Source organism: Vipera berus (genome assembly GCF_964194415.1).
Source record: "Vipera berus genome assembly, chromosome: 4".
In the NCBI taxonomy this organism is placed as follows: Eukaryota; Metazoa; Chordata; class Lepidosauria; order Squamata; family Viperidae; genus Vipera; species Vipera berus.
In genome coordinates, this window is record NC_138206.1 from 25,647,451 (window position 1) to 25,791,629 (window position 144,179).

Below are 144,179 nucleotides of genomic sequence, written 5' to 3' on the forward strand. Positions count from 1 at the left end.
TTAGAGATCCTCATGTCATTGTTCATCTGTACAATGCCGATGGAGATCTCTGAGCAGATTGAATCTGTCTCTTGGTGAGGATGGGATTTGAAATGAATAACTTGTACAAATGCTGACAGGACTGCTTGTTCAGTATGCTGTCAGTGGTCCCTTCTTTCAGTACTCTCCTTTCTAGTCCCCTCTTTTTCATTTCCTGTTTCATACTCCAAAACTTGATTCACCTTCTTTGTGCATGAATATGGCTAGTTTTTTTAATCAGCTAATTTTAGCTCCCGTTGTAGGAACTAGGATTTTATTTCCTAGCTCTCCTATTGTTTCCTGATTATGTATCTCTTTAGTCACCATGAGAGCCTCCCTCCCTTTTTTAGCTGGAGGTTTAAAATTAGATTGATGAAGCTATTAATTTAGATAAGTCATATTTTTAATAATAAACCCTTGGCTATTTAATTCTCAGGATAAAATCAACACCTTATAAAGTCTTAGATTTTAAGAGCTCAGGGATAGTGCCTCTGATTTTTAGGCAGAAGGCCGCATATTCAGTCCATGCACTGTTCATACAGTGTTTGGTCTAAAAGGCTCAATTATCAGTAAATGTTAAGTCAATAGCTATATTCTGGCTGATTCTTAAAATTGAAAATCAACCTAAAAAGAAAATCCAGCATATAAGTAAGAATTCTAAAGGCAAGAAAACCTATAAAAGAGAATATTATATGGTCAAATACGAATGTCTGAAGTATGGGATTTCGGTAGTATTTTTAGTTAATTTGTGTAAAAAGAGGCAGCCAAGGTAATTCTACAGCTTGCCCTCTTTTTAGTTGCTGATGTTCCTCACACTAGTGGAAGAATCTGTTTCATTGGATCTTATATAGGAAAGCTGTAAATAGGGCCAGAGTAAATAGGACAATTGGTAAGCTGTAAAAACAATATTAGTCAGACAGTAACTGCAAGATTGGATAGTTTCAGGTAAAAAAATGGAAGTCAGGCCCTGATCATTCTCTTGAAATGAGCATATTCAGAAAGGAAGAAAATGGAACTAGCAACCAACAAATTTAAATCACTCCTAGCTTTTATGTAGGGACGCGGTGGCTCAGTGGGTTAGGACGCTGAGCTTGTCGATCAGAAGGTCGGCAGTTTGCCGGGTCGAATCCCGAGTGCCGCGTAACAGAGTGAGCGCCTGTTACTCGTCCCAGCTTCTGCCAACCTAGCAGTTCGAAAGCACGTAAAAATGCAAGTAGAAAAATAGGGACCACTACGATGGAAAGGTAACAGCGTTTCGTGTGCCTTTGGCGTCTAGTTATGCCAGCCACATGACCACGGAGACGTCCTCGGACAAGCGCTGGCTCTTCGGCTTTGAAACGGAGATGAGCACCGGCCCCTAGAGTCGGAAACGACTAGCACGCATGTGCGGGGGGAACCTTTACCTTTACCTTAGCTTTTATGTTTTTAAAGTTTATTTTTTTCTATTAGGATTTGGTGCTATCTTTACTCTCGTTTGCACTCACTCTGTGGAGATAGGTGGTATATAGGTCGATAGACAAACAGATATAGGTAAATAGATGATAGAGATGGATAGATAGAGATGATAGCATGTGCTCATCCAATCTTTCTCAAATTGGCACCTGCTAATTTACTGCGACTTCCAAGATTCTCAACTTGGGTTGGCGAAATTGCTGTATCCTAATTGGAGACTGTAATAATAAACAATTTTCAATAATTTGCTCAAATATACATGCATATGATTGTTACAAGTGCTCATAATACTTTTGTGTTTTCTTTTCTTAAAAGAACACTTTAGTTTTTTTCTGCCCCCACCCCCACCCAGTTTTTGCTGCTATTGACTTCTTTTTTCCCTTTTTTAAAATCTGTCCAATTCTCACAGACTGTCAGGCAGTTTTCCTGACAAGGTTTTTCAGAATTTTTTTGCAATTGCCTCTTTCCTAGGGCTCAGTCTTAAGGTGGAGAGAATGATTGGCCTAGGATCACTTACCTGGTTTTGTGCCTAAAGCAGGACTAGAACTCATAGTGTCTCATTTTCTAACCTGATGCCTTAACAATTATTTTAAAAAATAGGTTTTGCCAGTTTTGAACATTCTCCGTATCAGATACATCAAATAATCCGGTTAAATGCACTTTCTTTTTATATGTGACAAAAATTCAGAAAGTAGGAATAATCTATGTCAGTGGTGGCGAACCTATGGCACGCGTGCCAAAGGCGGCACTTGGAGCCGTCTCTGTTGGCACACGCGCCGCCGCCAGCAGCACGTTCATCAGACCGCCACCCAGAGCAGGAGCCCAGCACAAAGGAGGTAAAGCGGCCAACTAGTAAGCTCGAGTAGAGGTGGCAGAGCAGAGGTCAACAACCATTGTCGATTGGTTGACTGGAAGAAAAGGGAGGGGGAAGCATTTTACATGCGTGCATGCACACGCAGGGCCATGAGCACACACATGCTGCAAATGGGGCAGGGCTAGTGCCTGCGTGATACAAGCCCTGGCCCATTTTTGTGTGGTGCAGCGTCTTGTATCTGCACTGTGCAGCGCAGTGGCAGCCGTTTTTGTGCCTTGCAGCACAGTGGCCCATTTTTGCGCCCCGGGTTTTGCATGCCAGAGGCGGCACTCAGAGGTGCCTCCCTGCCCTCCTCCGAGGGCACCAGAATGCTGATGCTGCCTTGGCACTTTGTGATAAATAAGTGGGCTTGGGGTTGCGGTTTGGGCACTTGGTCTCTAAAAGGTTTGCCACCACTGATCTATGTGATGAAGGATTTAACAAAGAAGCAGTGATAAGACCATTTTTTGCCTCTTGGCTGGCATAATACATTTTCCATATTTCATTGCACTTGGGGAATCTAAAATGTGGCTATTGTAGTTTGTGAGCAAATTGTATACAGTATGTTTTCTTAATGCAATATATTTAGCTATTTTTAAAGAAGGTAAATAATACTTGGGCCCCATCATCCAGTATTTAATCTATATTGTGTAACCGGGATAAATATGGAGAAACTCTTTTACTTATATAACATATATCCTTTTCATTCCTGACCAAAGCAGCATGCAGTAGTTCACAATACAAATACAAAACAATAATAAATAGAAATATTACACATATAATCTAAAACCCCACTATAACTTCCAAAAGTAATAATTGTACACAGTCAATTAAAAAGCACAAATCCAATGCTAAAATAGAATACAATCGAATCTTAAAATAACTCCTATCAATATTGGGTATGCAAGGCAGAAGAGTTTGGATATAACACTATGTTTTTTCTCTTAAATCAGGAGTAGTGATCCAGTCTATTGAAAAACTGCACCCAATAATAATAGCAAGTGGAGAACAACATATTATATAAAATGTATTATGATTACAGTGTAAATGTTAATTTGTGTATATGTAAATTACTCCAATAATTGAGGAGAGGGAATGGCCCATTGGTTTTGTTTTGCTTGATTAGAACTTGCTTTGATTATGCTGCTAAAATCTTTATGTAGTTTGAATTGAAGTGTGGAGAATTGGTTAGCTTTATTTGTATTTAGAATTCTTTTTCCAGTCCTAAAATTGCCCCAGATGGATTTTAACCTATGTAAACAGTGTTCATCAGTCCTTGCTGTGATTAAAAAAAGTTTGAAAGCTTCAATTTTAAATGATACTTTGGTAGGTAGAAAAAGGTTAATTACTGGGAAAACAAGGACATCTGAGCTGTGAAGCTTATTGCCTGGGTTCATAAATGCATTTTCCCCCAATTGTAAATTACACAATATTTCTCTCCCCCCCAATTATTTATTTAGCAACTGTGAATTTTACACCTCGCTGTGAATGTATCTTGTACAAATAGTGTCAATGGATAGGAAATGCAAAAGATACTCATTTTAAAGCTTAATGGCTTTTTATAAAAAAAAATAAGTGTAAAGTCATAATCTGAATAGTTTTACAATCACCATCCATTGTTGTTGACTCTGCTTTGAAAATCCTACTTCATTCATGTCCTTTTAAATTGTGCTAATAATGTCAAGCGCCAGGAAAATCAGGAGATTCAGGCAGTTCAAATGAGTATAAATATTGCAAGCAGAAGACTAAACTACTAACGGTCGAGGGAAATTTGCAGGAGTTAAGGAGAGAAAGAAATTCAAGGTGGGCTGGACTTAGATCTCTTGTGAGCATGCAGGGACTCATGCTGATGATGTATTTGACCCCCTACCTCAGCCTCAGCTTGGTTATCTTCTACAAATAGTCTGTACATTATTTCTACTTTCCAAAAACCTATAAATGTGATATGACTGTGCAGCTTAGCAAATTCCAGTTATGTTTGTCTTATTGTATTTTATGGAATGAATGGTAGCAGATGATATATTTGCAAAGATATTTGTCTTATTTATCTAATAAATTGAATTACAGTACTTTATTGCAGTACCATATCTTTTTAAAAACAATTTGCTTATTTATTATTTTTGATTCAGCTTGTTTAATTTAAAATATTTGGGAATTGATTGTCTTATATGAAGAATTTTAAAGACTAGGTGATGTGCTTCCTGATCTGAATTTTAATGTTTGAAAGTCCTAATCAGTTTGATCCTGCATCCTCTTCAATTTCTCTGGAAGGCTAGACATATAGCAGAGCCCCTTAAAAGATGGGAAATTATGGGAAATTTCATAAAGGTTACAGGTTCTCTTCAAATATATATTCTGAAATATTTCAGTTGGCCAGGAAGATTAAGATAAATTTTAGATAGCAGTTTGGATTTGAGCAATACATAAATCTATAGCTCAGTTTATAATCCTGAAGTTCCCTAAAAAGGCCTCCCTGAACTGGATCCCAGAAGATTTAATACTGTGGCCCAGGTTACCTCTAATCTGAATGGGGGATTTTCTGCTTTATATTGGCAAAAAATGAGAATAAATGAGAGTGTTTTTCTGTGGGCAAATAATAAATACAGATCTCAGTTTTCAAAGTAAAGCTAGAGTTGATGACAAAGAGATAAAGTACTTCCTTACATATTCTGCCCTGCCAATATACCAATATTGTGGTTGGGTGAAATCAAGTTGTTTCTAGGAAGAAAATGGCACTCTTAAGAGATAAAAATGAGTACATTCATAAGGTATTTGGGCATACATTAGCTGGTTAGGACATTTTATCATAAACTTCCTGTGACTGCCTTGTGTTGTTTTCCAGCAAAAAACCCCTCCATAACGTTGCTGTGGGAGGGAGGGAGTAAAAAAAAATCAAAATAGCCACAAGTGTGTGATCAAAGCAATGTCCTTTTTGCATGTACGGTATTGCAATGCATGTTTATGGTATGTACAGTTTATGGCTGCATCCTAGACCAGGGCTTTTCAACCTTTTCACCAATTGTACCGCTTTTAGGATATGGCAATATTCGAGCACCACCTAGCAAGGTGTCAAAAACTTGATGACCAAAAAAAAAAAACCTCTTCAAAGTTGCAATGGCACAGAAATGACTTATGACCATTTTTCACACTTATGACCATTGTAGCATGCCCAGGGTCATGTGATTTATATTTGGATGCTTGGCAACTGATTCATATTTATGATGGTCACAGTGTCCCAGGGTCATGTGATCCCCTTTTGCAACCTTTTGTCAAGCAAAGTCAATGGCAGGACTGCTGGTGGCCAAGTGCTGACTTCCTTCCCTCCTTCTCATGCCCAATTCCTTCTGAAGGAAGAATTTCAAACCCCCCCATATTTTCTCTCTTCCTTTTATAGCCTCTCCTGTCTCCGCCCCCTCCTCCTCCTTTCTCATGGGGAGGGTGAGCCAGAAGTGAGCCTGGGGTCTTTGCCTCGGCCCAGCCACTCTGCAGCTCTGGAGGACTCTCTCACAGTAACTCCTTGCCTCCGCTGGCTCTTTCCCTCACCCACTACACTGGGCTAGGCAGGGCTGCGTACCACCTGCCACGTGTTAATGTACCACAAGTGGTACGTGTACCACCGGTTGAAAAGCCCTGTCCTAGACTACAGAAGTTTATTATTTGCTTGAGCAGCTGCTATGAACACAATAGAACAATTTACAAGTGAGCCTTATTGTTGGGAAATTGTGATGCGAAAAGGAAATATAAATATACCTTTGCTTTTGAGAAGACAGTATAAGCTAATGATTAAAAAGGATGGAGGAAAAGGTGAGGGATTGTTTTTTCAGAAGCTTTTTCAGAGTTTCAAATGTACACAATTCATATGCTTGCTATTTTTTAAAATGCCTATCCATTAACTGCATGTCTTGTTCAGTTGGATTTGTATGAAAATTCTCTTTGTTTCTCAGTGACTGAACTTTGAGTTAAGCATATTCTCTGCTGTTGGAAAAGGTCTTGGCATAATTTGAGTGACAGTTTCTGCTACATCAGGGAAAAGTAAAAGAAGCAAAAATGGCAGAAACCTCTGGTGGGTTACACAAAACACATGAAGTAATGTTTCTGTTTATGCAATATGGGCAGCTAAGAAAGTTCAGTTCCAGTTGAATTATTAGCACATGTGTTGGTAAGTCTCTCTCTCTCTCTCTCTCTCTCTCTCTCTCTCTCTCTCTCTCTCTCTCTCTCTCTCTCTCTCTCTCTCTCTCTCTCTCTCTTTTAAAGAGATGTATATATGATGAATCAAGCAAATGCTTACTTCCTTATGCATGTATGTAACACAGAGAACTACAAAGAATCTACCAAGAGCTAGGGCTCTATTGTGAGGTCAGGATACAATTCCAGAATACCGTATATAACATAAATTAAGACAGAAGTAATTTTGAGCATGTGATATAAACAAAAACAACACATTCAGGTGTTTGATCACTGTCTTCTTGAGGGTCTTGTGGAATGTACAGGGATAAAACATTGTATAAAAACTGCAGAGGAATCTGTGTAACCTGTTACGCTTTATCAACCTGTCATTTTTTGTGTAATTGTTTTTGTTTAACTAATGTGCAGCTGATAGAGAAATGATCTGTGTATTTGCATGTAGCTCTCAGAGTCTTTAGCAAATATGTGAGAACCATTTCTCTATCAGCACACTGGAACCAGCTTTATCTGCTGAGTTTCTCCTTGCCATTCTGGCACTAAAGATATGAGATCTGTCAAAAAGAAATTATAGACAACCCTGTTTTATAGTCATGTATTCTGTTGAATAAAAAATTGCATATCTAGTTTGACTTAAACAATTGCTTAAAATGATAATTGGATATCTCCTCCTGCCAACAGAACCCCTTCTAAACTCATAAAATCAGATTTGTAAAGGATGTTGGAGGCTGTACAGGAGGAAAGAAAGGAGAAAAAAATCATATTGGTACTCTCAAATCAACAAAAGGACTAACAAAATAAATTCAAACAAGTTGAATTGTCAGGTTGGATTGGGATTTAAACAGTTTGAAAATGATTATACATATTAGGAATAACACATTTTTTTTTTGTTTTGTGCTAGTTTTACTTTCAAAAAGCCCTGATCCCCACATATTATTGCGAATATCACTAGTGCTTTTGGAGCATGTTCCTCTTCGGAAAACAATCAAATCATCCCCAAACATATTATCCAGTGGAGTTTCACATGGCTGCCAACAATGCTACGAGTTTTCGTTTCTTTTTTGTTATGTTCTAAGAAATGCAATGCTGTCCTGATCAAGGGTTCTGCCTATTCTTGGAAATTCAGCCCCTTGGATAAAAAAGGGATGTTTTCCAAGTCTGCCATTCAGGATTACTAAAGCAATATGAAAATTCTACATATGTGGCTGTCTTTTTCGAAAGACCTTTATTAACATCTTCTCAGCTGAAGTTGTTTCAAAGACAACCCTTAGCAAAAATTGAAATTGGATTGTGTGGTTGGAACACAATGTAGCATATAGTTATTGTTACAGAATGGGCTGTTAGAATTACAGCCTGTTTGTATAGGCTGGAATTCTAAATGAAATAGTCCAGAATTATTGGCACTACCTAGAATTCTACAGCTGCTGAAATGTATATAATATTGCTGGGAGCAATGTTTGATGACAGCTTTATAAAGTTTTTATTAGACTAGCTGCAGTTCATCTAATTCAGGCAGTTAAATTCTTAAGGTGGAGCCACAAATATGCTTAAATTAGTGGTTAAATGAATAAAAAGTAACAGCACAAGTTAGATATGACAATCAATGTGCTAGCCAACTATTCTGAGCTTTGCCAACCCTATAAAGCTGTAAAATTCGGTTATTTCAAAATATCTGTCATGGTTCCGATGAATGAGACAAATCAAACAAATAGCAAGCATATTATTTATCTAAAAAGTCTTAGTAATGAAGCAAAACATCGGCACTCATGGAGGGATGCCAGAATCTGAAATCTCCTCCCCACAAACCCATCATAACACACACACACTCCCCACCCTTATCTACACGTCATAAATCACATTATCCAATTAGTTTTACACATGAGGTTTCTCCTCCCATGCTGTATGCGGGCTTTCTAATCTTCTCAAAACAGACATTAGAAAATTCCCTCCCTTCAAGATTCAAAGTGAAGCAGTTTAAATAAAAGACTGTCTCCTATATTGTCAATGCAAAAACATGTCAATGTTTGCAGCATTGACAATCTCTTTAAGTGCCATCACATTTCACCCTGTAACATTTGAGAAGTTAGGAAAAAAAGTCTTCAGGGTTTATAAAATCAGTCCTAGCCATTTTCCAAATTGGCAACTTTTTAAATCCCATTTATATCCTGCCCTTCTCCGAAGACTCAGGGCGGCTTACAATTTAAAGCACAAATCAACTTTCCTTTTGCTCTTAGCTGTTGGTTTGAAGGAGAATGCAAAAGGTAGGAATTCTCATTTATATGACAAAGTTAGAAAATTAAGGAGGTGTTACACTTTTCTTGGATAAGAAGTAAACATTGCAGGTTCTGAGTTTTGTATTTTGAGCCAGGAAATTATAGCCTCATTTTTTGATTTTTGCATTCAAAATCAGCTTATAATAGCCTATCCAAAACTGAAACAGAATAGAATAGAACTGAAGAAGCTTCTTGGATGAGAGGTGAAATGTTTTCAAAGGAAAAAGAAAAACAGTCCAGTTCGCTTTTTGGAAAAAAGCACCTTTGAGACAACCATCATTGGATGATTTAGAATCTCCACAGACATTCAAGCAATCCAAAAATTATCTGAATAAATTTTAACCCATGATCAGTCTCCTCTGAACTTGGTTGAAAGTTTGCCTGTACCAGAGATTTTAGTGCTGGATCTCAAGTATTGTCCTATGGATTTTGAGGGGATTATTCTAAAGTGAAAAGTTTGAAAGTCTAAACTAAACTATAGGTACTTTTTGGTACATCTCATCAAAATAATAATCTTGTATTTTTTGTTCGATTAATAAAGAAGCTACAATCTTCACTGGAAACTATTGTTTTGGCTGACTCTGCAGGCCACTGTAAATGATTGCCAGATTGAAATAACTTGAGTTAATATTTTTGTTGCCTGACTGCTATTCTCTTGTGACTATGTACCCTTTAATAGTCCTATAAATACTATAAACCAGATTTCTCCAGGTTGTTGCCCTCTGGTCATGTTGGATTTAAACTGGATATTTTTCTCCTACAGGAAATCCCACACATCTGAAGGTACCAAGTTAGCTAAGGGAAGTATCCTCTATTCTTTTTCACATGTCTGTTTAGAAACAGTGCAACCACTGACATGAGACATGTAAGAAATTAGAAATTACTATCTTATAAAGATAGTAAGTGCAGTTAATAAAAGCTAGGGTATACTAGGATCTAACAGAGTGAAAATAAATTCCAAACAGGTGAATTTTTTTTAGAACACATTAGTTTATATATGGAACTTCTTTTTATATAGCAGTATCTATCTATAAATAGATAGATGTAAATATATACACATACTATACATAACAAAAGATATACAATATTTATATTGTATAATAATAATTACATATTAACACTTTAAAATAAGCTTTCCAGAAGCTTTTAAATATCAAAATTATACAGGACATAAATTTATATTAAAGTCAGAAGTAGCAGTGAAAAAAGGCTTCTTCAGCGAAGGAAATCAGTAAATGTGGACCACTTTGGTATATAACAAATCCAGATAATGGCAGATTTTTCCAAGCAGCTTTTCTTTAGCCGGCATGCAAACAAAATCCAGTGGTTGTAATGTACGCATGGCATTTTATACATGCAGGTTCTCCATCATTCATATTTTTGTTTCTGGTCCCTCAGCAATCAGAGGCTGAAATGAATTTTTGATATTAGCCACTTCGGCTAAACACAGATGTCCAAAGCATTTATTGTACCAGTCTAATGAATGACCTCTGAAGGAAACAAAGAGAAAGTATTACATCAAATTACCAGTTTCTCAGACTCATCAAACATAAAAAGAAATTCTTTGCATATTTCTGACAGTAGATACACTTATAGATCCTGTGCAGAAGTCACAAAATTTCCAGACATTGGAAATGGGCCAAAGATTCCCCATCAGTGTTTGTTTTGTGCCTGCAGGTTTGCAATAAGACAGGTCTTTTCTGTGTAAGTGATATAGATTACTCAAATCAGTGCATGTGTGTATAGGAGAGGGGGGAACACTTGTAACTTCTAACTTGCTTGAGGTTATACATTTTTCAAATACACTATTTCAATTATAAATCTGACATAGCAATTGCTAAGTCTAAATACTGATCTCTTCAATCATAACTGTGTGTAAAAGCGAATTCATAAAATAATTTGGGAGGAACACCCAACTACTAGAATCAATCATGAAATGACATAATAGCTCTGGAAAGCTTGTATGACCCAACGCTAGTCAGACACATACAACAGTTCTTTTATTGTATATAGTATTACTGTAGAGTAAATTCTATTAGATTTAATGAATATATTCCTTAGTAAAGAGTTATGAGATCAATGTGTATCTTTTTATTTCCAGCTAAGGATGAAAGTTCTTTTAGTAATTGTACTGTCCTACTTATATTGCCAAACAATGCTCAGGAATGCTAATTGTGCAAAAACATTGCTGACAAAGATGTTGGCACTGATCTTTGTAGAACTTACTTGAGGTCAATCCTGCAGATGTGTGTCAGTCGAGATTTTCCAGAGCCACAAGGTTCTATCAAATATTGGGAATCCAGGACAACTGCTCGCACATCTCCCATCAAAGGAGTTTCATCGTGTTCTACAGAGACAGCCACTAGCACGCACATCCCCTTAGGCAAATCTGTTCTCCAGGCCCTGTTCAGACAGGTTTTTAAGAAGAAAATGATAATTGGAGGGGCAGCACTGCAATAAAAATAATGGCATGCATGTTTGTTTTCCACTCTTCCATTAAATAGGGGCTGTTCAGATGTGAAGGGACTCATTCCTCAGCCAGCCTCAAAGATGACAGGGTCTCTGCATCTTACAGTCTCATCAGGTCTGAAGAATGGGAGGGCACCAAGTTATGGAAAGTTGCTCAATTCTTTCAAGTGTCCTTAAATATACATTATTATAAATGACAGCCCTTTATTTCAAAAAGCTGTCCTTCAGATTTATTTTTCAAAAACTCAAATTTGTCCTTTTGTTTTGGCCACTCAACTTTTACTGTACAAATGGTACCATTCATGTGAAAAATATGGACCCTGAACTGTTTTTTTTTCCAAAATTACTTTACATATATACACCATTTGATTTTAGATATTTTTACTGGAATATGTGTTTTTGTAAAGTTTTCCTTGGTTTTGCTCTTCAATATTCCTTTGTAAAGCAAAGTTATAAACATAATTGAAAAAATTGCTACCTTATGAATTGCTTTCAGATTTGTCCCTTTTTCAGGTATGTCCTTGATTTTTTTCCAAGAAAATATAGTTACCATAATTTAATAGAATATAAATCCACTTTATAATTTTTAGGGAAAAATAGGTATTTTATTGCATAATGACCTTTTTGAGGGTTTTTTCCTCTATTTGTCTCATACATCTACCTACACCATACTAAGAATTACAATAGATGTGCTTCTTATTTCTTTAGTGATGTGTTGTTATGTGAATTTTTTTACAGAACTATTTGTTTCCTGTGAAAATGAATTATTTTCCAGGAAAACAACAGCTATTCTCATGGGAGTGGAACAAATTCAAAAACTCGAGACAGCTGCATTGGTGTTATTTATGACAATATAGATTAAACAATATGTCTTGTCAAACACCTGGTTTGAGTAGCTAATAGGATTTTATGGAAACACTCCACAATAATGCAGATTACACAATGAGTTGATTTTAAAATGAATTGGAAGAAAAATTAATCAATGAAGCCCCAAGAGACATGACCATATATAACAGAGGCAGCACAGCACATTTCATATAATGATATCAGTTCTTCCCTAACTGGATACATTCCCGAGATTCCTACTTAAGTATGGCTGAGAATTGTGGGAATTTAGGTCCATCTGGAGGATTATAGCTTCAGAAAAGCCATGCTGGATTGTGAGTTAGCTATTATAATTAGTTGCTTCTTTCTCTAAATTACCTGAGAACTAAAAAATCTCTAGTCGGATGGGGAGCCATACTATTCAAAACATACTGACAGATCTCGGTCTGCTTATCCAAGGTTTCTATAATTTTCCATTGTAAGAAATCCTCATCCCAAAGATGCCTTTCTCGTAGCACACGGTTCAAGACAACTGATGGAGGAGCCTCAACTTCTACAGATGCCTTCCATAGTCTTAATGGATTTCCATCTCCAACCTCAATGAAATGGAAGAGAAGAGATTGTACATTAAATATAAAGCTGAGATACAGGTTAGAATGCACTGAAACATAATAGTTGTGACCCAGAAGATCCACTAATTTCTCTCTCCACCTAAATCTATGTTGGATTAGGAGCAGACATTTTCCAGTACCAATTAAGTTCGGAATCCCTGAATTAAGGATCTAACTGAAATGTGAGAATTTAATTCCATTTAATTACAGGAAGTAGTCAATTCCATGACAGCTTCTGTTGGGCCAAGATATGAAATGGTTCTGCCACTGGAAATACAGGATAAGCAGTACAGGTATGGTCATTTAATGACCAAAGTTATGAATGGCTTATGGATGAACTTTTAGTCCCAACTGTGGTTGTAAGTTGAAACTATCTATAATGAATATAGAAACATACCAAATGTATCAGCTAAGTCAGGATAACTCTTCTTATTGTGCCTTAATGCTAACATTTTTCAGTCCATACTGGCAACATCAAGGGGCATTTCCAAACAAGGTTTAATATTGTGCCATTTTCCAGCCTTGTTTATGTAATTGTACATAGGAGCTGAAAGACAGCATCCCCATTAACAAGGTATGTGTGTTTTCCATTAAGAAAGCATCAAAAAGCTGCATGGAAACTTTGGATTAATAATATAGAAGTCCTATATCTGGAAGCACCTAAAATCTTGGTTTTTCTTTGGGATAAAATATGGTTTTATTTTAAAAACCCTATTTCAGTGTACAGTATGTTGGCATGTTGGATAATGTTTTTCAGTAAATATGGAAACTACTAGCAAAACTAATGTGCAGAAGTAAACAGATAATTCTAGTTTCAAAATTACTTTTTTGTAACAGAGGTCTGTATTTTCTATGCTGGAACAAGTCACCCATCCTTTGAATTTGTCCTTAGCATCTTTACAAAGATTCTGTATAAGACTTTCTATGTAGGTCTGGTAATTCCCGTTTTCTTCATCCATTTGCTTGCCCAGATCCTCCAAGGTTGGAGAATGTACTTTAGCTTCAATATAAGAGTTCCGAGATTGGCAAAACATCTCATGTGGAATCTGCTCCAAAGGAAAAGAGGAGAGGAAAAAATAATTTTATTATTGATTTACTTACTTTGATTTTTATGTTGCACCATTTCCAAACTCTCCCAGTGCCTTATGTATATCTCCACAAGGTAACCCCAATGTCCCAAAGTTGCTTTTTCATGAGGCAACTGGACTTTTTTTTCTTTGAAGACGTTCTGCTTCTCATCCAAGAAGCTTCTTTAGCTCTGATTGGATGATGCTGAAGAAGCTTCTTGAATGAGAAGTGAAATGTCTTCAAAGAAAAAAACAAGAAAGTCCAGCATCTTTGGGATAACTATGACCTGGTTGACTGAGAAACTCCATAGATGTAACCCCAATATGTAACAATCCTTCAGACATGGGCATGGGGCATGGAAATTTGAGGTAGTTCAGTGGCAGGAGACACATTACTAAAAATGCTTAAACAGAGGACCCATGTAAATGGTATCAAATGTGGGACCCTTAAGCTTTTTCAGCAAGTTTTCAGGAACTATCTCTCTATATATACATTTAATTTACATTTTTAAACTTTCCGTACTTCCTTTCAAGATCACATGCACTCCAACCAACTATATCTTTCACAGTTTTTCCCTTCATCCTGACTCACTTTTTCATATATTTGTCTTGTGCTTTTTCTCATTCTCTTTATGTTCAAACTACCTTGAAGTATTTCTTCCATGCCAACTATGGATAGTAGAGGAGGGTGTGCAAGAATCATAGTGTGATGCAGGAAGAGCGCATGAGGGTGGAAGGGGGATGTGATAAGACACGTTGCAAATTATAAAGAGTACACAAGATTGTAGAGATCCATAGCCTGGCTCAAGGAAAGTGCAGTGTGGATCAGGAGGGAGCATGGGGATGCAAGGGAGGTGTGTTGAGAGTGTGTTGGTGTGTGGAAGTGGCCAACATGGAGAAGGTGCATAGTTGGGGGAGACTTACTTCAATAACTTGTCACCTTCTCTGCAAGCTTCCCCACAGACTTTTTGGGGAAGCCAGGAGGGAAGGTTGCAAATGACGATCAAGTGATTTTGGGGCCTTTGGCAACTAATCATAAGTGTGAATCGGTTGCCAAGCATCCAGATTGCAATTATGTGAATGTGAGAGTGCTGGGATAACTGAAACTCTGAGAAGCGCTGTCATAACTTGGAACAGTCACTGCCTGAATTGTTGTAGGTCAAGAACTACTGTACTTGCTTTTGCCTACATTCATTTAGCACCCACTACTTCTTGACCCAATCTCTTGTTCTACCACACCAGTCTTAAGTAACCCACCCCCTTCAATCAACATAACTTTGTATTTCTCCTGACATATCCAACTCTTACTTCCACACAGCAATGGTTCTTATTCTTAGCCATTTTTTTGTTTTTTCAATGAATAATAATTGATTACAATTGATTGCATACTATCATTATCTTTGTACTAACAATGCATATATTAAAAGATCTATCTGTTCTTCCATGATTAGTTAACATTTTATTAAGTACACAAATTCTATTTGTTCTAATTTTCTCTGTTAAATCTTGCCCTGTAATACATTGCACCATATAATCTATTTCACATTTGCAGCAGTACATAATCTCTGTCAACAGACTGGGCATCCATATCTAATTCTCTGCTCAGTGTTGAACAATTTACAAAAAAATTCATATATTTTCACGCTTGCTGTTCTTTACCCATACTTACTGCATTCAGCAACCAAACTTCAACTCCATATTTTCACAAAACCTTCCTTAATTCAAGCTGATTCATTTTATTGTATGTTTTTCTAAATCAAGTCATGTGTAATACATTTTTTTTACCTAATAGAAATTGAGTATACAAATATACAGTTGGAATACCTGGCTTGATACAAATATTTGTCAAAATGATCTTGGAATAGTAGTTGGTCACAAACTGAATCTCAATCAATACTATAATGCACCTGAAATCAATTTATGCACATGTGCCACAAAAATAATCAAAGAAATACCCCAAAATATTAATGCTAGTATATAGGCTTCGTGCTTCATGACATTTTTCCTTAGGAATTATGCTACCTAAGTCTTTCACTTACTTCAAAAAGTCTATCACATTCAGTGATCATGTGTGCCAGTCCCTGAGTAGCTGCTAGATTTTCACTGAGATCTTTCTCATCTGGCTTCCCGGTTGTGTACTTCTTTTGTATTACTCTGCAAATCAATTCAGTGTTTTAAATAAGAAAGGCTGTTCTTGAGTTGTCAGTAAAAGCTGAAATGCATATACCTTTTTTTCATATCAAGCTACACACAGTTCAAGACAATATCCTTTTATCACATTATATAGGCGAGGGAACACCCTGTTTATTGTTGGAAAAAAGATATACCTTAATTATTCTCAAAGTACAAAGTATAAAAAAGCACTTAAGATAGACTTCTTTGTGTATTACAGAAGGAAGGTCAGCATTATGGCACCCATGGGGAAAACAAAGGGCATTAAGGCATAGTATGAAGTGTGATTCTGGTCTCCATATTCATTCTGCTGAAAAAAAAATTTGGGACCATTTAATGGGGCAAATCAAAGAACGATTTTGCTTTATCTGAATGATTGCTATTACTATATTAATTAAGCAACAATAATAGAAAAGCACATCCTGCTTTGAAAAAACTGGTTTTTTTTCCAAATAAGTACATTTAGCCTTGAACAGGTAATCTAACACATACACACACAGACTTCTGAAATGCAATAAGTAATTCAACAGTATTAATAAGCCTATCATTATTGCCATTATTGTGGCAGATAAAAGTGCCCTGTATTTGTCAGAACTGTCACTAGGGATTTGCTCCATGGCAACTCAGGATAAGGACTTCTATTGAAACCACAATCCCTTACTCTTAATTCACAATATATATGCTTATATTCTTGAGCAATAATAACAGTCAATTTGCCAAGGGGATACTCTAGTGAATGTAAACACCACCTCAAACATGATTGAATATTAGACAATAATGGCATTACTTTTAAGCCCAGAATGAAAGAATTAGAGATAACTAGTAAACAATCCCCACCGTGGCGAGCTTTCTTTCTTGATGATGTTGAGATGAAAAAGAGAAGGGGCCAGACACACTGCTATATTCATGGAAGTCATTTGATTCTCTTCCACAGAGGTGACATCATTCAAGAAGCAGAGCAAGGTCTGCAAAACCTCCCGATTTTCATCTGACATCAACATTATGGCAGCCTGAACTGCCCGAAGCTGTTGTTCTTTTGGAACATCTGTAGAAAAAAAAAGATGCTATTTAATGAAAACCGATTCTAAGTACAAACAGGATCACTAGAATATCATGTGGAATTTAATCTCCCAATTCAAGATTTATTTCTGAAAGTAATCTCAGATACAGACAGGGAAAGTTTTCTTGTTCACACAGAAAAATCTCTGCATGTTACTATTATTTGGTTTCTTGCTTCACACATTGTTTTAAGTCATTACTTGAGCAAGACCCAGTGGCCTGCTTAATCTATAATGCTAAACATTGTTCCTGATTTACAATCAAAACCAAAACTTAAGACAAAATTAAACCATGTCATGGAATAATGCAATGTTTGAACCAGCCCATGTAGTTTAGAAAATATCTGTCTGCTTACTTTTGTATGAACTAGAAGTTCCCTTAGCCAAGTTAGTTGGCTGCATTATGTACTAAGATCTAGAGCAAAGATACGGCTTTTATCTGGTTAGTTCAGGATTAGAGGATTATCCTGGTTTAAAACTGAAAGGGATTTAATCGTAGAGACAACCTTTAGTTTAGCATATAATGAAAGATAGTATATTTTAGTTAGGATATAATGACACAGTATCCAGTAAAGGATCTTCTATAACATATTCAGACAGTCTGAGCTTTCTCTAGCATTACCTATTTGCCAGTGGAATTAACACTGCTTGTGGAACAGATTCCCATGTATGGAGACACAATCCTTGAAACAGAACTGGGGCATGCATGGAGTGAGATAGAGAGATCAAGATGAATTCCCATCCTGCTAGCATAACATCCCTTGAAACAGGAGATTCCTTCCTATTTCTTTTCAGTTTCCTTGCTAGGGAATCTGTTTATACTTCATCACATAAGCTTGTTGTTCCCCGCACACTATGATCTCATCTGAAATATCTTTATTAAAGTGTAAAATGATAATCTTAGCAGCTGCCTAAAGATATATTTGCCCTGGGGAAAATATCCATTATGTGCTATTTCAGAATCATATTGAATTTAATCCTATGTTAAGGCTCTTATATATAGAAACAGATTATTGCCTTGTATGAAGAGACTCCACATGCAATAATGCAATTAAACTGCATTATCCAGAGAGTAGCAAACATGCATTCTCAATGTTTTGACATCTACTGTTCTACTGAACAGCAACAGCATTTCCAAATAGTGTTCTCTAAATATGTTGGATGATAAATCCTCTAATTTCTAGCATGGCCACAAGGTATATTCTTTAATACAATATTCATGTACTTATTAATATTTTTATAGATTTAAATGCAGATGCCATTGAGTCTCTGAGAACTGATGGTAAACTGTATCACCATTATTCAGTGGTTTGCTGTCAGATTCCACTAGAAACATCGGGAACTCTGGGGACTGCAAAAGAAAATGCTGCTCCTCTTTAAAAGATTGAAAGGCTTAATATTCCCTAACTATTCCCTAGCCAGATGAAACAAATTCAATACATACACTGATAGATGTGGAGAAAAGTTTCTCCCAGCTTGCTCGTGAGAAGAGGTTCAGGCAGATCTCTGAAAAACTGCTTTACCATATCTGCCACATCATATGCAGACTGGTCTTCATAGCTGACATTTCCAGGAGAGCTTTCATTCATCTGACGCAGTGCTTGTATTCGTGATTTCACGCCTGACTTACGGAAAAGGCCCACCTATAATATATGCCATAATAGATTATATACTGTCATCATCATCATCATCATCATCATCATCATCATCATCATCATCATCATCACGCTGAGCCAAAATACATATTTAATTCAAGCTTTTTAAAAACATCTTATCTTTTGATAATTAAATTTAGTTTTTTTTCAGGGAAAGAATTAGCAACAGGCTTGGGATGGCCAATAGGTTATTTCAATTCAGAAGATAATTGTTCAAGCAAGACTGGTCCAGCATCCAGCCACAATTCCCATCACAAAGGATGTCTTGCTAGCCAGCAGAAACCAGCAAAACATCTGCTGGCCTTGGCACTCACGTGAAGTCCATCTTCTAGTATTAGAGGTTCTTATAAGTAGGAAATATCTTCTTGGCTTTCTTAAATGTTGGCATCTCTATTTCAATATTCTCCTTCCATTTCTGTTTGATGTTCTTGTCCATTGGCATCTTTTAACGTAACAATTTGTGGTTGGAACCTTCTCAGTTCAAAGATCTTTTTGGAAAACTTGTTTTACTGTGTATGAATCTACAGTATATTCAGCGTCCTTACAGATGTCAGAATACTGTTTCTTCTGTCATGGTTCTTTTTCAAATTCCTTTCAGAGATCTTTGTTTTTCCTGGTTTTGGCTTCTCTTCTCCTGTCAACAATTTCCACTATCCAATTTGTCTGTCTGTTTCTTCATCTTTGACCGCCTGTTATCACATTTATCCTCAGCAATTTCTCTGATCCCATTTCACAGTCTTTCTGATTCAGTATCAGTGGCATTCACAACTTCCTTATGATCCCTTCAAAAATGGGTATGTGTTCAAGATCATTGAAATTTATTCTCCTGCTTTAAATTGGCCTGGAATTTAACATGAGCAGTTAATGAATGTTCCACAATCAGGCCACAGTCATGTCTTTGCTATTGTAAGAGTTTTTCCACCTCTTTGAGCCGTAATATAACCAATGGACATTGTATCCAAGCATTATCTTATAGTATTATAACCCTGCGTGGTTTTGCAGAAAGTTCCAGACCCAAAGTCACCCAGTGAGCAAGGCCAAAACAAAGTGAGCAAGGTCTATATTATGTCCACCTATAGGATTGGGACTGTGTAGGTTTTGAAACTGTTAAACCAGGTTTAGGGCTTCATGGTAGCATTTTCTTCCTCTTTTTTTTGTTTTCATGTATAAAAAAATGAAAGCAGATCTCTGGTTTCCAACAACAATAGTCAAGGTGAGCTCTAAGGACCACAGTATGTCAGAGATTGCAGGTTACCCATTCTGGCTTAAGCTAAAAAATAAAATAAAATTGGAAAACTCAGGCTTCATGCTCATGTTCTCTGTAGTGTAAAGTACCAGTTCTCTCATGTGAATAAGTTGTCACAGAAAAATCAGACTAGGCAGAGTCCTGTAAAAGAGTCAGTTGGTGTAGTTATCATACCTCCACAACCACAAAGCTCACTGGGTTTGTGGTTTCAGGCAGGAATGTATCCTTATATTGGTTACACAGTCAGGTATTTAGACTAGATCTGGCATTTTTATCCACCTATTTGATGGTGTTAAAGGTATTGTTGCACAATGTAAGCTGTTCCAAGAAAAGCTGCCTTTTGAAATTGACTGAAGGTGATTTTGTCAATGCCAATGATGTTCAAATGATGCTTTAGATGTTTTGGGATTGCATCCAAGGCATCTATTACTATTGGTACTATCTTTGCCTTCTTTTGCCACAGTTGTTTAAGTTCTATTTGCAGATCTTTAAAGTTTGTGATTTTATCCAGTTCTTTCTCGGTTCCTGTTTCCAGGTACTGCCATGTCCATTATCGATATTGTTTTTAATTCATTCTTATTGACAATTTTAAGTCTGGGATGTTATGTGGCAGGTGCTTATCTGTTTGAATCCTAAGCTGCTGCTTCTTTTTATTATTTGTCTATTTTGTGATCCCACCAGTTCTTGCTTGCAGGCAAACAGTATTTCTCACAATTTCAATGTATCACTGTTGTAATTTATCATGTCATTGTTTGTAGTCAGTCTGTGCAATCTTCTTGCAGCAGCTACAGTAATTAGGTGGTCTATTGGCTTTTCAGTTTATTTGCAGAGGCAGCATTTGCTGTTTATTGTTATCTTCTTAATTCTGACTTTGTATGCATTTGTTGTTGGCCTTGTGCAGCCAGAATTAGCCCTCTGTCTGTTTCTTCAATGTTCCTGTTTTTAACCATTTCCAGGTCTTGTTATCTGCTCTATTATTATTGTTGTTGTTTAGATTTGTTAAAGCCATCTGACTCCAAAAAGACTCTAGATGGCTTACAAAACATCAAATGTGTAATTAAAACACAGTTAAAAACATGGCATAACAAACATAACTGATTCAGCAAAACAATAACATATTAAAAAGAAGATTCAAAAACACAAGGACATATGCTAATATGACTGGATGTGATATGGTCTCCAAAGGGCTGATAAGAATGATGAACTACTGTATTCCTTCATGATATGGAAGTATAATGGCTTAATATCATGAAATGTGAAAACTTCATAGAACACGAGCACTGGACATTTTGCAGCTGTTATGGGTGGAAAGGCCATGTTTTCAATAAGTAAAGTGGAATGGAGGACAGAACCAATCACAGTGGTAATGATAATAGCAAGGTGATTGAGTGTACCAAGACTGTGAAAGGTGGTATTATCTGTAATGTTGCACTTGAGAAAGAAGAAATAATGAAAGTATTATTGAAAAACCTATGTAGGCTTAATAGAGATTCCATATAGGACTAAGACTCAACTAAACCTCAGGAAGATACTTACTTCAAACCTCCCCTTCAAAGATGGAATCAATGACACAACATTTCAAGATAGGTTATTGGGCAGGCACAGAATTTATATGAGAGTGTAACACAGATTAAGGAGAATTAATATATTGCACCAGGGTGAAGAACCAGTAGGTGGCACAAGATCAATCACAATTGTATTTTTCTTCTTTATTGGATGAATCACTGAAGCCACCTTTAGCAAATAGATGTCTAAACTACCAAAAAGCTAACAGAAAACAAAAATTAGAAATAATGCCCTGGCTTCAGAATCTCTACATATACATTCTGTCTTGCACAACAGGGCTTTTAGCTGATTCATCGCACTTGGGACTATTATAGAACTGCTAATAATGTGGTAGGAGAGTGGTGATGTTGCAGTTTGGCACTGTCAGGAAGCAGTGCTCTTCTGAACTGTAGCCAGTATTGAAATGTAAATTGGCTCTTTCCTTATCATTAAAGGAGGAATATTATCTCCAGGCTCTTGTTAATGGTCTGGGATACAGAAAACAAAGCTCAAAACTTTATAAAAGTAATTTTATTTTAAATACATGCACATGCATAGTAGGCATTACCGCAGTGTGAAATATGTGTTTCTAACATGTGATCAAGCATACTATTTTTAATCAATATAGCAGAGAGAGAGAGATATGAAAGATGAATTTTGGGAAAGTAGTAATTTAGATTAGAGGTCCCCAACCTTTTGCACACCAGGGACCAGTTCCGTGGAGAGAGGTTTTTCCACGGACCGGAGAATGTGTGATTTTCTGTGCTACCTGCATCCTGCGGATGGGGCTTTGCTTGTTTGTGCGGACTGGTTGCTGGCATGCCGTGGCCCAGTACTAGTCCATGGACCTGGGGTTGGGGACCCCTGATTTAGATTATGAATCTAAAGTGCATAAAAATGGAGGTCAAGAATATAAGGAGACTGTTGAATAAAATAGCTTCTGGATCATATATTCAAAAGAGGAAAACCTAGCACTGCAGGTTTTCACAACAAAAAAATAAATTGAGGAATCAATTATTATTAAATTATTGCAGAACTACATCCATTTCAACGGGTAAAAAAACCTCTAGTAATAAAACTGTCACAGCCTTTGGTCACAAAACTCAGCTTGGCAGACATTATATTTAAGATTAAATTTGGTGTGAAACACTGATAGTGGGATAAATGAACCTACCATGCATAGGACCAGAATTTTTATTCAACATTTTTCAAGAACTTAAAAAAAGAGGCTCAGAATGTAACATGGCAGTTGATGCATTTTTAGATAGGTCTCTCATACTATAAAGGTAAAGGTAAAGGTTCCCCCGCACATGCGTGCTAGTCGTTTCCGACTCTAGGGGCCGGTGCTCATCTCCGTTTCAAAGCCGAAGAGCCAGCGCTCGTCCGAGGACGTCTCCGTGGTCATGTGGCCGGCATGACTAGACGCCAAAGGCGCACGGAACGCTGTTACCTTCCCACCGTAGTGGTCCCTATTTTTCTACTTGCATTTTTACGTGCTTTCGAACTGCTAGGTTGGCAGAAGCTGGGACGAGTAACAGGCGCTCACACTGCTACGCGGCACTCGGGATTCGACCCGCCAAACTGCCGACCTTCAGATCGACAAGCTCAGCGTCCTAACCCACTGAGCCACCGCGTCCCTTCTCATACTATATACAGCCTTTAATAATCAGAAGCAATCAGTCAAATTTTAGGAAAATATAACCACATTTCTTGCTGTACTACATTTTTAATTAGTACCATTCCTTTTTAAAAATCTTTTTCTTCTTTGAAAACTACAGTCCCGAAATGCCACCAACACCAAGCAGTTATTATACTTAGATGGTTTTATTTAATCACACAATTCCCTAGTTGCAGTGATTACATTAAGTGTTTTAAACAGGTCACATCTACAACATTTGGCGATACCTTATTATATTAAATCTTTTTCTATTTATGAACCATTGAGGTGGACTTCATTCCTTTTTAGAATTTTTTAAAAACACAGAGAACACATGACTTCTCTGCTCTTTCTTAGACATACTGATCCACAGGGAATTTCAATGCACAAATGTAATAAAGAAAATATGGGGTGATTGACAGAGCAGCCTGTTTCTATATGCTGCATATGTGAAAATGGATATGGAGTACTAATTTTCCATTACATCTTAGAGCAGAGAACTTGTAACTGTATCAAAGAACTGCAAAATCTATTGTAGCATTTGTTTCTGATCTTGAGTTACATTAATTATAAGTGAAGAAAAAGCACGGGTCCACTCTACATATTCAAGACAACTGTTACCTTTTCCTTTGGAAAAGAAGCCCACAGTGAAAGTTAGATAACCACAATTAGTAGGTGTAAAAGGAAAAGAAGATAAGGATTAGGTAAATGAAATGAGAGGGGAAAAAGTCTTACTGGGTACTCTTCAGTCATCTGAACATAATTAAATCCTGTCAAAATGACTAGTATTTTTGAATTCTTCAAATTAATGTTCCAGGTGTTCTAGCTCTCCAAAGGTTTAAAACTCATTTCTGCTCTAAGCATATTTTCTGTATAACAGATCGAAACAAAATAATCAGACAGAAATGTTGGATATATTAATTATGAATTCCTTCCCATTTGATGGAAACAAGGACGAAAGGGAAACTGACAGAAGTGGAGGCTGGAAACTGTTATTTTGCTGGAAGGGGGGGAGATAGTGATTCCCCCCCCCAAGACAGATCCTGAGTCTGTTTGTATGTCCTACTGGAAGTGCTCTTATTAGTCTATAAAATCCTTTCTTTTCTCTAGAAATAAAGAAGCTCCATTTTGAGTATGGTAGCAACAGAATCAATAAATAATATATTTAACCACCTTAAAATTGTTCATTCTGATAGTGATCACATTCTGTCTTTCTACAATATCATTTCATTATAATATTTATATACAGCAGCATGGGTTGGCAAAATAGGATGCTTTTGATCACATTTATTATATTTTGTACTGCAGGTATGCTAAATATCCCCAACAGAAGCTAGAACAAATAAAAAAAAGTCCACGTTATTTTAAAAACCTTCAGCATCTAGAAGATTAGTTGTAGATAAAGCTGTCAGATGATTTTTGTGTACTCACATATGTATCTATCAAAATGAAGAACCTACCTGATCCAGGCAATTATTACGTAAGTATCGCAAGGCTTGTTGTATGCTCTGTGGAAGGGGTTGCCCTGTTCTTTGCGCATGGACTATTAAAGGCACACCAAATATGTTCTTATCCTTGTAATCTGGAACCTTCATCCACTTCATGAACTTTGGGACAGACCTTAAAAATAATGATTATTTATGCAAATTATTTATAGGATTATTGTCTGAATCCTGATATCTCTGGTGAGTTTGAGCTGGTTGATACTGAGGAAGCCCTGTGTTCCCTCCTAGTTGGCTAAAGCCTTCAGGGAACTGGCATGTATCCGGATCCAAATGGTGGATAATGTCTCTTTGAGGGAAGGAGTAGTACCACCTGCCTTGAAGGAGGCGAAGATGTGCTCTTTTCTCAAGAAGCCTTCCTTGGATCCAGCTGTATTAGACAACAAGTTGTCCAGTCGCCAACCCATTTTTGGGGAGGGAGTTGATGAGAGGGTAGTTGGCTCACTGCTTCAAAGGGGCCTAGATGAAGTGGCTTATCTGTACCTTTTTCAGGCTGGATTCAGGCTGGGGTATGGAATGAGTAAAACTGGTTCACAAAATGTACCTGTGCAAAGGCTCCCTACTCATGACTATCACCTGCTCTTTGAGCACAAGCTATGAGTCCAGGAGAATACTCATCCCCTCCAACACTTACTGGAGAAATACACCCCAATGCAGAATTAAATATAGAAACCCCCAGAATGTTGAAATTATTCTTTATTAATTCTCTTGTAGACTTGCTTGTAAATTTGGGATCATTTTCTTGCATGACCCACTTGCACTAGTCCGTCGATCCTTAGACAATTTTATACTGGAATTTTAGAATGATTTTTGACAGGGCAGCCATTCTTGGAAGATTCTCAGTTGCCATTTCAAGATTATGGATTAATAGAGACTCAAAACTTTAGAAAAAAATATAATCTCTTCTTGGCTAATAGGTTTCAGTGACTTTTTACACACACACACACACACACACACACACACACACACACACACACACACCTCTCAATTATTCTGAATGGGACCTGACTTACCTCTGGAGTCCATATGGTTAGGACTTTTCTGTGATGAGGATATCCAAAGTTCATGATATTTATATATTGCAGGGCTTGCCCAAAATGAGTAGTTTGATTAATGTAGTACTCAGACACACCTGGCCCTAGTTATTCCTTTAATTGATCTGACAGAAACTACATGGATGATTACTCTTTCACACTGGCATGCTGCCTACTGAATGTATGAAATAAATGAAACAAGCACTAAACTTGGTGATTTTGTTCATTTGCATTTTTTTCCTTTAGATCAGTAAGACTTACATGAAGTTCTAATAACATTCAGTGGGAGAAATACGCTAAAATGCAGACAATACAAAAAGGGAGTAAATATTCCAAAGGTCCTTTTTCAAAAGGCAACTGGACCTTGTTTTCCCTTGAAGATGTTTTGCTTCTCATCAAAGAAGCTTCTTCAGTTCAGAACTGAAGAAGCTTTTTGGATGAGAAGTGAAACATTTTCAAGGAAAAACAAGGTCCAGTTGCCTTTTGAAAAAGCATCTTTGGGACAACCATGATATGGATGACTGAGAATCTCCATAAAGGGAATGAATACTCAGAGAGATAAGGATAAAGAGCTCTCTAGTCCCTGACCTGCTGGAGTGCCAATCGAAAAACTTCTTAAAATTCTCTCACTTTGAAACCACAGCTACATTCATGGAAAGGCACAGTGGACTTGGAAGAAATGGTTAAATTCCCTCTTTTGATCACCTTTGTAAAGACTTTTCCCCCCATAAAAGAAATGTGAAATGCAATGACCTATTTAATCATCTAATTTAGCTTTTATTAAGCACATAATTATAAATGCTTTATATGTATGAAATATTATGCCTCTTTTGCTGACTGGATATTATTGGATGTTTAGAACAGATTTGAAGCACAAGTTGCTATGGGAACATTAATGCTATGGGAACAGTCATTACGTGATGCTTATATTTGTTATAAACTACTAGTTACAAATCTTTAGATATTTATTATTCTGTCTTATTTTATGCAGTCCCAGGAAAGTAGTATTTCATCCCTAATATATATGCAGGTTTTACATTTTACACATTTCATTTTTTTCACCAATGATTGCTTGTGGCAAGGAAACATATTCACTGTTTAGTTCAATTTGCTTCTTCAGCACATATGCGACAACTTAAAATTCTGTAAGTAATGGCAGAAGATTAAACTTGAAAGGTTGTATAATTAATTATCTCAAAGTGTCTCACTGTGTCCATAACCTCAAATTGCATGATTTATCATGATTTAGCTATCATTTGTAAAATTATCATAAATCCTGGATGAAGCTTAAAAGGATGGATGTTGAATAAAGTTTCAGAGTTATTTTGTGCTCTGGTTCACTTATTCTAATAACAAAGGTGGGAAAAATATATACCCGTACACTCATGAGAAATATAATCTAAACTTTATGAGAAAAAGGACAGTTGTGATCTACCAAAATCCAATGTGGTGGCCCAGGAGTTGTGGAGATGATTAACAGGCTAGGTAGGAGTACCTACAGATAATAAGAGATGTGTAGGCGGGTTCAAATGGAGAAGATGTGCTACCAGTATTTATTCCTTGCATGCTAGAAAAAGAATTTAAGAGAGCATTTTCTCATTTGTCTCCAAGCATTGCCTATACATGAATTTTACACTGGTGCTATCCAGAGAAATTCTTCTTCATTTTATGAAGCAACTATATTTGACAAGAGATGCCATGCTTTGCATCTAGAACGTCTCAAATTTAGTACTAGCATCTCCAGTTTAAAAAGAAGCAGATGATGACAAAGATCTTGTTTTGGGATGTTACTGGTCAAAATTATCATCAAGGTCCAACTAGTAAATACGTTTAAAAATAATACAAAAAATCATTTGCTCTAATGCAATTCCTACTATTATCCAGAGAATGTGTCCACTTAAATCATGTGTTTTTAATTTTACTTTTAAAATCTTTTATTTCTTTTAACATTTAATTTTAAAAGTGGAAGTTGGTATGTTATAAAAAAAATAGCAACTACCAGGTGGTCCTTGACTTACAACCATTCATTTAGCGACTGTTCAAAGTTACAACAGCACTGGAAAAAAGTGACTTATGATTTTTTTCACACTTAAAACCGTTGCAGCATCCTTATGGTCATGTGATCAAAATTTAGATGCTTGGCAACTGGCATGTATTTATAATGGTTGAAGTGTCCCGGGGTCATATAAACACCTTTTCCAAGCGTTGGAAAAGCAAAGTCAATGGGGAAGCCAAATTCGCTTAAGAACCATGTTACCTTAGCACTTAAGAACTGTCTTGATTAGCAATGGAAATTTGTGGTCGTAAGCTGAGGACTACCTGTAATGATGTAGAGCATCCTGGAAAGTCAGAAGAAGTGGTAGCATATTTTAATTTATCTTTATAGAAATAGATGCTTGCTAGTTTAGCAGATTTGAACCACTCATTTCTGCCAAAAAATCTACAAAATGGCATACCATCAGTTCTAGTTTTATATATATATATATATATATATATATATATATATATATATATATATATATATATATATATATATATATATATATATATATATATATATATATATATATATATATATATATATATATATATATATATATATATATATATATATATATATATATATTAGTAACTGTGAGAGGGATCTCGGAGTCTTAGTAGACAATCACTTCAATATGAGCCAGCAGTGTGCTGCAGCTGCCAAAAAAGCCAACACAGTGCTAGGCTGCATTAACAGAGGGATAGAATCAAGATCAAGTGAAATACTAATACCACTTTACAATGCTTTGGTAAGGCCACACCTGGAATACTGCATCCAGCTTTGGTCACCACGATGTAAAAAAGATGTCGAGACTCTAGAAAGGGTACAGAGAAGAGCAACCAAAATGATTAGGGGGCTGGAGGCTAAAACATATAGGGAACGGTTGCTGGAATTGGGTATGTGTAGTTTAATGAAGAGAAGGGTGAGGGGTGACATGATAGCAGTGTTCCAATATCTCAGGGGCTACCACAAAGAAGAGGGAGTCAAGCTATTCTCCAAAGCACCTGAAAGCAGGACAAGAAGCAACGGATGGAAACTAGTCAAGGAGAGAAGCAACCTAGAACTAAGGAGAAACTTCCTGACAGTTAGAACAATTAACCAGTGGAACAACCTGCCTCCAGAGGTGGTGAATGCTCCAACACTGGAAGTTTTTAAGAAGAGACTGGACAGCCATTTGCCTGAAATGGTATAGGGTTTCCTGCCTGAGCAGGGGGTTGGACTAGATGACCTCCAAGGTCCCTTCCAACTTTTATTATTATTATTATTATTATTATTATTATTATTATTATTATTATTATTATTATTATTATTATTATTATTATTATTATTATTATTATTATTATTATTATTATTATTATTATTGCATCATATTGAACACAGCAATTAATTCAGTGTTTTCCATTTCCTTCCTCTAGATTTAAATGGATGAATGCTTCTCTTTATAGACTTTACTCTGAACAGCTCTATATCTGACAGCTATCAGCTAGTATAATCTTGTGATATTCTTCTGCAATGGAGCTATGGAAATACAAGTCATTAATTAAAATCCCCTAATATTAGTTCAGCTAGTGTTGATTAAATGTTGCATAAGTTTATTGATGGTTTTTTTTCTGCTTATAGAAGGGTACACAAAAGAATCCAGCTAGACTTCTAGAATTACTTTTCATGCTGTGAGATTATATCTTTTATTGATTTTGCCTGCATTTGGCTGTAAAATGAGGGTAATAATCCTTAGCATTTCACATGGCCTATTTAAATGTCAGTTAATACAGTGAAGTTATTTAGCTGAAATATGTTACAGTACAGTAAATACTGAATTTTGTATGTCAAATCTGAAGCTCTGTTACAAAGGGAGCCCACACTGTATAATCCACATTGCCAAATTGTGTAGTCTGGTGTATACCTAATGAATTTTCTGGGGTCAAATGCCTTTGCCTCTTGAAGACATGAGATAAGAGATTGGTACGAGATATGAGATTTCATTTAGGGCAGGAGCTCGATTTGGTTGCTTTGAACCAATTCTCTTGCTTGCGGGAGCATAAGCAGAATCCATACTAAGGAACTCAAACTGAATTAGGACACTGAATCAGGTCACAGATCTTCATGTTTGATTGGAAGTTTATGAGTGCTATAGAAAGAGAGGCACCGCAGCTGAACAAAAAAAAATGCTACCTTTGTTTCTCTATAGAGCAACCACAGTGAGGAGAAGAAGGAAAGATGGGGATGGAACTGAGTGACTGATAGGTCTGCCTTATACTTGCTAATTATTCTTGCAGTACACACTGAATGAAATGTATAATTAAAATGATATGATGATAGAAATATGCAACAGATTTTTTTTTATCAGACTGAATAAGTATTGACACTAAAATAATTCAGGAGAATTTCTCTGGGTAGCACCAGTTTAAAATTCATGTATAGGCAATGCTTAGAGACAAAAAATGTCTTATAAGACAATGGATCAATTAATGGAAGCTTTTTTATTTAGTGATTATTTTATTGAAGACTGATAAGAGGAAAAAAAATCTTTGGATGCTGCCCATTTTGACTTCTGAATGTTGTAGCAGTTTGGGGTAAAGTAAAGAGCCAGTTTCTTGGGAGTGGTTAAGGTGCTGGTCTAGAAATCAGGAGAGTTGTGAATTCTAGTCCTGCCTTAGGCATGAATGCTAGCTGGGTGACTTTCGGCTGATCATTCTCTTTCAATCCAATCCAGCTCACAGGGTTGTTATGAGAAAAATAGGAGGCAGGAGTATTAAGTAGGTTTGCTGTCTTCAGTTTACCAAACAAATATAAATATCTGAATTTATGATCACAACTGGGACTGGAATTTTGGTCACTAAGTGATGCAGTTGTTAAGCACATCATCATGTGACCAGACCTGATTTTAGAACTATTTTTATTGCAGTCATTAAGTGGCTCATCATAGTTATTAAATGAGTCATATGGTCTCTAAGTGAATCTCTCAGTCATTAGCAAATCCAGGTTACCAAATTGAGTTTGCATGTTGGAAGCTGGCTGGGAAGACTCATGTGATCAAAAATCACAATCCTGTGACCACAAAATGCTGCAATTCTTATAAATGTGAACCAGTTGCTAAACTGTAATTACATAATCATGGTGGTACGATGGCTGTAATGTCAAGGATGGTCATCAGTCATTTTTTTTCAAGGCTGTCATAACTTCAAACTATCATTAAATGAACAATTGTAATTCAAGGACACCTGTATATATGTTTATTCTAAAGATAAATAGATTTGGTATGATAAGAATCTAATAATCAATCATATCATCTGGCTGGCATTTGAGACAAAAAAAGTACAATACAATGGAAACAAAAGAGGTGACAGAGCAGACCATAATGGGTTAAATGATTATCTGCTAGTATTAATACATTTTTGGTCTTGATCTATCAGCTGTGTGATGCAGGAAAAGACTAACTGATTTAAGGAAGTGTTGACAGCTGTGATGTGAGCAACCAGGCATGCTTGAAAGTTACTTTTTCTTTTGGAATCTAGAACATTCCTAGATAATTAATGTATGTGTATATGATCCTCAAGTCAATTCAAAAGAATTCAGTTGTAAAATAACCATTCTTTAATATTTTCTTCCTGAACTTTGACCCAATCATTACAAACCTCTTTTTGCTAAAGCTGATTTTCTATACCAAATGTTATACTAATACGATGAGTATTTTCAGGCTTTATAACTAAAGAACATTTAAATTATAAAACATACTTACCATGTCCAGCCATGCTTGTTTGACATGGAGTATTTTTCCATAATTGCTGTAAGTCGGAGGAGGGAAAATTTTTGTAGCAGATTTAATTGAGCAGCTGACTGACTGCTGATCTGGAGAGATCCTAGGGCGTGGTTAAGTTGATGAGAGATCTGGAAGCTGTGCCATCGTAATCGCCTTTATATACATACAAAAAAAAATGAATAAAATGTCTGATTGTCCTGATAAATTTGTTTCTTATCTTTTCCTACAGCCAGAAGAATGTAATTCCAGTATGAGTCTAAAAATTACAAGATTCTGTTCAGGAAATCTATTTGTTCTAGAAATGTTATAGCAACGATAAAAAAATTAAAACTATTATCTCTAGTAAATTCCACTTGCTGCACTTGATGCCATTCACTTCCGGGACATGAATAAACTGATCTGGATTCTTCAATAACTTGATGTACTTGTGCAGCAAGTTTTTATGCACATACAATGGACCCAATGAGTTCAAAAATATTATTCTGATGAATAAAACATAATCTAAGATGAAGTGAAAACTTTCACACTGCTAAAAGACAGTTTTATGTTGCTTAAACAAAAAGGGGGTCCTTATTCCATTCAGTCTGCATATCACTTTGATTTATACTTATTTATAAATAAGTGTGGGGATTCTTTTCTCATATTTTAGCGATCACCTCTCATAAATTAAGTATCTCCCAAGCTAAAAAATCTACTGATCCAAATTGAATTATCAATAAATGTTGTAGTTATTAATATTACCAGTGGGTGGCAACAGCCAAATTGTATTTATCCTTTAACATAAAAAATTATAATATCATTATCATTCAACAATTGAGCTAAAATAAAAATACCAGCATCTATCAAGATCTTCCATATATATATATTTAAAAATCTAGCTTACCAGAGAGTATCAATTTGGTGTGAGAAAAAGAATCAAAATGCAATTTTCTAGAAATAGTATGTTTATACTATTCCAGAAATAGTTTGTAACTGATGTATCAGTGACAGAAAATATTGCTAATTCATTACATTTTGAGCCCAAAACAGTTCATCTAACTGGTTATGCAAAATGCAATACATGTTAAAAAGCTAGGCATATGTGTGTCTGATTGCAACTTATTCTAGATATTGGGAATTGGAAACTCTCATAGAAATGTACAGAACAATGCACTGAGTGTTTGAAAATGTCTACTAGGTAAGTGTATGAGAATTCTATGCAAAATATAAGGTATCCTAATAAGATTATTTACACACACACACACAGGCACACACACACACACACACACACACACACACACACACACACAGACACACACACACACACACACACGGTAAGGCTATCAATATCCAAAGAATTATAATAATTTGAGAAATGTGAGGTGGAATAATACTGATTAATACATTCAGCGTGTATACGAAATGATAATTACGATGGCTATTAGCATGAATTCTAAATTATACAAGCTAAAGAATATCCCACAATTTATCCAATCATATTAATCAAGCGCATCAGAGTCACAATCAAAGTATGAAATAAACAATAAAATGCCATCAGCAAGTAACACCAATTTTATTCTGCTGAATAGTGCAAAATACCATGGATATTATGATCTAGTACAGTGGTTCTCAAACATTTTAGTATCAGAACCCCTTTATATTCTTAAAAATGATTGAAAAATTAAAGATGTTTGGTTTATGTGGGTTATATCTATCAATATTTATTGTATTAGAAATAAAAACAGAAATTGTAATATATTTATTTGACTTTGAAGGCTTTGAAAGGACACTTTGAAAGCCAGTGATCTAGTATAGTAGTAGAAACTAAAGGATCTAAACAAATACCAAAGTGGAAATTAGATATATTTGTCTAGTACAGGGATAGGCAACCTTGGCTCTTTTATGACTCGTGGACTTCAACTCCCAGAATTCCTGAGCCAGCTGGCTCAGGAATTCTGGGAGTTGAAGTCCACGAGTCATAAAAGAGCCAAGGTTGCCTACCCCTGGTCTAGTACAAGTATCCTTATAGATAGTACAGCCAGCTTGGTATAGTGATTAAAACATCATGCTAGAAACTGGAAAACCTTGAGTTCTAGTCCTGCCTTAGGCAAAAGTCAGCTGGGTTACCTTGGTCTAAACATTTTCTCTCAGCCCTAGGAAGGAGGCAATGAGAAACCACTTCTGAAAACTGCAAGTACCTGTCCAGGCAGTCTCTGAGAATTGAACATGATTAAATGAAAGAAAGAAAAATCTTTATAGAATGACCACATAGAATCTGGATTTATTTGGCATTTCACATTTGGCTATGGTAATTTACTAATACTAATATCAAAGGCTTTTTCCATATCAAACAATATAATTTCAGCATTGCCTTTTCTGTCTTTGCTCAGATCAATCAAATCCTCCCAATCACTTTTGCTTTGGGCATTATCCACTGTTTGCTCCACCGCAGCTCATCATAGAGTTAAACCTTACTCTCAATCTTTGAAGTAAACAAGATTCTCCATCCTTGATCTAATCCTCTTAAAAGAATGTTTCAAGTAGCTGGAAAATTTCAAACAGCTGTTATTCAGAGACTCTACTTTTATAGGATGGTGGAATTCTTGTGATTTCTGACTATTTAAGTTGGCAAGAGAATTTAGTGGAAGATTTTATGGGATTACTCTGATTTAAAATTTAAACTGTAAATTATATATTGCATTGTGAATTGCAATTTATTGCTATGATTTCGATAAAGGAACAACTGCATAATTGAAAAACAGCATATTTTAATTTCCCAGTTGCCCATTCCTTAAGGGAAGTGTGATTTGGTACAAACCTGTTTGGTCTGGTAAGGGATGCTCCAACACCAGAGTCTCTTCTTTCTCTGACACCAGTAGCTTCTGATTCATTGAGAGATGTTCCATCTCGGTCGGTATCACTTGGTGTTGTGTGGCCATCAGAAATTGAGTTCTGTTCAAACTCTAAAGAAATTTTACTTGGTGACTGACATGATAACGACTCACATTCACCAATGGATAAAGCATTATTTTTTTGTTCTGGTAATACATTTTTTGACCAGTCATCAATATACTCCTGAAGCCCATTGACATGTTGCAAAATATCATCCAAATGAGGAAAAAGATTTTCCCTTTCCAGATCCAAAAGATCCCCTGTGCTGGCACATAAATGAGAACCTGGAACATTGTCATAAATGCTAACTCTACTTTCCTTTGAACAGGAAACAAGGGGTTTGTGTTCTTTCGATGTCTTGTTGGTTAATGAAACGCTGTCTCTCTTCCAGTTCAGGACATTGTCTGTAGGTGAGAGACTTTCAATAGAAAGTGCCTTAGGAAATGTTCCTGGTTTGTGGTCTTTGGGAATATGAAATATTAGGTTTTCTTGGGAGTGAAATTCATTTTTGCAGTTTTGATCTATCACTTGCCTTAGTGTTGCTCCTGCAAGAACATCTAGGTCTTCCAGGTACATGCCACCCCGTTTATTTGCTTCATGGTATTTGTGTTCTTTTAAGGAAGGAGTGCTTATGGCACTGTTGCTAATCTCCAGTTGGCTGCTTTCACTGCTATAATTGGCAGAAAATGGAGACCCTTGTCGGACTGGATCTTGGAGTGCAACTGTTTTATTTTGGAAGTCTCCATTCTCTATTTGCATGCAATGCATTTCCTTTAAGGTTCTGGGCTCATGCTGCAGAACAGGGGTACCAATGACTGAGATGCTAGTCAATCCAGAGCCTTTTAATTTTCCATGTTGCCCTTTGGGTTTTAATGTCTCCATACGCTTCAGAAAGGTTTTTGCTCTAGTTCGTGTTGTTTTCTCATTCCTGAAGTTGGGAGAGACTTCTGAAAGCTGGGAAGAAGGACCACCCTGTGCAGAAGTGTTTTTGACACAGTATTGTCCTGAACAGTTAGTTTCTCTGAAGTGGCTTGTGATTCCAGACTGACTCCTATGTTCACTTCCTCCACTGCTCTCACTATGAATAGATGACACCTCAGGCTCACTCAAATCAGTAAGCACACTTTCATTGCTGGTTGTGGTTTTCATTTTAATGTCCCCTTGAAAGTCATGTTTGCCTGACTGATGAATCAAGGCATCAGAGTCTTCCACTCGAGACCATCGCTGGCTTGCTCTTTGGAAAGTCCATTTATTACTGATGGCACAAAGGTCTTCTTCATCTGAGTCTTCACTCTGAAACAAAATATATAACATTTGAATGTCTGTCCGTCCATCCATCCATCCACTGATAACAAGTCTGAGAGATCTTTTTTCATCTTTTGTCACTTTTGATTTGCAGACTTTGGGCTACTAATGACATGCAACTTTTCATATGCATTTGCACACCCTTTTATATACACTCGTCCAAACACATATCATATTGTACATACATGCTTTCCTCCCATTCTTTATCCTCCTCTCCATCAGTAATCTACAGATAAGGATGTTTTGTTGCCATTAGCAATGGGAAACTATTGTTCTGTTTGCTGTTGATGAAGCCATCAGCAAACCTAATATTAAGGAGTGCCAGCTAACTGAACACACAGGGATGGAGAAACATTTGTAACTACCAGTTTCCAATCATCATCAGGACATTGGATGGTCAAAATACTTTCTCATCTTGTACCAGCAAAATCTATTTGTCTTGCCATTTACAGAGAGATAGATAAGAAATAAATATCCATCAATGGACATTCCAGAGGCTCTTCTTGTCTTAGAAATAGAGGATGCAGATTCAGGCCATGGATCACAATGAAATTTCATTAAATCGTAAGGAATCTGTAGGTTTTACTTGTTCAAACTCAAAGATGTATTAGTATCTAAAGAAAGATCTAAAGAAAAAGACTTTGATTAGCAGTTAGATTAGAATTATAAGTTTCTTAAGAATGGCAATGGAAACCCAAATAGTACCATAATACTTTGGTTTCCTAAGATCTCAGGCTATTCAGAATGTCTGAGCTGTGTTCCTAAATTTCTATTTTTGCTGAAATCTTGGCTCTTGACACTCACGACTGTTTCTGGACTCTAGTTTAGTTGTCCTGACTTTGTGACAAGCCTTATTTCATATTTCCACTTTTTACACGATTGACTCTGATTCTGATGTGAATTTTTTGGCTTTCTGTATTACTAATTTGATAGGGTTCTGACTTTTTCAGGTGTCTACTCCTAAACATAGGAGTTGGGGTCTATAGCAGGGGTCCCCAACCCCTGGTCTGTGGCATGCCAGCAACCAGTCCGCACAAAAAAACCAAGTCCCATCCGTGAGATGCAGGCAGCACACAAACCCACACCCCTTCTGGTCCTTGGAAAAAAACTCTCTCCACGGAACCAGTCCCTGGTGCCCCAAAGGTTGGGGACCTCTGGTCTATAGGGTCTCCCAAAAGTGCTTTTTCCAAAAGGAAACTGGACTGTCTTGGTTTTTTTCTTTGAAAATGTTTTGCTTTTCATCCAAGAGTATAGGATCTTGAAGTGCCAAAGCTTGGATGGCAAAGTATTATACTAGCTAAGTAGAGTTCAACATTTTTAGAAGCACTACACTGGGAAAGGATGTGCTATAGTGGTATGTTTTCAATATTTCTTTTATATTTTGGTAGGAATGCAAAATAGATAAGATTCTGTTTATACTGAGTTGCAATGTAGATGCTAAAATAGTAATATGGAACCTGGCTCCATATGGGGAGGAGTAAAGGCAAATGCAGTAAAATAATGATTTACTGAATGGCAGACTATTAAAGTGTCTTAATGTGCTTTGAACATCTGTCTACTTCCCCAGAGGCATCTGAAAATAGAGTACAATTACATTATTCACAAGAAGCAAAGTTACTGAAGGTCTTTCTGTTATGATACACATAAAAACAGAGATCATATGAAGCAAAGAAATAAAATTATTATCTGAATAATTTCATATACACAGGAAATAAAAATACTACACAGGAAATAAAAATACAATTTTATTTAAAATAAAATTGTAAGATTTTCTGAAAAATCCTTTTGTATTGAAAAAAATGATTTCATTTCTTAATTATTTTTAGTTCTCATCTTGAGTTGTCCGTATCTGCCTTCATAGGTTGCCAAAGCTGAAATATTATGTATATTTTTCTATGAACAATTATTACTGAACAGAATGGGACTTCAGATTAAAGGTCTGTTGGGTTGAAAAGCATATCATGACATCATCCTAATTATACCTGATCCCTGATTAGCAAGATCACCCAAGTAATTTACGCCCAAAGCAGAAAATTACTTCTTTGTTCTAAGGAATTTTCACACTAAATGTGGATACAGAGACAACAGAGGAAAAGGGAAGAACACTGAGGTGTATTTTCTGAGATGTGAATCATTGGGAGACCTAAGTTCACAGACAAATATATATATATATATATATATATATATATATATATATATATATATGTATGTATGTATGTATGTATGTATGTATGTATGTATGTATGTAAAGGTAAAGGTTCCCCCGCACATGCGTGCTAGTCGTTTCCAACTCTAGGGGCCGGTGCTCATCTCCGTTTCAAAGCCGAAGAGCCAGCGCTTGTCCGAAGACGTCTCCGTGGTCATGTGGCCGGCATGACTAGACGCCAAAGGCGCATGGAACGCTGTTACCTTCCCACCGTGGTGGTCCCTATTTTTCTACTTGCATTTTTACGTGCTTTCGAACTGCTAGGTTTGCAGAAGCTGGGACGAGTAACAGGTGCTCACTCTGTTACGCGGCACTCGGGATTCAACCTGCCAAACTGCCAACCTTCTGATCGACAAGCTCAGCATTCTAACCCACTGAGCCACCGCGTCCCTCATATATATATATATATATATATATATATATATATATATATATATATATATATATATATATATATATATATATATATATATATAATATTTGAACCCTTGTCATCATGTGATCAGACGATTGTAATTTGCTTTTACATGGGGCTGCCTTCAAAGACCATTCAGGCAGTTCGTCATGCACTGGTTGAAGTGCTCCCCCATGTAACACCATTATTGCTGGAATTGCATGCTGTCAGTCAGCTTGTCAGTGAGATTCAAGCCACTAGATACCCATTTTTAAAGCCCAACATGGCCTAGGGCCTAGATTTTTCTGTCTTCTCCATACAGAATCTGCCCTTCTGGTGAGGTTTAGTAGAGAAGCCTTGCTGAGGTTCCATGATTTGAGGTAATGCTATCAATAGGCATTTGGTGCTTGAGCTTTTTCAGAGTACAGATCTGATCTGTTTGAGTGCAGCCCTCAGCCTGACAAATGGTATGACTGCCTGCTTTAAATCTACTTGAAAAGGAATGAAATGAAACAGCATCGGCATCCTCTCCCATCCAAATCCTTCTTATTTTGCTTCAAGCACTGCTGGCAATGACTTTTCCAGCACCAATAAAAAGAATTTGTCAAGTATTTTGAGAGAGAATCCAATCTGTAAAAGGTTCCTTGGAGCAATGATCTGTACCATGAAAGTTCCTGATTAAAAAGTGCCCCAGGGAGAGGAGTGCCTTGTAAATAAAATGTTATTGGCTCCCTTGCAAAGGTTTTCATATCAAACAGCATTTTCTACATTCCTTCTTAAAACCCCTTAAGCCTTAGATAACGCCTGTGTTGTACAATGAGCTGTAAACATGGCAAACTTTATTTTAATAAGTCAGCACAAATGAAAGAAAATAAAGTAAAAACAAAAAAAAGAGTCTGTTGCTTTTTATCTGGCAAGGAATCATATTGTAGGGTCACACTCAGATTACCTAGTTAACCAAACAGTCTTTCCTTGTATTTTGAAAAGACCCTTGGGAATTGTTACAATGCAATCCCTTTCATTTGCTACTTTGCAGATATGTTCAGATCCCCAGATTCTTAGTGAGCAGTTAAATAGGAGCTGGAGAAAACCATTTTCCATGTGTGTGAGTGAGTGTGTGTGTGTGTGGGGGGACTGTCATAATCTAGTTATTGTCTTTCTGTGCAAGAATTCTCTAGAAGGAAGGTATAAACAGTACAGAAACAGGATTTGGGAATGGCCAGTCTAGAGAAAAGAGCGACTAGCGGGGGACATGATAGCAGTATTCCAGTATTTGAGAGGTTGCCACAAGGAAGAGGGGATCAATTTATTTTTCAAAGCACCAGAGGGCAGGATAAGAAACAATTAAGGAGAAACTTCCTAACAGTGAGGACAATTAACCAGTGGAACACCTTGCCTTCAGACATCATGGGTGCTTCATCACTCAAGGTTTTTAAGAAGAGACTGGACAGTCACTTGCCTGAAAGGGACTTCTGCTTTAGCAGGGGGCTGGACTAGAAGATCTCCAAGATCCCGTCCAGCTCTATTCTGATCTGATCTTCTTCTGAAACTAATTTTCTAGGATGCATTAGGAAAAGCATATTGATAAACTATGAACCTTGCTTCATCATATAAGGAACAGTTGCTGGAATTGGGTCTGTCTAGTTTAATGAAAAGGGACGCGGTAGCTCAGTGGGTTAGGATGCTGAGCTTGTTGATCAGAAGGTTGGCAGTTTGGCGGGTTGAATCCCGAGTGCCGCATAACAGAGTGAGCGCCTGTTACTCGTCCCAGCTTCTGCCAACCTAGCAGTTCAAAAGCATGTAAAAATGCAAGTAGAAAAATAGGGACCACTACGGTGGGAAGGTAACAGTGTTCTGTGCGCCTTTGGCATCTAGTCATGCTGGCCACATGACCATGGAGACGTCCTTGGACAAGCACTGGCTCTTTGGCTTTGAAACGGAGATGAGCACCGGCCCCTAGAGTTGGAAATGACTAGCACGCATGTGACATAATAGCAGTGTTCCAATATCTCAGGGGTTGCCAAAAGAAGAGGGAGTCAAGCTATTCTCCAAAGCACCTGAAGGTAAAAAAGAAGCAATGGATGGAAACTATCCAAAGAGAGAAGCTACCTAGAACTAAGGAGAAATTTCCTGACAGTTAGAACAATTAATCAGTGGAACAACCTGCCTCCAGAAGCTGTGAATGCTCCAACACTGGAAGTTTTTAAGAAGAGACTGGACAGCCATTTGTCTGAAATGGTATAGGGTTTCCTGCCTGAGCAGGGGGTTGGACTAGATGACCTCCAAGGTCGCTTCCAACTTTATCATCATCATCATCATCATCATAGTCAATCTTCAAAACACAGTGATGATTGATAATAAAAACATTCTTTCCATTTTCTTATCAATAGAGGCTATGTATTATACAGTTGGATGATACAAAAATTACAGGGAGATAACAATTGTATTTAAGATACAACAATTAGATACAACATCCTCTGTGGCTTTGATTTCAGGAGATTTTAAGTATTTTCACTTACATAAAAATATATGAATACGCGTATACTTGCCTTTTTTTTTTGGAAGTTCAGATCAAGTTTCATTGAGGCACATTTATTCAGTGTGTTAAGTCGTCTAAAAATAAAACAAGAATCATAGTGAATTTATTGAATGGCTCTTCCTAATATCAAATTTAGTTCCTCCTTTGATATGAATGCAAGATGCATGGTTAATTCCTATGGATGAGACTGTAATAGGAAATTAGAAGCACATATAATCTAGCAATTAGTCTGACGGTTTGTTATCATAACTAGAAATGGACTTTTATATAAAATTTAGCACAAATGTATCTTCTCTATCAAGCCCGCCACCTAAAGCCCTCCATTAGAAATGAAATTATTTATTTGCCTAAATGTATATTCCGTGTGCCTTTGGCGTCCAGTCATGCCGGCCACATGACCACGGAGACGTCCTCGGACAAGCGCTGGCTCTTCAGCTTTGAAACGGAGATGAGCACCGGCCCCTAGAGTCGGAAACGACTAGCACGCATGTGCGGGGGAACCTTTACCTTAATATTCCATTTCACCAGTGATTTTAGGCAGCTTATATACTGCTTAAGCAAAAAAAACCCCCAAAACAATACCATCATCTGAGCCAGGAATCACCCACCCTCCAAGCATTTGTCTCCAGTTAAGTGACATTTCTTGCTTCAGAGTTTTTGTAAAAGCCCTGTGTTAATAGTCTTCCTGGATGACCAAAGGAAAGTGGCTGTCTTTGAAGGCAGTCTGTTCCAGATGAGGGGGGCTACTGCTGAGGAGACCTGCTGCTGGACCCCAATCCTTGGATACTAGGATATAGCGGTATGGCAACTTGAATGATGTATCAAAATACATCACAAAAATGTCTGAACGGTTCCCACAAAAATAACAAGACTAAATATTTGTGGTTTACTATTTTAACTGCAATAAAATTTAAAAACCAAAAGTAATTAAAAGAATACCAAACGGACAGGTACAAGGGAACCAAAGTAGTACACTAGTACTCATGTCAGAATAGTTTACCATTTAGAATATTTTAAATGACATGTAGGAGGCAAAGTACTTTTGTATGTGCAGGAAATATAAGCCATATAAAACAAAAGCATACATTAAATCACTGAGAAATAGAGACATGCCTCTTATGAGTAGTATAACCATTCTAATGTTGGTATATGTTCCTGAGGGCAGATCCAACAATTATTGCTGAATAAACTTTTCTCATTATTTATTAAGTCCCTCTATTTGGTTGGCTTGGGGTTATTATTCCATAACACCTGCTTTCTATAAGATCTATCTTGGTGTCCTTTTTTAACCATGAGTTGATCTCCTCAAGATTAAATAGTTAAGCAATGACAGAATCCATATTTTTTAAAAAGAACGCTATTCTTCCCCCAAAGTGAACGCCTGTATTTTAATGAAGGCAATAAGCCAATTTAAGCTTACTGGTTTTAAGTAAAAATAATGTCCCATCTTCTGGGGCCTTTTCAAAACTTTGAAACAAATTGCGAAAGATATGAAAGAATTTAAGTCTTTAGTTCTTCAATTAAATCCAGTCCACTTGGATTCCTTACACCGACTTGAAGTGGCAATGGCAGAAGACATGATCACATCTGTGATATTTGTCAGATCCTAAGCAAGACCACTATGAGAAGCAGTAGTTAATGATATTTTGATCCATCACAAATTGCTTTTATCTTGTTACACATTGAGTGTGAGAAACTAAACAAAATTAAAATGCTAGAACACCAACAATTTTCTACAGAAAAGGTATTGTGAAATTGTTTCCTTGCAGTTTGCCAACAGAAGCAACAATTCATATATTTTTTTTAATTTTTTTTAATCCCATTTATATCCCGCCCTTCTCCGAAGACTCAGGGCGGCTTACAATTTAAGCACAAACCAATGTGCTTAGCAATAGCCTTCATTCTATGTATATGCCTGCTTATTAGGGCTTTCGCCCCCCCAAGCGGCATTATTACAAAGTCAGCTTATTGCCCCCAACAATCTGGGTCCTCATTTTACCTACCTCGGAAGGATGGAAGGCTGAGTCAACCTTGAGCCTGGTGGGATGCGAACCTGCACTAATTGCAGGCAGCTGGTGTTACTTAAGGAGGCATTAGCCCACTGCTCCACCAAGGCTCCTTATATATGTGTCTGGTGAACTCATTCATAACTAATACTCTTTGAAAACACAGCAGTTTTTTTTAAGGCCAAGATGTTACATTTTCCAATTCTGATCCACTCAGAAAGGTCAGGTTTACCTGAGGCCCAGCTTTGGGAACTTGCTATAAACTGAGGATGAATGATTTCCAGCAGAGGATGGTAACTATCAATATTTGTGTAAAATTTGCAGAATCCTTTGCATTGGGTAAAATGCTATAACTTTTACAAAGTACACTAAAATAATAGTGTGAAACAGAAGCACATTACCTACAAAGAGTTTCTACAAGGTCTTTGTCAAGAAAATCATGATCTTTCTTCACAGCAGCAATATCAATAGCGAACTGGTAATCTACAAGAGAAGAGATACTTATTTCCACAGCAACAAACACTTGACTTTGAAAGATATTGGATACATTTTCAGACAGCGTATACAAAACAAATGTTAAAATTTATTCATTAAAATTATATTAATATATCATGTTCTGAATGCAATACAACATTAGAATATTCATTTTTCAACTTTTTTTGTAAATAAGTAACATTCAGTTCTGATCACTGGTATAGAAAAACAGTTATTGTTCCCTCCCTGCCTGATTTTTCTACTCTCCATCCTTTTGTCTGATAAATATAGAAAGTAAAGTTTCAATGTATTTGAAGGACAAGGAGTTAGGGTAGGCTACATTAATCCAGCAGAAAGCTCTTTTACTCTTCTGCATTTACCACATCACCTTTATTAGCATTGTCTTTAATGAAAAACACATAAAAATTGTATAATGACATCATACAAACTACTTGCCAATAAAATAACATGAGCATAAACACTAAGCATTCCATTTGGCCTTTGAAAGGCATCTGGTGGTCATTCATTCTCAAAAAATTGTGGGTGGAGCCCAGGCAAAACCTACATTTTTTGACAGTGCCAGCCAAACTATTAGGCTCCTTTTGGATTCTCCTTTTTTCAAGTTTAGAATACAGGTGAAACTCGAAAAATTAGAATATCATGCAAAAGTTCATTTATTTCAGTAATGCAACTTAAAAGGGGAAACTAATATATGAGATAGACTCATTACATGCAAAGCAAGATAGTTCAAGCCGTGATTTGTCATAATTGTGATGATTATGGCTTACAGCTCATGAAAACCCCAAATCCACAATCTCAAAAAATTAGAATATTGTGAAAAGGTGCAATATTCTAGGCTCAAAGTGTCCCACTCTAATCAGCTAATTAAGCCATAACACCTGCAAAGGGTTCCTGAGCCTTTAAATGGTTTCTCAGTCTGGTTCAGTAGAAATCACAATCATGGGGAAGACTGCTGACCTGACAGTTGTGCAGAAAACCATCATTGACACCCTTCAGAAGGAGGGAAAGCCTCAAAAGGTAATTGCAAAAGAAGTTGGATGTTCCCAAAGTGCTGTATCAAAGCACATTAATAAAAAGTTATGTGGAAGGGGAAAGTGTGGAAGAAAAAGGTGCACAAGCAGCAGGGATAACCGCAGCCTGGAGAGGATTGTCAGGAAAAGGCCATTCAAAAGTGTTGGGGACTTTCACAAGAAGTGGACTGAGGCTGGAGTCAGTGCATCAAGAGCCACCACACAGATATGGATCCTGGACATGGGCTTCAAATGTCATATTCCTCTTGTCAAGCCACTCCTGAACAACAAACAATATCAGAAGCGTCTTACCTGGGCTAAGGAAAAACAGACCTGGTCTGTTGCTCAGTGGTCCAAAGTCCTCTTTTCCGATGAGAGCAACTTTTGCATCTCATTTGGAAACCAAGGACCCAGAGTCTGGAGGAAGAATGGAGAGGCACACACTGCAAGATGCTTGAAGTCCAGTGTGAAGTTTCCACAGTCTGTGTTGATTTGGGGAGCCATGTCATCTGCTGGTGTTGGTCCAATGTGCTTCATTAAGTCCAGGGTCAACGCAGCCGTCTACCAGGAGATTTTGGAGCACTTCATGCTTCCTTCCACAGACGAGCTTTATGGGGATGCTGACTTCATTTTCCAGCAGGACTTGGCACCTGCCCACACTGCCAAAAGCACCAAAACCTGGTTCAATGACCGTGGGATTACTGTGCTTGATTGGCCAGCAAACTCGCCTGACCTGAACCCCATAGAGAATCTATGGGGCATTGCCAAGAGAAAGATGAGAGACATGAGACTGAACAATGCAGAAGAGCTGAAGGCCACTATTGAAGCAGCCTGGTCTTCCATAACACGTCAGCAGTGCCACAGGCTGATAGCTTCCATGCCACGCCGCATTAAGGCAGTAATTGCTGCAAAAGGGGCCCAAACCAAGTACTGAGTACATATGCATGCTTATACTTTTCAGAGGTCCGATATTGTTCTATGTACACTCCTTGTTTTATTGGTTGCATGTAATATTCTAATTTTCTGAGATTGTGGATTTGGGGTTTTCATGAGCTGTAAGCCATAATCATCACAATTATGACAAATCACGGCTTGAACTATCTTGCTTTGCATGTAATGAGTCTATCTCATATATTAGTTTCCCCTTTTAAGTTGCATTACTGAAATAAATGAACTTTTGCACGATATTCTAATTTTTCGAGTTTCACCTGTACACTGGAAAAAATGTTGCACATTAGTTTAGGTACATCTATACAATACTAAGCCCAAGAATATCTCAACATGCAGGTTTAATTATTTAATTCAATGTGATTTTATAGTTAATCCAAGATCATCAACAGTGTTCCTATGGATGAAATCTACCATATCTAGTTCTCACATTTTGGAAAGTGCAGGTGTTCTCCCTTCAACAATATAATGTCAAAACAAACGCAATAGTTTTTGCTGTAACTAAGATTATGGATTAACCATGGATTTATAAAACAAACCTTCATAAAGTTGAGCATACTGGGGGAATCCAGCAGCCCGTAACCAAGCACAGGACTCTTTTGCTTCACGCTCTGAAGAATAAGGAAAAAACATACATGAAACAATTTATTAATACACAATTTTATAACTTTGGTCTCTTAACCAATTGTTCAGAAAACTATTCCCAACAAAATAAGCAACTTCTGTGGAACATACTCATTTTTTTGTGTGTGTGCTTAGAATCTTCAGGTTTGAATATTTTCATTTAAAATTCATACCTGATTTATATCAGACCAGGTGTCATGCACAATTTCAAAGGAAGCAGTGGAAAATGTTACATGAAATCATACAATTTCCCTGGACTGCATCCCAAATCAGTGTGACAGTATTTTGATTGTAATCAGCGTTTTCATGGAGGGTATCACTCCTATATTATTTAATATTATGTGATTATAAATAATGTCTAATCTTTCTGGCAGGAATGCAATATACAGATGGCTGATTTTGAAATTGTAAAATCTCAAAGGAAGAGAAACAACAATGGGAGAGAGTCATACGTGATTCTCATGAGGAGTTTGAGCAGAAGCAAAGGAAATGGGAAGGAAAATTAAAAAGCCAAGAGAAAACTTTCAAGAGCTTATACAAGAGTTGAAAAATAAGGAAGGTAGACTGGATCAGAGAGAGTTAGAACAGAAGGAAGAATCTAGGGAGGAATATGTGGTTTGCCATCCTGGTCAACCAAAAGACATCTCTTGTTCTAAAAGAATCCAGGCAAACTATGACATATAAATGGTGCTCAAACAGGAACAGACTGTCTATTAAAGTGGCAATTTTATACACACATGGGGTAAGGGAGATGGAGGAGGTGCTTGCCAAGTCCAAATAGACCTATTACCAAAGGTTTGCTAAGATCAGGGCTTTTTTTCTGATAGAACGCTCAGAACGGAGTTCCGGCACCTTTTTTGGATGGAACCTTGTAGGGTAGGCAAGGCGGGTTGTATGACATGTGTGAGTTCCGGCACCTTTTTCTTATACAAAAAAAGCACTGGCTAAGATATTTGGTAGTCTTGAGGGTGAGGAGAGAGGGTTTGGAAGATTAAATACAAAGCATGCTGGGAATGGAAGTTATACATTAGGAAAAGTACATATATCACTGGAAATACGCAGAAAATATTGCTAAAGAGCATATTCTAAAGAATTTTATTTTACCAAAATATGCATACAGTGCAAACATTATGGGAAATAAAAACTATGTATGGCAATTATTGTGCTGTCTTTTAAAAGAGGCAAAAAACTGAAACTGTAGTAACTAAGGACAAGAAAAATGGGAAATTGGTAAAATTAAAATGGAAAATATATATTCTTCCATATTAGTTATCAGTCATAAATTTAATTAGCTTTGGGTAATAACATATCATTCATTATTTCTTTGCCAAAATCATGTTGTTTGTCAATATCTGTGCTCAGGTATTGTCACCTGTCTTCAAATATGTCAGTATTTGTCAAACCATTAAGCGCTTTATGCATGTTATGAGCATATTTAGGGAATGAGTACTGCTAAGCTTGTAAGCCGCCCTGAGTCTTTGGAGAAGGGCGGGATATAAATGGAATAAAAATAAAAATAAATAAATAAATAAATGAGTTGTTAATACTTTAAAACACTCGCAGCAAGTATATTCATAGAAGACTTCCTTTTATGATCTTTGACATGAAAATATACTTGAAATATGGACATTTGTTTTATTCCCTCTGCTTTTGATGAGACAAGCTCAGGTATATACATGTTCTTCAACCTACTCATGCATGTCTCACAAGTAGACTTAGTTATATAAATCTTCCCCACATGAGTAACTGCTTGATCATAAGATTTATTATCTAGAGCTGGTGAAAATGTGTATAAATTTCTCCACATTAATTTTTTATTGCACAAATATACTGTCCTGCCCAATTTCAAACAGAGCAATAAAAGAGTGATAGTATGGCATACGCATGAATGTGAGGTTATATACATGTGCACAAATAAAAATCAGAAATTGTGACTACATCCCATCCCTGCACTGTTGAAGAAAAGGCAGTGTGGTAAAGAATGACCCACAGTGCCATCAATCTAATGTTTAAATAGCTTTTTCTAACAAAGAAAGAAGAAAGGGTAGTTTTATCACAGTTCTGTGCACTGAATCTTAAAGGCTATGAAGTCAATACCATCTTTTTAGAGCCAATGCAGTGTTACTCTTTCAAAAGCAGGCGAAGCTTTTCAGCAGCTAAATGTGCCTAAAAAGAAAGGCTCTGCCCATTGAGTAGCTCTAAAGTTATGTGAAGGAACCTTTGTTTTTTCTAAGACAGATTCAATGTGGAAGAATACAATAGTTTAGATTTCATAGACAACTCAGGCTCAGTTCATTAGATTTTTCTCCAAGAATATTTTAAAAATGCTATAAGATGATAATCAGTGCATAATGGTGGATAGTTAATTAGTTAGATAAGATACTGTACAAATAACTGAGTGAAATGTTACACAAGATTAGTACACTCTATTATAGATGCTATACTGAATCATGTTAATAAGATTTTTACTCAAAATGGAAAATACATTTCACATAATGTATTAAAACAATTCACTTCTTTCGATATAATGATAGCCTAGTATTGAATCTAACGTGACAATCAGATAATAAGAAACTTCCAAAGCCATTTTCTATATGCTTTTAGAGGCAAATAAGAGTACAATAAATCTTTCACTGTCTTTTTCTTAACAAAAAAGGAAAGCTTTCTTCATGAGGCAATCCACTCTGACATCAAAGATATCATCAAATATTGATAAAGAGTTCTGGTAAGTATTTTTATAATTTGTTCCTTCTTTAGTTATGTTTCCTGAAGTGCAAAAAATCTCAGTAGTTATTTACAGGTAATCCTAGATCTCACTGGAGAAGTTAGCAGCCAGATCCAAAGCTATGACGGTCAGCCCCTCTCCGCAGTCACATGATCGCACTTAGGGCACTCAGTAACCAGGCCACATTTGCAGTGTCCCATGGTCACATGACCACGTATTACAATGGTTTTGCTGAAAGACAGTATTTACTTCCAGTTTTTGACAAAACCAGCCTATAGCGATTCATTGGCTCACTTAATAACCGCAGCATTTGCTTAACAACTGCTTCAAAAAAGGTTGTAAAATCAGGTCAGTGTGGGTGATCAGATTTACAATTGTCACAACTCACAAGTGCGATGGGCAGGCTCCATTATGGTTGTAACTCAAGGACTACCTGAATTTAGGTTTTAGTGCCTCCCAACTTCAGAATGTCTCTGGGTGGCTCATAACAATAACAACAAAAACCAATTGATTGATTGATTACGTGCTATTAAGTTGTTGTTGGCTCATAGCAGCCACATGGTTAAAATAAATAGGAAATATAATGAAGGAAATAATAGAATGACAATTTGAACACTAACATCAATACATATACAATAAATATCAGACACCTCTGATTAAGTATAGAGGAATTTTTATCCACCCTCCCCCAAGGGAGAACAGCCAGATCTAAGGTCTTCTGGAACAGGATTAGAGTGGGAGTTGTTTGAAGCTCAGAGGAGGGCTTATTCCAGAGGATAGCCATATGTATATGTATGGAGTGGGGGAGAAATATAGCATAATAATTCCCCTGTATTCCCTTTAGAAAAATGGACTGTAGCATTTCAGGTAACAGTAAATCAAATGAAGGCCTCTCAACTGAAATGAACTTCATTTTAAGTATTCCTTTAAAAAATTTCCTTAAATTTAATTAATTTTAATTGGATTAAGTCTAATCTACTGTTGGGCAATACTTTTATTAATACCAACCCAAATGATACAAAATAACATGTATGATTTTGATCTATATTTGCAATGACTCTGCAGAAGAGTAGTATTATTATATCTTTAAGGAGGTTGGCTAAGAAGATTTTTGAATGACTTTACAGTTCAAGCTATATCTTAATTCTTAAAACCTAACAGCCGCTACCATTGCCTGAGAAGGCCTGAAGAGGCCCAACCTGGTAGCCTTTCTCCTTCTTTGGATGAAACTCCAAAATTCCCCAACCAAGCTTTGGCTTAATAGGTAGGAATTCTGGGAACCACAGTCTTAATACATTTGAAGGAACCAATCTGGAAAAAATAGAAGATATACAAGGATGGTTGAATTTTTATGAATTTATTTTTCAATAGAGAGGATTTTAGAGCATGATGGGAAATTAGTCAACTGGGTCTGAAAAGGAGGCAGAGATTCTTACAATAAATCCCAAAGAATGCTGCGCTCTTTAGAAATCACATGGGAATAGTAATCTGCTGTAGTAACAGTTCTATGAAGTTTACTCTGTAGATAAGCTTTTTATTGCCGAAACACTGTTCAATTTCCAGTAACCCATTTTTGAAGAAACCAAACTATAGATGAGTATTGCAAATCTTAAAACATCCGACATGTATGTTTGTGTGTGTACATGTGTGTGACAGAGATCTATACATCTTATAACATATATATCAGAATCTCTTAAATAATTCCTAGAAAATCCTGGAAAGCAGAAGTAAATATGGATAGTTTAATATAGATAGTTTTTTGAAATAAAGTATACGATTAAACTGTAATTTATTTAGGTTGCAAATTAGTTAAGAAGTCAGAAGTTCAAATTGAATTAAAGATCTCAAAAGAAGTTACAGAAACAGAGATAATTTTTACATCCCATAAAAGTCTGAATATTTAAAAGTTCTAATTCATTCAAAGTGTAACAAATTACTGAAAGTTAACTCAAACCTTTAAAAATTAAAAACAAAATTCAAGTATGAATAAATGTAACCATTTTTGGCTGAGAAGGATTTTAGAAATAAAAATGAAATATTACGAAAATGATGTTTGTATTCAGACACTTAGAAATACCTCTACAACAAGATGGACAAAATATGATAAATACCTTTAATACAAGTAGAAAATGTTCTGAATTAAAGAAGACAGATATGCATTGAAAGAAGAGCTTGGGTATCCCAGATGTGATATACTATTAAAAAAGATTTCAACTGTACAACTCATTGCATTAATAGATGATGATACAGAGAAAGATTGGGTAACATGAACTACAAAGAATATTCACATAAAATATGTATCACTTCATCATGGTACATAACCATAATCAACTTACCGGTTTGTAAAATCTTGATTTAGATATAACGTTCACATATATGAAGAAAGTGGTTGAACATTTTTTCATTTTTTTGTTCAACTAATGTTTTGATCCCCTTTAAATAAAGGTAAAGGTAAAGGTTCCCCCGCACATGCGTGCTAGTCGTTTCCGACTCTAGGGGCCGGTGCTCATCTCCGTTTCAAAGCCGAAGAGCCAACGCTTGTCCGAGGACATCTCCGTGGTCATGTGGCCGGCATGACTAGACGCCAAAGGCGCACGGAACGCTGTTACCTTCCCACCGTAGTGGTCCCTATTTTTCTACTTGCATTTTTACGTGCTTTCGAACTGCTAGGTTGGCAGAAGCTGGGACGAGTAACAGGCGCTCACTCTGTTACGCGGCACTCGGGATTCGACCCGCCAAACTGCCGACCTTCTGATCGACAAGCTCAGCGTCCTAACCCACTGAGCCACCGCGTCCCTTCTGAGCCACCGCGTCCCCTTTAAATACAGAAGAACAAAGAATGTGTTCAGACAGCTAGATTCCTGGTGTCTAAATGGACCAAAACTTCCACTAATTTTACTTGGTTGCAGTAAGGTTATAATAAAACCACATATGCTTCTCCGCCTCTACAGAAACTTAATTTTGAAATACTATGTACAAAATCTATGAAAGTCAAACAATTATTTGCCTTAATAGCATTCTTTAACATGTGCGCGCACACACACAAACACACAGACATATATATATATACACACTCACATACACACAAACACAGATAAAATTCTACTCATAATAAAGCACAGGTAAACTGGCAGTAAAGTAGAATTAAATGCATATTATCATGAAGTATAATGCTAAGAATGAACACATGGGTATTAAACTGGTTCAGCTATAAAAATTGAGATTATCGTAAATGGGTTTTGTGTTCACAGTCAGATTCCCAACCTCTTGATTTGTAGTTTACCTACCAGAATATGGATGTCCTGGCTCCAGCTAGTAGTTTGCATTAAGTTTGATGAGTCATGCAAGTTATGCTGTATATCCTTGGTTTAAACAAGCACTTAATAACTTTTCTGTTCAAAATTCATTCCCAGTAGGAAGAAAGAAAAACTAACATTTACAAGCAGGTGGACTTTTTAAACAGCACTAGTGAGAAAGGAGCAAGATGACCCCAGTAACTTTGTCCAGATGCTATGAAAGGGAAAAGATATTGGAACAAGCTGATTTACTAAGAAATTCTGTCTGCAGCCCTTTGTGTATCTAAGGATTAATGAGCAACTTGGAGGAGATGACAACCAATAACCTTCAAATGGCTGTTAATTCCCAGAAAGCAATATGTGGCAAGGTTATTAAAGCAATTATTAAAGTAATGGAGCTTGAGGAAGAGGTCAAGAAAACTGTACAGACTATAGGCAGGACATTTTCATTTATGAGACAGCAACATTTCCTTTTTAGAAAAATGCTCTCCAGACTTTTCAGTTGGATTCCTGAAATGACTACTGAAGCAAGATGTTTAAATGTCTTATAAACAGTAGCTAAATTAGGGATTTGGGATGAAGACCAAGTACACTAAATTATTCTATTTGAGTGTGTTATTATAGCACTCAGCTTTATAAAATAAATTAAAGCGAGTTAAAATTGTTGAGATGATACTGCCTGTTCAAGCCCACATGATACCTTCCAAATATGTTGAGACTGCAACTCTGAAAATTGCTAACATTAAGGGATATGTGGCCCCCAAAGCCTTTATTAAACACCAGGTGAGGAACACTCTCAAAAATTCTAGTCATGCTTATCGGGGATTTTAAATTTAAGTAACTTAAGCCCACAAGGTCAGAGAAAATGCTGGTCAGTTTAGGAACCATATTATATTTGAATAATATTTTATATTTTTACTAATAAGCAGTTGGTGTCAGAGAAAATGCAGGTCAGTTTAAGAACGGTATTATATTTGAATAATATTTTATGTTTTTACTAATAAGTAGTTGGTGTTGGTGAGGGAGGAATGATCACTGATCCTCCCTTGTGGAACGGAATGGATGCTCTTATCTGGAGGACCATGAGGTTCACTCTTTCCATTATTACAGTTATATATTTACATAAAAATACAGGTAGTCCTCGACTTATGACCACAATTGAACTCAAAATTTCTGTTACTAAGCGAGACAGTTGTTATGTGAGTTATGCCCCATTTTACAACCCCTTTTGCCACAACTGTTAAGTGAATCACTACAGTATTTAAAGTTAGCAACATGGTTACCGGTAAATTAATCTGGCTTTTCCATTGACTTTGCTTGCCGGAAGGTCGCAAAAAGGGATCAAATGACCCCAGGAAACTGCAACCATCATAAATCTGAGTGACTATGGCAGTGGTAGGCAACCTCAGCTCTTTTATGACCCATGGACTTCAACTCCCAGAATTCCTGAGTCAGGTATCAGGAATTCTGGGAATTGAAGTCCATGAGTCATAAAAGAGCCGAGATTGCCTACCTCTGGATTATGGGGATGCTACAATGGTCATAAGTGTGAAAAATGATCATGTCACTTTTTTCAGTGTCATTGTAACTTTAATCAGTCACTAAATGAACTGTTGTAAATCAAGGACTACCTGTATTGGAAGAAATTATCTCTTGGTTCAGAATGAGGTATCATTCGTAATCTTAGCTCTACATTTCTACCTTAGTTTTCACCGGAAATGCTGTCAAAGTCTTGATCCTGTCTCTACAGGTTATGTGGACTTGGATGGGGCAAAACAGATTGAAGTTAAATTTGTCTAGAAACTATTGAACTCCTTCTTACTCTGGTTTTCCCTGTGGATGAGTGCCACTCCACTGAAAGGGGTAGGTCTGTGGCTTGCATACTTTCTGGGCTCATGTCTATGTTGGATTTCCAGGTGTAGGCTCTGGCCAAAGGACCCTTCTCCCAAGCATTTGATAAAGTAGACCAGAGTCTAGTTCTTGGTAAGATGGAACAATCTGGGATAGACAGTACCATCACCAGATAAGATTTACAGTTAGCTGACCAACCACACTCAGCATATAGTTCTAATATAACTACATCTACATGGAGGGAAACATGCAGAAAGTATCTCAAAGTTCTATCTTGAGTCCAGTGTTTTTCAATATCTTCATAAATAACTTAGATGAGGGGATTGAAGGGGCACTCATCAAATTTGCAAATGAAACCAAGCTGGAAGGGACTGCTAACACTTTGGAAGATAGATTCAAGATTCAGAAGAATCTTGACAGACTTGAGCACTTGGTCTTAGCCAACAAGATGCAGATATTCTCAGGTATCTGAGAGGGATCTAGATGTCCTGGTGAACCAGCACTTCACTCAACAATGTGTTGCTACTGCCAAAAAAGCCAACACAGTCCTAGGCTGTGTCATCAAGATCACAGAAGTGGTAGTATGGCTCTATACTGCACCAGGCCACATTTAGTTCTGGTCACTAAGATACAAAAAATATTCTGGGACCTTAGAAAAAGTACAGTACAACTTTCTTGTACAAAAGTTGAGATTTTTCTTTTCCTTCTCTTACATGTAAGTTTTTATTACTAAATTATATAAATAAACTAGTCATTGAACTAAATCCAACCGTGCCATGTGGCAAATTAAAAATACTAAGTTGAGGAAGGGTAGGACTTTAAGATATATTAAGCCAAAATATACCACTTATGGATTTTATTAACTATGCATGTGTTGGAAAAGAAGGAGAAGCAAAATAGGTCAGATTAAAAAGCACATATTAACAACTGTAGTTCCTTGCACTGGCCAAAGTATAGATAAAAAATCTGGGGACTTGAAAAGGAAAAGGGTTTTGCAGACCCCATAAGTTGAAACATAATGAAAATAAAAATAATACAGCAGATGGTCATCAAGACTATGACTGCCCATCTTGAGGACAGCCTATATTACAAAAGAATATGCTTTTAAAGACTAAGAAGGTGCCATTTCATCACACTTGCTCAGTAATGTCCATAAAAACTTGTCTAAATATGAAGGAATAGTTTTCTCACTAGGGGAATCAGTTGTTAATCTCTTTTCATCCAAACATTTTCAAATTATAGTCCTTGGTAGAACCACAGTCTCTATAATGACATATTTGTCTCCCTCTATGTTGCTGCATGCAATTTTTTCCTTAATGGTATCCATAAAACAAACTCCAAATACCAAACACTTCTCACAGGGAGTACATAATTCCACACCCAAGGCATAAAATGATATGAATGTGCATGTTTATTTATTTATTTTATTTTTTATTTTAATCCCATTTATATCCCGCCCTTCTCCGAAGACTCAGGGCAGCTTACAATTTAAGCACAAACCAATGTGCTTAGCAATGTTGAGCCTTAACTACTGTTTTTGCAGTTCAGCAAAACGTTGAAAATGCAGCGCTATTACGTTTAATTCCAGATGTGCATTCAGAAACATACATACTTTAATTATCATTGTTAATCTATTCATCTCCGCACATTCCATTATTTTCCTGATCGCCTCTTCTTTTGGAGGAGCTTTCAGTGTAAACACAATCCTAGCTGCAGTGGTTATATGAATAATCAAATATGTGTTCTCTTTACTATATTTCTCTGGTAAAATACCCAACAGGAATATTTCTGGTCTTAGTTCTATACGTTGTTGTATCATCTTTTCTATCCATGATCTGATTATGTTCCAATAGGTTTTTAGCTTCTGCACACATCCACCACATATGATAGAAAGACCATGGTATTTGATGGCATTTCCAACATTTCATAGATCTGTCCTTAAACATTTTAGCTCGTCTTTCTGGAGACATATGCCATCTGTAGAACATCTTATACATATTTTCTTTATACGTTGTTGCCGTTGTCAGTTTATAGTTTCTTTCCCATAATTGCTGCCATCTATCTAATTCAATCGTATATCCAAAATTTCTTGACCATTTTATCATTGACTCCTTAACTTGCTCCTCCTCTAATTCCCTACATAATAAGTAACTATACATTTTTTTAATCCATTTTTCTTCAGTTCCCGTATTTCATCTAACTCTGTTCTGCCCAAATTAAAACCATCTATTTTAGCATCTTTTTCATATCTAGATTGTATTTGTGTTCTCATGTACCAATCCATCTTTATTCCTTGTTCCTCTAATTGTTGTTTGGTTTTCAGCTTTCCCATATCTGTTAGTAGGTCTTTATATCTTATAATGTTTCCCATGTTAAAACATATTGGGGTGTATTAACGCTTCCATAGTTGAGAGCCAATCTGGAATCCTCAAGTAATGCTTCCTCTTCATTTTCTCCCAAACCAATGATAATTAAAGATAAGACAGAGTCAGAGTATTATAAAATTTGGGGAAAATGTTACGAGTGAGTGAAAAAGAGAATATGCTTAAAAGATGGTTAACACTAATTTAGATGGAAATAAAATGAGGAGATAAGGAGGGAGACCCAGGCGACACAGTATTGCATAACTGGAGGTAGTATAAAAATTTATAGAAGTATATACCGAGAAGGTCACATTTATAGAAATATTGATGTAATAGAAAATTAATGTTATCATACCTAATATAGATGTTGAAAATCTAAGGAGAGGAGCTGCTCGGATATTACCCCTGAATTGTATCAGAAGAGGAATGGGAGGGAAGAAGGGAGAGGAGAGAGGGAAGAGAGTAGAGGATGGGGAAGGAAGAAGGAAGGCTAGAAGAAAAAAGGAGAAGTGGGAAGAAATGGGAGGGGAGTGGTGAGGGAAAGAGGAGAGGAGAGGAAGAAGAGGGAAGTAGGAAAGAAAGGAGAAAGGGAGAAAGAAAGTAGAGAAGAGGAAAGAGAGAGGAGGATGGATACAGTGAAAGGGGAAATGGACGAGCAGCACCCAAACTTACGTGTATGTATCTATGTATTGCGGTATATTTGTTGACTTGTTTGGGGAAGAAATGGAAAAAGAAAAAGAAAAAAAGAAAAAAAGAAAAAAGGAACATACATACAAATGCACGTGCACACACAATTATGCTATCTATAGCAGTGTTTCCCAACCTCGGGTACTGTAAGACGCGTGGACTTCAACTCCCAGAATTCCCCAGCCAGTGTTTCCCAAGGTTGGGAAACACTGATCTATAGAACTGTTGCTTCCCTCACATATTTTCCTTGGGTTGATAATCCTCTTCATTTTATATCTTTTTTTTTTAAACTAAAGAACATTTTCCTCCTCTTGAAGTAATTTACAAAATATAATATATATAAAAATAATAACTTGAAGTGCAAGTATCAAACTGAAGGCCACATCAGAATGAACGTATGTGCAAAAACAATTTGTTAAATCAAGCAGCAACCAAACCACAGTTATATTTTCAAGTGTCAGCATAACAAAAATAAAGGAGAAAGCTTTTTTATGTTCTCAGGATTATCCAAACTTTAAGGCCTCCTTTCTATGTTATCACTAATCATATGTAGCTGGCTCTCACAAAAGGGATGTAACATTTGATTTGATTTGTTGAAAGCAAAGGACCATAGAGGGAACACAAAAAATTATATAGAAAATGACCATGTTACCCATATTCAAGTAATTTACCTTGAACAAATTTAATCATTAATCAAAAATCGCTTGTATATTGGGTCTATCCACTTGTTAGTTCTGGCCATACCCACATCCACACTGAAGTCCCTGAGCATCACTTAAAAAGCAAAGTCAGCATTTTGCTAGAGAAGTTTGCATATTCCTCAAAGAGAAGGCATATGACATACGAAGAGATGCTCCCTTAAGAATCATGGTTTCAAGCTTCAAAGGTAATAACCAACTACATGACTCTTGCATAGAAACAAACTGTCAGTCCAAAAACTATAATAGATGCCTCATTTCTCTCAATCAAAATTTGAATAGCAACATTCTGCATTAATTGAAGTTTCTAGTTAGGTTTTCAGGGCAGCTGTTGCCACAGTAACTGAAACAGTACACCAAAAATATAGTTTACAGACAAAGCAGAGAAACAATTCTTATTTTTAAAAAAATCAGCAGAAGAATTTGATTTTTTAAAAGAAGTAGCATTCCATCACTACCCCTGAATCTTAAACAAAAGTACTCCTATTTTGTCTAGATGTTATCTGTCTGAATGCTATCCGATGATATGAAAGGCCAGTTGAACAAAGTCCTTATCTCGCACATAAGATCTGTGAGATGGTTTAGCAGGAAGGAAAAAGAAAAGACCCATTGCTCAGACATCATTACGTGGTAGTCCTTCTTCACCAAAATCCAATTAACACTGATTCTAAACATTGATCAATACCAGCCGTCTTGCCTAAAACTTGATGGAATGAATACACTGAGCAGGTATGTACATATACTTTAGAACCTACTGTCAATCTATGGGTTATTTTTCTCAGTGGTTTTGTGTAGCTATTGAAAAGAATATCTTTACCTGGCCTGGAATATAATTCAGATCATTAAAAATGGCATCTGTTCCTTCTTCCCTATTTTACAGCCCAGTTCCAGAAAACTGAAAAGACAAAGGAAGGACTGGAAACAGTCATAGTTAGTGTTGAAAACTTGCCTTCAGGATAACGGCTGAGAAATATGTAAGTCACTGTAACGAGGCAATTTTTAAATATTAGAAAGATTTTCATATATGGAAAAATATTTTGAAAGCCTCTGAAACATGTGAAATGGACTCAACATATTCCATGCTTAGGGTTTATTTTTAAAAGAGAAGTGAAACAGAATTAGTATACGAGCCTCCGCCCTGTGCGTTCCCACAGAGAGGGCCTCCTCAGGGTGCCACCGGTCAGAGAATGTCGGCTGGTGGCCCCCAGGGGGAGGGCCTTCTCTGTGGGCGCCCCGGCTTTATGGAATCAGCTGCCGGTTGAGCTCCGGATGGCACCTGACCTTCGCTCCTTCCGATGCGGTCTGAAGACCTATCTATTTGAACAAGCCGGCCTGGCCTGATGGGGGATGTGTTGGGGTTTTTATTGTGGATTTTTATATTACCATCTATTGTTTTAGCTCGGGCTACTATTTAATTCTTTTTTAATTTTTGTACTCTGTATTTTTATATGTGCCCTGTTCACCGCCCTGAGTCCTTCGGGAGAAGGGCGGTATACAAATATAATATAATAAAATAAATAAATAAATAAATAAATAAATAAATAAATAAATAAATAAATAAATAAATATGTTAACTGAGACATTCTTCCCATGTTAAAATACCCTGAATTTTAATATGCTTAGGTAAATTATGAAGCCCTTCTTTGCTGCACAGGACTTGGAGAGTATAGCAAAATAGTTTGCTTTGATGTTTTGAAAACAGGGTTTCTCTTTGTAGTTCAAGCAAATAAATTTGCTACATTACAGTAAAACCAGTTTGGGATCATCTTAATTGGTAACAGCATTGTTCACAAAACTAGTTGAAGGTGGAACTGAAGAGAACAAAAGCTACTGGATGTCAGGATTAAAAGCAGGTTAGAGGATTATCAGTCCAAAATCTGGAGTATTTCTCACTTAAAACAAAAAATTGGCTAATCTGTAATCTATTTATAGGAAGATTAGACACTAGGGAAGAGAAAGAAAGGGGGTATTAGAACCGAAGAAGGGGAAATTTAGGTGTTGTCCAAAATCTAGCTGTGATTCCCAATGCTGAATAGTCCACACCTCTTCATCCAGTGCATCCTTAAATGGAAAAGGGATAGAAAGGATGTTCCTATGAGTTATTAGGATTCACTGAAAAATCAAAACAGCAACAAAATACAATTATGGTAGCATATATGGACATCCACTGACCAGAAAAACAACTTTAAGGTGGTGGCAAAAAAGATTCAACAGTTAATATTTAAAGGCAGTGTGTGTGTGTGTGTGTGTGTGTGTGTGTGTGTGTGTGTGTGTGTGTATAAACTAAATATGCATTAAAGAAATTAAGATGAAGTTGCTGTTTGTCCAAAAGCTGCAAGGTTTGACTAGTGCCCCTAGATCCCATCCGGATGGGATCACCCTCCATCCTGGTGTTCCCCTGGATTCATGGCTTCTGTCTGATCACAGGTTTAAGGCTGTGGTAGGTTTAAGTTAGTGGTTTCAAAGCCTTGGCAACTTTATGCCAGTTTCAACCCTTCTAACAACAGCCACTTACGTGCCTGACACTTGGTTACTTGGGTGCATTCTAATATAGCTAGGAGAATTAAACATTCATTATATTTAAAAGTATTTTTGTAAGAATAACCAGAGTTGGGGGAGAAGAGGTTATTTTCTTATCTTTGCAATTGTTCCATTATTTCCTTATTCCCTTACAAATGTATGCAGTTTCATTCAGGTTTATGTAGTTGCTATGAAACCGGGTGTTAATTTAAAAATTAAAATAAAAATCCCTAATCTCTCTGCCTTTGAATACACAAGCACCTTATTTAATTAGCAAGTATACATACACACACACGCATATATATATCACACAGTGCCTGTTGATTTTTCACTGAAAAATACTTCAAACTGATTCCGGTAACATCAAAGTCAGGTAGGTGGAAAAAGCCAGTGCACAGCAAACATCAGCAGATGACAAATAATCAAACAACGAGGCCATGAGAAAGGAACAAAAGACCTCAAAGCAACTATGATCACAAGGGCAGACTGACAGCACAACAGAGGAAAAGTCAATAAAATGGTTCTCCCAATGAAGTATAACCAGTGTGCCTTAAAGATTGCCAAGATTTTGCTATTATGCCAATGTATGATTTTTACTAAATATACCATACAGATCCTACCAGTAATAAATCCCATGTGTGATATATCACCTAGACCCCCAATGGAGTTATTAGTGTGGTGGTCATATTATGCCAAATGGTAGATTACTAGCACTACTACTATTACTACTACTACTACTATTAGTAGAACAAAAAAACAATGTAGAACCATTATATCTTTTCCTCCTGAATAGATTCCCGGGGGGAGGGGGGGAAGGGCATAGAATAAGAGAGAAAGGAACACAAGAGGGTTACAATTTAAAGAAAATATCACCAGAGACCTCTTTGCTGCCAGTAAATGTCTTCCTCAGCAGATGTTACCTTACGCTATTGCAGTTATAGAGATCAAATGAAGATTCCTACACAAACTGCCTTGAGCTCATGGATGAAATGTAGGATACAACTAAATAAATACTCTGAAAATGAGAGACTACATTTGGATGGCAAGGACACATATTACACAAAGTCTCCATCAATCCAATAATTCCCTTTTCCCACCATTATTGGGAGCAGTATCTTCTCTAATTGTAAGGAAACCTATTAAGTAAAAATGATGGTAACAAGAATAGGTCCTTTGAATCAAGGCTTTTCAACCAGTGGTATGGGTACCTGGCAGGTGGTACGGGACCATCCTAGAAAAGTGGTAGTGGGAGAGGGGAATGAGCTGAACTGGTGGCAGCACCGCAGAAGCCTGAGCGAGAGACGGCTGGAGCTGCAGGGCTGTCCGGGCTCAGCGGAAGTGCCAGGATCAGCGCCAGGCTCCAGCTGGAGCTTGGCGCTGATCCTGGTGCTTCTGAGCCCAGAAGAAGCGCTGATCAGCTGGAATGTTGCAGCATCTCCAGGGTTGTGTGATTTACATTCAGATGCTTGGCAACTGATTCATATTTATGATGGTCACAGTGTCCCAGGGTCATGTGACGTGACCAAAACCTGCTGCAACCACCCAGCAGACGGGGGAGGGAATAAAAACCAAACACCCCCACCCCACCCCCGCTGCCAATCCTCAACAGAAATGCTCACAACAATGAAAACCTCAGACAGGAGGAAGAGTGCTGCCGGGCGGGCAGGCGTCTTGGTTGGCTGTGGCTCGAGGGGCACTTTTTCAGTGCCATTGTAACTTTGAACAGTCACTAAGCAAACTATTTAAGTCGAGGACTACCTGTACTTCATCACTTTTTTTCCTTTTTCTTTCTTTTTTTTTTTTGGTCATCATGTTTTTGACACCTTGCTAGGCGACTGGTGGTACTCGGATGTTGCCATATCCTAAAAGTGGTAGAATGGGTGAAAAGGTTGAAAAGCCCTGTTTTGAATCAACAATTATCTCAGCTGAAAAGCTAGTATTTTACAATTAAGAAGCCACTGAACAGAACTATAACTGTCAAGAATAATACATATACCGGTATCTGCCAAAATTTTAAAAGGACAGGGCATCAAAAATCCCGGGCAGAATCCAACCTACTCTGCCTGTGCTATTGATAACTGAATAGTACCAAGGGCATGATGTTGCCTCTTTCCTAATTTACATCCTCCCCCATTGGTAAGAACAGACTCCCATCCCTCTGAATTAATGACATCAATCAGCAGGGAGTTTTGTAAAATGAATAAACCATTCATTTTCCAAACTCTACCAGAAGATAAATGATTCCAGATGTTGGACTGAAGCCATTTTCCCACACATGCTACAATATTCTGTTATCCATATTGGGTTATAATGTCTGGTGTGTGTGTGTGTGTGTGTGTGTGTGTGTGTGTGTGTGTGTGTGTGAGAGAGAGAGAGAGAGAGAGAGAGAGAGAGAGAGAGAGAGAGAGAGAGAGAATATAATTCAAGGAGGTAACAGCTAAAGCTTCCACTTCTGGCTAAGAGCAAACAATGTTTTAAAAGTAGAATGGTAAAAGTTCAATTGCTGTTCAAAAAGTGGTAGAACAGATTGAGGCCAAGCAACTCAGTTTCTAGGATCTTGTACAGTAACAACAGCAAAACAGCTCATCTCCTGCTTCCTATCTCTCTACTCTAACTCATTAGAAACTGGATCACTTCCAAAGTTACTGAATAAATTAGAACTCAGTTCATGTCATTCCCATCTCACAACCTCTATTAAAATATAAACATCAGGCAACTTAAAACTTTATTGAAGACAAAGATCTTTTCTCTCACCACCCGCAAACTCCCAAGTTGAAAGATAGTGACTCTTCCTAAAGTTGGATGTAGATGACAAACATTATTCTAGGACTGAAGTAAAAACACATTTAACTTTTCTTATATGTACCAAAGTTATAATTCTCAATGAATATACAGAAATGAAAAAAAACAATTGAATGTATTTTGGAATCAGTAATTTCTTTCCATTATTCTGATATAAATAAAGGAGTCAGGGAAATATTTCCCACTTTTAACTTATTCTAGCTAGACAGACTACATTTTCTCTCAGCAATAGAAACTTAGTTTCTTTCCTTTGTTTACATACATAGCAGTTGTCAATAAACCATTTACATATATAATGGACTAATCTTTAATGGCAGTTTGATGAATTCTAAAATCCAGTAGACAAAATAGCACTTAAGTAAAACAACAAAACTACTGTACAATTTGAAAAAATAAGCAATTTGAAAGCTCGTTTGCAATTTTTTCAAATAAGAAAGTGCACGATAAGCTTGGCTGCATGCCTCACATTCAACTAAAACTGTTAAAACTCTCTAATCAGAAGAGCAAATGGAGATAGTTAACATAGTAATAACCACATACATATTGGAGGAAGCAGACTTACTTTGTATAAAAATATCTTAAGGTTCGGCTAGAAACATTATTTCTTCTACTGCTTACTGAGACGTGTTCATAATCTGACAGATGGTTTCACTTTGCCACTGAGCATTTTCTCTTGCTTATCTCTGCCAGCTATTATTTCCACAAGGCTGTTTGCAGGACTGTGCTCTACATCTTTTCTGAACTAATCAATGCCTCTCTTGGCTTTGGTTGGTTTCTAGTCCCGCCTCCTGTTCTTGTATAAATGAAAACTCACAGCTGGATTGTCTGTAAACCATTTCTCTTACCATGAGCTCCACTGGGTAAATTGTGCAATCAGGTCATGAAGCAACCCGCTGGAAAAACAATCACTCATCTTAATGAGGTACATATAAAAGCCAATCAGTAGTCAAATCATGAATATTGATATCTAATGACTAGAGAGCTATGACCTTCAAGCCTGTCAGGCACAAGCAACCAGATCCACATAGTGATGGGTTCAAGTTGACAACTTTATTGTATTTTACCTATAATACAAGAATCTCCCCAAACTACTTGCCTTCTCTTGGGAACAAACAGATAAAGTTCCATGGGATTGGTGTGTGTCAGTCCTAGGTCTCTTGTGGCTGTGCAACAATTCAAGGCTCAATGCCAGCTCAACTCTTGTGGATGGTAGTTTTCCAACAAAGCTTGAAGAGCCTATCAAGATTATCCAAGCCCTACTTAACCTAATACAACTATCTGGCAAACCAAATGATGTATTTTTATATTAAGTTGACTTAAAATAAATGTACATGTGCAGATATAATAAAATCAATCCCTTGTTTCCATTTTCCACTCCTGTAGAAGTCATGAATCTGTTTCTGGAATCATTGCTGTATTAGATAAGGATGAACCAACTGAAGTTTGATTCAATCAAGCTGGAAATTGGATTATATTATGAGCCCGCAATAAGTATAGAACTTGTCCAGGGTAAGAAGTATTCCTATTGGATGAGTTCAGTATCAATCTGACATTTGAATGTTCAAATGGCAATAGTTGGTAGAAGTGATTTTTAATCAAAGCTTCACTTTTTATATGTTAGTGGATCTCATCTGGGAAGAAATCAGACATCTCAGTCATCCATGGATTAGTTAGTCATGATTAAATGAGTTGCTCTATGTATGGCACACCTGACTCTGAAAAATTAAATTGGCTGAAATACGTTTATCAATATTATGATTAAACCCATGAAAAGATAAGTATTTTAACAAATCAGGCTTTTTTGTTGCCAATTTGTTTCTGGATTCAATTCAAGGTACTGACTTTAACCATGAATGTTTAAAACTATCACAGACCAGAATATCTCAAGAGATACTTCTTCTACATGTTGTTTTGCTCAACGACTAAGTTTGTGTCTGATTTGATTTTTCACTCTGCTTTGCTTTTTCCCACTATCAGAGAAAATAGGTACTAGAGATAGATCATAATGAAAACACTGGAAATTGCTCTTAAATATGCCTGCTCATCTCCACTACGTTTCTTTTAAGATGGGCATCAAAGACCCTTATTCTAGCCGGCTTATATGGAAGGAATAGGAACTTGTGTTTGTCAAATGTTTCTGAACTACAATTCCCAGGATTCCTCACTGTTGGCAATCCTGACTGGAGACTATGAGCTTGGGTTCAGCAAGAGGCACATGTAAAGCATTTTAAAGGGGCACCTCATAGGCACATTACCATACAGAGGCATATCCTCAGAAGCCATAGAGACATTTGCACAGCTGTTTCCAAGACTGTCACACATTGTCTGAACCTAGATGTACATATATAGACCCTTTTCCATCAGAACTGCCAGTGAAACAAAGTATCTGTGTGTGCACATACAGGTAGTCCTCAGTCTACAACTATTCATTTACTGATCGTTCAAAGCTACAATGATAGTGAAAAAACCTTACGACCATTTTCACACTTAAGACTGTTGTAGCATCCCTATGACCACACAATCAACTTTGGGTTACTTAGCAACTGGCATGTATTTATGATGGTTGTGTTGTCCCAGGGTCACATGATCACCATTTGTAACATTTTCAGCTTCCAACAAGCAAAGTCAACGTGGGAAGCCAGATTTGCTTACCAATCGCATGGTACATTCGACAACTGCAGTGATTTGCTTAAACGACTGTCTTGCTTAGCAGTGAAAATTTCGAGCTCAGTTGTGGTAATACATCGAGGTCTATCTGTATAAATTTAGAGACCCTTTAAAGCAGATATGGGAGTCTTCCAGAGGATGCAGTGCTTTAACAGTTGGGGGGGGATATTCCACTCAATGCAAAAATGCTTGTCAAAGTGCTGTTTTTAAATGCCTTGCACAGCCCTATTTCCTACCTTTATTTTTTGGCATGCCAATTTAAAACTTCTGATGTTGTAAAACTATTTAAAAGTTTTAGCTTGCTCTCTGGCATTGTTCTTCTTTTAATTCTGATTGTTTTTAAAAAGGTTTGTAGATCAATGGCAGAATATGCAGGGTACGAATAAGAATACCAAACAGAACAGTTCATATTCTTTGTATCTTTTAATTCAATTCAAAATCCATCCCTGGAATATTTACGTACAGGACTTCAGAAATATGGCTGAGAAAACAAAGGAGGGCTCCATAGAAAAAGAATACGCATAAACACATTACAGTAATCAACAATTGCTGTATTTTAATTTGTGTGCAAATTAGGTCATTCTAAAAATGCAAACCAAATTAGTTTCTCCCCATACCCTATTAGGAGTGAGTTTGATTATTCTCTCTCTGTTTCATGCCTTTAGCCATTTTCTGGATGCTGTATAAACCTTGTAAGAATACATATATAGAATTGTGTACAGAAATATAACATGGAAAATAGCCCAAAGCGTAACAGGAGCAAGAGTATAGTAGCTATTTGAAAATTATCTTGAACGTATGAAGCAATAAAACAAGGACTAAAAGAAGTCTGAAAGAGATTAGCATTTATCTGTATTGACAGATGCACCTGTTTTTTTAGAGCTATGTGCGTGTGATGAATCAAACCTCAATATGTCAAGACTGAAGTGAAAAAACAAAGCTTCCAGACAATCTTAGATATTTCATTAAGTATCCCTAGATTACTGATTTCTCAATTGCTTTTAGTATATAAAGTGTTATTGCGTTTCCCAAATTGCCCACATTTCTTATAAAAATGGATTTTTGGTTTGTTTAAGCAATGTTGTATGTGCTATGCCTAAGGATATTTACCTATGTAGTAGGGCTGTATTACTGTTATCCTTCTCATCTTTCCTATTACCTTCTGCTATTGGTATCTTATGATTATATCACTCTGTTGTTTGTATGTATACCAAGAGCTTATACACTGGAGACAAATTCGTGTGTGTCCAGTCACACTTGGCCAATAAAGAATAAAGAATTAAACAAGGCAAATGAGAGCTACACCATTCTTCTTGCCATGAAATTTTAAATATATGCATGCATGTTTTAACTGTCAATTTTATTTATTTCTTTTAGTTGCTTTGCTTATGTTATTTGTTAAAGAAATAAGCAATATTTTTTGTATTTGTGTCCCAGGATAATGTTTCAGGATCCAATTTGAGTTGGACACTTGGACCAGAGGTTTATTCTTCTGAGCTTTTGGGCTCATGCTGGGGCCCATCCTCAGGGAACTTCTCTCTGTCCAGAATGTGTGCCCATTCTGGAGAGAGAGAAGTTCCCAGAGAATGGGCTCCTGCATGCGTCTGAAAGCTAAAAAGACTAAACCTCTGGTCCCAGGGATCCTGCAACATTATCCTGGGACACATATATTTCCCTTCATTCATCTTTTTTTCTATAGCAAGACTAGGTGGCCAACCTATTTATTTCAGAAAATATTCATTGAAAAATGACTTTTACTCCTGGATAATAAATACAAAAAAATATTGCTTATTTCTTTAACAAATAACATAAACAAAGCAATTAAAAGAAACAAAATAAAATATACAATTAAAACATAGGTAAAGGTAAAGGTAAAGGTTCCCCCGCACATGCGTGCTAGTCGTTTCCGACTCTAGGGGCCGGTGCTCATCTCCGTTTCAAAGCCGAAGAGCCAGCGCTTGTCCGAGGATGTCTCCGTGGTCATGTGGCCAGCATGACTAGACGCCAAAGGCGCACGGAACGCTGTTACCTTCCCACCGTAGTGGTCCCTATTTTTCTACTTGCATTTTTACGTGCTTTCGAACTGCTAGGTTGGCAGAAGCTGGGACAAGTAACAGGCGCTCACTCTGCTACGTGGCACTCGGGATTCGACCCGCCAAACTGCCGACCATTTGATCGACAAGCTCAGTGTCCTAACCCACTGAGCCACCACGTCCCTATAATTAAAACATACATGAATATATTTAAGATTTCATGGAAAGCAGAATGGTGTAGTTCTCATTTGCCTTGTTTAACTCTTTATTCTTTATTGGCCAAGTATGATTGGACACACAAGGAATTTGTTTCCAGTGCCTAAGTTCTTGGTGTACACACAAAGCTCAGAAGACCTTAACCCTCTGGTCAGAGTGTCCAACTCAAATTGGATCCTGAAAAGATGGTGTTAAATAATGAAATGTTTTGTGAATCTTGTATAACCTTGTTAAAATTTTAAGAAGAAAAATTAAAACTATCAACAACTAATATTTAGGGTAAAAAGACAAGAAACAAAAAAGGTAATAAGAAAGAACAAAGCCAAAAGTTCAGTAAAATAGAGAGGGAGGGATGGAGGGAGGGCAGGGGATAGACAGACACACGGTCAGACAGAGAGACAGAGAGAAATCACTTTTGATTATAAATGTGAAGTAATCTCTGGTTACAACCTTATTTATATTTTCTATAATCTATTTTTAATCAACCAAATCATATCATAATTTCCTCTTTTTCTGTTTCACGCACTTACACATGTACACACACACACACACACACACAAAATCAGTTTGATGTAATGGTTAGTGTTATGTACTGGGCTTTTTGAGGGAATACCATGTGGGTTGCTGGAGCAGCTAACGGCTCTCCAGCAACCCAGACTACAAGTCTCCTGTGCTGCAATTGGCTATCTCCAGGCGGCAATGGTTGATTCAAACCTATTGGCGCCGCCTAGGGGCTAGACTATATATTGCGGCTAGTTGCAGCCATTTCCCCCAGTACAGTTCAAGCACGAAATAAACAATGAGTTACCCTGTACTCTGTTCCGCGTCTTCATTCCTGCACCAAAGAACCCGCTATTTGACACTTAGGATGCTGGCCTAGAAACCAGGAGCCTGTGAATTCTAGTCCTGCCTTAGGCATAAGAGCTGTCTGGGTGACTTTGAGCCAGTTGCTCTCTCTCAGCCCAACACACTTCACAGGGTTGCTGTGGGGAAAATAGGAGGAAATAGTATTAGGTATGTTAGCTGCCTTGAGTTACTTATGAAGCCACCCAGAATCACTTTCAATGGTCAGAGGGATGGCATATACATTTAATAAATAAAATAAAGTAATAAATGTGGGATAACTTTTTTTTTTAAAAAATCAGGTTTCCAGTTAGCATTGAACTTATCTCTATTTACTCAGCACTAAACTTATGTCTAGTTAAAACTATCAATTTGACCATCACAAGAAGTTCTATCATCTTCTTCATCCATTCCTCTACGATGGGTAAAGTTGAAACTTTCTACCTTTGTGCATATAATAATCTTGTCAATATATAAAAAACTTCCATAAGTTTTTTTGCAGCTGTTTACCCATCAGCTCCAAAAGAAACGTCTCTGCTTTCAAGAATATATTGATCATTAAAATATTTTATATTATTATATGTAACTGAGTCCAAAATTCTCTGATCCTATAACTGTTGTTTTATATGCTAATGATATTATGAATATTGTTGATTACACAATAATTTCTGAGCTTATTTAAGTTATAGAATCATATAGTCACTCTGCATTTTAAATAATTTAAATCATGAATGTAGGAAAAGTGCAATTTGCTTGTGATCTGGGAAAACATTGTTCTTATAGAAAAGGAAAATATAATTACCAAGCAGTTGTAACTGTACCTGAAGTACCCAATTCATATAAAGAAACAGGCACGAGACAGGAACATCACTACCACTTTCAAGTCCAAGGTGACCTATATAATGATGATGGGTTTGTTAATCACTGTCCCATGATCTTATGTCCCTTTCTATTTAGAGGTACTCATTCTGGAGAGTCCCAATCTTCTGCCCTGATAATACTGTGGATGATTAGATTTTTATCCTGCAGACACATGGACGTACCCCAAACCAGGCCTAGCTAGTTCACGAGAAACAACTTAACTGATGCTTTTTGATTCAGCTATTAGAAAATGAGAAAATTTTAAATGTTCCAGACATAGACAGAAGAACATCTTTTCCAGATGCCATCTTTATTTTTCTACCATTGAAATTAAAAAACATTGGCCTAAATAAGATTATCCGTTCTTTTTCTCTGCAGACTTAACATTAAGACTTAACATTAAGAATACATAATTTTATTTAATCAGCAGAACTGAAAAGCAATGGAAGAGATTTAAGAAAAATAGTTTAGTTAAAGTCAAGATTAAGTATGTGCAACTGTGTCTGAATGGGTACAGTCTGAAAAGTGACAGCAGGTCAAAGATCTGTGCAGTTCTATATCTTGCCCACTAGAGGCCATCTAGAGTTCAACCATGACTTTCAGATGTATTACATAACAAGTTCCATTTAAAAACTAAAGCATTATTTTATTATTTCACAGTAATTTTTATTTCCTAATTTCATATAAAGAAATTACCCCTGCTTTAATGTGCTATATGGAAACGACTAGCACGCATGTATGTGGGAACCTTTACCTTTACCTTTTTATAGCAACTAAATTATTTAAAAACACTAATTTCTGTGGAACGTCATTCATATACGTCATTCATCTTAATATCAATTACAAAATTATGTGACTCCATAAACTTCCAAGTTGCTAACTGGGATTTTTTTAAAATAAAATCACATAACATCAATGTTTTGTCATATATACTGGATCCAAATCCAGTTGGCAACAACCGGACCTGTGGGTATTAGTCTTTATAACTTAAACAATTTGGGTCCAGAATCATCTCCTACCCAAAAGCGTTCTTATTTATGTTATACTTGGAATGACTCAACAAAGTTTCCTTGGCATCCATACAGTTGCTTATATGTGCAGGTGGAGGCACTTCTTCTTTTCAAGGAATTTTAGATCTCAAATTGTAAAGAAAATGAGTGATTGTGTTTATTTACTTTTAAAGCTCTATATCCTATGCGGATTGTGGTTTAACTTGATTATGTTTTTCTTCTTCCTATGTCATTAGATCATTTCTTGTTAGGTGGGTGAAAATAGGGATTGAGAATTTTAAAAATGAAGCTTGAAATTCATCAGAATTTTCTACCCTACTGTTCAAGTATAACACACACGGTAGGTATTTTTTACTGGACAATATATCTGCTTTGCATTGACTGGCAAATGCAGTAACAAACACCCTTGTTTTCAGATAGTTCTCACTGTATTTCTGATTATTTGGGTGGCCTTCTCATTAGTTTCAAGAATTAAGCCTCAAACCACAAACTTCCTGATTTAGCCCTCGAATCCACAACATACTAGTAAAGCATCTTCTTTATAGAAAAATGAACTGAAATCTCATAGGTTATAGAAAGAAAATGACTACCGGTGAAGAAGAAATATGGATGTGCAAGAACTCCAAAAAGAATTGGAGTTGAAATCTTGGCAAATAAATTGCTTATATAAGTTGTGTTGTATTGACATGAAGAGAACACCAATTATCATTTGGGCTAGGTCTTTGACAGATAATGATGTAATTACTCACAGATGTTTTTACTTAGTATATTGAAACATTATTAATGAAGGAGAAACATTACTCCTTATTAAATAGGCTTACACTGCCAAACAAATGCCAGTAATAAATAAAGCTGGAACTGACAAGTGAAAATTTTTGAAAGTTAGGTGTAAGTAGGATAGTTATTATCTATGTACTGCAGCATCAATATACTGCAGAGAGGGGCTGAATGCTGTCTCTGTTTTTCTCCTCTCCTTGCTGAAGTTCTTTGGTACAAGACAAGCAAAGAGGAGGAGGAGGAGAAACAGCATTCCCTCAATAGTGTATCTTGCCCTCTCAAGCTCAGTGCCTGTATTGCAGGGGAACAGGAGGAGAAGTCAAGTAGCAAGAGCAGAAGTCAAGTAGCAAGAGCAGGCAAATAAGGTGAGCCTACTCATTCAAAACGCCAATTGAGAACATTTTCCCCAAGCCTCCTCCTCAAAACCTGGAGCTGGCACTCCTTCATTTCTAGGAGAATGATATGAAGTTCAAATATCATCTTTACCAAATTGGAGCCCTCCAGTCTTATTTAGACTACAATTTAAGAAATTTGAACAACTGTAATCCCAACACACCTAGGATTTACCTTTAATCCGTGCCAGTTTTGCATGTGATCATTCATCAAGCTATCCTGTCTCCAGCATGTTACAAAACCCCCTGCGTATTTGAATTATTAAAAGAGAAACTCATTTTCTCAATAAGCATTCCAGCATGGTTCCCCACCCCAGATATTCATCTTAGAAGCAAGGATGGAATATAAGTGTGCAAACATGTAAAATAAACATTTTCATGATTACAGAAAAAAATGTCACAAATAGAACATATCTAAATTAGATATTTATGCTTAAGTAAACTTGCAATATTCATAATTTTCTAAATGTGCCTTGTGTGGCTGAAAAGTGTAAGGGTATGAGATTGTAAATTTTTGAGATTTTTGATCATGCCAGATGGAGTACATCAATGTTGTGATGACAGTTATCTCACTTCCTATTGTGCCAAGAAAATGGAATAATGCAAGACAAACATTTTATTCTTGGAAGACATCACAAAAGGTGGGCAATATACTTGTCACTAATGCTATGTAAGGCAGAATTAAAAAATGCATTCAGAGTTCTTGAAAAATGCCCTGTGTTTGAAAGAATACAATGAATATTTAACCTTGAAATATAAGTACTAAAGACAACTTTACATTTACCAGAAACAATCTAAAAATTCCCAATTGAAAATAATGAATTTATTATTATATGCAAAGTAGCATTTTAACAATTGGAATTCTTTCTCAGGTGACTGGTCTAAAGCTACTATCCTACAGATCGTTACATGGGAGTCAGTATAAATGAATGCCTCTGGGTTATTCTGGGTGGTGGTGGTTAGAAAGAATGTCACTTCATTGTTCAAAATTTCCTCCCTAATTTTAGAACATATCTAACTGTATTGAGTTAGGAGGGCTGAGAATGAGCACAGGTGTTCAGAAACTGTGCAATTCAATTAAAAACCTTTAAAAGGAAGCTTATTTTTCAGCCACCAAAGAAGTTACACTTAACAGGCTTATAGTAATTAAGCAGCTTGGAAAGTTGCTTTGCAGTTAGAAATTTGCTTCTAGAAATCTAACCAGAGGGAAGCACTGCGGTCCTTGTGTCTCATGCAGCTGTTACAACTTTTCCATTTGAGAGGAAAAACTTGCCTCCAGTGTTTTGGAAGAATGTAAGTATACAAAAGTGTTCATTAGTATTGGATATACATTTTGGGTTATTAGAAACAGATGGTTAATTTTCACATGCTGTATGAGTCTTAAATTAAAATAATTGAAGACTATGGAAAATATAAAATGAGGAAAGGCCCATTGACACTCTACAGGCATGATCATAATCCATACACATTCAACCTTGTTTAGATAGCCAGAGTCCTACCAATTAGCAGATAGGGAAAAAGAGAGGGAGGACCTAATTCATCTTCTGGGTCCTGATTTTAATAGATCATTACAGGCTTTGAGAATATCATACTGGGCTATAAATGTACAGCACCAGCTGCTGAAACCAAAACTGGGGAAAAAAGCTCACAGTGCAATAGACTCTGGGCTCTGTAATTTCCTTATTCAACTCAAGTGTAGAGGCATCAGCAGGCTTCATTACTTTTAGAAAAATAACAAAAATGGTGTCATGCCATAAACTCCATCCCTTTCATTCACGCATGTGATGTTACAACATATGATGGCGCTTTCATTACAACCATGTTTTTATCACTAGTCTCCCATTTGACTCCTAACAGATGCCTCAGCTCAGGTACAATTGTTCACTTATATACCTGAGGTCATGATGTTTAAGTAATGAATTTGTATTCACAGAACTTTAGGAAGAGCTACAAAAAGAGATTATAATTTATTTTGATTTATTTTGTTATTCCTACACAGTTCCATTATTTTACTTGTTTAATGGCTGCCAAATATTTGGAGGGATAGGAGGAATATTACGGCAATCAAAAATTATAATAGGATAGGAGTGGAGGGTAGACAAGGAACAAACAGTGACAAAGCCGGATAAATTTGAACATTCTTCTCAGTATGGTTAGCCCCAGTATCATTTCATCAATGTCTATAATTAAGTTTAGTAAATCAATAATAACTGATGAAAGATATTTGAAATATGAAATCTATCAAGAAACAGTTCTTTTAGTCCTATTGTGTAACTTATATTGATGGAGGAGATGACCAGGGTGAGCCCAAGAGAGGGGTCAAACGTGTCATCAGTCACGACTCCCTGTGTGTTCACAAGAGATCTAAGTCCAGCCTACTTGAATTCCTTCTTAACTCCTGCTAATTTTCCTTGACCGTTAGTTCAGATTCTTGTAGAAAGTTTATGCTTGCAATAAATCTTTATACTCATTTGAACTGCCTGAATCTCCTGATTTCCCCGACTTGACATTTGAGATACAAACTAAACTATGGAGTTTAAATGCTATGAAGATATATTTTCTCCAATAAATATATTTCTCTAAAATTAAGCAAACTGCACATCAGAATGCTTGTTTTTGAGACTTATGCCATGTCTAATTGCAGTTGCCAAAATTGAAGCTAGGGTTTTCCCATAATAACAACTAGGAAGGAAATGCAAAGGTTATTTGGGACTACATTTTCCCCCCACACTGTGGAAATTGCCTAATAACAGCAACTAGAACTGCTGCAATTGCCATCCTAAGTTGATAGAGCCACATGATGTTGTGGCTTATGACCTTGTCACTTAGTGACAGAGTTGCCAGTTCTGATTACAATTGATAAGAAAGGACTAACTGTATACCTCACACTTTCATGTACATTCTACATACCATTACATGTATTGAACCAGAAAAGGCTGATAAGACTAATTTAGGTCAATTTAAAAGACTCTGGCACATTGCACTTCAACCTGAATATCTGAACTGTTCATTTATTTGCAACTACTGTGATTGACAGGCAGTCTGGTGTAATGGTTAAGGCATCAGGCTAGGAACTAGAAGTCTGTGAGTTCTAGTCCCACTTTAGGTACCAAGCCAGCTGGGTGATGGGAGGGGGCAGTCACTTTCTCTCAGCCCTAGGAAGGAGACAATGGCAAACTCTTAAACTCAGGTTCATCTTCCTTTCTGAATCAGGTCAATCGGGTGATTTTTGTAGTCTCTGAAGCAAGGAAGTGGCCAGTGGGGCAGATGATGTACAGGACACAAGAAATAGCCATGTAGAACAGGAGAAATATCCACTAACAAGTCAACAAACTTTTTTTTTCCAAAAACCCCCCAAAGCCTTAATTTGGGAAACAGTGCCCTTCCTAGTACACACAAAAATAAAGTGAAGCACACTCAGACATTCAAGACTCTGTTACTATAGCTATTTCAATAAAAGTAGTTATTGGTTTCTTCATCTGGTCTACCTTACAGGGCTGACAGGCACATCAGTTGAAAATAAAATAGAGATAAAATGGAAAAAAGGAGAATTGAAATAGATAAAGAAACATCTACAACAATCTGTCTTAAACCTTGATATGGACTCCTGCCAAAGCTTTGGTGCTAATTATTTACACATTTGATTTGTTTGTTCCTTTGGCCAAATTAACATGGTCACCCATCTGACAAGAAGTGATTCTGGGCAGCATACAATAAAACAAGGAATTAAAATTTTTTACATATCTGTTAAGACAATAAGAATACTCGTTAGACTGTGGGAGGGAAGATATAACATATAATACAAATAGCACATAAGACTTTCCAAGCTTTTGAAAAAAGCACATTTTGAGGACTTTCCAGAAGATCATAAAAGTGGGGATGTTGTTTCAAATGACAGGTGGCATGGCAGAAAAACCTTACCACCTAGGTCTCGTCAGATGGAACTCCAGATGGGCCTAGAAGATTTATGTAATTAGCTTTATACTACGGGACTTTTACCCCCAAGGTCTTGTGATCTTAGGTGTGAAATTCTTCTTCTATGTATAATAAGAGTGTTTTGAAGCTATCTCTTTCCCAATAAAAGCAGCAGACAAAAGATGGTGCTATTGCAGTGCTAAAAACTACCAATAATGCCTTTTGAAGGCTGGTGACAAAACAAACAAAGCCATTGACAAAGGCAGCATGGAGGAACTCATGATTTTAGGTTTGAAAGCAACAATAGAAATATAGGCATGATTTAAGCTCTATTCTTCTCTATAAAAAAAGAACAGGGGCTTGAATCTTGACATCAACCATCTCCATTCCCTCTCAGATAAACTTGAAATGATCTTTCAAATCTCATATATACCAGTTTTTTTTCCAAATGTAGATTCTGAGTTTTTTATTGATGCGTCTAAATGCACTAATAACCATTATAAAAAAATGGGTGAAACAGTTTAGATACAGACATGGGAAAGAGAGCTTCTAGGAACAGAGACAATAGGCAGAACGTTTCATCCATAGAACTGAATTTTTATTGTTTAAATCTTTCTGAAAAAAAAACCCTGATGCGTGAAAAGAAAACCACTGGGAGCGATTAAACTTGCTAATATTTTCAGGCATGTGTTCTGGGAAGGGAGTGATATTCTACAATAATTGAATCATGCAGCATATGCCCTTAGGTCATTATGTTCAAAACAGAAGCTCTCCAAATGTCATTTGGTAAATGAAAATAGAGCTGGAAATCAGTAATAAACCAATATCCTCAAGCTACAGATTTTTTAAAAAAGCTAATTTGATTACAAATATACAGTGTGCTTTTTGCTTATGAGAGAGGGCAGTATTGCGGCATAAATGATTGATCCAAAAATCCAACCAAGAAAGTAAAATTCAGATTTTACCAGAAAAATTATGCAACAATTTCTTACTGCATCTGGGTTTAATTGCTGTATTATTTCATTTAGAATTTATTCACTAAACAAACAAATTCCATGATTAGTTGTCAATATATCCTAATTACAAATATTAGTGTACATGCCTAGAGCACTTTATCTAAGCTTGGTGACCCTCAGAACTCTTGGAAATTCTGGCTTAAAGTTTACAAGTAGAACATGATCCTAGCAGCACTCTGTGCATTCTCTAAAGCAGACATGTCAAACACTAGGCCCGGGAGCCAAATCCGGCCCGCAAAGTGGTTTCATGTGGCCCATGAAGCCATCCTGGAAACAGTGAGGGAATGGCCCCCACTGCCCTGGCCCTGGCCCAGAGACCCTCCTTCTGCCAGAGACCCTCAGATCTGTCCCACTCCTGCCCAGGCCCCCATAGGCACCCTTGATGCGAACGATGTAGAGCTGGCCACGCCCACCCAGTAGGCTATACACACTCTAGCCACACCCACCCAGTAGGCCACGCCCACCCAGGCCATACCCACCTGGCCCTCTGAGGGCAACCGCAATGCTGATGCGGCCCTCAATGAAATTGAGTTTGACACCCCTGCTCTAAAGCTACTGAAAAACAAACAGCTTCAAGTACCATCATTATTAGTAGCTATTGGTGACTTAATTCTAATGAAGTCTAAATTGGCGGCCATTATATAATTGTGGAAGCAAATACTATAGTTCAGGGGTCTTCAAACTTGGCCCTTTTATGACTTGTGGATTTCAACTCTCAGAATTCCTCAGCCAGGCATGCTGGCTAAGGAATTCTGGGAGTTGAAGTCCACAAGTGATAAAAGGGCCAAGTTTGAAGACCCCTGAACTATAGTTTAACAACATCTGAACCAGTATTTTCTTTCACTTGTCCTAATATACAACCAGGCAGTTTCACTAGTATTAAAAGAGGGATGAGAAGGGTAGATAAGCCAAAGAAGCTTATGGAAATTTATTCATTTATTACCTTGGCTTGTATGTTGCTTGTTACAGCTTACAAGTAATAACACAGAAAACTAAACATAACAAAACTCAGTTATCATTGGGCCACCGTTAGAGATAGTATGATTTTCATAAATTCCCAAATGTATTTGTGAAGAGCTTCCATGGTCCTTTGAAAATGTAATAGGGAGGGTAGCCTTTCACCTGCTCTTCACTCTCAGGAATCCATTTCACCGGACAGTCAATACAACAAACTGCAATGCTATGCCACAAATTATGCCACGTTGCAAATTAAAACCAACAAAACATAGCAGCTAGGTATTGTGTAAACCCATTAAGAAGTATGGCATTCAGACCTCAAGATTTGGTTTGTGCAGCGGCATGTATATTTCATTCAACTTAACAGCTTTTTCTTGAGGGACACAGCTGTCATCTACAAGGGGTAGGGAAAAGATGTATTTGGTTTAAGGAGCTCCTGACAGATGCTACATGCATGTCTGTACATGCTACAAGTTACATTTTGCCTTCAGACCTGGATTGCTATACAACCCTACAATGCAGGAGATGTTTAAGTGTTCCCTCCGTGTCACTAAAATTCTTAGTTTGACCTGCGTAGAAAGTTTGATGGACTACTTCTGGTGGACCAAAATGGTTACACTCCTTGTCTCATGCATCATAGCCTTTATCTGGATCAGGATGATCCTGCTTTTTTCAGGAGAAAGAAAACAATCAGTTTCTGTCTATACACACAAATCTAACATAATACGTAGATTAGTCCAATAAGCTCACAATTTCTTAGGGCTGCTTTTCACCTTTAAAGAAATTCATGGACAAAACTGTATGATGCTACATTTAGTGCCTATTTTAGTCCTAAGTTATAGAGATCAGATATATCTGATTTGATAGAATGTAGAGATGGGATTTGCATATTACAATGTTCATGGATAAAATCTACTTATGTGTGATAGCTAGAAGTCATTACCCACCTGATGGCAGCGTCAATCGATATCATATCATTGGTTTGCAAGTTTGCTCTTATCTGAAGGAAAGTACGAAATAGATCTGAGGGAAGAACAGCTTCAGTTTCAAGTACATGTCAGTACTGAAAATGATACAGGTTAAGCATAAAGAGATGAGGGTGATGATGATGAACGAAAAAAACCATCCCAACTTGCTGGAAAAGTATTGAACCCTATAACTATTTTGGTAGTTTGAAATTTGCCCTTTCTGCTGCACTGACTAGATGCATGCTGTCTCCACAGTGTTCTTGGAATAGATTTTAATGAGTTCTACTGTAGCCTCAAGTTATGGTTCAGATTGTTAGGTAAGGCACTAATATGCTAGTGTTTTTTCCAGTTATTATTTTTTTCATAATTGGTTTGGATGCAAAGTTACCTTAGGCTCTCTAGCTGCTTAGAAAATCAGAAAGAAATGTATTATAGCTGGAGAAGATAGTGAAAGTTATGGTTTGCATTTCATTTGTCTTTTAACATCTATTCAGCAGTTGATGACCTCCTATCTGCCTGTGGAAGTGTATAAAATCACTAGGAAATGCAAAGTCCACAAACAGAAACATCAGTTAGCATGTAGGTACATTTATAAAGAGCTCTAATTTGTCAGAATTGATTAAATGATTGATTAGATCATTTGATATACCATTACTGAATCTGTCTCATTTGAAACTAAATTAGAACCTGTGACCAATTCTTCTATGTGATAGCTCATCAGATCTAGAATTCGTATTCGTAACTAAATCTCTGATCCATTTAAGTCCTCTAGCTTCCTGTTTTCATATGGCTCATCTGCAAATATTTGCAAAAACATGGGTAATCAAGGATTGGGATCACAGAAAATATAGAGATACAAATTATAGCATGGCAGATGATTTTAAAACAATAGACGTATTCCAATAAAGTTAGTCTTTAATTAATATGAATTATAACATCAACAATTTACATATATTTTACTAGGAGATCAATAATTTCAAATATAACTACTTTAAAAATTGTCAGGTAGATTTCAGCAGAACCTGATGACATGTAACAATGTAGTTTTGTCTCTCTGTGCAGTTTATATGCTTTGCCCTCGTGTTCCTGTGCCATCTTTTACCACTTGGATCTCGTATAGTCATTTCAGTCCCTGGCTTAAGACATTCAAGATCTTTTTGAATAATCTTTCTCACCTGTAAAATATTAGAGAACTGTGGTGGTGCACTAGAAAGCACTATTGCAGGCAAACTCTGCTCATAGCCTAGAGTTTGATTCTGATGGTGCTCAGGGTTCACTCAGCCTTCCATCCTTCCAAGGTAGATAAAATGAGGACCCAGATTGTTGGGGAAAATATGATGACATTTGCAAACCACTCAGAGAGTGCTGTAAGGCACTATGGGATGGTATATATTTCTACTGCTATTGCTATTCACATTAGTCAACCCTCCCAACTTTCTGTCACCTGCAACTTGATCAACTCCCTCATTGATGCCATTGATAAAATGTTGAAAAAGGTGGAGCTTTAAAGCATTCTTCCTGAGACTTCTCTTCCAGGTGAAATAAAGCTATTACAGAGTTTGGGCACATTCTTTGGGCACAATTATTCAATCAATTATCAGCCTGTCATCATTTAGCCCATACTTTATTCTTATTATGGGAAATATAACAGATGTAGCTTGCTTGAACTGTTTGAAAACCTTGCTGAGTCAAGTTGACATGTCTATAGATAAAGGAATTCTTTCCTTATTGAATATAGGAATGATATTTTTTCCAATCATCTAATACTTTACAAGTCCTCCAGGAATTCTTAAAGCTTACCTAGAATAGTTCTGAGATACAGTCCTGGAGTCCTGAATTTGTTTAAATTAGCTAAGTTACTCTATCCTTTTCTATCTTAAGCTACTGTCTGATCACCTAGCATTAACTCTTTGTCTGAGAGAAAATGGATCCAAAATGGGTGTTTAGAAATTCACCCCCTCATAATCACTGTTTCCTGAAGCACTTCCAAGGAGGTTCCACACCCATTTGCACTATTCAGGTGACCCTGGGGGGACAGATAAACCTCCAAGTGGCTTCAATGACTCTTAGAAAGTGTGCTACTGACCAGATGACTACAAGGTATATAAATCCTTCTATCCTTCACCATTCAGTCAGAACTGACGAAGCTTCTTGGATGAGAAGCAAAACATCTTCAAGGAAAAACAAACTCCAGTTGCTTTTTGAAAAAAGCACCTTTGGAATGGATTGAAGTGCTTCTTGATGCATCCCAACGAATGCATAAAGAGTGTCAAACAGAATAACCCACTGGGTTTCCCCCCCCACACACACACTAATAATACAGTAATACTAAAGAATTCATTCTTCTACTAGAATTTTAAAAAAGAATTTGCTTTATTATGATTAGAACAGAAGTATAATCTCACCCAAAAATACTGCAGGCTATAGTTTTCATTTTATAACCACTCCAACTTTATATGCCAGTGTCAATAATAGTTTCGCTCTTACCCCAGGCAATAACACTGATGACCTGAACATGAAATTTTTAGTAATCTGAATTTTAAAAAAACCCAAAACCAAAGACTTTCAGGAAATAACTTTGCCATTACTCGTCTGCGAGCTGACTTCATAATACTCAATTCAGCTAAAACTCCCAACCTGCATAGCAGGCAAGATGATTGAAAGCAGAAATATCTAAAAACGGTTACAAACAAAGTGTCTTAAAATGTCACAGGAAATTTCTTTGAGAAAGCTTATGAATACTTCTTTCTTTCTTAAACAGATGGAACACTGTATATACCATCAACTGAATGTACAAGACCAAAGGGGGCTTAATTCTTTCTCCATCTGATTGATGCTTTGGAATTTGCTACTAATGAAGCCAGGCCAGGAAGATCCAAGATTGTTTCAGAGAAAACCTTTGGCTCAGTGGCAGATCTTTTTTAATGGAAAAAGTTCTGTGTTTATTTCCTGGTATATCAATATAGAGCTTTAAAAGACTTTCCCCCCCTGAAGGCTAAGATGATCACGGCTAGAGTCACAAATTCAGTAGATGATTCAATCATGGGGGCTCCAGTTCAAAGTAAGTCCTGTGACACAGGATACTCACTAAATAGAGTAGTTAGTAGCAATAGCAATAGCACTTAGACTTATATACCGCTTCACAATGCTTTACAACCCTCTCTAAGCGGTTTACAGAGTCAACATATTGCCTCCAACAATCTGGGTCCTCATTTTATTGACCTTGGAAGGATGGAAAGCTGAGTCAACCTTAAGCTAGTGAGATTCGAACTGCTGCTGCTAGTAAGAGATATAGTTAGTGCCATATTGTATCAAAGATTCCTAGACAAAGAAAAAAATTGCTCCTTAGCTCTAAAAACCTAACATTTCTGTAATATTCTGTATCATTAAGAGTTCTACAGAACTTATCACTTTGAACTTATTTTTTTGCTCTTTGATCCTGCTACATATGTCTACATGTATCCAATCTTCAAATATTTTTTTTTCATAGATCAATAGAACTGTATGTTACTATAGTTTAATTAGTTAAGAGAAACGAGTAAGTAGCCAGTTTTTGGTTTAAACTGCCAATACATTATAGATGTCATTCTATTTTTTTGTTCAGATTTCTAAGTTTAATAATTTCTGTAACTAGCCAAAAACGTAGAACACACATTTCAGTTGACTCATGGACTTTCTTTTCAAATTATGATAATGCTTATTCCTAGAGTCCGTTTCATTAGTAGGAGGAAGCTACAACAGACGATTATAAAATCTGTGTTAAAACATTTACTGTGTTCTTGCAGGTTACTATTAAATGTCTAAATACAATCAAGTTATCTTACGTGTACATTTCTATGTACTAGAGTTTGTTTCGTAAGATGGATGGTGTCACATCCTGTGTGCTAAATGAAAAGGAGGGATGCACATCTTCTGGAGTCACATTGAAGGACTTGCTGTGATAGATTTGCTCCCTGGAACAAAGAATCTTGAAACTATTTTGTGCTAAGTCTATGAAATCTGAAAAAGTAAAAAAGAATGCTAATTCTGGTTCATAATAAGCAGAATTGTTCAGGAGCGTGGGTGCAGAGTGTCAATGGAACTATTCATGGTTTAGAGGCAAAGTACTGAATGACACAGTCAAGTCTATTTCCATGAACTCCGAAAGGCATAATAATTTTCTGACTCATCTAATATGAATTTTTGAAAGCCTCCGCCTTATTTACTTTCAAGAACACATGAGTAATCATTACTGAGTCCCCATAGTTCTTCCACAAGCAATGTCAATAAATACTCCACATCACGCATATTTACATCTTGTTCAGGTTGTGAAAACTACCAATAAGAATGAAGGCAAGAGAACCACATGGAGAAATGGCAGTACTCCAGTCAGGGGAAAATTTTAAAATAAAACTTGCATTTTGTACTAGATAAATATTTTTCAACTTCTACAGAAAATGGAAGTTGATTCCAGATATAAAAAGTTAATGGAACTTTTAAAGAAGGGCTTAATGTATTTTTGCTGATTTCAGTAGGTTCACTTAAAGTAAGGAAAGCTGTATCCAGCCTGTTAACTTGTTTAAATAATGTTAAAGTATAAATCTTACAGTATAAATTATAATGCATATAAATGTATCTAAAGTATAAATTTTCATTTAGGATTTTATTTTGTTAAACATCAAGATGTGTTATATGTGATAAAAATTAAATTAACCACTTAATGTTATATTTAACAAATTCATGCTACTAAAATTTAGTGTTGGGCAAGCACTTGTGATTGTCCTGAGATCTACTAATAGGATATTATAAATGTATAATAAAACAAAAACAACCTATATATGTATGTATGTATGTATGTATGTGTGTGTGTATGTGTATATATATGTATATATCACCTGGCTGCAGCTTTTTAAACCAAAGTTATCCTTTCCTTGGATCACATGTGTGGTCTTTGGGATATATTAGTTTGGTTAAAGGAATTTCAAGTAAATGCTATGTGAATGCTCCACAAGCTCAAAGGTGCCTTTAAATTGAAAATCCTAAAACAGCCATACTGCAATAATGGAAATCATTCTTATTTTAACAACTGTCTAGGTATCTTTGGTCTTGCTGACTGAACATTCTGGAAGTTGTGGTTCTAACATAACTTATGAAAGTCAGGTTGAACAAGACTATCACATCTTTGCATACAAAAGTTGCTATAACTATGGCCATGGAGGAATATTCTCACCATCATCTGGATGAGACGATATTTTGACATTTTCTTGTACCTACAGATTAGATAATAAGACTCTAGTTGCCGTGCATGTTGAAATGAAGCAGGGTATTCGGTAAAATGTATTGTTCATAATTAGATATCTATAGCAGGGCTTTTCAACCAGTGGTACGGGTACCATCTGTACTACATTGGCACCTGGCAGGTGGTACACGGCCATCCTAGAAAAGTGGTAGCAGGAGAGGGGAATGAGCTGAACCGGTGGCAGCACCGCACAAGCCTGAGTGAGAGATGGCTGGAGCTGCAGGGCTGTCAGGGCTCAGCGAAAGTGCCAGGATCAGCACCACTTTCCAGCTGATTGGCACTTCTTTGGGGCTGTCAGGGCTCAGTGGAAGCTCCAGGATCAGCGCCAGGCTCCAGCTGGAGCTTGGCGCTGATCCTGGTGCTTCTGAGCCCAGAAGAAGTGCCGATCAGCTGGAATGTTGCAGCATCTCCATGGTCTTGTGATTTACATTCAGATGCTTGGCAACTGATTCATATTTGATGGTCACAGTGTCCCAGGGTCATGTGAAGTGACCAAAACCTGCTGCAACCACTCAACAGATGGGGGGAATAAAAACCAAACACCCTCCACCCCACCCCCGCTGCCAATCCTCAACAGAAATGTTCACAACAATGAAAACCTTGGACAGGAGGAAGAGCGCTGCCAGGCAGGTGGACAGGCAGGTGTCTTGCTCGGTTGTGGCTTGGGGGGCACTTTTTTCAGTGCCATTGTAACTTCAAACAGTCGCTAAGCGAACTGTTGTAAGTCGCAGACTACCTGTACTTCATCACTTTTTTCCTTTTTGGGGTGTCAGCAAGTTTTTGACACCTTGCAAGGTGACTGTTGGTACTCGGATGTTGCCATATCCTAAAAGTGGTACAATGGGTGAAAAGGTTGAAAAGCCACCATCTATAGGATTCCTTCAACAGCTTCAATTCAGTCACTGTTGATACCTAACCTTTTCAGAGTTAGTCAGCACACTGTTCTCTGTGTTCTCTGCTTTACAGAATTGTGAGGAGGAAATCAAGATCCTGAAAAACTTAACGTGGACCAGGTGGTGTGAATTTGACACAGCAATACCATTTTTTGTTTACAGTCATGTCAACAATGGTAAGTGCACATATCATGCTAAACAATAAGGCAATAAGGCAATTTGATTTTGGTCCAAACAGTGTTAACTTATCTATGGGATAGCATTCTGTGTAAATCCATTCATGTTTTTAGTAATGACATGTAAAACCTCTGATGAAATAGAACCCTGATGTTTGCAGACGTTCCTGTCCTTGTATGCACCTGCCTGAAATCCTCAGTGTCACATAAATAGGAGAAACACAAGAAATGTCCTTCTATGCTCCCTCAGTAAGTCAAGAATCATCAGTTTGGGGGAGCCAGATAAAGACCTGATTTTAACTTCTCATATTCAGAATTGATTACCTGCAGTGTGACCTTGTTGTTGTCAGTGTCAATATTTATTTGTTGTGTTTCAAATGGTTAATATTTAATCTTTTTTAATGGATTGTAAGATGCAATAAGATCTGTATAGTGGCAAGCCACAATAAATAACACGAATAAATGAATCAGAAGTTTGTATAGCTTGCAATATGTTTCTCTTTGATCAATTAAATGCAAAACTACAATTAACTTAGCTGCTGTTCATCTATTTTATACCTGTGCATGTCAGGAAGTCTAGCAAAAGCACTGGCTTAACTTAGGAGCGGTGTAATTATATAATGTGAGAACCCTTGAATTAAAGAACATGCATCAGTGCTTTGTTGAGCTAATGCCACATCAAAATTTTCATGTTCTTTTTATAGTAAGAGCTTCATGACAAAATATGTACTTTTACAAATCTTGTATGAAATACAACTGAACTGAGGCTTCAAACGCTGGTCCCCAAATGCGATGTTTCTTTCTGGTGACATTCTGGAAGAGCTACAAAACTGAACTGTCTCCTTAATATTTGACATTTGAGATTAGCACATAGTTATGGCTTGTATCTTTCTTGAAAGGCTTTTGAGTTTTGTAAATGGACAGTTGCTTTCTTGCAATTTAATGAAAACTCCTGAGGTCTTTATAAAACCATGCTATAAAAACACACTGATATTAAAATAGAAAATTGAAAGAGCGAATATTTATTTATTTAATTAATATGCCATCCCTCTTGCAGTTCGAAGCAAGAATAATGGCTTTTAGTGTTTACGTTTTGACAATATATATTACTGAAACTGTTAACTCAGAGAACTCTTAATGCTAGCCAGATTCCTAAGAGAAATTTTAGGAAGTTCACAGAGAGAACTTTTACAGCTGTTTTCTTTTACTGCAGCATGCTGTGCCCTGTTCAGATTTCTCTCTAAGGATTCAAAACATTCCTGAACACTGTGGAATGGGATTTGAAGGATGGGCAGAAGACAGAGAATTGCACAAAACCAGGACTGCAACTTAAAATAAAGTTCATACAAAGAAAGTTTCTTCCTTCTCCAATGGACTCTTAATATTACATCCTTTATTCAACTATGCCATTTTTTGACCTTGAACTGAACCTCTTGGGGATATGTGTCTTTAGAAGGCTATGTATATTATTTCAGAAAAATCACATAACTAGCATCTTCGTCTTTTTTCTTCTTCTTCTTCAGTTTCTCACATATGCATACACCATTCCTTACAACAGCTTCTATAGTCCCACCACCAGAAATTAAAAAATGGCAATTCATATGCCATTTTATCCTTAAAATCCATTTAAATAGATTATCACAATGAGAATAAAATTGAAGGGTTTTTTTTACTGATATTTGAGAGAGTTCTTGGAAAAGTATTTGGGAATGGGCACAATTTTGTTGTAGAAATGGTTATTATCTTTTGAAATTAAATAAATAAAACAAGCCTTTGCAGTCAACTCATGACTAGTTCATAAGATGACATGCATAACATACCTAATATGTATATTATTTCAGAGTTATATTCTTTCTTCTTCAATTTTTTGGTCATATATTTACAACAGCTTCTATGTTCCTGACATCAGAAATTAAAAAAAGGCAATTCATATGGCAGGAATAATTTCATCCTTCAAACCCGTTTAAATAGTGGCATGAAGATGGACCTGTGGATAGAGTGGAGAAGTATCAACCTTGGATATGTGACTTTGTAGCCAGATGGTTCTTCTGGTATGCTGGGCCATAAAACCTTCACTTGCTAAATCTTTAGCCCCAAAATTTTAGAATGAAACATTGTTTTAAAAGAAAGTTTGGCAAAGATCAACACACAGTATTGTTGAATATCCTCCGTTGATTTCTGGAGCCCTGTGACCTTTCTCTTCATTCTATTTTCTGATTCTGCCATTGATCTGTTTTTATTAAGGAACAGGCACAACACACACTTTTCTCTTCCTACTTAGGTGGATTTCCACAAAAACCGTATTTTCTAGGGACCTGAAAAATACGAAGCCTCCATTTTGAAATAACTCCTTGGTACATATATTTAAAAAATGTTTCATAATGTTCACTCTCCTATTTCTAATTCTTACAATTCTAAAAGAAAAACTTTCTACACCACATGTCTAGTTAGCGTGGCTGCAGACTCCCTGATAGCAGATGGACAAGCAGAATTTCTGATAGATGAAACTAGGCAAAACAGTTGAATTACTTACATGAATACAACATTAAAAAATCTCTTCCACACAAACACATAGCACTTCCACACATACCACCAAAACTATGGATCCAGTAATAAGATGACACAATTATCATAATAACTAGAGAAGACAAATGAAATTACAACATCTTCAAAGGAATTACATTCACAAGGAAAGAAGAAAACAACAGCACTTTCCCTTTCCTGGATATCCTCATCAACAGATGAAACAACTGCAAATTAGAAAGACAAATCTACAGGGGAAAAAATTCACACTAAGCAAGTACTTCATTATCAAGGTAACAACCCAACCTCTCACAAGAGGAGTTGGGTAAAAGCATAATTTAAATGAATACAAACACACTGCAGCAACCCAGAACATCAGAAAAAGGAACCACTCCAACATTTTCCAACAAAATCGATAATTACACAACTTTATCAAAAAGTTCCTGATCACTCAATCTACTCCAGTACAACCAGCACAAACTATGAAAAAGAACACTATCATACATCCAAACATCTCAAGAACAACCAACAGACCATTATAATCACATAGCATCACTGCTGAATGTAAACTTATTAAATTACCCCGAAGCCTCCTAGGTAAGATAAGTTAATCTTTATTGTCATTTTTTACTGTGAGCACAACGGCACACATCAAAAATGAAATTTAGTTGCCTGCTCTCAAAGTGAAACACATACATGACACCCCCCAAAACATACTACATACAACATATGTATAGACCCACACCCCTACATATACATAACAATAAAATATTAAATACTGTCCATCTTGAATATATAACAGAAGGAGAAAGCCTGAGAGTTCACAAGGTTAATTCTGTATGGAATGAAACTATGGCTGAATCTGGATGTTCTGCTACGGATATCACGAAGCCTCCTCCCAGAAGGTAACAAGGAAAACAGGTTGTGAAGAGGATGAGTAGTATCCCAGATAATCTTATGGACCCTGCTCAAACAACGCTTCTGTGCTATGTCCTGGATGGAAGGGAGGGAACTGCCAATGATCTTTTCGGCCATCCTCACCACTCTCTGCACCACCTTCCTGTGTGAAGCAGCGATGCTTCCCAACCAGACTGTGATGCTGTATGACAGGATGCTCTCAATCGTCCCTCTGTAGAAAGTGGTCAGGACAGGGGAAGGAAGATAAGCTTTTCTCATGTGACGCAGAAAGTGCAGGCGCTGCTGTGCCCACTTCACCAGATTCTCACTGTTGAGCGACCAAACCAGCCTACTCATTAGCTGCACACCCAGGAATTTGATGCTGGGTGTGCAGCTAACGAGTAGGCTGGCTCAACAGTGAGAAAAACTGTATCCCAAAAGACTGATTAGCCCAAGAAGAAAAATCAGGAAGCATCAATAACATACAGTGTAATGACTGTAAGAGCCACTACTGTATGTAGGACAAATAGGCAGAATATTAGTAGAGCACATCCATGAAGAGCAAGCAGAAGTCAGAAGACATGATGAAAACTTCTTAATCTCACATGGACAGACGCAACAATAGTTTCAACAGGGAAACTGAGCATCTTAGACCAAGATAAAAGATAGGGGATTCTTGGAAGCTTGGCAGTCAGATAAACCAGCAATCAATAGACACAAAGAAATAAACCTCATTTATGTGCCATTCAAAAGAGACAATAAAAAGGTAAGAAAGAAATAAAAAGACCAGAACACGTCCTTTCAAGCAGCCAACATTCATCTCAGCATGGACTAACACCAGACAAACACTCAAGCAGAAAACATTACTCTAATTAAGGACCTACTATGCAAGGCTGTAATAATAATAATAATAATAAACCTTTATTGTCAAAGTACAACATGTGTACATTGAGATTAGCTGAGCCTCCCCCTGTGCTCTCTCCCCCCAACACACAGTGACAACAAACCCTCCATCCCACCACACTATGTGAACCAACTACACCACACACCGGCCTCCCAAGTCAATTCTGCATAAGATTATGTCCCATTTAAAAGCCTAACAGCCCACGGATAAAAGCTATTTTTCAGCCTGTTGGTACGGCTGGCTATATTCCTATATCTCCTACCGGATGGTAGGAGAGTAAAGAGATACCATCCAGGGTGTGAGTCATCCCTGAGAATCTTCCTCACTCTTCCAAGGCAATGAGCCCTGGCGATGTCATCCAGTGGTGTCAGGGAACAGCCCACAATGTCTTGTGCTGTGCTCACTACCCTCTGTAATACTTTCCTATCCGCGGCTGTCAGACCAGCATACCAAACTACAATACCATACGAGAGGACGCTCTCTATAGTAGACCGGTAAAAGAGGGTCATTAGCTGTTGTTCTACCCTGTTCTTCCGCAAGACCCTAAGAAAGTGAAGCCTCTGTTGGGCCTTTCTAGCCACCTGAGTTGTGTTAACTTTCCAGGTCAGATCTTCACAGATGTAGACTCCCAGAAATTTAAAGGAGGAAACACTCTCTACACAGTTCTCTCCGATGTCAAGTGGGGCAGGTTACTGTATACTGTCGCCCTGCCTATTTAACTTATATGCAGAGCACATCATGAGAAAGGCAGGGCTAGATGAATCCAAAGCTGGAATTAAGATTGCCAGAAGAAATATCAACAACCTAAGATATGCAGATGATACCACTCTAATGGCAGAAAGTGAAGAAGAACTAAAGAGCCTCTTGTTGCGGGTGAAGAAGGAGAGTGCGAAAGTTGGGTTGAAACTTAACATTAAGGAAACCAAGATCATGGCATCTGGCCCTCTCAATTCCTGGCAAATAGATGGGGAAGAAATGGAGGTAGTGACAGATTTTATTTTCCTGGGCTCCAAGACCACTGCAGATTGGGACTGTAGCCAAGAAATTAAAAGACGCTTGCTCCTTGAGAGGAAAGCCATGGCAAATCTAGACAGCACACTAAAAAGCAGAGACATCACCCTGTCAACAAAAGTGTGTATAGTCAAGGCGATGGTCTTCCCAGTTGCAATGTATGGCAGTGAAAGCTGGACTATAAAAAAGGCTGAGTGCCAAAGAATTGAGGCCTTTGAACTATGGTGCTGGAGAAGACTCCTGCGAGTCCCTTGGACTGCAAGGCGATCAAACCGGTCAGTCCTAGAGGAGATCAACCCTGACTGCTCTTTAGAAGGCCAGATCCTGAAGCTAAAACTCAAATACTTTGGCCACCTAATGAGAAGGAAGGACTCACTGGAGAAGAGCCTAATGCTGGGAAAGATCGAGGGCAATAGAAGAAGGGGACGACAGAGAATGAGGTGGCTGGATGGAGTCACAGAAGCAGTAAGCGTGAGCTTAAATGGACTCCAGAAGATGGTAGAGGACGGGAAGGCCTGGAGGAACATTGTCCATAGGGTCGCGATGGGTCGGACACGACTTCACAGCTAACAACAACAACAAAGGAGAAAAACACATTCCCACCAACACTGGGAGAGCAAGCTACTCTATATAAACCATGCAAACTCACCAACAGCCATGTATTATTCAGAAGACCCCCAAGAAACTGAGCAAATCTTAGCAAGTCAAAATCACAATGAACGTTTCTAAAACTATAGGACTTATGTCCTTACTTAAAAAGTTTATACATTCTTGAGGAATTAAACCCTTTTTAAAGTTTTAATGGGAAAAATACAATGGGAGGCTAATAATAATAATAATAATAATAATAATAATAATAATAATAATAATAATAATAATAATAATAATAATAATAATAATAATAATAATACCTATCATCATATGGTTGCATTACATTACAGATATGATCTTGAAGCTTTTGAAGTCTTTTTTCTTCTTTTCCTGGAAACATCACTTCTAAGCTCAGACTAAATTTATACAGCTTGGATTGTTCACATAAACCCAAAAGGAAAAATTGTTTTCGGTCACAATTATGCATGACATAATATCCTTCCTGAAAGCAGAGCCTCAGCAAGGACCAGCATCCTCCACCTATCTCCAGTTCCTGACACTGTACTGAAAACAACGGTTTGCTCCATTGCCAAGGGCATAATCTCCTTCATCAGCAGCTTATTGCTGAAATATGCATGGTTCCTTAATAAATATAATAGGATTTCCCTTCACCTTATATACAACTTCAACAGAACAGTAATAACAATTTAGATCTGCATTCCAAAGGTCACAGCTCTCACTGCAACTCCCTATTAAATTCAATGAGATTTACTGCTGAGTAAACATACATCATGCACCCAACTAGGAAAATAAGAAATCATACAGAACTTTGTTACTCTTGCTGCTTTTCATGATTTAATATATGCTACTGGTATTTAGTTGATTTATTCCAGGCAGTATTATAGGTGCCTTGGCTTCCAGTTTCTTACATATAAGTGAGAAATATGGGGCACTTGATACTCTCTCTTTAGATATTTCATTTAACTTCTGAAACATTCATTCAGATTTCTTTTTTTTTATGTACAGCATCAGCTTTTTGCACCAAGGTTCCAAAGTTCACTTTGATTATATTCAATCTGGCAAATGGCCCATTCCATTAGCATCACAATTACATAGATTGGAAGAAGAAATTGACATGCCCAATGAGGGTGCTTGAGTGGCCTAGAAATTTCCACAAAATGTTACATGCTTTAGAATATGCCTTGCGAGTCCTCTGGAGACATGGGTCCATCTGTTCTCCTTACTTTTTCTAAATTACTGAAATAAGTACACAGAGGAATTGTGATCTATAAATGTTTTTTTTTAAATGTAGTTCCTTCATGTCCACACGAGAGACAATCTGTCATGCAGAGTTCTGCTACTCCAAATATTTACTGCCCAGGGGTCATGAATATCTATTAAAAAGAGGCAACTGATTGTGGGAGACTGTGGAGATTAAGGCAGAAGGATAATACTGCAGAAATGCAATCCACTTATTCACACATAGCATATGCACGTGTATAATTTAGTTGAAATTGAAATGTTTCATTCTGACTACTTTCAAGAACCAAAATAACTAAACTAGATAAATAGCACAATCTGAAATACTGACCAGATGAGTTAAAAAAAGAAGGCTAACCCAAACATTTCACTGTTTCAGTTAAAAACTCAAGGCAAGCAACTCACCCTGTTGAATTTTAGTCAGAAGCTGTTGGCGTGCTAGGATCCTACTTTTCCTGTATGGAGAGCGTCTTGCAGTTTGATCAAATAGCAAGTACATCTCTTGGCCTTCTGTTGACATAGCATTCACACAGAGGCAGCCTGAGTCTGACGTACTAGCCATCTGCCTAAACATCTGTGCCCCGTTTGAAAACAAAAAACAAAACAAAATGCTCCTGCAGTTTTCCTGGGTGAGAATTCCCCCAATCTAATTGAAGTAACGAGAGGAAAGAAGAAGGAAGCCCAAGGAGCTGAAAAGAGCAAGCAATTTAAAAGAGAGAAAAAGAGGAGTGCCAAAAAGCTACAATTCAGGATTCCAACTCCCTCACATGATCGGAAAGGGCCAATCAGTCAAAGTCAAGAATGTGAAAGTACACAGCGTGCCTTGCCGAGGAAAGTGAAGGCTGTGCAGGCACTTGTAGCCACATATTATACTGAAAAAGCAAATACAAACGGCATGCCTTGGCACAGGGGAGCTATGATAGGAGAATTTGAGGGAACGAAGCAGAAGAGGTATTCATTCTGGCACAATCTTAAGAGAATTTCATTCAAAAGTTTACTTGTAGCATTCTTTTGTCAAATGGCAGTAAAAATTCCCTCCATATTACTCAGGAGTTCCTTTTAAAACTTTTTTATTCAGATCTTCAGGAATAGTCACTAACATGCCTTCCCCCAACATATACGCAAAGCTTTTTCCAGCTTGCAAATTACAGTAGTTGTGGCTGTTACAACTATTGATTCCTCACTAGTTGTTTTAATAGATACATGACATATTTAGAACTGGAAGAGAAGCCTGCTAGTTGACACATTGGTTGGTTTGAAGTGACACTGATGTGATATGGATTTATTCAAAACGAAACCTGAGTGAAGATTATATCTAGCCATTTTATGTCCTTGAGTTCAAGTATGTCACCAGATTTTCTCTGTTATTCTCTATTTTTGTTCCAGAAGATGACATGGTTGTAAATGTTGAGTTCTCTAATCAGACATATGACAGAATGAATTATCCTATAATGCTTATGTACTCCAGAGCAGTGATTTCTGGTGGGCACATTTGGAATTTTGAGAATATTTCATGAGTGTCCTTAAAGGCTACTATTGCCACAGAGGACATAGCCAGTTACAAAGCACCAATTAAACAGAAGGAAAACCCGTGGAATTATTTTCTGCCACCTTCTTTTCTTTATCTTTTTCTTTGATAGATATACCTAGGCTACAAGAAGTCATCATTTTGATTTTCTAATATCACCTCCTGACAGGCATTACAAAATGTTGCTGGGTGAATAGAAGCACTATAGAAACATGCATCACTGAGTTAACCTTTACTGTCATTTTTGAGAACAGTGACAGTTACGGACATCAGTGGCAAGCCCCTGCATTACAGATTACCTTTACACCTGTAGTGAGGGGATACTTACAATTGGAAGTCCCAGAAAAAGAAAGGAAACCTGCTCTCCCCACCCCATCCCCCATGACCTTCAGCCCTTCACATTTCTAGAGGCGTATGCTGCTCATCTGTTACGCAAGATTGCAATAGGCAGTGAAAAATGTCCAAAGGTTCAATTTCATACAAATCTGCTTGAAGATAAATTCAACCTCTGCTCTATACAGCTTACTCCAACATAAAGTACACAGTGTAAGTCATCAAATAATGTAAATGTAAAAATCAGTTATATCTGATGACTTTTTCCCTTGAAATCTTCCAATCTCCTGCTCTTTCCTAATTTATATTAAACAGAGTGAAGTAATTACACAGAGGAAAATAACAGCACTAACAGTCTGTTCTTGGTTAACAATACCCTTTAAGGGAATGGCGCTATATTGCAAAGCAGTTAATATTGAAGAGGTCAAGAACAATAACAATAAACTGGATGACATAAATCAGAAGGCTTATTGGGATCTATATTTTTTTATTCTTATATCCTTTTAGTATACAGCTATATATTTGACTATGTGTACAAATGAATACTCTGTGAGAGCAACGTAGCTCATAGAAATCCTAATTTAACTAAATTAAAATCATTTGTAACTGAAGCTTCATTAACAATCGTTTTACTGTACCTTTCCTCATTTATTCCTCATGAGAATAATTTTTCTAACCCAAGGTCAATTATGAAATGAAAAAAAAGCAAAACAAAATGGTTGCTTTAGCCAGAAGGACCATCCACATTTCCTGGTTTTATCATAAATTAGTGGGGAAATGCACTGGAAATCAGGTCTGCAAGTTGAGTCATGGCAACTAGATTTCTTTTCCAGTTGGTTCTTTTCGTGCTTATCCAAGTAGCTTCTTCACTCTGAAGAACCAAGAGCTACTTGGAAAAGCAGTTATACTAACCAATTACACTTTACTTAGGGATCTAGATGCTGACTCAGGAATTCTGGGAGTTGAAGTCCATGAGTCATAAAAGAGCTGAGGTTGCCTACCCCTGATTAGGGTAATAATTTTTTTTAGCAAATTTACTTTATTTGTATCCTTAGTTATTTTTACAAATAACTCAAAGGGGTAAACACATCCAACACACTCTCTTCTTCCTGTTTTCCCCACTACAAGAATCCTGTGAGGTGAGTTGGGCTGGGTAAGGCAGGACTTAAATTCATACCCTCCTGCTTTTTAGCCTGGTATCTTAACCACCAGATACTGGTTCCAGTAAAAACTAAATAGCTATTATTGTTGGTACTCAGCTCTACATGGATGAAAGATACAGTACTACCATGAATGAACCTTTATTGTCAAAGTACAACATGTATACATAGAGATTGGCTGAGCCTGCCTTCGTGCCCCCCCCAACTCACAGTGACAACAAACTTACCATCGTTACACCATGTGAGCTAATTGCACAACACACCGGCCTCACAAGTCAATCATACATAAAAGTTATTTCCCGTTCAAGAGCCTGACAGCCCATAGATAGAAGCTGTTCTTCAGCCTGTTGGTACGGCTGGCTATACTCCTATATCTCCTACCCAATGGTAGGAGAGTAAAGAGGTATTGACCAGGATGTGAGTCGTCCCTGAGAATTTTCCTCACTCTTCCAAGGCAACGAGCCCTGGCGATGTCATCCAGTGGTGTCAGGGGACAGCCCACGATGTTTTGTGCTGTGCTCACCACCCTCTGTAATATCTTCCTATCCGCGGTTGTCAGGCCAGCATACCAAACCTCAATACAGTGTGAGAGGACGTTCTCTATAGTAGATCGGTAAAAGAAGGACATTAGCCGTTGTTCTACCCTGTTCTTCCGCAAGACCCTGAGGAAGTGGAGTTTCTGTTGGCCTTTCTGGCCACCTGGGCTGTATTAACTTTACAGGTAAGATCTTCACAGAGGTAGACTCCCAGGAATTTAAAGGAGGAAACTCTCTCCACACAGCCCCCCCAAATGTAAAGTGGGGCAGGTTCCTCTCTTTTCCTCCAGAAGTCTAGCACCATCTCCTTTGTCTTGCCGATGTTCAGGTACAAGTTGTTCTCTAAACACCATAGGGATAGTTTTTGTATCTCCCCACTGTATGCTGTTTCATGTCCACCTGTAATAAGACCCACTACAGTGGTATCATCTGCGAACTTAATGATCGCAGTGGATGGGTCGGACGATACACAATTGTATGTGTACAGTGAGTACAGGTAGGGGCTAAGCATGCAGCCCTGTGGAGAGCCCGTGCAAAGCTTCAGGGGGGTGGATGAAAGAGACCCAACCCTCACTGTTTGTAGCTTGTCCCTTAGAAAGTCTTTAATCCAATTGCAGGTGGAGGGGGAAAAATTGAAGTCAGTCAGCTTTTCAATAAGGATGCTTGGCAGAATAGTGTTGAAAGCCGAGCTATAACCAGTGAAAAGCATCCTGACATAGCTTCCAGGTTTCTCCAGATGGCTTGCTACAGAATGTAGAGCAGTAGCTATTCCCCCTGTAGGCAAACTGATGTCTGTTGAAGTCCAGTGGGAGGCATGTCCTAAGATGCTGGAGAACCAGTCTTTTGAAGCATTTCATCACTACAGACGTTAATGCAACAGATCTGTAGTCATTTAGGCACTCAATTGCTGTTTTCTTCAGGACTGGGACAATGGTAACTGCTTTCAAGCATGATGGTACACAGGCCATTTGCAGGGAGATGTTAAAGATCCTTGTCAGGACCCCTGCTAATTGATCAGCACAATTCTTAACCACTATCCCCAGCACCCCATCTGGGCCTGCAGCTTTGCTGGGATTCACAGCCTTCAATACATTTTTCACTTGATGCTCACACAGGGTGAGTGGCTGTGAATCAGAAGGCCGGCAGAGGCTACAGGGTCTGGTCTTTTCACCTCGTAGCGAGCGAAGAAGATATTCAGCTCCTCTGCCAAAGAGGCATTGGTATGGTTGGTTAGGTGCTGCAGTCCCTGCCACACTTGCTTTAGGTTGTTGTCTGCTAGGTGGTTCTCCACCTTATGTTTATATTGTTGTTTCGCCACCCTAATGCCTCTTCTGAGATTTGCCCTGGCCTCTCTATATGTGTCCCTGTCCCCTGCCTTAAAGGCAGAATCCCAGGCTCTCAGGAGTGTTCGTACCTCTGCAGTCATCCAGGGTTTGCAATTCCCATAAACTCTAATGCATTTTTCTGTTGTCATGTTGTCGGTGCACACTTTGATATAAGAGAGTACAGCATCCGTGTATACATTCAGGTAAAACAGTAAAACAGTAGCAGGATGACTTATAGAAAAAAGCAACTTAAATCTGAATGCTTTTTTTTAAACTTACCCACAAAAAGGTTTTGGAAGACTTTCCTTTTTTTGGTATTTTTAGACTTTGGTTTTTATAGTGAATAAGGAGCATTGCAATGGACTTCAAAACAATGGTGACAAGGAAATAAATGGCAGAATAAAGTTCTTAAATACAACAGAAGTTTGAAAGCCAGGGAGCTGCAGATGAAATGCAGCTGCTCTATGTAAACTGTCTTGACAAAGTTGTTATACAAATAATGCATCTATTCAAGGAAATTTTTATTTATAAATTCTGAAATCACCAATCCCAGATCCTCAGCTTGGTACAGCAGCTTTCAAATGAGATGCTCAGACTCCTTTCTGCTTCAAACACCCTTACATTATCTGAACAGGTAACATATTTCTCTTCATATTTAAAGCATGATGATCTGATCAGAATTTAAATAAATAATAATTCAGGTAGTCCTCAGCTTACAATAGGTCATTGAGTGACCATTCAAAGTTACAACGACACTGAAAAATGTGACTTATGATCGTTTTTCATACTTATGACCTTTGAATCATCCCCATAATCATGTGATCAAAATTCAGATGTTTGGCAATTGGTTCATATTTATGATCATTGCTGTGCCCCAAGGTCACGTGATCACCTTTTGTGATCTTCTGAAAAACAAAGTCAATGGGGAAGCCAGATTCACTTAACAACCAGGTTACTAATTTATCAACTGCAGCGATTCACTTAACAAGAGCCTTGGTGGAGCAGTGTGGGCTAATGCCTCCTTAAGTGACACCAGCTGCCTGCAATTAGTGCAGGTTCGCATCCCACCAGGCTCAAGGTTGACTCAGCCTCCCATCCTTCCGAGGTAGGTAAAATGAGGACCCAGATTGTTGGGGGCAATAAGCTGACTTTGTAATAATGCCGCTTGGGGGGGGGAAAGCCCTAATAAGCAGGCATATACATAGAATGAAGGCTATTGCTAAGCACATTGGTTTGTGCTTAAATTGTAAGCCGCCCTGAGTCTTCGGAGAAGGGCGGGATATAAATGGGATTAAAAAAAACAACTGTAGCAAGAAAGATCATAAAATGGGGCAAAACTCACTTAATAAATGTCTCTCTTTTAAGTAAGGCTCAGAATGAACAAAGACTTGCAACAAAAATCAAAGATAACAAAAAAAAATTCTTTCAACATATAAGAAGAAAAAAATCAAGGAAACAGTTGATCCATTAAAGAGAGTAGATGGCAAGGAGGTAACAGGCAGCAGAGAGAAATCAGAGCTACTTAACTCATTTTTTGCATCGGTCTTCATGGAAAAAGAAATTATAACTGAACCCACTAAAACATAACTGAAAAAGACAGACTAGAAATAAAAGCTAAAAGAAACAGATAATGGTAAGAGAATACCTGTCTGATCTTGATGAACATAGATCACCGGGACCTGATGGACTACACCGCAGAGTTCTGAATGAGCTGGCAGATGTCATCTCAGAACCATTGTACCATATCTTTCAAAAATCCTGGAGCACTGGGGAACTACCAGAGGACTGGAAAAGAGCTGATATGGTTCCCATCTTCAAAAAATGGGAAAAAAAACCAGATCCAGGAAACTACAGACCAATCAGCCTAACATCAATATCTGGGGAGATACTGGAAAAGATAATCAAAAAACAGATCTGTGAACATCTAGAAACAAGCTATAACAAGAGGTCAGCATGAGTTTGTTAAAAACAGATCATGCCAAAGCAATCTTATTTCATTCTTTGATCAGGTGACTAAATTGGTGGACCAGCAGAATGCTATGGACGTGGTATATTTGGATTTCAGCAAGGCATTCGACAAAATAGATCACAACCTACTTCTTGGAAAGCTTAAAAAAATGGGATAGACAGCATCACCATCAGATGGCTGACAAACAGCACTCAAAGAGTAGTTCTTAATGGTACTACATCTACATGGATGGAAGTAAGCAGTGGGGTACCACAAGGTTCTGTCCTAGGCCCAGTAGTCTTCAACATCTTCATAAACAACCTAGATGAGGGAATAGAAGGGGAACTTATCAGATTTGCAGATGACACTAAGCTGGCAGGAATAGCCAACAACCTAGATTATAGATTCAAGATCCAGAGGGATCTTGACAGACGTGAACACTGGGCCCTATCTAACAAAATGAAATTCAATGTAGAGAAAAATAAAATCTTATACTTAGGCAAGAAAAACCAAAAGTACATATATAGATTGGGTGAAACCAGGCTTAATAGCAGCAACTGTGAGAGGGATCTTGGAGTCTTAGTGGACAATCAATTAAATATGAGCCAACAGTGTCCAGTGGGAGCTAAAAAAGCCAATGCAATCCTAAATTGTATTAACAGAGGGATTCATTCAAGATCACGTGAGGTACTAATACCACTCTATAAAGCCTTAGTAAGACCACACCTAGAATACTGCATCCAGTTTTGCTCACCACACTATAGAGAGCATTCTAACCTATTGTATTTGTGTGTGGTTTGCTTGCTGAACAGTAGCAGATAGGAAAGCGCTCCAGAGGGTCATTACCATCGCCCAGAAGATTATTAGCTGCCCTCTCCTACACCCCCCCCGGACGAACTGTACAGTTCCCATTGTCTCAGGAAACTTAAAGACTCATCTCACCCTAACCCTAACCCGGACATACAGGATAATAAAAACAAAGACAAATAGGCTGAAAAATAGTTTTTAGCCCAGAGTTGTAACCATATTAAATACCACAGTATAGCGCAACACTGAAGTGCAATATTAGGGGCAGTGCAATGGTGAATAGAATGTGAAGGATATGTGTATATAATGTATGTTCTTATTTGTGGTTTTTACGTGTGTAGTATGCACTGTGGACAGCACTTAATTTTGTTGTGAGTTACACAATGACAATAAAGATATTCTATTCTATAAAAAAGATGTTGAGACTCTGAAGAGCAACAAGGATGATTAGGGGACTGGAGACTAAAACATATGAAGAACAGTTACAGGAACTGGGCATGGCTAGTCTAGTGAAGAGAAGGACCAGGGGAGACATGATAGCAGTGTTCCAATACTTGAGGAGCTATTATAGAGAGGACAGGGTCAACCTATTTCCCAAAGCACCTGAAGGCCAGATAAGGAATAACGAACGGAAACTTGATCAAGGAGCGATTCAACCTAGAAATAAGGAGAAAATTCCTGACAGTGAGTATAATCAATGAATGGAACAGACTGCCTTCAGATGTTGTTGGTGCTTCATCACTAGAAGCTTTCAAGAAGAGACTAGACTGCCATCTGTCAGAAATGGTGTAGGGACTCTTGCTAGGGCAGGAGGTTGGGCTAGATGACCTACAAGATCCCTTCCAAGTCTGCTATTCTATTCTATTCTATTCTATTCTATTCTATTCTATTCTATTCTATTCTATTCTATTCTATTCTATTCTATTCTATTCTATTCTATTCTATTCTATTCTATTCTATTCTATTCTATTCTATTCTATTCTATTCTATTCTATTCTATTCTACTCTATTCTAGAACAAGGCTACCAATGGCTACTGTCATGATCATTTTGTATTTACACATCGTATAAGAGGCAGAGTGCCCCTTAAGTCCCAGATATTCCATAGTACCAGTGGTCTATTCCTATACAGTTTTCATCCTTACATAAACATTTTACAATAAAAATAGATCAAAGTACTAAATTGTATGATTCAATAAATATGCTATATCATTTATGTAAAGTGAATTGATATGGAAAATGTGAACATATGATAGGCATACATAGGAGCTATTTTTTTAAAGTTTAAATAAAAAATATGCTGACATATCAATTTAGGGCAATGCTATTAGAGCACTTAAGAAAATGCTCTCAATTATTTTTTTTGCCAAAAGAAAGCAGTACTTTGACAGCTTTCTGTACACTGTTTCTCTCCAGATATATTGGCCATGTTGGTTCAGAATTATGGGAGTTGGAAGGACACTCTGTATCTTTAAAGGCATCTGTTAAGTAGACAGAAACATGAATTGCATTAGAATAAGAGCTTGAAATCTAAATGTAGATTTAAAATCCATCATGTAAAATTTAAGAACCCTTCTGTATGATTTGACTATTATGAAATAGCCCATTGTGAGATTACTATATATTTTCCCAACTTTGTATCATTTACTCTATCAGCTACTATAATATTCTAGACAGAGCTTTGCTGAGTTGGTTTCATGTATCTGTATAACACAATGACTTAAGTATTAACCAATTAAAGATTCTGTATTTAATTTGCTTTTTATTTATATTAGTCCCCAAGTCTATGTTCCTAATTCAAGGGTTTTTTAAAAAGGGGGATTTTTTTTTAAAGCAATAAGAAAATACTTGAATATTTAAACAAAGGAATTCAAATCCACATTGGTCATCCAACAGTGTGCTTTCCAATTTTAGTCCTAAAGGCCCAATAAAATGAGAAATTTAATCAGTTAACATCCAGCGTTTCATAAATAGTGGCCCCAAGCAATAAGATTTTAAAGCATGGTGACTGCTGAAGTGCAAAGTGATAACCAGTGAAATTTTAAAAAATCTACCTTCAGATATACACCATGGAGCATTGACAGATTCGAAAAGCAATTTTAGAGTTGTGATATATATTTTCCAGCACAATCAATGTGTAAAAAACCCAAGAGTACAGCCAATACACATAATATCTCTCTCTCTCTCTCTCTCTCTCTCCCTCCCTCCCTCCCTCCCTCCCTCCCTCCCTCCCTCCCTCCCTCCCTCTCTCTCTCTCTCTCTCTCTCTCTCTCTCTCTCTCTCTCTCTCTCTCTCTCTCTCTGCATATATGTATGTTTTGCAATGCCAGCTACAATATTTGGCTGGCAATTGTTAAGAAAAGGATACTAGGTTAAACAGGCTTTTGATGCAAACTAGCAGGGCTTTCCTTAATTAGGAGAAAGTACTATATATAAACACTGCTTGCTTAAAAAATGAGGGAGAGGGAGAAAGGGAGGGAGGGAGGGAGAGAGGGCAAATCACTGCCAACTTTCCTTGGAAGGGAGCACAGAATTATGATCATAATACAGATAATACAACTATCTGTATCCATAACTATATTTGTAAACTTGGGAGGAAATCAACTGTCAATTGTGCTTCTCTATGGGGAAGGAAATTTCCCACTACAAATATCAAAACTTTGGTATTGGATTTTGTGCACATAGCCCATCACCATGAAATGTGTTCTTTATTGACTGTTTACACAAATTTGCATAAGAGAAAGGAGAAATGTGAAACAGTAAGGTTAAAAGTTTAGGAAACACAAGATGTACCAACAGAGACATTTAAACTTTAGGGCTTTATTTTGAGGATAAACAATAATATCTTATCATTTTAAAGCATGTTTGAGTTACTGTTCTGTCAATCTACTGATAATAAGTCCATATAATAAATAGCAAGTATGAGAGATCAGTTTGAAAGTACAATCACGTAGTATTTTGGAAACTTTAAGGTAAAAAGTATATTATTTTTCAATTACATTATTTCTTTTTCTATTAAAGAAATCATAGCTCAATAAGAAGCTATGAACTTTCAGAACTGATACGATACTAATGGCAATGCAATAAAGCCATAATACGTGAAGGTAGTAAGCTCAATGCAAATGAAAATGAAAGGAAAAAAATATTTAAATAGGCTAACTAGCTCTAATACATCTATACAATTATAGTATATAATAAGTATTCATAAGAAACAGACAATATTGCACACAGTTAACAGAGACAAGTAAAAACTGCTTTTCTTGTGACAATTGGGATTATATGGATGGACATATAATGCTATCCACTAACATATTTAAATATAGGATGGAAAAGTCTCATCAACCCAAGGGCCGGGTTAGAAATGTGCACATATCCCACAGGGAACTGCCACTCTTCTCCCCCAAATCATCTCCTAGAGTCAAAGATCTGGCCACTGAGTATTTTTTTTTCACATTTTTGAACTGTCCCTCTTCCTCAGAGAGTAACTCTGGATGGTGTACAATAAAATGTTAAAATATAAAAATAGCACATTAAAATTTAGAATTTAGAAGGAGGCAAGGATGATTAAACCCTGTTAAAAGTTAAAAAGGCAAAGGGAGGGCCCTCAGGGCACTAACTGGCTCCATGGTTGCATGTTCCTCTGGACTCACCACGCAAAGCCACGGAGCCATGTTTTAATTCCTTTTCCAAAGGCCTGGAGAGTAGGGGCCTGCCTCAGGTCCAGAGGAGACTATTCCACAGGTCATAGAAGACTCTCTTCCTAGAGCCTGCCAATTGAAATTGTTTGATAGGGTCTGCAAAATACTTCCCTTCCTTACTGGATGGGATGGGCCAATGTAACGGCATGAAAACCATTCTATAGGTAGCTTGGCCCCCACGCCAGGTGGGGTTTATAGGTCATAAGTAATACCTTGAATTGAACCTGGAAGCAAACTGGCACCCAATGTCAGATTGCAGAGCAAAGGTGTCACATGAGCCCTTCTTTGGGCATCCAGAATTGCTCATGCGGCCGCATTGTGCACCAACGGAAGCTTCTGGATATTTTTCAAAGGTAGCCCCATGTATAGCGATAACTTCTTGCAGTGGAAAAACAAATTGTATTTTTCTATGCTTAAAGAATTGAATGAAATGTCCCATAACTCTGGTGTCACTTGCACAGAATGGCCCATTATAACAGAAAGGGGAAGTCACATTCTCCTTCTTTGGAGAGTTAACAGTGTATTCCTTCTCTGAGACTAGATGAAGAATGGGGGTGTTCTTTCCAGTTAAGAAAGACAAAAAAGTGTCTTTGGATAAAAGGCAGAATCCAAGATGGATTGGGAGTATAAAAATTAGAAATGCGAATCAAGAGGAGCATTGTACTTGGTGTTATGTATTGGGCTCAATGGTAATACCACGTGGGTAGCTGGAGCAGCTAACGGCTCTCCAGCAACCCAGACTACAAGTCTCCAGTGCTGCTATTGGCTGTCCCTAGATGGCAATGGTTGCTTCAAACCTATTGGCTGCCGCCTAGGGGCTAGACTATAAATTACGGCTAGTTACAGCCCAATTCTCAGTTCAGATTCTGTAAGCAATAAACATGAGCTTTCCTGAAATCACTTGCCTCGTCTTCATTCCTGCGCCAAAGAACCCACTACACAACACTTGGTATACATTTTATGGGAGAGTCAAACGTTTCCATTTCCATTCCCATTAAGATTTTCTGAGCAAGAACTGGAAATCTAGCCCATTTAGTTCAAGTACTATATCACAAACTTAAATTTCATCCAGACCCAACAGATGGCTGTCCATTTTCTGCTTGAATATGTTAATATCTCTCTATTCCACTCAAATGCTGTAGTCAAAATCTTCTAAGCTATATATCTTCAAATTAGGGAGGACACTTAATAATAAGGGGAGGAAGATTTCAGAAGGAAGAAACAGAGGAAAAAGGCCCTTTTTACTGTGAAAATTTTGTCAAGCCTATATTTCTGCTTGGAGTAGGAAACACATTTCATTTCTGTATGCATTTCATTTCTGTTGTTTTCCTAAGCCCTTTATAGCTGGGCCTTGTTGGCTAAACAAATACAACTACTGTACATTGTCTAATGCAATCTATATGTATTCTGCCTCATTGTCATTGTTAGCTGCGAAGTCGTCTCTGACCCATTGCAACCCCATGGACAACGTTCCTCCAGGCCTTCCTGTTCTCTACCATCTTCTGGAGTCCATTTAGGCTCACGCCTTCTGCCTCATAGTATGGATTTATACATTGCATTGACTAAGACAACTACAACTGCCTATGGCTTAGCCTTCTGTATCTCAACTTCTTTATAAAATATATATCATCTCATGGGAAAAAAGGCAAGTAAATGTTGTGTTATAAAATGAATATGGGAATGTAAGTAGAAGAACAAAGAATATAAATAAATTGCTAAATGTTCATACTGGAAACATAAATGTACTGCAGGAGAATGAAATTAGAGTTTTTTGTGCTGTTTTTTTCCTGTAAGAACAGGGGGGGGAAAAGATGATTGAACACATTTGGCCATGAGAAAGGCATCTTCTTGTCCCTGCTTGTTAATGCCATTCCCAGAAACTCTCTTAACACCTTCTTTTCATTTTATTCCAACAGCTATGCATAGACAAAGGAAGTTATTCTGAGGGCATGTTGTCTCTTTGTCACTTGGATAATGTTTTCTACATGGAGGTTATTTTAGACGCCAAAGGGAGAAAGGAGAGAAAACAGCTGCTGAAAAAACTCATTTCATTCCATCCAATTTTTCTCTGCTGCTGTTTTGTTCTGATCAAAGAATGTTGGTTGTACAAAGTGAAACTAATTACCAGGCATTTGGGGCATTTCCTTCTTGTGCCTGAATGAACACCTCTATCATTTCAAGACATGCTTGCTTAAATTTACATTCTCTCACCTTTTCTTTGGATGTGGGCTATGCCAAATGTCCACCTTGAGGAAGGATGGTCAGCTTGGAGGTTGAGCTCTGGTAGAGTTCATTGCTGATATAGGCTGTGGTAAATTCAGAGCTCTGCCAATATCCATTTGACTGAATATACTAAACTAACTCCAGAGGTTACCCCTCTCTTTGTGTTGAAAAGAGTGGCTATTTGCATCTTGTTACCAATCTGTAATTGGTTTTCTTTTAGGGAAAGATAGAAATGTGATTTTAGAGTGGCTGTCAAAATGAGGCTAAATAAAAAAGAGGTATAATCAATTACCTTGAGATGCTAATAGGAATCCAGTTTTTGAAAAGGTTCTGAACAGAATTTATAGGACAGATTTTTTTTAATCATTTCCAGTCTTCAGTTTTTATGTTTTATAGGCACAGGCAATGAGAATTATTCCAGCATGTATCCATGCAGACATCCTTGCCAGTCAGGGAAGCCATTCAAGCCAATATCTAATTAGAGAAATAATGCCTATTTTAGAATGGAGTATGAGCACCTCATATTGGGATACAATACATAAAGAACTCTTGAACAAGTGGCAATGCACAACTCCTTTGTATTTCAGGAATACAAGTAAAATTACTTTTTCACCATGGTCATCATTGTGAAAAAAGTCACTAAATGATGCATTTGCTAAACAAGGACTACCTGTACAAGTAGTCTTCGTCTTACACCAGTTCACTTAGTGACCATTTGAAGTTACAGCAGCACTGAAAAAAGTGACTTATGACCATTTTCCACACTTATGACCTTTGCAGCATCCCTATGGTCACATGATTTATATTCGGATGCTCGAAAACTGACTCACATTTATTTATTTTGTTTATTATTTATTATTATTTAAACTTATATACCGCCCTTCTCCCGTAGGACCCAGGGCGGTTCACAAGGCGATTAAAACAATATAACAATACAAAAGTTAATAACAAATTAAAATAAATTAAATTATCCTTAATTAAAATCTAAAACCCTTAACTCTAATTAAAAACCCAATTGCAATAGGTTAAAAATTAAAAATTCTCAGTCCTGGCCAGAAAGCTCAAAGAGCCAGGTCTTCAGGTCCCGGCAGAACGAATGAAAATCTGGGGCAGTCCTGAGCTCTACGGGTAACTGGTTCCAAAGGGCAGGCGCGCCCACAGAGAAGGCCCTCCCCCTGGGTGTCGCCCTCCGGCAATCCTTTGCCGGCGGCACCCTGAGAAGGCCCTCCCTGTGGGAGCACACAGGACGAAGGAAACTTGATGCCGGCAGCAGGTGTTCCCTCAGATATCCCGGACCCAAGCCATTTAGGGCTTTATAGGTCATCACCAGCACCTTGAATCTCACCCGGAGGGCAACTGGAAGCCAATGCAGCTCGCGGAGCAGAGGTGTTACATGGGAGTATCGGGGAACCCCCATCACAACTCGCGCGGCCGCATTCTGCACCAGTTGAAGCCTCCAAGTGGTCCTCAAGGGCAACCCCATGTAGAGAGTGTTACAGTAGTCTAACCGGGAGGTCACGAGCGCATGAGTGACTGTGCGCAAGGCATCCTGGTCCAGATAGGGCCGCAACTGGCGCACCAGGCAAACCTGGGCAAAAGCCCCCCCAGTGTCTCACAATGTTCTGACAAGCAAAGTCAATGGAGAAACCAGATTCACTTAACAACTGGGTTATTAACAAATGCAGGGTTTCACTTAAAAATATGGCAAGAAAATTCATAAAATGGGACAAAAGTCACTTAATAAATTTCTCACTTAGCAACATAAATTTTGAGCTCAGTTGTGGTTATAAGTTGAAGATTACCTGTATTCTTCTTTCACAGTGGCTACTCACTTTTGTATACACATTCTCATTCATTCAGTGCTCATTTATTCCTCATAGAATATCCTCCTGTCTTACCACATCTGCTTCTTATGTTGTTCATCTCTAGTGCACTCAACTTTTATTTTTCAGCTGATATACCTCTCATTTTCATATAATAAAGCAGGAAGAAGGGCATTGTTATACACAGCTATTTTCACTTATTTCAACAAACATTTATTCTTCATAACTGATCATATTTACCACCTGCTTTCTATGAGCACTCATAATCTTCTTCAAATTTCTCCACAGTAAATATTCTACTTATGGAAGCCATATTCATTTACTTGCTTTACTTTTTTGCTATTAATGTACATTTTCAGTCATTTGTTCAATTTCCCTTGTTATGTCAGTAACCAATCCATATCTTGTCACATTCAGCAGCCAATCATCAATAGTATATTTGTGTAAAACTTCCCATAATTCAGCCTATTCTATTATATGCTTTCTTTATATTAATACAATATAAACCTTTTTCAATCATCTGCTGAACATTGCAGTGGGTAATAAATCCAATTAATTAATTAATTAGTTAACTTTTGTTTCAATACCACTCTGACATATCACCACCATTCCTCTGCAAATCTCTAAATTAAATACTTTTTCCATCATTCCAAATCATTCCAAAGCCTATTTTTAATTCTATTCATTGTCCATGAGACTCCTTGTTTAACTCAAGAATAACTGCTTGGAAATAATTATTATTAGGATCAATTAAGCTTTCAAGTAAAATGGTTTAGCCAGGGCTTTTTTTCTCATAGAACACTCAGAACGGAGTTCCAGCACCTTTTTTGGATGGAACCCTGTAGGGTAGACAAGGCGGGTTGTATGACATGTGTGAGTTCCGGCACCTTTTTCTTTTACAAAAAAAGCACTGGGTTTAGCTATATAATGCAATATACTGAAGGATTGATTGTGCCATCAGTCAACTTTGACTCTGGATAATCACACAGATAGACCTTTTACAGTGCTTAAGTGCTTCAATGGAAAATCTATTTATTTACAAAATTTATATAAATATGGGCAAGGCAACTGAAAATATTGAAAGAGGAAATGGAAGAAGCTATATCCCCTTTTATCTAAAGCTATGTTTAGTATAGGGTCTATGTTTAGTATAGGATCTATGTCTGTCTGTCTGTCTGTCTGTCTGTCTGTCTGTCTGCCTGCCTATCTATCTATCTATCTATCTATCTATCTATCTATCTATCTATCTATCTATCTATCTATCTATCTGGTTTAAAATAGAAGCAGATCCCCACCACCAACCCCCTATTTTAGTACTCATAAACCTTGCAAAATCACAGATTGAAATTTGGTGTTCACTTACTCCCTTCTCCTTTGCTAGCCCAAGGCAACACATGGAGTCAACACATTATTGATCACTAGGATACATAACAGATACATCCTTATTGGAACTCAGTATTTGATCCTATGTAATTCAACCTGCCCTCTACCAAGAACTAAACTTCGGGCATTTGCACTTTGTACAATGCACCCAGCTCTAAAAACTTAGCAAAAGGCTTGTAGTAGGAGCAATACGGATATGGATTATCTGTAAGTGATATACACTTTCCTTACTTTGAATTTTCAACCTAGATAGCTAGAACTATTGCCTGATATCATGCTCTCAATGCTAAAAATTCAAAAATTCCGATCCACCCAAAGGGGGAACTTTTTCATTAAATATCCCTATGCTTTTACCATCAGGATACAGTGTACAACTCTGTGGCTCACACCTGGTAGGAACCCAGTGCCTTTCATCCTTCCTAATTCTCCTGGGATATGTGTTTACATGAGTGTCTGATTAGGTGCCCCATGGTCTTTCCTAGTAATCTCACAAGAAAGGAAAGTCATTGGCCTTCAGGATGGTACATTATCTGGCAAAACAAATGTAAGATATTCACTTACTGCTATTCTATCAGTAAAGGTGATGAAGGGAATCAGTGAAAGATGATAATCTCCATCCCTTTTGGTGCCTGGATTGTCTGACTCCCCAAAATAAGCATGTCTTTATGGCTGATGACTTGGATGCCACAGATTTTATTGCAACTTTGTGCAGGAATCAAGTTGTTGTGAAGTTGGATGTCAAATCACTCACTCATTTTAGCCTTCAGAAAATTCCTCTAAGGCACCTTACTATCCTTTAACTACCAGTTGATGGCACAGAGATTTTAAAAATGAAGGGAAATGGAAAAGCAAGTAAAAGGGAAAAAAAAGTTGAAGAAAAACAAAAGCAATAAATTGTAGTTCAGATAGCCCTGATTCACCTACATTATGTTCAATCTCACTTTCCAGTAATTTTTCAAAAAAAGCAAAAACAGCATGAAAAACTGTATTTTTTACTTTCTTTGGTAACATCAGTCATTAGTGACATAAGCTATTTTCTCTTCAGCCTTCAGATGTCTAATGATAATGATGACATACGACCCTTTCTTCTAGCCTAGATCTTCCAAGTACTACAAGTGCTGATATATTCAAAATATTGTTTTCTGCAGGCAGAATACATGCCGATGAAAATGTCGCATTATTGATAATTTACTGTATTTTACTTCAGAGAAGGAAATTATGCTTGTAGTCCTTCAATGTCATAATTTTACCATAAACTGAAAATGCAAAATTCCCCCACTCCTTCCATTTAGATTCCTTGCCAAGTACTTTTTCATACATTAACTGCACCTACATTTTTTTTCCTTCCTGGCATTTTCCCACCAGTGCAGAGTCTGCTTTTTTTCAGATCAATTGAGTGTTGATCTATTGATGTGTCAGGAATTGACTGACTGGCTTGTTGCCTGAACTTTATATCATGTGCTAAGAGACAGTCTCAAAGTCACCCAGCTGGCTTACATGCCTAAGCCAGGACCAGAACTCACAACCTCCTGGTTTTTAGCTTGGTGCCTTAACCTATAGACCAGGGGTGTCAAACTGCTAGCCTGCAGGCCGGTTGTCTAATACAGAGGCTGCGCCCACCCCAGCTCGCAGTGATGCAAAAAAAGTTGTGATACGTCACGACGCGTCATGTGACGCGGCGAATTTGACACCTTGGCTTTAGACCAAACTGGCTCTCAATTAACCACACATATGTATTATATTGATATGTGATCAAGGCTGGGGCTCAGTCCCTCTGTTCTTCTAGGCTACCTGTGAAGAGGTCAGATATATTTATATATTTTAACTAACCTGAATGTAATACATTATCTCCAAGCTGATACATGCTGCAAGAAGTGTTAAGTATTCTAGCAGGGGCACACAACATTTTTAGCTTAAGGGCATCAGCTTGGGAGGCATGCCAGGGATTGCACTCCTCCTCGATACAAGTACAGCCAAGACAGAACTGGGCAGGGCCAGGACTAAAATTAAATTTAATTAATGCAATCTAATAATTTGCCCTTCATCACAGATGACAATTTAGTGGCAAAATTTGGAATGGGTCAGAGAGTCATTACCCTGCTAAATCATAACATTTCCATTTTTAAGAAAAGAGGACAAAAAGATAATTGGCTAGGGCTAAATTGATGCTCACACACATTTGCTGATTTCTCCCTCCAATGCAGTCTTTTGCATCACTTCCTAAGCCATTCCACATACCCCATTAATGCAGGGGATTAGAACACCATGTGTCTCGTCAGAGTTCTATCTATTCTATTCTACGTCCAAAACAAAGCCATGAAATATTGAAAATACAATAGATTTAATTTTGTTGTTCAGAAAGATGGAGATAAAAAATCAGTCTTTTCTTTCTGTTATACTAAACCTGTTTTTGGGTGGTAAACACGAACAATTCGTTATTTAACTTTAATCTATCACAGATATAAACAGTGGCTTCACTGCTCTCCCCACATAAGGGAGAGCTTAATTTGGCTTTCATTTAGTATGAATTGCTAACGATGCTTTGTTGCCTCTTGAATATTTGGGGTCCCTGCATTCCAGTGTTCGCAGCCTTAAATAAATAAGCTAAATTAGTGAGACAGCAGTGGCCCAGGCTTGAAGGCTATATTTGAGCCAGGAAAGATGAACATAGGCAAGGCTTTAGAATAGTATTGTGTGTATGTCTTACCTGCCCTCTTCATTTTCCAGTTCTCCTACCACCACTGTTCCTCCTTTCAGTCCTTTAACTCTTCTTTACTATCTCCTAAACACTTCTTCATTACTCAGTAACTTTCTTGAAATATGATTATAGAAAGTGCAGCTTTTTCTTTTATTGAACTGTTTAAAAAGTTATCATTATGTCATATCTGTGAATATCTGTGGCATGTTATTAATCACTGACCTTTTGGTGATCAGGACAATTGTGATAGGATTGAACCTCCCACATACATTCTCTAGCTGTTTGCATGAAAGCACTAATCATAAGTAATCTTTTTCTTCCCAGAAGCACCCAAGATTATATAATGAGACTCTTTCAGAAGATCTCTCTTGGACAAAGGGCGTCTCTTATTCCCACTGGTGTGACAAGGAATTCACACACTAAATTCCTATTGAAGTTAACCAGAGTTAGTAGCTTTCCAAGTCCCCAATGTACCAAGCAGAAAACAGAACAAAATATCCTTGGTTGGCTTCCTGAAAACATATGGATATAATTGAGTATGGTATGTAGGAGGATATGTACACAGAGGTCATGATGATTAATAGCATGTTTTAAGTACACAGCTCCCACGTTCACTGTTGGAAATGGTGTCTGCTATGAAATACTTTTTCATTTTATATGTGAGTAGCTAAGTGGCTAAAAAGAATGGTTTTTACCTGTTCTGTTTTCATTTATTAAAAAGTCAAAGAACATATAAAATATCGACAGAAAGAAAACAAATAAATGTTAATATGATGCAGGCAGTTAATCAATTAGGTATTAAAAGTATATATTTGTTCTGATAATATTTACCATTTAATGTGGGTTTTTATATTTTATATGGTTGTTTTACTGGATTGTAGTATTGCTGCCCAGAATAGCTTTTTGTGCGATGAGCAAATATGATTAGTAAATAAATAAAATTAAAGACAAATTCCTTTCTAATTTATATATATTCTGTGCCCTTATTAAGTCTTTTTAAAAATTATGGGTCATTCACGCATAGTGATGTGGCTGGAAATGCTGATGAAAATCTATTGGGACTTGTAACTCCTTCCAAAGGAGTACTGGTGCATTATGTGCCTTCTTCTATTATTTTCTACACATCATAAAATTCGTTGTCATTGATTTAAGTCAAAGGCATGTAAAAAACAAGTTTAGTGTAGAATTTAAGATATCAGGCTAAAAGCTAGGAGACCATGAGTTCTAGTCCCACAGTAGGCACAAAATATGCATGCGCACACACATACTCACAACATGCAGAATAACTGAAACATGAATGGCATTATTTCTCATGGGAAGGATTCTTTTGATGGCTTTCCACCACTTTCTGATTCTGATATCATTTCAATGTATGTAATATCATATCATCCACTGCATTATACGAATACATTCAGAAGCTTCAAAAATTAACATTAATTCCAAAATCAATCTGAACAGAATACACTGCCATTCAGTTTCTTTCATAACTGAAATCATATATTTAGATTATTTATTATTATTTAGTAGAGATCAGAATGTTAGAAGCAGATCAAATCAGAAGCAGAATGTCAGTAATTCTAATGTAAAGTTGCCAATTATAAGATACTTTCTGATTAAAAACACACAAGATAAAATGCCCATGTAAAACAATTTTGATAACCTATTAACAGCATCCATTAAAAAGTCAGAGATATAATTTATCTGGAAAATACCAAAAGAATGAGTAACTAAGCATCAGGTCAGTTTTCTGAAACACATTCTCACCAAATCTCATCATGGAAAATTGTGTTTAACTAATTATCCCCCTCTGTAAACTTCTGGAGAATTTGCAAACATGTTCTTAGCATGCACACAAATTGATACAGAAGATATGTTTGGTGCCATTAGCTTCTGTTTTTGAAAGAAGTGAGAGCTAAATCTGTAATAATTATAATACTTCCACCTTCATGTATTTAATAGAATTGATAAAAAACATTTGATAACAACACTAAAAGCTTTCATTCTTAAGTGAAACTGTCACCTTTAACCTTGATCTACATCTTCAGAAAGCGTATGTACTGAATTACATCAACAAACAATAATCTTTTCAAAAACTATCTACAGCATCTACTGTGCTTTTTTTCTCCTTGTTGCACATGAATTATCTAATTTGGAAGATTTTCCCATTTTTGTAATTAAAATCTTTTTAATGAAAAGAAAAATAGAATTTGGAAAGCAGGGTTTATGCCAAACTATCAATCACAAACAGCTTCAAAGGGAGGAGAAATAATGAACAAATCATCCTCTGGTATTTAGCCCCAGTCCGGCCAGCTCGAAATCAGTGCAATCAAAATAGCTTCTGTGGCTTAGTTTGAGAAAAGAAGTTCCAAGTTGAATACCCATCCAACTTTTGCTTGAAAACCTCCAGCATTGGAGTATTCGCAAATCCAGAAGATAGGCTGTTGCACTGTTCAGTTGCTTTCATGATTAGGAAAATGTTCCTTTTTTGAGTGTTCATGGTTCATGTTCTATCCTTGGGACTTACAGAAAATCAATCCATATCCCTTGTCCTAACCTATCAAGCAGTAGGCGTGAGCTTAAATGGACTCCAGAAGATGGTAGAGGACAGGAAGGCCTGGAGGAACGTTGTCCATAGGGTCGCGATGGGTCGGACACGACTTCGCAACTAACAACAACAAATCAAGTATTTGAAGACTGCTAGCATTTCTCCCTATAGCCTTATCTTGTTCAGGCTAAATATACTTAGTTTTTAAAAAACTATTCTTCATATGATGTAGCTTCCAAGCCTCTTGCCATTTTTATCATTCTCCTCTGACTCTTTTTAATTCCTCAGTATCCATCTTGTATTGTAGCAATCACAACTGGACACAATACTCTAGTAATGATGCAGTTTACCCAGTACAGCTAATCCATGACTGAACACCATTTGCTTAATGACAGTTCAGATTAACTGTGGCCTGGGAAAAAGTACGTAAGTTACAACTCTCCAGGCATGTGATCACAATTCAGATGATTGGCAACTGGCTCACAGTTATGACTGGTTACAGCATCCTGCAATCACATAATCACAATTAGTGACTATTTTGCCTGTTTCTGGCAAAAAACAACAACACAATTGGTTAAACTGCATTTGCACTTATGACTGTGTAACTCAACTTACGACAGTGGTGAAAATGGTTGTAAAATGGGTCCAGTCATGTGATGATTCAAGTTATGACAGCAAATAATTATGATGCAAATTCTGGTCCCAAATGTGGCCATAATTTGAGGGCTATTTTTATAGCAGTGTGACAACATTATATCTTTTTTGATAAACCCACTGGATATTTGGCCAGCCATTAAAGAATTGCTAGTTCATGCTTATGTTTTCACCTTGATCATATATAAAGCACGTGACTTACGACTGTTTTTCACACTTACTACTGTTGTGGCATCCCCATGTTCACGTGATCAAAATTCAGATGCTTGGCGTCTGACTCAGACAGTTACAGTATCCTGGAGTCATGTGATCACCTTTTGCAATCTTCTAACAAGCAAAGTCAATGGGGAAGTCAGATTCACTTAACAACCATGTTACTAATATTACAAATGCAGGGATTCACTTAACAACTGTGAAAAGAAAGGTCGTAAAATGGGGCAAAATTCATTTAACAAATGTCTCACTTAACATAAATTTTGGGCTCAATTGTTGTAGTAAGTCAAGGGCTACCTGTATTTACTAGATAATTTTCTACATAAAAGTTAAATTTTTATTCCTATTATCAGAAAAGTTAAATAAAAGATTATTTTGTTAAGTTACCATGAAATGCACGTCCTAAGGATATTTTCACAGAAATTATTTCAGTGTATAGTAAATATCTGTGTGTATGTAGAGTTTCTGACAATTAGGTTAAGGGTGGAAATTTCATTTAACAATAGTTGACTCATGTTTAAATATAACATGACTGGAATGACTTGAACTATGAAATTAAAATTCAGTGGTACAATAAAGGGTAATGTGTGAAACCAAGGAAAAGTATGTCTTCTTTAAGGAATAAATTTACCTTGAAAGTAACATGCATTCCACTCAGGGAGAAGCAAATTTGAAAAGAAATTGGGCAGGAATTTCTAAAAAAGAGAGCTATACCTATAAATAGTTCCAATGAAGAAAAAAAAAACCCTACAAGATATCAAAGGAAACCAGTTCATCTCAAGAAAAAGTATTGGGAATGTAAACCTAAGTAGCACATGTATTAAAATTGGAAAATTGGAAAAATACAAAAACTAACATAGATTTGAAACTACAAGGCTTGGCTCCAGGATACCTTGGGGACTGTCTTCTCCAAAAGAATCTGTCCGGCATGTACATGCTTGCAATGAAGGAATGCTGAAGGTCCAGTCCCTATGAGAAGTCAAGAGAAAATGGATCTAAGGGCAGAGTCCTTGTATTCTGGGGAATATTTTGTCTCCATTGGTTTTCTATAAAGCAGTAAAGTGGGGGTGTCAAACCCGCAACGTCATGTGACGTGTCGCAATGTATTGTGACTTTTTTGCAATGGAATGGGCATGGTTTCACTATGATGCATCCGGCCCGCAGGCCAGCAGTTTTACACCCCTGCAGTAAAGTCTATTTTATTTGCATGGTCATTTGGAGGTGGAATATGTTGGGTTAAACAAGGCATCCATGTTTATCTTTAAGGGGTTTTTAGGAACTGTTCATTATGCTTTTATTCTATTGTAAACTACCAAGAGTTGTTTGAGCTGGAGCAGGACAAAAATACTTATAGTAAACAACAATTTGGTAATTGCCATTGGTCAGTGTAGATCTACTCAGACCAAGTCTTATCAGACTAACCTTATGTGATTTAATCCACTAGAAACTTGAAAATTATATAAAGAGGATCAGGATTGTGCTAGTCTGCCTTTCTGACAAAAAACCCTCTTTGTGCTGAACTGAACAAAATGGAGCCAAAGTCAGCAAAAGAAAGATCAACTTTGAAAATGACCCAAATGAGGGGGAAAATATACAATGGGCAGTGACTCTGAATGATGTAAACTACTGCATTCTAGGCCCCTTCCTTCTTTGTTCCCACTCATTCCATCATGATTCAAAGTAGAGACTATTTTTAAAATGTTGAAAAGATACTGCATACTTTCTTTTCCTTGTCTAGGTGGAAAATTTCCTTTAATAGGAACATATAGATTTAATATATTTTGATTTAATCAACGCATTATATATTTATGTCATGATATTTTGCCTTCTAGTTTATGCAAACTTGCAAAACAAGAAACAGATTATTTTGTCATGTCTGTCTGTCTAAAGAACACCAACAGAGGCTGAAAGGAAAGACAAACTTTGATTTGGAACCAGAAAGTTTGAATAAGAAAAAGAAAGGCAAATAAGCAGGAGATATAACTACAGTATAGTTAAGCTAGAAAAGAATAAGAATTTTAGAGAATAGGAAGCTCAAGGATCAGTGCATGTCTTCAAAAACAAGCTAAAGTTCCTTCAGCAGCTCTTACTAGTCACTGATATTCATGGGTGGGGTTCCCACCAAACAATCCTAAACTGCAGAAGGTTTAGAACAGAGTATTACACAAGTGCATAACCCATGTGTGGGGTGACAGATGGATAGGAATTCAAGATTGTCAACTGAAGCAAATAATGTAAAAATAACATAGCCAAACATATCAAGAGTCCAGCTTCATGTTTCATGGATATATACTTACCCAACTTTATTCTTAACTGCCATGGCCACATAGAAATTACCCCTCAACAAATAATTCCAGAATGTGACATCCTTAAGTAGTGACTACACCTCCTCTACTATCATTACTCAAATTCTGGGACAGGTGGTTTAAAAAGAGCCCTGTGGTGTTGTCTGAATTCCTTCCAAAAGGAGAAGGGTAGCCATACAGTGCCCAGCCTAGATTATTGGAGAAAAGCTATGGTAATCTATAGTAACCACACACAAAAAATCAGGAGTCTGGTTGCACCTTTTTTGTGAACTGCAGCTTTATGCCTTTTAATGAAAATTTATAATTGGAAAAAAGTGCTGCCAGACTCTGAATGTTCAGTTTCTAGCATACAAGTAGAGAAGTAGGAAAAACAAGACCAGAGGAAAGTAGCACATTCCCTACACACATATATAACAGACATCGTGGTGTCCACAGGTAGTAAATATAGCCTTTGAGTTGAGAAAATATTGTAATAATAAACCGACTAGCCAACGTTTACCTTGCTTATTACTGCCCCAAAATCCAGGGTGTCCTAAAACTCGCTGCTAAAACTCGTCCATGCCAAGGCAGCGCAGAGTCACCTCCGTTGTAAACACGCAGCGACAGCGTAGCTGCGAGCTCATAACGCATCAGCCGAGACTTACACATTCGACCTGACTCCCCCTCCCTCCACGCACCTAGGTGAAGCGGCTGCGATATGCTGACTCTTGTAAACCGCTTAGAGGGCTGTGAATGCCCTATGAAGCGGAATATAAGTCGAAGTGCTCTTGCGATTCGAACGAAACGCCAGCCCCGGTTGGATCGCTCCCCAGGTCTCTGAACATTTTCAAGACGGCAAGGCAAAAGCCCCTCAAGGTAGCCACAGCGGCAGGTAGAGCAAAACCCCAACCTTAACGGGGGGTCATTCGTGAAACCGCAAAAGTTGCACAAACTCTCCCGGCCGCCCAACCCAGCGGAGGCTGGGAGGAAAAAAGGCAACGCGACCTCGCGGCGCACCGCAACGCCGCCTAGGCAAGCGGGGACCTGGGCTGCCCGTCCCCGCAGGAAGGAGCAGCGGACTGACCTGCCAGCCGCCTCTCGCGGAGACTTCTCCAAAGTAAATCCCAGGCTTTGGCCGTGGAGTCCCGGAGCTGCTCGCTGAAAGTCCTCCGGAGCTGGGCTTGAGCAGCTCGCCTCCTCCAGCTCATCCTAGCAACCTCCGCCTCGCATGCCCGGCGCGCCGTCGCCCGGGTTCCACTACCGAGTCCCGGAGACGCTCAGCTCCGCGCAAGCAACCCCCGACGCCTAACGCAAGGCAACGGCGGCTGCCCGGGGATTCGCGGCAAGCTTCCTTCACGGCTGGCTGGCTGGCGGCTGGCCCGAGCTCTGGAGTCCCGCCAGGGAGCCGGGTGGCTGCGCGGCGGGGCTGGGCTCCTCGGCACCTCTCCGCTTCTCCTCTCTCGCCTGTGCTCTCCGGTCGCCTCCTTCCAGCGCGCCTTGCAGAAACCGCCCCTGAAGGGGTCACCGCCAAAGGGGCCGGGGTCTTTCCCTTTACCAAGAGCCTCGCCCCAGTTCCCGTCCGAAATTCTCCCCTCCTGCCGGGCTGAAAGCTCCGCTCGAGCGTGGGACCCGCCTTCGCAACCAACCAAGACTTAAGTTTTCCTTCTTGGTTGGAAATGTCCCCAAACTCCCAAAGGTGCTTTTTCAAAAGGCAACTGGATTTTCTTTTGTTTTTCCTTGAAGACGTTTAGCTTCTCATCCAAGAAGCTTCTTCAGTTATCCAAACTCAAGATTCAGGACACAAACCGCACAGAGATCAGAGAGAGGACAGGCCTGGTCCTATATTTAGTGAGGGGTCAACAGCCCTTTGTGCCATGGCCCAGTTACAAATATTCTGGAAGCAACAACCAACCTAAAATAGCCAGAAACTCAGGAAATGTCATGTGAAAGCGGAAAGATCTTGTGAAATTAATTTCTGATCCATTTTCTTCTTAAAAGTTAATTTTTTAAAATTCGACCTTAGGATACCAATCAAAACGTTAGATTATGGGCCTTACCCCATTGCCATGTTAAAGTATTTCCACCGTCCTTGAGTTAATAGAAAACCGTATCAGCATATAATTACTTGTCCACATCAGTGATCCTTTTCCTACATCTGTGGCATCTCTTTTGGCTTACCGTCAAATGGTGATTCTTTTATTTGTATCCAGCCATTATTATTTGTTTAAAATAACTCAAGGCAGCAAACATATCCAACACTCCTTCCTCCTATTTTCTTCCAAACTACCACCCTGTGAGATGAGTTGGTTTGGGAAAGTGACAGACTCAAGGTCACCAAGCTGGTTTCTGTGGCTAAAACTGGACTAGAACTCATGGTTTTCCTGCTTTCTAGACTGATGCTTAAACCACTAAATACTTGGCTCTAAACCAAGTATCCTGATTTGGGGTGCAAAACGCATGTTAAAGACAATGATTGGTTAAACCCTCAGAATTTGCCTTCCTGCCTGCTTTTGAATGTTTTTAACATGCAGGAAAACATCTGCTAATCAGGATAGCGATGGAGGAATGATATATTAAAGCTTTTATAGGGGGATGTCCCGGTTTATTAAGCATGGAAAAAAGGGTCTCCTTGCCAACTTCCTAGCATCTGTTCAGCAACCTTGTTTTGAGCCCAATTTAGTGCTCTGCACAAACCTAGATAGAGGAGGCCAGAATTCTGAAGCAATAGTAAAAATCACACAGTTCTCAAAACCTTTTCAGCCAGCTTTCTAGGGTGCCCCAAAGTAGAAAACCCCTCATACTCATCTGTCCTCTGGCCAGACTTGGACTTTGCTTGTGGGAAGCTGGCAGGAAATTGCAGGTCCGAGTCAGGTCACGATTTTTCACTTAACAACAACAGGGACCGCTGGGATTGCTAAGCATCGCAATCATGTGATGTCATGCTTTATGACTGCGTTGCTTCGCAGCAAATTAGAAATTCCAATTACTGTCATTAAATTAGGACTACTTGCATCTAGGTATAAGTGATGGGGCTTATTATAAATGCATTTTTGTCATGAAATATTTGGGTGTCCCTTATTTGAGAGAGATACAAATAAATAAATTTTCTTTTCACAGCTATAGTTTCCTCATAAGTTTCAGTGATGATGATGATGATGATGTAAAAGGAGATGCAAAAGGAGAAACTTTGTAATTGGCCAACATCTTTAATCAATTGATGTAGCAGACTAAACGTTACTGATCTGTTTATAATCTTCACAGTCCAGAGGCGTGACCACTGTGATTTGTTCTACATGAGGCTACCCCTACAGTTGCTAACTGGATGGTAGGAAGAATGTCATGTTTTATTATGGAATTTGTTAGGCCTTTGTCCAGGCATAGATCGGAAAACTACTTTTTAACCAGTAGATTTGTGGCATTAGGACCACACAGGTTTTAGAGACCACAATTTAGTATATATTCCATCAAGTTATGTCTTGAGTAAGTCTGGTATTTTCCTGGAAAACAGTTTCGTAAGGAGGCATTTAAGTTCTTAAAAGATTAATTTGTTTGCTACAGGGAAGATCAACATCTCTATAAGATATGAAGAATTATGCTTTTTATTCCACTTTTTATTCATGAAGCTTTATCCTTACAACAACCTTTGGAAGGTAGCTTAAGTGACAAGTTCAAGATTAAGAAATAATAGTTATGGAATCATAAATACTATCAAAGTTATTATGGACCATTAGCTATAATGCTGGCCCTGGGTAATAAAGTCAGGAATACATTGCAAGTCAGGTTCTACACTGGGATCTCTTTAGTGTGTAAGGTACAATAATTTGGCAAAACAAACAGCATCCCAGATATATGACAAATAGTACAACACAATACCACTTCATGAACCTGAAACTCACACTTTATAAAAGGGCAAGTAGGAGGTGATAGATGCTCATATATTTTGGTGACAACATGATTGCTACTGCTGGATGTTTGCTGTGAAAGTTACTTATTTTATAGCCCAATTTTTCTGTCTGCAAACACGGGGAAAATTTATTCATCTTTCCTGAACATTACACATTTGTCAGGTTACAAAAAGAAAACAAATAAGACTCATGCTTTCTTGCCAACTAGTCCTTGCAGGAAATTGGCTGGAAGTAAGGCGTTTTAGCAGGGCTGCTAATCCCCACTTCACCCCATTCCAGTCCCCAAAGAACAATCTAGTGCTGGATTCAAGAGAGAACATCTTCTGCCTGGTTGAAATAGTGGGACAAACATTGCTGCTGACACTTCGTCCTCTGATGCAGATAGTCCATTTTATATTTTGTTAATAATTTAAACTTATGTTGGTTTTATGAGCAGACCCTGCCCTTTTTGAAATGAAGTTTTACGTACATACCCACATATATGTCCACAGAAATATAATGTTTGTTTAGTGACTCTTCGAAATTATAATGGCCCTAAAAAAATGTGACTTACAACTTATGACCGTTGCAGCATCCCCACAACCATGTGATCAAAATATGGGCACTTGACAACTGACATATATATTTATGATAGTTGCAGTGTCCCAGGGTCATGTGATCACCATTTGCAACCTTCCCAACTGAGTTCCAAAAGGCAATGTCAGTGGGGGAAGCTGGATTTACTTAACGACTGCATGATTCATTTAACTGCAGTGATTCGCTTAACCACTGTGGTAGAAAAGGTCATAAAATTGGGTGTGATTCACTTGATAACTGCCTTGTTTAGCAAGGGGAATTCCTGTCCTAATTGTGGTCATAAGTCAAAGATTATGGCAGGACAAGAAGCAACGGATGGAAACTAATCAAGGAGAGAAGCAACCTAGAACTAAGAAGAAATTTCCTGACAGAACAATTAATCAGTGGAACAACCTGTCTCTAGAAGTTGTGAATGCTCCAACACTGGATGTTTTTAAGAAGAGACTGGACAACCATTTCTCTGAAATGGTGTAGGGTTTCCTGCCTGAGCAGGGGGTTGGACTCGAAGACCTCCAAGGTCCCTTCCAACTCTGTTATTGTATCTACTACCTTTTATTTCAGCAGGGCAACCTAAGAGTTCTATGTAATCCAGCTTCCAAGAAAAGGCAGGGAAGTACAAATATTCCAAATTCTAGGTGAGCTACATCTCTGAGAAAACTGCATAGGAATTGAAACTTTGTTGTCCATATAGGATACCCCAGCTTTCTGTGACCTCCTTTCTGAAACTCATGCGAGCTGACAAATCATTTTCCTACCTGTCTGTCTCTTGTTCTGATGGAGTCATCTAATTAATCCCACTATGATGTTAAACAGAATTTTTGAAACTCACATTGCTGGAAGTACACAGAAACTCACTTGCCCTCCAAACCTAGTATAAAAAGAGATGCTGGGTTCAGCAGTATCCTCAATATCTTGATCCTTTTATCAGAATGACAAAAGCACTATTGCCTGGCAAGCTCCATTGTTGCCTGGAGCACACCGTGATGTCACAATGCACCCTCCAACTGATATTGGATGAAGAGGTTCTAGGGCAACAAGCTGGAGAATGTGCCAGGTGAATCTAAAGTGAAACAGATGTCACCACACCGGCAAATACCCACGGGTAGACCTCCTCTGAACGTTTTAAGCCTAGCACTTTATTCCAATTTGGCGCAATCAAAATATGTTGGGGAAAAACACACCCCACCTATAAATCCCAGGCCTTGTATTATTTAATTAGGACTTAGGGCTGAAGAAAAATGATTTGTGTAGTTTTGAGCTCTGCTTTTATTCATATATAACAATGAATAGAAATACATGAGAAATCAAGGTTAGAACAGATCTTCCTAAAAAGAAAACCAAGTCAATTTACTCTAAATGCACCATGGAAGGATCAAAACCTTTTTTTTCCAATCTCTAAAAATCTTTTCCTCTAATATTTTAGTAGACTCCAACAACACATGTATTCCATTAGCTTTAAAAGTATTTCATTGTTTATAGTCAGCAGGAAATATCAATGCCTCTGTTATATTAACAAGTCGGCAATAAGAAATGTAATCTCAGTGTTTTAAGGCTTAGCTGAGAACTCTGTATTGTGATTCAATTGCATGCTTAATGGCCTACTCCAATTAAGACCTGAGCATGTTAGTTGGCTTGCTTCAAATGACAGAGAGAGAATTCTGGAAAGATAGAAGGAAAGCTATTTCTTGAACAGAAATACCAGCTCTGCAAATAAAATGTGAGTAATACTTCTTAAAAGTCCAGTGAAGGAAGTTCCTCCTGGCAGGAGTTTGTTTGCTTATCAAATTTATTGACCACCCATCTTACCACTGGGTAACTCTTGTAGGTTAACAACATGTTTCTATTCCTGGCCAATTGAGACTATTTTTTTTCTTTTATCACTGAATGTACTGTTCCTTCTTGGTATATGCTTCTGGAATGGGACCAATCATTTAATAATTTATTAGAAACAAAATGGAGTAGCAAAGAAGAGAAACTCTATTCCATTTTTTTCAACGGGCTGCCCTCCAGATGTGTTGCAGTGATTTCCTACCAGAATTTCCAGCAGCAAAACATTCCTCTCAATGTCAGTCATCCAGGACAGGTCATGGTTGCCCCAAAGGTAACCATGAGAGTCAGGTAACTGTAATGCTATTCTGGGAAGATGGTGTATCGGTACCACAACAACTTGGGTTACGCTAAATGAAAAAAAAAAGTTGTATCTTTCTTTTCACAATATATTGTAGCTTCATCCAAATGTCTGACATAGAAATCCAGCAAAACTTCTGTTGTCATTTAAACATCTGTATAGATTCATAAACATTTGTTTATTAAATGTATTACAGGTAGTCCTCAGCTTACAACTATTTGCCAAGTGACGTTTGAAGTTACAACCGCACTGAAAAAGTGACTGGTGATCAATTTTCGCCCTTATGACCATCCCAGCATCCTCATGATCATGTGATCCAAACTTGGGCACTTGGCAACTGGGATGTATTTACGATGGTTACAGAATCCTGGGGTCATGCGTTCACCATCTGCAGCTTTCCCAGCTGGCTTCCAACAAGCAAAGTCAATGCGGGAAGCCAGATTCACTTAAAAAACCACACGATTCATTTAACAACCACAGTGATTTGCTTAACAATCATGGCAAAAAAGGTTGTAAAATGAGCTACAACTCACTTAACAGCAGCCTTGTTTAGCAATGGAAATTTTGGGCTCAATTGTGATTGTAAGTCGAAGACTACCTGCATTGTTTATGTAGTATATTTCAGATCCTAAACGTGCATTACTACATTTGTAGTACATTACTGTTCACCTCTTACAGTAGGCTCTTCGAACCTAATCTGATTGCTCTGCAATTCCATAAAACTTTGTGGAGTTACAGAGAAGGCAGAACCCAGCAACAGGAACAGCCAGAACATGTATGCCTGTAAATTAACTGGAGTTTAAAAAATAAGAGTGTTGATGATAAGCAATGGCAGTGGTGAAAGGAATGTATCTCCTAGTTCGTTTTGGACAGCTGACACTAACTCCATTGTAAGATAAGTCTTACTGACTGTGGGAAAAACAGAGAAGCACAACTCACACTAGCATTCAAGTAGCCCATAATGGAAAAACGGATCTGGAAATCTTAAAAGTAGCTGTTCCCCCCTCTCTCCTTCCTCTCCTCCCACTTTTCCAAAGCAGCAATGAAAATAGATAGTATGGTATTTAGCTTCAGTTCCTGGTCCAAACATGTATCTTCTTAAGAATTTTTTTAATGGGGGTATTATTTTTCAGGAAAAGTGTGAGAGAAGTATCTGAAAAGTAGGTGCTTATTTTCTGCAAAAAGACAAGAGCTGTTTTTCGGCATCATCAGATAAATTATTCATTTTATACAAACCAAGTAATTTCAATGGGTTTTGAGTTCTTGGAACGCCCATGCAGTATAAATCTGGGTAGTAGAATAGACAGATTGTACCTCTTGCAAATCAGTGGGAATTTTAGTGTTAGTTCTACTGAGAGCAAGGAAAATAAACCCTCAGATAGATGTAAAAGAAAACATTATTCTCCCTGCAATTTTAAGATCAAAATGTGTGAAATATATAAATAAAACCCAAACCCTTTCAAGTAAATGCCTTAGGGTTGAGCATATTTCCTTTGCTGCTGAAGGAATACCTTAGAGAGGAAGTCAATCTACAGAAAATGTTTGAATGCTGTACTAGAAACTAAAACAGTAATACATTTTACTGAATGGCCTTTTGTGTTTTATTTTTAATAACATTCCTGAGACACATTGTATGAATTCTAAAATGTATGTATGCTGGATGTCTTGACTATTTGTCTCTCCTTGGGAACAGAACAGTCTATGTCAGTGTTTCTCAACCTCAGCAAATTTAAGATGTGTGGACTTCAACTCCCAGAATATATATCTCTGTAATGGAGGCCTTATCAAATGTAAGCAGGAATGGCAGCTTTATATACTACACAGCACACAACAAGGCATTTAGACATTTGGAATATGGTTTCTAGGAAAACAGTTATGTGAGCACTAATTATGAAATGAGTACAACCATTTTTAGTAATAACCCTCAATGTTCCATATAAAATAGAAATATTTAGGTGAGCAGTTGGGAAATAAATGGAAAGTAAGGGGAGAAAGTATCACTAAAAAGTCTTTGATAATATTTTTTTTAATTCTATGGTTGTGGTTTATTTTAATTCTGTGGTAGTATCTTTCTAAAAACCTGTTAGTTTAAATAAAAAGGGCAAAATTAACACACTATGCTAATCTCCAGTGTATAACTGGACAGTTTATTACTTTAATAAAATAATAACAAATTACCAAAGATGTTATTGGGATAAGATTAAATAGACCATTATGTACAGTATGCTGAGTTCTCATGGAATATGTTGGATATAAATGCAATGAGTAAATAAATCTTAAGAAATCAATGGGATTCTTTTTAAGTAAATGAGGATATTCTGTTGCACATAATACATTGAATCAACAGGATGTTCAAGTCTAGTAAGTCGTATATTGTGCTCCAATGTTCTTAGAGTCCAAGCTATATCATTGGAAACAATAATATCACCTATTATTGATTGAAAATGAAAATCTGATATAATCTATTATAGTCATAAATTTTTCAAACTTTGAGAAGAACTATGATAGAGTTGTTAATGAGTTAGGTTTAAGCAAAATATTGGAGTAGACCAGGGAAACCCAGTTTGAAGTGTGGTTTTAACCCTGGAAAGTCAATGATAGTCACTTTCCCTCAGCCCAACCTACCTTACAAATTGTCATGAGAACAACATTATGAGAGGTCTGTTTGTAAGCTGCCTTGAGTTCTTGGAGGAAATTCAAAATGTAGATACAATTTATGTAATTGTTAAGATGCATAAGGCATTATTTAGTACACATAGACACTTTTAACGAACTGATTTGATATTTCAGTATTGCATTAATGGAATTCTGTTTTGAAATAAAATCAATTTCCAGTGCGAAGCCATATTTCCATTAATTTTAAGTATACTATAAAAGATTTCCCCGAGGAATGGGAATCGCTATATAGCATGTGCAGCTGCAGCTTTTCTTAGAAAACAGTTGAAGGATGCTGATAAATATATTGGAAGATCCTTTGGGCTCTTCAAGAAATGGCATGCTGAGCATGCTAGTTTATTTTTAAAAGCTTAATGAAATACAAACCAGGCAGGATGCTCTACTACAAAGAGAGGCACAGTTTCCTTTAGACAATGAGAACAAGATACTGAACTAATTTGTTCTAACTAATTTGTTCTTTTCTTCTAACTGCATTGAACTGGTTTTACATAGAAAGCACAGAAAGGATTGTGGTCTTAATCCTCAGACCTCTTACTCTAGTGCAGGGGTAGGCAACCTTGGCTCTTTTATGACTCGTGGACTTCAACTCCCAGAATTCCTGAGGTAGCTATAGTGGCAATAGTCAGGTAACATTTAAATCTTTGTTAGTTGTACCACCCCTATCTTGGTAGTTACCCAAGTGGGTGCTTTCTATTCCCTATATTACTTTGACATACGTATATTGTTTGATATTTAATTCTCTTCAGGAAAAACAGAGACGTTTTCTTTTCATATTTTTCAGTTCCATAGTGTCTCTCACATTTATTTTCTGATATATGGTTCATGTCATTTTTAGGTGCTATCAATCTATGGTCTTTGAACAACAGCCCATGAATTACAAGTAGTTTTTAGAAACTAAATATTCAGTTTTCTTTCATTGCTATGGCAGGATTGTTTTAAGGTTATTTATTCCTGGCACTTTATGCCATGATATACTGGATAGGTTTTCTTCCAAAAACTCTTAAGGATATTGGCAAATTATTCTTTGCTGTCAAATATTTCCTATCCCTACTTTTCTGACTTATGATTAATAGATGAAGCTGGAAGAAGAAATAGCTGTGAATCCTTGGAGGAAGAGACATTTACTTTTTGTAAACAATGGCTACTAAAGTTTGTGATTTGACTTAATTAACTATAATTGGCTGGGTTCACCCAGTGTGCCAAAATCAAACCAATCACATGATTAGTTATATATATTTCAAAAATAAATAATTACAATCTAGGTGAACTGAACCACGTCTTCTTGTAAGGGCTGAGAAACATGAAAGCAGTAGCCCAAAATGTGTTTCTCTCTGGCAAAACATAGCCAAATTATTCTTTCCCATTATCAAAATAACTAAGTACAAGAGTTGCTTTGATAAACTTCATCCGTTATTTCAAAACCAGTGCTCCAAATTACCTCTTATATCCCTTGTAGGCTGATTTTCAGAGCACTTTTCAGGTTGTCAAAATAAACTGTCAATTTTCCTAAGAATTGTTCAACAAAGGATATCTTCACTGCATCAGTGCTTCTTACCTGCTTTTCCCCTGTCCAACACCCGAGGCAGAATCTGTTAAAAGAGAAAAGAATTAGTGTTCTAAGTTAGCAAACCATTTAGCTTTGACAAAACTAAAGTAAATTTGCCTAAACTAATATCTAAAAAAAGAAGTCAGTCTGTCAATGAAAGCGTTCTAAGGTCAAAACCCATTGACTGTATCAAACCACATACTGGGCATAAAACAGGACTTTCCTCTACATCACCATCAAGTTCATATCAAGAGATCATGGCATCATAAAGCAAAGTAAAATGAAAAATGAAAGGCCAAAGAATTCGAACATCCTGCACTTTCGAACTACTGCTCTCAAGATGGCAGCCCCACATAAATTCTGATTCTGAATCTTGACAGCTCCTAATGCCCTCCATGGCAATAGAGACAAGCTGCTTGCAGGATTATATTTTTCCTATTCTTTCTGCCTGCTCCACCAAGATAGTGGAGAGGGCATGCTGCAGGCCCCTTCTATTACACAGTATCATCTTGTTTGACCCTGGAGTCAAGTCTTCTCAGTGGCAGCATTCCAATGGAGATTCAGATGACCTCAATCCTGTTAGCCTTTCATAAGGCATTGAAGACTTGGTTGTTCCCCTAGGGCAGGGGTAGGCAACCTTGGCTCTTTTATGACTCGTGGACTTCAACTCCCAAAATTCCTGAGCCAGCTGGCTCAGGAATTCTGGGAGTTGAAGTCCACGAGTCATAAAAGAGCCAAGGTTGCCTACCCCTGCCCTAGGGCCTAGGCATTTAGGTCAAGGGGAGATCAGTCCAGCTCTGGCTAAGGTCAGCTAGGTTCTGCTATCCAGTTGGCATGTTTGCACAGGTCTTAGTCAAGTGACGAGGGAAGATGATGACAGGACACCTGTAGTTTTGAGTAATATATATATATATATATATATATATATATATATATATATATATATATATATATATATATATATATATATATATATATATATATATATATATATATATATATATATATATATATTTGTTTTCTGGTATTTAGAGATAAGCACAGGATTCAATGCAACTCTTAATTTTCCTAGATGCGATTAAAATAAGCAGCACAGGGCTATGCATTAAAATAATGAGCCCATTTGCCACCTGATTTATTCAAATAATAGAAAAGCAACAACAATAGCTGCCTTCCACTTTGAATTCATTTGTTCTGGATGGTCAATTTTTTCCAAAATCTTGAAAATCAAACTAGAGCCAGTGGAAAGACAATATTTAAATTGGGGAAATTAGTATGGGGTCAAAGAGTTAAATGTCACTTGCAGGTATGTGATGGGATGATAAGGTGACTTGATGGTTAGGTAAGAGGTTAATCCTGACTTCTCTGTTGATATTAGTCTTGAGAGAAAGCTTTCCCCATTGTCAGTAGAAAATGAGGCACAGCAGGTTTTAAAATGTATTTTTTAAAAACATGTACAGAATGCATAATATTTAATTTACTGCTGAGATTAAGCAACAGTGCAGGATGGTGTAAAGCTATGCCTTAACAGTAATAGAATGCTATGCTGATTCTCCAACTTCATGTATCTACTAGATATATATTTTAGCTTTGCTTCTAGGATGGGAATCATAGCAATTTATAGGGACTTTTAGGTGCTTTTTCACACACAGATTATATTCTGACAGCAGCATGAACTAAATCTCATGTGAGATTCTTCTCCAAAACTGCTAGCTGGTCACATAATGGAAAACATGTGCATTAAATCTTTAAACAAATAACCTTTCCTCATTGAAGCTAATATGGTAGCTACTTTGGAGTAGCACATGGTACAAAGTGAAACATTTAATCAGTCAATTCCTTCCTAGGGTTGAATTTTTTTTTACATATAGTGCTACAATTTTGAATCTCATATGTATTACTTGTCTTGACCACATTTTCATAGTATGTATGAGCTGGAAGGAATTTTAAACATCACCCAGTCCAAACCCCTACTCAGCCCAAGAACCATCTAAACCAGGGCTCCTCAACCTTGGCAACTTTAAGACATGTGGACTTCAAGTGCTGGCTGAGGAATTCTGGGAGTTGAAGTCCACAAATCTTAAAGTTGCCAAGGTTGGAGACCCCTGATCTAAACCACCCCCAGCAGATAATCATCCAGCCTCTATCTGAAAACCTCCTCTGAGGACAAGTCTACCAGTGTTTTTGTTCCATTGCTCGGCAATTCTTATTCCTCCTAATATTCAATCTGATTCTGCTTTCTTAATTTCAACCCATGCTGGATTATTCAACCATGCTGGGTTGAAATGCAGTGATTGGTCCCACTGTTCTCATTCTCTTGTGGCTCCACAGAAGATGATGAAAGCTGCATCTGATTACAACTGCTGGATCATAAGTAGTAGGAATAAGAATATCAGTTAGATTCAAATATCATACTATGCCATAATTTATTTGCTTCGTGCGAATCCACACAAAGTGACTCAACACTGCCTTAATGTAATATACAAATCCAGGCAAAACACATGTATCATCAGGGATGTGGCCTCTTTATCTAATGATCTCTTGACCTTTAATATAGGAATAATAAACAACATTTGCCAATCCTAGATCCTTAGGAAGAACTCAATCGACAGACAAAAATGCCCAATCCAGTCTAAACATCTACCTGACTATGTGACCAACCACAATAACAATAAATACTTTCTATTTAGATAAATTAGCAGTTTAAAACATCAATGAGTGACTTAAGGTCCTCGAGATGTAAAATGCAAGTTGTTTATGGCATTCTTCTCATGTTATTACTTTCAAAATATTAAACCTGCATATGAGCATTAGCCTTGCAAAAAGGTTACCCATAGAGATTCTGGATGCTTCCAGTCTATTTTCATAACCATCACATCAATTGCTTAAAGCATGTAATCTCACAAAACAAATCAGAGTTGTCCTGTGCCTGCCTAGAATGCAAGCACTGATGAATACCTAGAAGGGCTCTTGAATGTTTCTCAGCAAGGTTGTTTGGCTGCGCTTTAAAAAAAAAGCGGTAGAAAGAAAGGAACGTTTATCTGCATTGCAGAGTGCTATAAAATTATTCAGTCACCAGCTGCTTCCCGAGGGAGCAAAAGGTACTGAGCTGGTTCATTTTAACAAAGATGTGTATCTGAAAAATGACAGAGACAATTTAAAAACCATTTCTAAGGAAACACTGTATTTTCTCCTTGGCTTTAAAAAAATCAAATCTACTTTATGCAAATTAAATGAACCATCCATTTTTTTCCTAGATACATTTAGCACAGCAAGTCTTGGCAAGATGAGAGATTTAAAGCCCTTTTTAAAAATGGATATACTGTAGAAGGCATGCAGAATATTTGCGGGGTTTCAACGACTGTTTTTTAGATAAGCTCCTTTCATCCTCAGCTCTTACAAATTAACATTATAAGATCAGTACCAGCCATATTCTTTTGATGCCTGGTCAGACAGATAAATACGTATACAGAACTCACAAATTATGAGTATATTAAAGAGGGGACAGTCCCTAACAACCTTGATTAGTTTTGAGAAAGCTAAAGTGGGTGGTATTTGATTAATATTTGGATGGAAGACCACCAGGACATTTCAGCTTATACTGGGAGATCTAAGAACATCCTGGAAAAAAGGCAACAGCAAACAATTTATATGCTGTTGTCAAGAGAAGCAACATAGTACAATTGCTAACATATTGGATTAGGACATGGGAGAGTCAGATGATCAATCTTTCTCAACCAAATCTGCCTTTTTGTGGAATAAAATGAAGGAAGAAGTGCTATCTTTGCTGTCTTGAACTCTTGGAAAAAAGGTATGGTATAAATCTAGCTGCTTAGTGTTACCTCTAAGCACCATGGGTATATAACTTTAATATCAATCAATCAATCATTCAACAAAATAACCACATGGAAGCATTTATATGATTAAATATAAAGGATGAGTTTTTTAACCCCAACAAGTGCTATCACTGTTACCATGGCACTACACGTTCTGGGCACTACCAATGGGAATAGTTTCTGCAGAGTTACAAGCAGAATTTTTATTTCACATTTATCTCCCTTTTCTTTTCTTTGTTTGCTAACAGTGGGGATGGTGGTCCCATCCTCTCATGCTTAATGGTTTGTTCCATAATTTCACTGCTGCATTATGCCACATAGACAATTTCACCTGCGTGCTCTGTCACTTCTGCAACATTTCATTATTATGCTATTTGAAGCCTTGAATATAATTTTCTTCGGGTTTCCTGTGCTATTGTGGCCACCATTTTAGGAGGGCAAAAGCTGAATAAGAATGGTGAAAGAGGAGCTGTGCCTCCATATACCTGAGATGGTCAATAAGGACCTCTCTGATTCCATCTACTACTGATCAGAAGACTGTGCCTCAGATGTAATGGGTAGCACAGGAACAACAGATTATACACAACCTGCACCTTATCTTTGGATATCATTAGCTTAAAGGGACAACATTACATATGCCAGGACACAAGAATAAAAATGTGTTATTATACACATTTTGCCACTCCTTCCTCATTGTGGCTATCCATACATATTTATGAGCGCATACACTCCCCATCCACACAATTCTTCTTTTTATGGGAGGAGTATCTTAAATTCATGATCATGTTCCTTTTGAGTAAATATGCTACAAACAACTCACACATTACTACTATAAATCATGCTTGAGTTCACCCATCATCTCAAACTGGAAACAAACATACCAGTTATAAATTAGCATTATGCATCCAACTGAAAAATGAAGAGGGGTGATATCAAAATACCTGATTCACTAGGTGGTTCTTGATTTAAAACATGCTTACTGCGAAGAAGGCATCAAAAAATCAGACTTAATGTCTGTATCAGAATTTTAAAGGCATATTGCTTTAAGCAAAATAATAAGACAAAAAGTCTGACTGAGTCTGAATTTATGCTATAAATAATCAAGATTATTATCTACAAATGCTTGGCTGGAAGTAAAGTCCACTGAATTCAAAAGACTTTGATTTGATTTCTTCCCCCCCGCCCCACAATAAAATTCACTGCACAAATAATAGTTTTATAGGTTTACCTTATGTGAACTGCAAAGTTTTAGATCACCACACAAGATGTAAAAATTTCTGCCATGTTATTGTCATTTGGATTTGGTGAGCCCAAATGCTACAGCCTTAATTTTATGGCTTTGAGAATAAACAACCAGAACAAAAATGTTACAATCTTTCTGCAATTTAGATAAGGAAGAAGTTTTTCCCCCAGAGGGTGTGGGGTCGAAAAGTCAAGATAATCAGTCTCCCTCTTTCCATTGTGACACACAGAAGAAAGGACTAGAGTTCAAATGTGTATTTGAGCTCTCATCCTGACTTTTTTGATTCTTCCATTCGTGACCCTGAACTTACACTATTTTTGTAACACTTCTTTTAATATATTCACTCACAACATTTATCCCAATCATTGAACAATGTTATTGTCTATGCAACACATGTATAATCCTTTTAATATAAACTCATTCAACATGCACCCTCTGTTAATTAAAATTCAGCAGCACAATTTTTGAAGAAACTCTTAAGCCTATACCCAAGACATTTGGAGCAAAAAGCTGCCTTATGACTAAAATACTGTATGTGGCCCCCATTATAGATAAAGTTAATTTGATTTTAGACTGTACAGAGGTATCATGTGGGGTGCCACAAACTTCAAATTTCATCTGCTAGGTATTAGATGTAATTATACAACATCTAAAAAACACAAACTGCCCTTTACAAACCTCAATGGCTGTCTCCATAACATGAAAAGCCAACCCCCCCCCACACACATATTGGCTTAGCCTTAGGATATTACATTAATTCAGTCAATAGTTTCTTCAGTGTGAAGTGTGAATCAGCAAAATAAAGCCTATATAAATATGCAGTCCTGTATGATGTGATTCAATAACAATGGTATTTGAAGAATACAGTGTTTTAGTAATAAACCAGTGGTCTGCAATGTGAAATGATAGTAAAATTTATGTCCCTGTCCCATTTGGAACGAATATTGAGGAAATCCAGGTTCAAAACCACTCTCAGCCATAGAAATTCACAAGGGGTGACTTTGTGATAGTTGCTCTCTCTCAGCCCAGCTTACTTTCCTGGCTGTTCTTGTGAGGAAAGAAAACTGAGGAAGGAGTAATATGCATGCCACTTTCAGTTCTTAAGAGGAACGATGAAATACAAATTTGTCAAATAAATAAAATAAAAATAATTACATTACTGCACTCTGCATAGTATTGGATTAGACAGTAGAATGTTTAACTAATTTGTGGAGTTAATGAAGTTAGAGAAATATAGTAAACCAAAATAGCAAATACAAAAAAAATCCTAATTGAACTTGGACACTTAAAATCAATGCTACAAATACAAATACCGGTAGTTCAAAACAGAGCCATGTGTATTTAATTGCAAAGATTGACAAAGAACATGAAGATTTGAGCTCACCAAGAAGCAATGATCACAAAACTAGGCTTTCTGGCAAAAATATATTTACAGTAGAAGATCTCTGGAAATTGTTGATTCTCCTGGTATATAGGCCATTATAGTCCTTAGGACCCTTTGTTTTAATAATAATACTTAAATAAATAAAATCTAAGGAAATGAAAAAAAAGAAAATCATCTAAGAAAACCACATTACCATGCGTGTAAATAAAAATAAAATGCTAAGGGTCAGGATTGTACGTATAGTTCCCACGGCAAATCGTCCAACATCAACACTGTGGTTTGGCTGAACTTTATCAAGAATGGCTCGCTACACATATTCCCATGACATGACTCACAAACGCTTCACTTCCTGACCATACTTCCTTTGGCTCTCTAACCTAGGTCAGAGTTTAGCTCAGTTAGTAGTGATGTCATGCATCTTTGGCTGATGGGACAGACTTTGGTGCCTAACCTCTAAGGCAGCAAAATTTAATGATAAAATATGATTGCTTTGTTATTTTTTTGGCAGCATTTATAAACCACTCCAATCCACAGTCAGTGGACACTTTAAAAGTAGTAATCAGTTAAAAACAAATAGAAGGAAAACTAGATTGTTACTTATAGAGATTTTATCCTGCTGAGACTAGTTTTAAGTATCTTTCGAAGAGTTGGAAGAATAAGGTTTATATACATCTCTGAGGGAAACATATTCCATAGTAACAATGTGAATTTTCTCCTGATCAGTACCACTTTTATTTCATGGTAGGGTGGGTGGAAATTCAATAAGATTTCTCTTGGCGGCTGGACCAGATAAGCAGTCAATTTTGGTGAAGTGCTCCTTTATATAACCTGCACCACACTGTATATAGTTTTAACCAGCACTTTAAATTGGGCTCAGAAGCCTACTTGTAATCAGTATAAAACGAGGATGACTTTACTAAACAGGTTTCTGGGCTAGGAATTTGTCTGTTCATTCTTTAACAGTTACACCTGCAGGTTCTCTTCAAAGACACCCCCACCATTTCCAATCTTGTATTGATCACTGCCTGATTTACCTTTGCCAAATCCTGTCCAGGAAGGCAGTAGAAGCTAGCAAAAGGACTCCCCAGCCATGGCTTCCATCTGATGTCAAACAGGAGTTTCAATTTGAAAAATTTCTCCAGTCACTAATCAAGTCCTTCATTAGAATGTGAATTCATCTAAAGCAACTACCAAGATCAATGTTCCAGACATGCAAGATGTTCATGGATGAATGACATCTTTACCTTGGTTGAATTTGGTTTGAACTTGTTTTTCCCCATGCAGTACAGTCTCTACTGGTATATCATGGGCCCAGATTGGGGTGGAAATGGTACCCTTAGAGTTCTGAATAAGAGTATCCTAAATCAATATATGGCTTCTCGCAGCAGTTTTATATAACATGGGGAAGAGAACCAAATCATGGCAGCTATCACTGTTCATCTGGAGGCTATTTGAGAGCAGATGGCCTGAGTAAAAAAGTCAAGTGATGGCTTCAGAATTCCTGCAACATTCTGGTGTCTGTGACAACATAAGTCAGACTTACATAAGAGCCCTTTATGATGGTTATAAATCTCACCACAGAGCAGAAATGTAAGAGCTCAGGAAAAGCAAGATTTGAAAAAAGATGAACTACTCCAGCATAGTCAAATGCTCGTAATATCTTAATTCATAGAAAGAATACCAGTGTAAATATATTTGATCTGATATGCTGGAACCAGCACAAGACTGTTATTCTACATATGGATTTTAATGTATGGGCTTCCAAAATATGTCATGGTGAGTTTCAGCCTTATATGCTCCCTATTCCCCTTTTCTTCTCTTTTACTATCAAGATTGGAAATGTAAAGTTTCCATTTTCAGGTTGGAACAAGCCAGTGCCTTCAAATACTGTACATATTTGGCTGGGTTTACATACGGCATTAAGTCGTAAACTACAAAGGCAGGATTCATCGAAGATGCTGAGCCAAAAAACAAATAAATCTTAATATGCCTTAACACAATGTATAAATATTGTACTTGATTTCAGTACATTAATAATTACAGCAATCTTTTCATTTATAGTAAAGATAATGCATTCTGGCCATTGGTTATATATCTACATATCAATCTTCACCAATTTATTTTCTTTTTGTGTTTTGTAACTTGGTGCTTTCCAGACAGCTATGATACAATAAAATCTGTGTGCTAAATTCCTGATGGGGGATATCCAGTATACATTGTGATATGTGATTTAATATTTCACATCCTGAACTGAATCTGCTAGATACCTCTTAATGTGAAAGGGGTAAAATTGTAAGGACCCACCTCAGCTAACCACCCAAGAAAGCAGAACTCTTGAAACAGGCATTGTCTCAAAAGGAAACTTTTATTAGGGGTTAATGACAGTAAGGAAGTCAAGGTGAGATCTGGGGAAGATCCCGCTTAAATGGTATAGTTAAACTAGCAATATTCCTCCTCCCACCAAAGTCATAATGTCCACTTGAAATCCAGCCAATCTACAGGTGGCACGATGTGCGGGTAACTGGCACAATTGGTACACATCTCAAGGTCTTCTTCAGTTTTGTTTCTCTGTAACCATCTCCCTGATAAGGGAGACACATTCCTTTCTCAAGTGGATAGAGATGGGAGAAGAAAAACAGAAAGCGAAAGTTATCCCAAGCAAAAGCAAATATCCCCCCTTCCCTCAGCAGAATGGCAGGCCCCAAAACAAAAGCACAAGATATGCAAGGAAAACAATAAGGATTTGGGGACCTGACAACAATTCTCAGATGAGTAGAACCATTGTGTCATCTGAGGAATAGTATCTAGTAGGTTGGTCTTTCAAAAAGACACACCAATAAGAAAAGTAAATGACTTGTGGTCCCACCTGCCAATTATGGCAGGTATTGTATGGCTTGTTGTAATGTTCTGACTTGGTTTTGTGTTCATTCTGACATTCTTAAATACGCACTTTCGGAGCGAAATATATCCCCCAATTATGATGGTTCCCAATTTTTTAGTTTTAAAACTCAGCATATTTGCCACACAAAGAAGAATGTCATCAATTGCATATTTATGAAGATGCCTAAGTGCATGAGATTTTTCTAACCTTATTCAAGGAAAGATTTGCTGAAGATAACTGAGGGTAGGAAAGTGGGAAAAACTGATGAACCCTTCTCATCCATTCTTCTTTAAAAAACATATCTCATTGCTGCTGTAGTCATTCTGGGCAGGCATGTGCTTGACAAAGATACATTTCTGGTTAAACCTGTAGTTTGGTTAAACATCTCTGTATAATCTATGATCTGCACTGTAAACGTTGGGAAAGAATTGATTGCACAAGTTGCATCCATTCCTTTTCTGAATTTTTCAGCTTCTGTTTATAACATCTGCAATTTCTCATCCCATGACTAGCAAAGAAACAAACGTTCTTTTTGGCAGCAAGGCTTCTGTGATCCCATGTAAGGCAAGCCCAGCATGGGTTGCCAACCAAATTGAAGGTAAAACCTCTGTAGTATATATGAAGCCCAGATTATCAAGAGCCTAGGAAGAAAGTGTAGTCCCCCAATGTAATTCAATCATAGCAAAGGAGCCACCACGACTCATTTTGAAGATATTGGGAACTGTAAATAAGCAAGATTTTTGAGAGCCATAAAGAACCAATCCAGGATTACATGATCGACATTATTGACCAACACTTAGGTTGAACTACTATAATGTCCATTCAATATTACATGCACCTAAACACTAGTAGCACAACAACCTTCCATTTATCAAAGGAAGGTTGAGAATTCTGTTCTTTAGGGGTAGTAATTATTCCTTATCAAAAGCTAAGAAAGTATTTATAACTAGTGATTAGAACTGGAGTGGAGATCATCTGTGAAGGCACATTGTATCTCTTGACATTCCAGAACAATCTATGCCTAATTAAAATGATGAAGATGAAGAGAGGGGAAGAAGAAAAATCATCAGACTTTTAAAAATGCTTTTTTGCAAGCCAATAATGTCAACTTTATTTAGTTCACTAAGTTTAACTATATTCTTATTTCCTTATCAATATTCAAATTCTGTGAAATGTTATTCCTTCACAGATAAGTTTTCACACATAAAAAAGCTGAGAGCAAAATGTATAATTCAATAATGATCTGACTTTAAAAAGCTGTCTTTTCTTGTGAACTGAAGCAATAAAAAATGCCTTGATATTTCTTAGGATGCATCATATAATACTTGAAGAAGCTTAATAGAAAAATTCAATTTAGCTGCAAATAATTTTCTATTGAGAGATAATGTCTTGTTTGTTAGCACTGCATATACTGTACTTCTCTTTTCTTCTCTTTTCTTCTAATATGTGCACATGCAAAATCCACCAACATCTGTAGAGTTTGGAAAGAACTGCACTTATTGGGAACTTATATTTATATAGATAATGATTTTTTGTTTCCCTAGACATTGCACATCTGCTGATGTAGTCATGAGAAACAAAATTTAATTTTACACATTGCTGCTGTTCAAACCTTGGAAATATCTATGTCCAAGACAAAAGATTTAGCATTTTTATGAAATGACTGAAACCACATGGGGGAACAACCAAATAGTAATTGAAAGAATAAGTATCCCCACAGTAAATATATAATGAAGAGGGAATGTACTGAATTCTCAACAGATGGGTAATCAGTGTAACCAAGTCCCAGAAGCACCTGTTGTGATGTATTGCTAAAGCACACAGAATGCTTGCCTTCTTGAGAGGATATCAGGGAAATGGGATATAAAAAGAAACTTATTTTTGATGAATCATCTAAAAAGACAGTACCAGTGGTGGGATTCAGCCGCTTCGCACCACTTCGGCAGAACTGGTAGCTAATTTTTTGTTGCCCAGGCCCAGAATGGATTACCAGAAGTGGCATCCACACATAGAACCAGTTGTTCACATATTTGAATCACGCCACTGTCTTGCTTCAAAGAGATGTATTAAAAAAGGACCCTTCAAGAAATTATAATCCTTGATGTTAAGTTTAAGTGAGTTCCTTCAGTGGGAACTTGCTTTACAGGTCTGTACCAGTTTGCAAGGTCTTTACCACAGCATTTCTGAGAGAAATAGAAAGCATGAGCTTTTCTAACACTGCATTAAACTAATCTCCCCTCAATGCTGCATTCCCTCAGAATTAAAATGTTTGGGCCACATGCTAATAGTAATAGGCTTGAAAGAAATACTGGATGGGCCAAAATCATAAGGGAGAAAAACCAAGCTATTTTGATTCATTAACTAGGGCAGGGGTGTCAAACTGCCAGCCCATGGGCCGGACGCATCACGAGGAAACCACGCCCAACCCCATTGCCAGCAATGGGGAAAAAGGTCCAATACGTCGCGCAACATCACGAGTTTGACATGTCTGAACTAGGGTTTACAGCTTAATTGATGTGCAAATAATTATGATTTCCTTAAACCATGGATAAAAACAGTTATGGTCTAACAATGTTTAAATTCAGAGAGTTGCAATGGCAGTAAATTTTAATTTTAATTTTCTTCCCAACTCCAGACTAATTTAGAAGATGAATACAGTAGAAGTTGAATTTATCTTTGTTTCCAAAATGGACATCTTAAAAATACTGAATGTTTTAAACTTTCATGTAACACTATATTTCTCTGCCATTGTCCGTATATTGGAATATATTCTTATTTCATGCCATTAAATTTTCTTAGAGTTAAATATATCATTTAATTATCAATACTATACTTAGTCTGTCTACTGAGCCTTGAGACAATTGGTTCATGCAACTTTTTCACAAATAAAAAAATAAGCCTGATAAATTTTCCCATCTCACTTTCAATAAAGTATATTCCTTATGATGAAGGCATCATTATAACTAGGGTTACCTGGTATGGGGTGCAAAATTGTCTAGATTTTGTAGCTATATTATATCTGAAACACCCAAGTTCTTTCCTTTTGGGATAAGAAGTGTTATTCTGAATGCAGAAAGAAATAACCAGCAAAAGGCTGAAAAAATAAAAAGCGTGGGATGGGAAAAATAAAAGAGGACAGTTTGTTAATAGCAACATTTATAAATAATTGTCATTCTCTATTTAAGACAGATTTTAACAAAGAGTTTGTGATAGAATCATAATACTTAGTTATATTTCTGTACCGCTTGGTCTTTTTTCAACCAGATTTCCATTCTATCCTCTGATGTAGTTTTTTCTGGATAAAAAATGCCTCTCTGTCTCAGGCTTTCCTGATCTAATGATCTTCTGTTGAGCTCAGATTTCAGTGCTCTCAGCTAATATGAGCACTGATTAATTGGGAAAGACTATTCTATTTTTTTTATCCACTTGGTATAATCAAAGTTATGGAAAACATTGACAAAGATTGAGAAGTGTACTAAACAAATGGGTTCTCATATCATACTAAAACAAAACTTGGTTAGGGTCACACAGTAAAAAATAACTATATTTTACAAACCCTAAGAGCTGGACTCATTAAGAGACACTAATCATAACCTAGCATGATACAATATGTAAACCTAATCACTGCTTGTATATGAGAGAACATGCATTTCTATTTGCAACTAAACAACCTTGTGACGTGTTGGGTCATCCTTTGAACATGTGACCAGAATAAACATTAAATTTGTTGTCAGAAATCATGATCACATAACTCTGGGATGCTGCAACAGTCACAACTTTATGAATAAAACTCGCTTGATCATCCTGGAAATTTCAATTCCACTGGAATAGTGGGTCTTGGATGTTTTATGCATTCTTTAAAGTAGCAGATTCAAAAATTGCTGAGGTATAATGCATCATTTGGGCTAACAAATAAACATAATGGAATGTGTGGATATCTTGGGGAGAAAGATACTGCTTAAGAAATAGTCAGACAACATAGGCATTAATTGGCTTAATGGACAGAGAAAAAAAACTTATGAAGTACCTACCCTAATAAATTAAGCAGTTAAAAGTGGTGATACAAAGTTCGTATTTTCAAACTTGTAAGATTCATTTAGTGTAGCCTTATGATAAAGTAGAATTAGTTCACCGTATCATCTTTCTGTCTGGTTTACCTGAGGGGTTTACCCACAATGAGAATTTTAGTAGTTTATAGAAAATACTTTAAATGAAACTATCATTTAATAATTGCTATTATTAACTACTTATTATAACCTTTTTATAATATTTTCAAGTATTTGTTCTTTCTGATATCACTTTTTGATAGATTGGTGCAAAGTTATCTGTTTTAAATTTGCAATGACCTTCACTTAAAAATCTTGCATTAAAACATTTCAAATTGGATTCATAAATTATTTAATAAGTGTTTGATAACTTTGCTTTTGCAAATTGGCCTTAATTGCCATTTCTAGTTACTCTGTTGTGTAAAGTACATGATTAAATGTAATCATTAATTGAGAGTAGCACAACTGCAGCAAAATCACAGCATTTCCTTGTGGGATCTCTTTACAGTTTTAAAATCAATCCTGGACCTTTATGTACCCCTACAATTGTTTATGCTGAATTACTGAGCCAGATATTTTCTACGTAATATACAATATATATGAAAGAGAGAGAAAATGAGATTTTTTCCACTTGCAGCTATGAAGGTCTGCTTGTAAATGGTTGGCTTTCTGACTTGCTTATAGGTGCCACCCTTAGCTATCCAGGCTTCAGTTATTGTAATATTCTGTCAAGGTCTTCAAAATGGAAAGGTGGTTTGACTTCTTTGCAGCTTTCCCTTTACAGTAGCCACTTAAATTTGTTTTGCGTAGGCCAGGTAGGCGTATTGTATATCTTATTTGTCTTTAAAACAAAGACAGGGCTGTTTTTGTTCTTTGCAGCAGCCTAGTAGGCAATGAGGGTTGGGGTAAAATTGTCAAAAGTTGAACAAATCACGCAAATCATGGGAGCATGTCAGAGTTACAAAGATATGCTGAGTTGAGAAGAAGATATGCCAATGCAAATATTTGAGTGTGGTCAACAGACTATATGATGATTTTAAAAATCCATATAAGAACAAGTACAGTTATCATTCTATAAGTAAACAAGGAGCCTGGGAAATAGGACTAATGCAGCATATTAAGTCATGTAGCATATATAGCATGAGGTTCAGGTAATAATTCCAAAAATTAATACCAGTTCTAATACTTTGACTGAAAAGGACAATTATTTCACATATGATAGAGAGCAAATACTATCAGTTAGCTTGGATTCAAAGGAATGTAAAAGAGAGATAATTAAGTTTAGTTTTTTTCTGGCTCACCCCATTTCTTTTTTGGGGGTTAAGTACAGTGTGATTATATAAATAAATGGATAATAGCAGCCCTCAGCCCTCACACATATTCTTGTAAAGCACTAATAATAAAAATAAGTTTTGCTATTCAAATCAATGTCAGGCACTAGGATAATATTATTTTTTTCCTTCTATTCAGTTATCTAACTGTTGAGAAATGTAAGGTTTTGGGGTACATTTTTGAGCAACTCCGGATAAAGAGGACTCTTGCAGAAGCTAAAAGCAAATTAATCAAATTAGCATTGTTTGACAAAGTATCTTCCCAACCACTGACATGTGCACCATTCTCTTGCCATCTGTTTATGCCTTTTGTTAAAAGGAATCCAAGAAGTGCCTCTGGAATTTCCATATTCAGTTCTTCCAGGCTCTTAATCAGGCACAACAGAGAAGCATCTATACTCCTTTATGGATTGGGTCTAAAAGTGTGCAATAAAATAAAATAAATATGCAGAAACATGAGGATTTATACTTGAGAATTTTCTCCTTCCCAAATTTGTGAAATATTCACACTATTGTTTAAATAAGCATTATAACCGTTCCGATCTAAGGTCACTTTGTTCACTGATAAACATGAGGTATCGCTTTGGCTGTGTTGACACATACACGTCTAGAGGCCCCATCTGGGCTGATCCCTCCTCAACCAAAGAGAACAGCTGCTAGTATGAGAGATAGAAGAAAGGAAGGAAGGCCATAATACACTCATGTACTTGTCCTTTGACCAATTCTTCAAAGTTTTAAATTAATTACTAAGTATTTTGATGAGTAAAATTACTACTTTCAGTGCTTTTTTTGTAAAAGAAAAAGGTGCCGGAACTCACACATGTCATACAACCTGCCTGCCTACCCTACAAGGTTCCATCCAAAAAAGGTTCTGGAACTCCGTTCTGAGCATTCTATGACAAAAAAGCCCCGATTACTTTTCTCTAAAGGTAAAGGTAAAGGTTCCCCCGCACATGCATGCTAGTCGTTTCCGACTCTAGGGGCCGGTGCTCATCTCCATTTCAAAGCTGAAGAGCCAGCGCTTGTCCGAGGACATCTCCGTGGTCATGTGGCCGGCATGATAGATGCCAAAGGCGCACGGAACGCTGTTACCTTCCCACCGTAGTGGTCCCTACCCTATCCCTAAAGTCTTTGGTTTCATGTTAGTTCTATTTTTAATTTCTGTTTTTTTTAAAAAAAAAAAAGCTTTCCCTGCTTCTGTACTTCTCAGCTATCTCCCTCCATCAATACTTTTGTAAAAAAAAAATGTTTATATTGCTAACATAATATAAACAAGTGCACTTGACACACTCACACCTGAAGCCTTATAAACAGAACACCGACACTGACATCCCCTAAACTCCGCTGAAGATGTTACGTAGCCTGGTAACAAAACATTCGGAAACCAACTCACAAGCTCAGAGAGAACAAACCTTCACCCTCAATTTTTACTATATTAGCTTGAGGTTTTTTTTAATACTTTTGGTGGAGCAGTGGGCTAATGCCTCCTTAAGTCAGTGTTTTTCAACCTTTTTTGGGCAAA

The 144,179-nt window shown here is 37.3% G+C and overlaps 1 protein-coding gene across 2 annotated transcripts; it reads right to left on the reverse strand.

Moving 5' to 3' along the window:
• Positions 1-9,783: 9,783 nt before the first annotated feature.
• On the reverse strand, positions 9,784-118,383 carry STARD13 (StAR related lipid transfer domain containing 13). 2 transcript variants are annotated; one of them, XM_081326689.1, is made up of 15 exons: positions 118,190-118,383; positions 105,797-105,978; positions 45,734-45,805; positions 43,143-43,224; positions 40,746-40,809; positions 34,218-35,584; positions 31,400-31,573; positions 24,544-24,703; positions 18,425-18,623; positions 16,760-16,967; positions 15,790-15,904; positions 13,508-13,729; positions 12,451-12,668; positions 11,005-11,181; positions 9,784-10,268 (listed from the first exon to the last, which is right to left on the reverse strand). In XM_081326689.1, the coding sequence occupies exons 5-15, from the start codon at positions 40,776-40,778 to the stop codon at positions 10,151-10,153; spliced, it is 2,991 nt and encodes a 996-aa protein (XP_081182815.1). In that variant the 5' UTR covers positions 40,779-40,809; positions 43,143-43,224; positions 45,734-45,805; positions 105,797-105,978; positions 118,190-118,383; the 3' UTR covers positions 9,784-10,150. The 2 variants fall into 2 exon arrangements, with proteins under 2 accessions (XP_081182815.1, XP_081182814.1); XM_081326688.1 differs by lacking the exons at positions 105,797-105,978; positions 118,190-118,383 and adding an exon at positions 92,354-92,577.
• Between the last annotated feature and the right edge of the window lie 25,796 nt (positions 118,384-144,179).

Bases quoted from the DNA above. Each gene is read 5' to 3' on its own strand.
- STARD13 (XM_081326688.1), bottom strand. From the start codon at position 92,522: ATGTTTAGGCAGATGGCTAGTACGTCAGACTCAGGCTGCCTCTGTGTG. The intron at 35,585-40,745 runs GCAAGTATACGC...ATTTTGTTTCAG, and splicing joins TGAACTTCCAAAAAAAAAAG to AGTGAAGACTCAGATGAAGA. The intron at 31,574-34,217 runs GTTTGTACCAAA...ATGTATATAAAG, and splicing joins TCCCTTACCAGACCAAACAG to GCGATTACGATGGCACAGCT.